This window comes from Amblyomma maculatum, chromosome 8, assembly GCF_055883805.1.
Source record: "Amblyomma maculatum isolate TAMU_Amacu chromosome 8, ASM5588380v1, whole genome shotgun sequence".
Lineage (NCBI taxonomy): Eukaryota > Metazoa > Arthropoda > Arachnida > Ixodida > Ixodidae > Amblyomma > Amblyomma maculatum.
In genome coordinates, this window is record NC_139351.1 from 67,422,609 (window position 1) to 67,566,787 (window position 144,179).

General features: G+C 46.4%; 2 protein-coding genes across 3 annotated transcripts; one reads left to right on the top strand and one right to left on the bottom strand.

The window, feature by feature from the left end:
* The first annotated feature begins 28,172 nt into the window (after positions 1-28,172).
* SMC2 (structural maintenance of chromosomes 2) lies at positions 28,173-89,469 on the top strand. The gene is made up of 22 exons (XM_084576417.1): positions 28,173-28,663; positions 32,711-32,872; positions 34,902-35,012; positions 35,879-36,016; positions 39,073-39,213; positions 41,096-41,245; positions 49,570-49,759; positions 50,415-50,590; positions 51,499-51,617; positions 55,617-55,755; positions 59,985-60,131; positions 63,480-63,684; positions 67,625-67,760; positions 70,340-70,464; positions 71,914-72,107; positions 74,681-74,824; positions 76,572-76,766; positions 81,549-81,749; positions 84,164-84,289; positions 84,604-84,755; positions 86,183-86,330; positions 89,119-89,469. The coding sequence occupies exons 1-22, from the start codon at positions 28,346-28,348 to the stop codon at positions 89,236-89,238; spliced, it is 3,537 nt and encodes a 1,178-aa protein (XP_084432543.1). The 5' UTR covers positions 28,173-28,345; the 3' UTR covers positions 89,239-89,469.
* Positions 89,470-97,273: 7,804 nt separating this feature from the next.
* LOC146181370 (RAB7A-interacting MON1-CCZ1 complex subunit 1-like) lies at positions 97,274-111,614 on the bottom strand. 2 transcript variants are annotated; one of them, XM_084576420.1, is made up of 8 exons: positions 111,465-111,614; positions 111,046-111,161; positions 110,602-110,695; positions 110,468-110,517; positions 108,091-108,228; positions 106,836-106,953; positions 105,281-105,590; positions 97,274-99,323 (listed from the first exon to the last, which is right to left on the bottom strand). In XM_084576420.1, exons 1-7 carry the CDS (start codon positions 111,547-111,549, stop codon positions 105,352-105,354), a joined length of 840 nt encoding a protein of 279 aa, XP_084432546.1. In that variant the 5' UTR covers positions 111,550-111,614; the 3' UTR covers positions 97,274-99,323; positions 105,281-105,351. The 2 variants fall into 2 exon arrangements, with proteins under 2 accessions (XP_084432546.1, XP_084432545.1); XM_084576419.1 differs by having other exon boundaries at positions 97,274-102,175; positions 111,465-111,612.
* Positions 111,615-144,179: the final 32,565 nt, after the last annotated feature.

Here is a 144,179-nt window from a genome sequence, read left to right on the forward strand (position 1 = left end):
CTGGGACGAGCAAGTCTACGGAAGCCGCAGGGGTGCACCAAAGAGGAGTTCGGCCGCCGAACGGCCAAGGTCCCGTCGAAGAACGGAGCGCAGGTCAAGAAGCTCCATAGGAAGGTGGTCAGCCCAGTGCTCAGGATCAAGACGAGCAGTGAGGGCAGTCTTGATATGACGATGGAGCCGCTCGACCATGCCTTTGGCACATGGTATGCTATGATGCGGTGTGTCGTGTAGACGGATGAGGGAAGTGAAAAGGGTGCATTCAAACTGGCGGCACGATCCGTGGCAACAATGCAGCAGCAGCCGAAACGGAAAACCCATGCTGAAATGAAGGCTTTGGCAAATGTTTCCGCAGCAATGTCCGGGGTGGGTTCTGCTTCAGGCCAACGAGTAAAGCGATAGATCATCGTCAGATGTACGGGCAGCCATTGGAGGGAGGTAGCTGCACAACCAAGTCCAGATGAATGGAGTCAAAGCGATAACCAGGTGGCAGGAAAGATTGGAGTGGAGTATTTGTATGCCGGGTCACTTTGGCGGACTGACTAGCAAGCACGAGCGGGCCCACTGGCGAGCGTCGGTTTTAATGTTCGGCCAGACGTACCGCTGGATAACTAGGCGCTGTGTGGCTCTTATGTTGGGATCGCAGATGTCTTGAAGTGAATGGAAAATCGCACGACGAAAGGCCTCCGGGATGAATGGACGCGGTAGAGCCGATGACATGTCTCACCAGAGCAATCCGGTCACAAGCGGATGAGGCACAAGCTGTAGACGGAGGGCAGTGAGGCGCTACAAGCTCAGGGTCTTGTAGCGGCGCCCGGGCCAGACATTCCCAGTTCACAGCAGATGTAGACACGCCGATGGAGGTAATGCGTGAAAGTGCATCAGCTGCCTCATTGTCGATGCCTTTGATGTGCCGGATACCTGTTGGGAACTCCGACATGCAGGCCAGCTGACGAAGTTCGTGAGCGACGTATTTGGAAGAGTTCCTACAGATCACATACATCAGAGGCTTATGACCCGTAAGAACGTAAAATGTCTAGCTTTCTAAGAAGCGGCGGTAATGCTAGATGGTGGAGTAGATGACGAGAAGCTCGCGGCCAAATAAGTTGTAGCGAGCCTCGACAGGTTGGAGCTTCCGAGAGAAAACAAAAAACCGTTGGGGGCCACTTTGAGTCAATTTTCTGCCGGAGAACAGCAACAATGGCCACGCTGAAATTATCCACCACGACACGAGTGGGCGCGGAAGTCCGGGGATGAATACGAGGGATCAAATCGGCGATTGGTCGATTGATTGATTGATTGATTGATTGATTGATTGATTGATTGATTGATTGATTGATTGATTGATTGATTGGTTCACAGGAAGGAAAAGGCGCAGTATCTGTCACACTTGTAGCTGTGGACACCTGAACCGCGCCGTAAGGGAAGGGAGGAAGGTGGGAGAGAAAGTGGATAGAGAGAAAGAGGAGCCATAGTGGAGGGCTACGGAGTAATTTGGACCACCTGGGGACCTTTAACGTGCGCTGACATCGCACAGCACACGGACGCCTCTTCGTTTCGCGCGAAGTATTGTTTTTCAGCCATGAAAGCAGTCTGAGCTTCGGGAGACCAAGAAATTGCGGATGAGGAGGATTTGGTTGTTCGAAGAAGGTCGGTCAGGGGGTGAAGAAGCTCGGCGGGATAAAGCGTCGGGAAAAATTAACGTCATTTGATTGACAGTATGAGCAATTAAAGGCTTTCGCCTTAAAATAAAAGGAAGTTACAACGCACAGGAAGGTATCAGACGCACATGCAGATTTTTTTTTTTACGTATGCGTCGACTTTCTCTGTATTCCTGGTTTTCTTGGTTTAACCTCCCCCCTCACCTGCGCTCATAATGCATAGATCATGATCAACATGTGTCACCTTGGCCCCAAAATGACGAGTCTACAAGACAAAGAAAGGCTGTGTCGTGATGCAGTGCTTCTCGAGGGTATAGCTACCAAGAAGCGTGAGCACATCATCAAGAGCTGCAAAACAATTTTGCATCTACAATAATCGCAACCGCAGGAGTTGAGCTCGCTGCTACACATCGTAATCAGTGTCCAGGACAGTTTCAACGTTCATACAAGCTTGGGGAAAACTGAGACGAGCATATCTGTAGGGGTCAGAGTAGAGACGTTTATTGAACAATAAATATTAGATTACCTAACAAATGAAAATGAATATTCGATTACCGCCCGGTCAGAACATTAAGAAAGGGTAAAAAAATTAAAGTATACTCATGATTTACTTTCAACATCTCAGAAAAAATGACTTAAGGCTTCAGATATCAGAGCGTGTAAGAGGTATGCTGTTGGAGGGCAAGTTTGAAGTTATGACAGAGAACAGAACACGCACAAAACGAACCGTAACATTACTATCAGGCAAGCAAATAGCGTTCCTTCTTGAAATGTCCACTGCAATGAACAGAGCGAAAGATTAGCTATTATACATTCTGTATGTTATTGCGCTTCGCGCCCGCACAAAGAATGACAAACTGAAGTAGAACCAGATAGGTGTCATAGCACACCTGTATAAGTCATTCGAGGGTCTCGATCTGTCGAGTGCAAGTGTCATTGTTGCCAAATGACGAAGGACAATCGAAGGCTTTTCTAAAGCCTGGAGTAGCCACCACGAACGCCACATCTGCGATGGCCTGGTTCTCGGATTCGCTGCCACCAATGAGGCGCAAGCAAGCTTCGAGGTAGAAGTAGCGCAGATAGAACACTCTGCTGGTAGATGCCTCCCACAAGCTCCAAATAAGAACACGCTTGTACCATGTGCTGTCCCGAGCAGTCCAGGCCGCAGTCTGCACACTTAGCGCCGGGTAGCGGAATTTGTTCGTTTTCTCTGAAGCGCACTCGCGCAGCCTGGCCAGCTTTACCTTCGACGTCGCGGACCAGGTGGTGTTGTCCAGGACAAGCTTCCACAAGGCGTCGGCAACTACAGGACCAACGGCTGCGCATCGCTCAAAGTGAGCTTCTGGTTTGTCAGTGGACACGAGCCCCAAAACGACTGGCGCAATGAACAGATGACTTTGGGTCACAATGACATATTCCTCGTAAGGGAGTCGACTCATGATATTCGTGACACCCAGCCTCGCATCGATGTCTGACAACAGAAGCTGAAGGTTCCATGCTTGATTTTGCAGATAATTGCTGATCATGTTATCGGAGAAATTGGATACGGAATTTAATAGCCGTGCCACATCTGAGGGCACAATAACTCTGAGCTCTGAAAGGGTGTTTGCCATTTTAGCATTGTCACTTGCGTCGACTAGAAGCGATAGTTTTTCGATCACGATGGACTTGATTCGCTCGACTGTGGCAACCACTTGTCGGTCTTTAACTGGATTGCTGAATTTCATGGCGTAATGAATAAATATAGGAATTCGGAAGTTCTTCACGTATTCAGCGCATATCTGAAATAGTTCATGTGTCTTGAAGTCTCTTGTTTGGAATTGTTCTTGGAAAAACGAAACAGCCGCTTCGAAAAGAACGTAGGAGATGGCCTTCGGCTGATTAGCTGGGTCGATTAAAAATAGCAGAATTTTCCTGACTAAAGAAGGAGATTGTATTAAAACCCTGGTATGTTTCGGGAACTGGTGGATTTTGTCTAGAACGGACTTGAATGTGCTTGGCGCTCCTTGCGGAATGAACTCTTCGAGGAGTGAAAGGTTCCCGGTAACGACAGGCTCCATTTTCCCGGAATGAGAAATATATGTCCCAATGGTAAGAGCTTCTGCTATTGAAAGGTTAAAGCTGCCCTCGTCGTTTAAAGCTACCAGCACACGCTCCAGAACTGCGGATCCTTCGTAGTCTTCCGGAAGAAACTCCATGAAGCTTGAGTTGCGTGGTCCAAAATAGAGCTGGTATTTATTTCCTCTTCGCTGTGCCTCAATGTAGACTGGACGAAAGGTTCTGTAGGACAGCGAGAGAGATAAGATAAGCAGTAGATTGTTGTCGAACCGATGCGGTGGGACGACAAGTGGTGATACTACTTCCAGGATGCCACGTAGCAGGATGCTCTCCATTGGTTCGGTCGACCCCACGGCGGAGATGCAAGACATGTATATCCTGTTTAGGGTGCGGCCAGACTCACTTCGGTCGGTTCCTTGGAGAACAGATGAGAAGGCGTTCTTCACGGTGAAACTCGGTGTAGAATCGGCGCTCTGCTGCTTCCAGTGGTAACATACGTAGTGAAACGGCTCCTGGCACGGGTCCAACGTCAGGTTTACCATGGGTGCCAGAGGATCCAGAAGCTCAGGGCAGCAAAATCTACTCAATTCATTCGTGGCACTCCCTTTCCAGCGTGGCAAGACAGCGAAGAATGCGAACGCAGCAAACGCAAGGACAAGGAATGCACATACAATGACCGCGTAGGACACTTGGTGCGTCCTGTTTTGCGGTAATGGGACTGAGAGCATTTCTTCTTCGATACAGTATTGCTGCTGTTCGCCTCTTCTTCTTCTTCGGAGCATATGTCAAATATAATCAGTAGGGGATTGGCCAGAGTGCGCCGCGCCTGCGTCCTCTTTCAATTTGGGCTCCGAGCTCGGAGCATGGTGGCTTCTTAACATCGTATAGCTTTCATCAGCCTCTCAACTCACGGAAAGTGCATGTTGTTGCGATTATAAAAGCTAGCACAGAAGGGAAAATCGCTACTGGAATCATTTGTGCTGTCTTTCCTTTTAAGGTCACAAATACAAAAATAGCTCAAAAAAATTCACGAAGAACCTTTGGGAGGGCATCACTTATTATTTTTTTGTGTGAGACATTGTATTGGACGCAGTTTTTCATCATCTCTCCTGCATTTCTTATTACTGAAGTATATTTTAATGCCTACCTATTGGTTCAGAGGAAGGGAAAGGCGCATTATCTGTCACACTTGCTCCGTGGACACCTGAACTGCGCTGTAAGGGAAGGGAGGAAGGTGGGAGTGAAAGTTTGGTTTGGTTTGTTGAGGTTTAACGTTCCAAAACAACTCCGGCTATGAAAGACGGCGTAGTGAAGGACTCCGGAAATTTCGACCCCTGGGGTTCTTTAACGTGCACTGACATCGCACAGCACACTGGCACCTTGCTTTTCGCCTCCATCAAAAAGCTGCCGCCGAGGCCGGTATTTGATCCCGCGTCCTTGGGAACAGTAGTCGAACGCCGTAACCACTACGCCACCCTAGTGAGGTTGGGAGTGAAAGTGGAAATGGTTGGTTGGTTTGTGGGGTTTAACGTCCTAAAGCAACTCAGGCTATGAGAGACGCCGTAGGGGAAGACTCCGGAAATTTCGACCACCTGGAGTTCTTTAACGTGCACTGACATCGCACAGCACACGGGCGCCTTGCTTTTCGCCTCCATCGAAAAGCTGCCAATAAAGAAAGGGGGCCCGTAGGGGAGGGCTACGGAGCAATTTCGACCACCTGGGGATCTTTGCGCTGACATCGCACAGCACACGTTAAAGATACCCAAGTGGTCGAAATTGCTCCAGTCAAACACAGGAAAAAGCGAAGAGGAACAGAGCGCTCTGTCCAGTCACTTCGTTCTTTCCTGTGTTTGTGTGTCTGTGCTGTAAAGCAATTTCAGTAATGCATCACCCTGCAAAAACGTTCTCGGAAGTTGTATTTCAGTAAACTGACTTTATTTATAGGAAGGGAAAGGCGCGGTAACTGTCTCACTTGTTTTCTGTGGACAGGGAAGGGAGGAAGATGGGAGTGAAAGTGGAAAGAGAGAAAGAGGAGCCGTAGTGGACGGCTACGGAGTAATTTCGACCACCTGGGGATCTTTAACGTGCGCTGACATCCCACAGCACACGGACGCCTCTTCGTTTCGCCTCCATCGAAACGCAGCCGCCGAGGTCGGGTTCGAACCCGGGTACTCCGGCACAGTAGTCGGGCTGTATTAACGCGGCAGCGTTAAGGAGCTCGTGTCACAGAAAAGCCGGTGTCATCGGCGGCGTTGGCCGTGAGCGATAAATCCCGGCATGCACTTCATAAATAAAAAGCAACTTCCAAGATGGGCTGGGTGGGAATCGAACCAGGGTCTCCGGAGTGTGAGACGGAGACGCTACCACTCAGCCACGAGTTTTTTTTTTTCTTTATTGCATGGAAAAACTTCCGTAAAAAGGAACAACTCCACTTACTTAAACATGTCCATGTCTAAAGTTACCGGGCTGCTTACTACGAGCCCGTCATATCCTCAGCCCGACAATGCACAATCATCAGAACATCAAAAGTCTGGGAGATATACACATGCGTCTAGATACGGCATCCAGTTTGGAGGTTCTTCACGTGCAGCATATACACTTCTCACCAAAGCACTCTGCTCCCGAAACACGGATTTCGACGATCTTGGTGGCTCTGCATGCCTGTCGATCATGCGGCTTTTCCAAAGGCTCAACAGTCCCATCAACACAAATAGATCGTAAGGCACGACAGAGTTTTTGTCAGGAGGCAAAAATCTAATTGTATAAGGCGTAATTTCAATGTCCTTTTTAAGAGTTCTTTGTAGTATGTCCCAAAAGAACATAGCATCACGGCACAGAATAAAGCAATGATCAATTGTCTCAGGCACGTTACAGAGACGACAATTTACCGACCAGGGCACAAACATCTCCTTATTGTGAAGAAATGTCTTGACAGGCAACGTCGCTGTATGTAATTTGAAAAAGAACGTTTTTGCAGCTGCCTGAATGCACATTTGCCTAACACGCTTTAGAACAGTGGTGTCCAAAAACCCCAGATAAGGCTGCCGATACAACGGTGTAGGGAACAAAGACTCAGTGAGAGCCTGGGTCATCTGCTTTCTCGAGAAGCTATACAGGTAATCTACAGAGAAACGCACAGTGAGAAAATTGAAAGTGTCAGCAACCTCCTTAAGGAATCCCCATAAACGCCCCTCACGAGCCTGCCCAGTTGGTGCGAATAAGTAAGGCAAATGTGGACTAAGGCGCCTAATGAGCACAGTTACAAGAAACGGATGGTTTGCCGATTTGAAAAAGAAAAAACGGGAGACAAGTTGATGCACAAACAAGTGAACAAGGCCCACTTCACCAGACTCTAAGGGAAGAAACAAGTTGTCACGCCGCATGGGCTCCCATTGAGAGCGCCACACAAATGTTGCAAATATTCTGTGTATAACTTGTACTTTGCTCCTCGCACAATGCAGGACTTGAAGGACATACGCAAGCTTTGCAAACAAAAATATGTTACAGACCTGTGCCCTAGCAAACACTGAGAGTTCCCTACCCATCCAAGCCTGCGTTTGTCGCCGCATAGGTACGATTTGTGAATCACAGTAGGCTGCGCTGTTACAAACTTGGTGCAGCGGAACCCCTAGGTACTGAAGAGGACTACAGTCCCAGCATATGCCTCCAAACTGGCTTAGTCTAGTGCCCCAGTGTCCCAACCAAAAACCTTTGGATTTATCTAAATTAAGGGCCGCGCCTGATACATCGCAGAACTGTTCAGTCAAGTGTAAAGCCTCAAGTACACTCTTTTTGTCAGACAAAAGAGGGCGATATCGTCCGCGTAAGCTAAAATCTTAACTTCACATTGAGCCAGAGAGAAACCACGGATGGCTGCACTGTTAATTATACTGAGACAGAGGGGTTCCAGATATAAGCCAAACAACAGTGGAGACAGTGGACATCCTTGACGAACAGATGATTCCAGTGGTATTGGTTTCGTTAGCTCCTGATTAACAATTAGTCTTGTATACGAGTTCATATAGCACAGCCTTATGCCTTTGAGCAAAACGTCACCAATGTTTGCATTCTCCAAGACCGCGAACAAGAAATTGTGCTGAACTTTATCAAACGCCTTTGCCAGGTCAATTTGAATCAGAGCTACTTGGCCTGTCTCATCTGATACTGTCTCGATTACTGAACGTGCAATATGGATGTGTGTTTGAATACTGCGCCCTCTGATACCACATACCTGATGCGAACCTATCAAGTCCATGATAACCAGCTGCAAACGAGAACAAAGGACCTTGGCAAAAATTTTGTAATCAACATTACAGAGGGAAATTGGACGATATCCTTCAACAGTTTTCAGCCGATTAGTATCTTTGCTTTTGGGTATTAATATTGTGTAGCCTGAATAGAAAGTGGGAGGCAGGAAACCCACATCATAAGATGCTTGGAATACTTCCATCAAAACAGGCGTTAGGCAAGGCGAAAATGTTTTATAAAATTCGCTAGTTATACCATCTGGGCCAGGAGATTTCTGGTTCTGAAGGTCTGAAATAGCTGATTTAATTTCTTCCAAAGTGATGGGTCCCTCTACTACAGCACATTTCTCATCGTCTAGTCGAGGAAAGTTCTCAGGTAAGGAATTATAATAGAAACCCTGATTTGGATCTTTACAACCGCCGAACAGCTTTCGATAATAATCATAGAAAGCAGCAACAATACTAGGAGCATCACTATATGTGCAACCACCATACTGAATTTCCAATATTTCCTTCGTAAGAGCATTCTCTCTTTCATCACTGAGGGCCCGACGTGAAGGTTGCTTGTCAAGAAACCTTCGAGTCCTAGATCTTATTAGGGCCCCCTTGTATCTTTCCGTCGCAATTTGTTGAAGCTCTGCCTTTACGTTATTAATTTCTTCAACATAGGCACCCGGGCTAACCCTCTCTAGCTCATGTAGCTCAGTTAGAGTGCGCCCAAGCTCACGAATGTGGTGTCTCTTTAGGAACGCGATTCTTGCAGAGGCTTCAATTGCTAAGTTTTTGGTTTCCTGTTTGAACAAGTCCCATTTTTGAAAAACTGACAGATCATGGCGTGACCATATGTCTTTCAAACAAGTAGGTACAGCACGCTTAAAGATTTCATCTGAGAGCAGACAGTTATTCATTTTCCACAGTTCCCACCGAGGGTGAAGTATCTGCCGACTGTACCTCCCTACCTGAAGAGACACCATACAATGGTCACTGAAGAAGATGGGCCGCACCCAGTAACCAAACAAATTTGCTAACATGTCTGCAGAAACATAAATTCTGTCAAGGCGGGCGTTAGAGGAGAACTGAAAATGAGTGAAATGAATACTGTCGCCTTTTTCCTGCCCCACATCCACAAGGTTATATTCACAAGCCAAATCGTTAAGTAATGCAGCACTAGGGTCATATCTCTTACATAATGCTGATCGATCCTCATCCCTACAAACACAATTAAAGTCTCCCAACAACATAATTTTGCGATCTGTGCACAAATGATAAACTAATGAAAGAAAAAAATGCCTTCTGTCTGGCTGTTTTACAGGGGCGTAAACACAAATAATTCGCCACTGCACACCTGAGATTGTGAGGTCAAAGCATATAAGTCGTCCCTCGCCATCTATGCAATAAGACATGGCTGTCATCTCTAGTGTTTTGGCCAGGAATAGCATACACCCTCCGGACAAGCCTCTAGCGTGGCTAACAATAATGTTATATTCCGGCAAAAACGGCTCAAGAGCAGCTTCCGTCTCTTCATCGGAGGACAACTTTGTTTCCTGAATTGCTGCTACAGACACACTCCATTTCTTTAACAGATGTCTTAACTGCTGCTGTCTCCGACGATTACGCATACCCCTGACGTTAAGGGTAGCGACTTGATATGCTGCGACTCTAGCCATTTTTGGTACTAGTCCTTTTAAACATCCCCTGGAATGGGGTGGCCCGCCTGCAAATTGGCGGCCTTTCGGGCAGACATCGCCCTCCTCTTTAAAGTCACCCTTCCTGTGGCCTCTACACAGTGTGCCTTCTGGCCAGCACCATCGATACACACCTCATCATCTGCGGGACGCTTCAAAGGCACTGTGTTGTCCATGTCCTCCTCTGAGACACTCAAGGCTTCGGCCCACGAACCTGATTGGAGCACATCGCTCGCTGCAACACTGACAGCCGACAGAGAACCGGACGCACCAGAGATCGGTGCCACAGAAGGCTCACTGTTACCCCTCCAACGACGAAGGAGAATCAATGACGAAGGAGGATAGGCGAGCATCCACTGGCGGTATCTTCCCCATTCATTCCACAGGAGGCATATCCAGACGTCCTTCAATGAAAGGTGGTTCTTGGGCAGCAAGCGCAGCACTCTGAGTGGCACTCACAGGCGGGCCCGGGTCCGGCGGTTTTGGCTCTGGAGACGCTGGTTGTTGATGGCCAGTCACTGCAGATTCTTCTGAGTTGGTGTGAAGTGCAGAAGGCTTCTGGTCCCCATCAATTTGAGGTTCACGACCTAACTCACCAGTTACATCAACAACCTCTGACACATCCATGATATGTTCGGACGCCACGTCATCTTCTCGTGACCACTGGCCTTGACGCAGTCTATCGGCATAACTTAATACACAGTTCTCCACAGTATGGCCAAAGCGCCGGCACTGGGTGCATCGAGGCGTTCGGCACTGACGCCGTACATGACCTACCCGGCTGCATCGAAGACACAGTGGAGGTCTCCCTGAGATAAGCACTAATGCCTGCACCCCATAAACATTAAGAGTGTGAGGAATTGGACTTGCTGACACTCCGTCCTTGAGCGTGAGGGAGATTTCACGGTTCGCCCTTTCCATGTGCTCCATCCCTGGGCACCGCCACTTTTCACGCTCCACAGATTGAATCGTTCCATAAGGCTCGAAAGCTTCCACAATCCTCCGGTGCTCCATATAGCGGGGAAGCCAAAGGAGCTTAACCTTGGCTTTCTTTGTATCCGGGTCGAACACCATGCACCGAAGTCCTTTCACAGGGAACTCTGCTTTGTTAATTAGCTTCTGCTTTGAAGAACTACTCTCGCAGGTAACCATCCACACGTGGCTCATTTGGTACTGACCAATGCACAAAATTTCCCGGAGGTCCAAAATCTGTGCAAGTGCGTCTCGAAAGTCAGGTGCTCGGTACGGGCGACCCTTAAGGTCGGCATGCAGGAAAACGGTATTAAGGACAACATTACCGGTGGGCAGGCGTGGAAGGACAACTTTGTACGTTTCGGTAGTGTCCTGAGGATTCGAAAGACCTCGGCCAACGGCCGATGCGCTGTTTCCAGCAAGCAACATTTTCAGGCTCAGCCGCCCAGAACGCCTTTCTTCTTCTTCCTCGCTACATCGGCCGCTGTCCACCCTGCTCTCAGCGCTGAGCTGAGAGCTCAGCGCTTGTGGCTGAGTGGTAGCGTCTCCGTCTCACACACTCAGCCACGAGTTCGATGCTTGAAAGTGGTACAAAAGCGCTTCTAGTGAATGCGGTGTTGCCTTAGAAACGTGCCGTAGAACGTTATACTACGGTGTATATCGGTAATTATGAGCATGTTACTTACAGAAGTCGCAGTTACACGAGTAGCGAAGTACGTTTCCGCTACATTTCTTCTGCGCTCTGCGCACATGCAGAGCCATCTTGCGGCAAACACAGAAGAACCCCTCCTCGCAATGTGCGGCGCTGCCCCGACACGTGGCGCGCCACTCGCCCCTGACGCTATCGCGTTCCACTCTTGAAGGCGAAGCTTAAGCGTCCTCCAAATATTTTCAGTAAAAACTGATTTATTTATAGGAAGGGAAAGGTGCAGTAACTGTCTCACTTGTTTTCTGTGGACACCGCAACCGCGCCGTAAGGGAAGGGAGGAAGATGGGAGTGAAAGTGGAAAGAGAGAAAGAGGAGCCGTAGTGATGGGCTACGGAGTAATTTCGACCACCTGGGGATCTTTAACGTGCGCTGACATCGCACAGCACACGGACGCCTCTTCGTTTCGCCCCCATCCCTAACCACTATCACCGTGAAGGGGAGGAAGTGGTAAGGGTGGCTGTTCCTGGAGCTACGGGGTTGGGACTGTAGGTCAACGCCGCTTGCGGCGGGGGCTAGCCTGCCACTAAATGTTTATCTGTTGTAGGCCGTCATTGCACCCGTCACCGCTTGAGTGGTGGACGACGGCTGTTGGCGGCGCGCGTCTTTCTCTCCTTTTTTTTCTTAAGGGTATAGATACTTGGGCTTGTTGGTACATGATCGAAGGGAACAAAATGTAGCGCACCAAGACAAGGACAGAGATAGCGCTGTGTGTGTCTTTTTTTCTTCTCTTCTTTCTCGCTTCAGTCTGCACGAGGCAGCGGAGGAAAGCCGGTAACAGGCCCGTACATTTTCTCTTCCTTCTTCCTACAGCCACAACAACACCGTGAAGGCATCTCTCCACTTTCTCTCCCATCTTCCTCCCTTCCCTTACGGCGCGGTTTCGGTGTCCACAGAAAACAAGTGAGACAGTTACCGTGCCTTTCCCTTCCTGTAAGGAGGAGGAGGAGGAAAAAACTTTATTAAACGAGCGAGTTTGGACCCTTCAAGGGCCCAGGGCCACCGCACGGCCCTCACATTACGCGCATGTGTCCAGGCCACGTAGGGCCATGGCACTGGCACCCCGGTCCACACAGCGAAGTTGTATGTCCAGGTCCTGCGACGTAAGGAGGGCCTCCCATTCCTCCCATGATCCGATGGCGGGCTGTCCCTGCGGGGGAGGATCGGCAGGGCAGCCGAAAAGAATGTGGTCCAAGGTGGCGTGCAACTCTCCACAGAGAGTGCACTCAGGGGAAACGTGTCGGTAGTAGGATAGGCGTTGAGGGGTGAGAAGCGTTCGGGTTTGAAGACGCCTCCAGAGGATTTGTTGGATTTGTTGGGAGTGAGACAGCTGGGGGTGGGGAGGGGGGTAGAGTCGACGGGCAAGGCGTGCTTGCTGTGTGAGCTCAGAAAATGTATGTGCCCGCTCCCTCGAGAAATCCCGGCATGGGTCGCCATTTGCCCGGCTAATAAGTCCTCGGGCTATGTTATCGGCGGCCTCATTTCCGGGATTGCCAGAGTGAGCCGGCACCCATATAAGCTCAATACGCCTGTCAGAATTCAGGGTGCACATTCTCAATATTTGCCAATAAATCAGATTCGTGAAGGCATCACGTACTCGGCTTAGATATAGTGCACTGAAGCAATATTGTTCCTTCTATTCAGCATACGTATCAGTGAATATTTACTTATGCCACAACGCACGCTATTGTTGTAAAAATAAAAGGTGTGAGTTAACTGAATTCAGTGTTCACCTTGACAAACAAACGAAAGAACCAGGACTACCTCGAAAAGGAAGACGACGGTTGATAAAGATAATTGGTTTACTACGGCCTCTCCCACGGCACCTGTGCTCCATTAACAGCGCAGTATTCCTTAGCTGCAATGTCTCGCCCGCAAGATGAATCTCCTTCCGCTTCTTCTATGCAAGACTGACTATTTAGGCGAGATTCATGATGCAGAGATGGTGGAGTCAGATACGCGAATCCTAAGCCGTAGTGGGTCCCCGATATCTAACCCATCACCACGTCCTGAAGCAAAATCAAAAAATCAACAGCTCAGCTGAAAGCCAAAGGAAAACATTTTAGGGGAAGCTGTTGCTGCTGCCCAGATTTCAATTCAGTGGAATTGTAGATCTCTTCTCTCAGCTACTACAGTTTTAGTTTACCTTTCTTTAAAACAGAATATATATAGACATATTTATTTCCCAAGAACCTTGGCTTACAACTGAAAAACATTTCAATTTGCAAAATTATCGGTCATTCTGACAAGATCGGCAGTCAAGAGGTGGTGGGTTACTAATTCTAGTTTCTTCAAAATTTTGTCATAGGGCTACGATTTCTTTTCAATATTCTACGACTCTGAATTATTGGCTTTAGACCTTGAAATTCCAGGGTTCTGTGCGTTGCCATTAGCGAATGTTATTTCCCTCATGGTGTTCAGGACATCAGATCTCCAGACCTCTTGCTAGTTAATTCTCAAAATTGAATTATCTTGGCTGGAGACTAATTCTCACCATGTTTCGTGGGTTTACAAGATGGATCTCTGCGGCAAACGCCCGTGGGATTGGCTCTCAGGTAATAACCGTTATTACACGATTTCTGGTTTGCCTACTTTCGTACGTGCCCCCAGTCAATCTGTGATAAATTTAACGTTCTCTAGTCCTAGTGTTACTGTACTCAATTGGTTGACAGTTGATGGTGGCACCTCTAGCGACCATATATGCCTATTGTTATTTATTTTAACTGTCGCTTGACTTCGCCGACCGCACTCTTGAGGTCATATGTTAATTATAACCAATTTCACTCATCTTTGATTTCTACTTTTGATACAGTGGTTAACACTACGGAACAACTAAAATCACAACGCTTATGTCAGGCGGTTGAATCCTATCGTAAGAAGGCTGAATTCTTGGTGCGTGCATCAAAAGGCAATACAGCTACAAAACGGTGGAATGCAGATTGTTCGCGTGATTATAGAAGAAGAAAGGCTGCATGGAAGAGGCTTCTTCACAACCAGTGCCCCAAATATTGGCCTGATTATACATTTTTTGCAGCTACTTTTAAACACACAGCCGCCCAAGCGAGAGATGATTACGATTCTGAACATTTCAATTACCTTTCAAAATTGAATAACAAACGTGCACTTTTCAAGTTTTCAAAATCGCGAAAGAAGATTCCTGTCTCGGAAAATTTACCTTTATATGTTTCGACACATATAGAAGCTCTCGAAACATTAGAAACAATTGCTAAAAGATTCAAAAGCGTTTTTCGCCGATATTTCCTTTATCTTCTGTGTTTGTAGGCCCAGTAGATAAGGTTAAGTATGACCTCCAAATTACACTTTCAGAGCTTCCTCCAATAGCGATGGGATTGCCATCATGCCCAGCAGCAGCTGGGCATGATGGAGTAACATCAAAAATGATAAATATTCTCTTTGAGGTGTCTCCAAATTCTTTATTAGAGCTGGTTAATCACTTTCATCATTCTTGTATACCGGGTGAATGGACACTAGCCAAAGTGATTCTTGTACTTAAAGATAATGGTAGTGGGTATACTTTGGATAATATTAGACCAATATTATTAACATCCAACTTCGTAAAATAATTGAAAGGGTCGTACTCCTACGTGTTATAAAGTTTATTCAGCAAGGATATATTCTTAATCCTTGTCAAATAGGTTTTCGCCCCAAAGTTTCAATATGGAATGCGCATATACCGACCTTGAGAGTCGTATTCTTCTTGTGGGGTGCCAGATAATGCATGCTGTTTTGGTGACTCTGGATATAGCAAAGGCTTATGACAGTGTAGAGCCAAGAATTTTATTGCAAAGATTAGAGACTCTGCGGTTTCCGCAATATTTAATTGCGTGAACATCAGCATTCCTACAAAACAGACAATTTTATTGCGCATTAAATGCTGTGCATTCTGGCAAATATCAACAAACCAGAGGTTTTCCTCAAGAGTCAGTTCTCTCGCCCGTGCTATTCAAAATCATGTTGAGCTCAATTCCCACTCATCAAGAAGTTCGCACGTATGCCTATGCGGATGACATTGCGTTCTTTTCGGCTGCACCTGACACTCAAACCTTCAGTGGGCACCTACAATCGTATCTGAGCTTCCTTCAGAATTGGTTACATTTACATTAAATGCAAAAAAAAATATCTGTCCTTGTTTTCCAAATTAAGGATCTGGTAAATCTTTCTCTAACATTTCAGCAAGAAACGATTCCTCAAATTAAGTCTTTGAAGTATCTGGGTGTCATTTATGATCATAAGCTGACATGGAGGGATCACATTGACCATGTTGCAGCGAAAGGGGCTCGTGCTGTAGGTATTTTGCGCAGGTTAAGCAATCCCAGGTCTGGAATGGGGCGAGATGCGCTTTTAGTGATTTATGCTATTTATATACGACCAATTTTAAAGTTTGGATCTGTGTTGTTTTCCAGCTCACCTGCTAACAAAATTCGGCCACTAGTCCTTTTGGAGCGGGAAGCGCTTAGGTTATGCCTTGGGCACCCCAAATTTGTGGCTGACAATGTACTTTACCTTGAAGCGCGAATACCACCATTGATACTCAGTTAGAAAGGGAAATAAATTATGGGAGACAGCTGATGTTGGGTATACCTTACTCGTCGACCCTGATAAACCTGCGCGCATTGGTAACAGAGTAACCAGGGATACGTGCCCTGACCTTACCTTTGCCAGAAATATCCCCGATTCAAGATGGGAAAATCTGAATACAAACATAGGAAGCGGTGTTGTTGTTGCTGTAGGAAGAAGGAAAAGAAAATGCACGGGCCTGGTACTGGCTCTACAGCGAGCCACCTCCGCTGCGATTGATTTATAGGAAGGGAAAGGCGCGGTAACTGTCTCACTTGCTTTCTGTGGACACCTCAACCGCGCCGAAGGGAAGGGAGGAAGGTGGGAGTGAAAGTGGAAAAAGAGAAAGAGGAGCCGTAGTGGAGGGCTACGGAGTAATTTCGACCACCTGGGGATCTTTAACGTGCGAACGTGCGCTGACATCGCACAGCACACGGACACCTCTTCGTTTCGCCTCCATCGAAACGCAGCCGTCGAGGTCGGCCACCTCCGCTGCCTCGTGCAGATAGAAGAGAATATAGAGAAGAAAAAAAAGGAAGAGGGGAAGCCCTCGCCACGGCCAGACTGAATCCAGCGGCGCGCTCCCTCGGCCGTTTTCTTTTTTTTTTTTTTTCGCGCTCACGGAGTGCCACGCCCAATCTCCCGCCAAACGCAGAGGAGGAAGGATGGATGGATGGACTAAACTTTAATGTCCAACAGATAAGGTGATCAACACACCCCCCGACACGCAGGTCAAGGGGCGGGTGCCGCCGCCTCAGAGGCAGGCCGGGAGGTCTTGGGTCCCAGCAGCCTCTTCAGCCAGTTGGACGAGTAGGAGCTGGAGCTCAGGGTCCGAGCTGCACAGCAGGGTCTCCCAGGTGTCTCTACAGCCTATATTGTTCGTCCTCCTGGGAGAATACGGGCATTCCCATATTATGTGGTCGAGGGTCCCTCTCGCCCCACAAAGATTGCACTTATCACTCCTAGCCTCAGGGAACATGTGGTTCGCCATAACCGGGTGCGGATATGTATAAGTTTGCAGTCGCCTCCACGCCACTGCTTGTCTGCTGTTTAATTTCGGGTCTGGTGGGGGTACCAGTCTACGATCCAATCTGTAGTGCTGCGTGATCTCCCCATATTTTAGCAAGCGCTCTCCGCTTCCTCGGTCATCAAGTGGCCCTGTAGCGGCTCGGCGGTAGAGATCTCGAGCCAGCTTGTGGGCCGCCTCGTTTCCGGGGACGGCTTCGTGCGCAGGAGTCCAAATTATTTGAATTTTCCTATCCAACTTTTTCTGGCCTAGGATTCTGGCTGCTAAGGGCGAGATCCTGCCCTTGCTAAAATTTTGTATGGCAGTTTTGCTGTCACTTATGACAAACTTCGCTTCCGTTCCGACGCAAGCTAACGCGATCGCAGTTTCCTCGGCTATTTCTATGCTCCGCCCGCGCAAAGTGGCAGCTGTCACGGGATTGACCCGGCCGCTGACGACCGTTGCTACCGTGAAACTGCCACCACCTCCCGCCGCGTCTACATAGGCCACTTCATGCTCCGAAATTTCGCCGAATCTAATTTCTAATGCTTCGGCTCGTTTTTTCCTCCTGTCTTTGTTATATTCCGGGTGCATGTTTTTTGGCAGCGGGGGAATCACCAAATTTTGTCTGACTTCTCCAGCTACCAGAATTTGTCTTGCGGAGGCTAGACGACCTCGGGCAGGAGAGTGAAAACCCTTTGCGAAGGAACGGAAGGAGAGAAGCATGACAGAATCGGGTGATTGCGGTGGCTGTAACTGCGCTATTAGTTACTCTTTTCAAAAACATTTTGCGGCCTTGCGTTCTAGGGGCGAAGTCTCACAGTCACCGGGGAAGAAAATATTTTCGACCGGAGGGTGGACAGTGGGCCTTTAAGAGACATCTAGAGACCCTCTAATTTTTCAGGGTTAGGCTTAAGGCGACTCGGGCTAAGAGACGCCATAGTGAAGTGCTCTGGAAATTTCGACCACCTGGGTTTAACATACACCGACATCGCACAGTACACGTCTTGCTTTTCGCCTTCGTCGAAAAGTGGCCGCCGCGGCCGGGATTTGATCCCTTGTCCCTGGGTTCAGTCAGCGCACTAACCACTGAGCCACCGCGGCGGGATGAATAGACAAGGGATGGGTGTTTATGCGATGTAAAGGTGTTCAGAGTGGATGGCCGTGATCTTGGAAGTGGTGTTGTACATGGCGGCGCCAGGTTGCTGTTCGCGAATATACAGGGCCTACGATCGGTGCCCGATAAGCGAGGTCCAGAAGGACATCATGAACAGGAACAAAGATGTCTTCGTGGACACATGGTAACTGAGCACAACTCTAGTCTACAGATTCTGAAGACGTGGCCAAGTGACAAGAACTGTAGCAAAAATGTGCGGCAGAGGATGGTAGGAGCTGCTCAAATACAAGAAGAATGGGCTCCAAGGGTGATCATAATCGAAAGCACGTTAAGCGCGGTGTTGAACCGGAATGTTGTACCGCTTTCGCATAATTGATTTAATTCAATCTGTCTAATACCTCTGTCACACGAGCAAATTTAATGTCATTCGTATAGAATGACATTAGCATTTAATGTCATTATTCCCGTGCTACACGATAAAATTTGATGTCATTAGGTTCGAATGACATTCTTCATCGAATGAGTTTGGGGAACTCATTCGCATTCGATCGCGAACCGAATGTGTACTCTAGACGCCAGATACGCAGCAGGAACAAGTAACACAACAACATATTCTTCAAACAGGTCCGCTTTAGTCGTCGCGATGGGCGTAGTGAGTCCCACAACCGGTCCCAGAGCCGTACAAGAACCCGTTCCTCTTCGTTCCCGCGACTGCAGCCGCCGTCGTCCAAGACGATAATGGAGGGCTCTCGACCAAATCAACAGCCGCAGCCGCAGCAGCAGCAGCAGCAGCAGCAGCAGCAGAAACCGCCGCAGACACCATCAAAAGGAGTGAGTAGTGACTCTCAGGACTCAGCTGAGGTTCAGGCTCTAAAAAAACAGAATCAGTTGTTACAGGCGCAAGTTAAGGCACTGCAGGAACAAATCATTGCGATAGGCAAAATTTCACAACCAGTGAAGACCGAAATGCCGGTAGCGGAGGCACCGCAGAAGGAACAGGAAAAGACCCCTAGGGACAGTCCTCCTGCAGCAAAAAAAAAAAGAGGTCCCGAGCCGGATCTCGAAACCCGCGTCCAAGGATTGGAAAAACGATTCGCTAAAAAAGAAGACGACGACAAAATTTTCCAACAACAAGTTATGACCGCGTTAGAACGCCTGAACAGTGCTATGGCAGAGATGCGGGTCGAAATGGCTAGGAGAGACGAGAGAATTCAGTTGGTTTACCAAGAGATTCATAACATTAAAAATGGCTCTGCATCACCGTAGAAATACCATTTGGCAGTGGAACTGTAGGGGCTTCAGTCGCAAACGCGCGGTACTGGAAACTTTTTTGACGAACATTGACAAACCCGAAGTAATCGCATTGCAGGAGTGCAGTAAGCACGCTAAGCTAGCGAGTTACAAATCATACGCGGGACGAGATGACAACACGCGAGTGGTCACCCTTGTCAAAAGGAATATAACGGTGCTGCAGCATAATACCGGGACAACAAATGTTGACCATGTACTAATCGAGATAATCCCACAAAAAAGAAAATTCAAAAGTCTATTCATCCTCAATGTATATAGCCCGCCTCGACAAAAACGTCAATGCAACTTCAATGAGCTATTCGCCAAAGCGCGAGTGATCGCGAAAGGAGGACCCCTGTTGATAGTAGGGGACTTTAACGCGCATCACACGGCATGGGGGTATAGATACACGCAGGGAAAAGGACGCGAACTATGGAACAGCATTCAGCAGAATGGCTTATTGCTTCTGACGGATCCCCTGAAACCAACCCGCCAGGGTAACAGCGTTTCGATAGACACATCTCCGGACTTAACTCTAACCGGAGGCTGCATTTACGCCACGTGGTGCAACACAGGTGAAAACTTAGGCAGCGACCATAAAATTATAGAAATCGTAGTAGATAACGGCCCACCGGTCGTCCGCACCAAAAAGGCAACGTTGGTGAACTGGGAGGCTTTCCGAAATGGCCGCACAGGTGACGAGGAAGGCATAGGTAACATTGACGATTGGAATAAAAAGGTCATTCAGTCGGTCAACGAAGCAACGGAGGAGGTAGAGGTTGACGAGGACATTGAAGGAGTAGACCGTCACATGGTCAGGCTCTGGCGTAAAAAGAAGGATCTAGAAACGAGACTCACACAGAAAAGAGGGAATAGGAACTTGCGCAGAGAATTGGCAGTGCTTAACAAAGAAATTGAAGAATATGCGCTTGTTTTAACGAGGCAAAACTGGGGCAGCATTTGTGAAAAACTGGACAGGAATATCGGGAACGCAAGTACGTGGCACTTACTTCGGCATCTTCTAGATCCCGACAAATCTAAACTGGAGGCCAGGCAGCAAATTCACAGGCTAATACATACCTTTGATGGGACCGCGGCTACTCTCATAGCCCAAGTCCGAGACCGGTATTTAAACTGTGCAGAGGGTATAGGCCAACAAATACCTGATTACAAGGGCCAGGAAAACCCGGAGCTAGATAGCCCGATAACGGTTGCCGAAGTCCGGGCAGAAATAGACTGAGAACAAAGACTGCTGCAGGTCCGGACAGAGTCAACAATCGAATGCTAAGAAACTTGGACGACGCGTCGATCCGACACCTCGCAGCATTCATGCAGGAGTGTTGGGAGGCCGGTCGGCTGCCGGCGACATGGAAGGCCGCAAACCTCGTATTCCTCCCGAAGCCGGGGAAGCGGCCGGGTTTCGAACACTTGCGTCCGATCTCGCTCACGTCATGCGTGGGGAAAATAATGGAGCATGTTGTTCAGGCCCGGCTGAACCGGTTTTTGGAGGACAACGATATCTATCCGAACACCATGATAGGATTTAGACCGCATTTGGCCGCATGCGATGTCATGCTGCAGCTAAAAGAACAGATCATACACAATTCAACAGTAGACACCAGGGTGATCGTTGGTCTAGACGTGTCAAAAGCTTTTGACAACGTGAAGCACTCGGCTATTCTGCGGAATCTCAGTGCATTAGATGTTGGAGTTCGCACGTACAACTACATACGCGACTTCCTCAGCGATAGAACGGCAACTATCAGTATGGGGGGACACACAGTAGAAGGTATTCGACTGGGAAACAAAGCCACACCACAGGGATCGGTGTTGTCCCCGACGCTGTTTAATATCGCCATGATTGGTCCCCCCCCAAAACTAGACGAAATCCAAGGGCTACACCATGCATTATATGCAGATGACCTGACTCTGTGGATGTGCAGGGGCAGTGACGGTGAAATTGAACAGACACTCCAGCGGGCAATCGAAGTTATAGAAAGATACTTAGAACCGATCGGGCTCAGATGTTCGGCCGAGAAATCGGAAGCGCTCGTTCTCACGTCAATGCGATCGCCCCATCGTCGACGTATAAAGCAGGATAACCCGAAAATAACACTCAGGGTCAACGGTAACGTTATACCAACGGTGGAAACCATTAGAGTTCTGGGATTACGAATTCATGCCAACGGCAGGAACTCGGAAACGATACAGAGGCTAGACGCTAGCACGAGTCAAACCTGTAGACTCCTGAAGCGGATCGCAAACAAACATGCGGGAATGAAAGAAGCTAACATCCTTAGGCTAGTCCAGTCTTTTATAATCAGTAGGATAGTCTACGTGGCGCCGTATTTACGGCTGCACAAGGCAGAAAAGGAGAAACTTGACGTTCTCATTCGCAAAGGGATAAAAACGGCACTAGGTTTACCACCCAATACATCGACAAGCAAGATTATGAGACTAGGGGTCTCCAATACCCTCGAAGAGCTCATTGAAGCTGCGAGGACTTCACAATACCAGAGACTGCTGCGCAGTCGTACTGGTCGGAGCATTTTGGAAAAACTGGGGTATGAGCCGCAAGCATGCTCCAGACGTACAGAAAAAGTACCTAGACAGGTTAGAGACAAATTAAAAATACCTCCGCTCCCCCAAAACATGCACCCCGTTTACCATGAGAGCCGGAGGAGTGATAGAGCAACAGCGCTGCAAGCCCGTTTTGAGGGAAGACAGGACGTCTTATATACAGATGCCGCACAATGCGGGAACGGTAGGGGACGTGTTTCAGTAGCAACTAGAGAAGACGGGGCCTCGGTAGTATGCTGCAGCACCAGAAATTCGACCACAACGGAGGCGGAAGAGGTGGCCATCGCGCTAGCTCTAACACAACAACAGGTCAAAATTATAGTTACAGACTCGAAGTCAGCGATTAGAAACTTTGACGCGGGCCGCATTTCGGCCATAGCAGCAAGAGTGTTGGCCAGTGGTTCACCACCGGCAGAGCAGGTCGCGCTCATTTGGACACCGGCGCACCAGGGGTTGAGGGGGAACGAGAAAGCGCACGTACTGGCCCGAGGATTAGCTACATTCCGGGATCCCAGTAACGACCTATGCGCAACCCCGTACCCCTTGCGCAATGAGGAGCCCCTGCAGTTCGACGATGACCTTAACACCTACCAAGATATCCTAAATCATTACAAATTAGGCAGATCAGTACTACCAAAAGCGTGTAAGCAACTCAACAAAAGCGAGGAGGTTATGTGGCGTAAGCTACAGACTGGAGTATTCCCGAACCCCCAGCTTTACAGCAAGTGGCACGCGGAAATTTTTAGCCCCAGGTGCAAACGTTGCGATGGCATAGCGGACATGATCCATATGATATGGACGTGTCCTAGATTTGGAGAACCTGACCGAACAGATGAGTCCTGGGAGGCACTACTTCTCAAGCAGGACGAAAAAGGGCAACGAGAAGTCATCCGTCTTGCCCTGGCCACTGCTAAGATCCAAGGGATCCAGGTCGACGGCTGAGGGGGAGGACATGGTTGGGACAGAGCTTCGCCTCGGATCCTCACCAACCTTTTGACGGGTGCAATAAATGTTATTTCTCTCTCTCTCCCTCGCACATTGAAATTTAAAAATTATATGTCTAAAGTTTTGTTTAAAACCTGTTAATTTAGGTGTAAAATTATTAGCACTGCAGGCTCTCGCGGAACGGTATTACTCTCGGTCAAAGCAGTGGTCCAGTCATGGTAGCGACCATGGAGGAAGAAAACTTGTTTCTTGCTCCATGGCAGCGACTCACGATCATTTTGGGCTCTGTGTTTCTTGGTAGCTGCATCTCCCCGTATGTTCATCTCGGAACTAAGTTAAAGTTTTGAATCAGCACCTCAAAGTTTGGACGCAAATCGCATGCTCTACGTGTCTCCGTGCGTCTTCGCACTGTGTATCCGCACTCCGCTGTGTTCAGCCATATTGTTTGTTTACATTTATCGGTTTGTGTACAGTGGCTGGAATAGTTTGTGGGTGGCTCGATACTTGGCTAGGATTTTTATGGCTAAACTGCTACCGCACAGTCAAAAGTAATGTTTTTCGCTTGAATTACCGCGCAGAAATGTTTTGATCAGCTTTAAAATGTTACACTGTGATTTCAAACGCCTTTTATGCGCACCGATGTTCCTTAAGTGCAGCATTTTTTATAGCTGATCGTAACTGCCACCATTTGCGAATGACATATTTTACCATATAGCACCAAAAGAAACCGAATGACATTCGATGCATCGAATGACATTCGATTCGAATAACATTAAATCTGCTCGTGTGACAGAGGTATAACCTCTTTTGGTTGCCACTATCTTCGGCGTTAAAGAACCTAGCGTAGTAATGCTTGCGCTGCAGAATTTTCGGCTTTAAAGAACCTAGCTTAGTAATTATTGTGCTGCAGAGACTAGTGAAGGCATATCGACAATTTACAATATTTCATACAATCTAAATCTCATTTGCTCTATTTGCTTGACTACAGCTTGCCACAACTCACGCTTTGAGTTAACTAAGAAATGGAGAGTACTTTTGGTGACTATGCTTTGTTACATCTTTATTATTACTCTGGAAATAGGTACCAGCACATTCGTCAAAGATCAGACCTCACTCCCACAGTCTGATGAGGAATGTAATTCCCACACCAACACCGGGCATATTCAGAAGCTATATCACATGTCTTAGCACATACATACACTTATGACGCTCACAAGAACTTTAAAATGTCAAGGCTCAGTTCAAATTCTCATATCGCGCTACCGGGCACTGAAGGAGAACTTGCAACGCAAAAGCAATTCAACACACATTTTGTTACACCTCCGAGACTAGAGAGCTTTGTGGAGCAAGCCAAGACACAGAGAAAGTCTTATGCACAATGATTTGGCTGAAAACAGTGATCTTTGTACAGTGGTCAAAGAAGCTGCATATGGATGAGCTGCCTTGAGAGAAGTTCCTAGGTGAGGAAGCTGCCACAAGCAGTATCCTGATGCATTAACAAACATGCCAACGCTAAAAATCCACTAACATTCGTCCCTGTGCAAAAACTGCACGCGATTCGGCTATAAGAGAGAAGTTTTTCTCTTTTTCAGGGGACACCTGTGGCACGTCAATTTTTTCTTCCTGAAAAGGTGCAATCAAGTATATATCCAAGCATCAGGTATGCCAGTGCAACCCACTAGCCCACTGCTTTGAAAGCCAAAATTAGTAACTATCGGTTGCGTGACAGCATCTACCCATTTCTAATTATATCTATTTGTACGACATAGAGAACCATGGCTGTTTTAGATAGAGATTAAACCTTGAAGGAAGAATTCAAAATCAAATGACACATTGCAAATGCGCTTCAAGATATAACAAAAATTAAAGACAAATTTTTACTAAATCTTAAGAACCATTTGCACTTGTCAATAAGAGCACCTAGATGAAACGCACTTAAGGCACCAAACTGATTTAACATGCAAAAAACTGTAATTATGGCATTTTGCTAAAGAAATCCCAAACGATCAGATGTCTAGTTACTAACAGCTCTGATAGGCTAGTCTATGCTGATGCAGTCAACACCCGAGACAAATAACCATGAATTGATGCCCAAAGGTTAAATAGCTTTGCAATTACTTCACATGCCAGAGATCAGACTAAGCCTAACACTGAGATCAGAAAGGTTACCAGGCCTCATGTATATCACTTAAATAGCAATTTTGCAATTACTGCTTCTTTATAATATTATACCTCACAAGAATGCCTTAAATTCACCCAAAATAAAGCTATTTGTGAATTGCCTGAAGTTTAACAGCAGTAAAATATGGTGTGGAGTGAGGCATCAAACTGATAGGCATTGTGGTATGTGCACAGGCAGGAAAAAGTATATTTCTGAACCCTACCTCATTCTGTCTTGCTTCTGTCGTTAAGTTCTAAAGTTGATCACCATGGTGGTGCATATTTACAACGTGCTTCGAACAATGACTCTTTCAAGTACATTCCTGCATTCCTCTTTGAACATGCAGGAAGTATTTGGTAAGCTTTGCTGTCCCCCAAAATTTGGCATCCCTACTTGTTCAACTGCATAGAGGATATAAATGAGGGTGGCTTGGAAGAAAAATGTGTAAAGACAGCAGTCCAACTGCAAAGGGCTTAAGCGAACTCGTTGCAAAAGTTTCGCGCGTGCAGCACACGTTACTACCACTAAACTACTACTTCAGTGCACTTTCTTCTTCAGAAGCTGCACTACATTCATTTGCTTTGCAAAGCAGGCACCAAGGAAACTGTTTTGCTTGCGAGAACAAAGAAGCAATATATTAAGTGCACACATTGTGGGCCAGCTTTCTGCTGTCACAGTCAATGAAATCTGCTTGTTATTCTGCACAGATTTGTCTCCTGGAAGCTCGTGCTAAGGCTTGCTTTAACTCCGAAGATGACAAAAAATTTGTAAGCCTAACAAACATCCTGCAAACGCACAACACATACACGGCACACAGGTATTTGTGAAACAGTGGTGAACTGGTGTTAATACTGTATGCTCGGTAACTCCTTAAAATGACAGTACATTAAAACATGTAAACTGTACATACAAAAAGAGAACTATAAATTATGCAAATAAATTAAAGGCTTGGGACTTTGAAGCATGGCTGGGAAGTAACATGTGTGCCATGTCTGAGTTACATCAAACGCGCTGAGATTCCTTAGTTAGGTAGAAGGGACAGCACAGCACGAAAATGACCGGCAACAGCTACAACACTGCAGTCACAGTTGCTTGCATTGCACATATGAAATCAAATCATCATGTTATCACCACCACAAAGTTTCCACAAGGTCCTGCTTTGCAGAAATTGAGAGAGTGCAGTAACATTCTATAGTGACATCCATTTTGAACAAGAATGTTGCTGTGGGAAGAGCCTCTAGCTTGTTGAACATTAATGTATCTAAAGACACAAGTGAGCTCACTGTAGAGCAGATAAAGGGCTGGGAGACAGAGCACTCTTTCTCAGATATTTTTACACTTTCACAACACTTTTTTATCTGCAACATGAGCTCACTGTAGAGCAGATAAAGGGCTGAGAGACAGAGCACTCTTTCTCAGATATTTTTACACTTTCACAACACTTTTTTATCTGCAACATTGGAAATGCTTATGTAGCTTTTCATTTTGATGAAAGCCTCGTTGGAATATTAAATCGTCGCGAAAGAAGAAAACTTGTCTCAAATACAGAACAGGCATTGTATAAAGTTCACTAAAGGTTGAAATTAACAGAACAGCAATCTACACTTCCATGAACTATTTCACAAGCTTTAAGGCAGCTTTGCTTCAGGAGCAGATAATGATATTTGCAGCTGGCGACTCCGAGGCCAGCGCTCATGGCGTACATACATTTCCGCTGTATACTTTCCAATGCATTCTCAGTCAAGTAAGTTTTCTCATAGCTTTCTTATACAGGTGAGGCATCCCTGCATCAGGAGCCAGAACTCCCTTTACACGTTAGAAAAAAAATAAAAATGTTTCGCAAAGGTAGTGCAACGCTCTCGAAGAAGGCAGGAAGCGCCCACGCGAATAAAAAAAAACGTTCCGGCATTCGGCACTACCTCAAAGTAGACGAAAGCGACGCGGAGTCAAGCTGCGCCTCCGTAGCAGACGACGCGAGCGCCTGTGCCGTCCGTCACAGCATAGCGCCCACCACGTCTGCTTCGTCTTCAGACGCGGAAAAGTTACTGTTGATGCTGAAGCTACGACCGATGCGCAGTTCGGAGAGCGCGTGCCCGTCCACGAGCACGCTATTCGCGACGCCGTCGTGATTGGGCGTGCCAGGGTTCGAGCTCTTGGAGGACCGCACCGCCGACAGGTTACCCCTCGAGTTGGCCCGCGACCGCTGCGGAGGTGCTTGCCGGCTGGATGTTTTGGCCGGCAGCCTGCGCATAGCCGCCAGCAGCTTTTCGACGACGGGCGTGTACGCGGCAACTTCGTCCACAAGCGCGTAGCGGTGCGACAGCAGCTCGAGCTGCATGTCCCGTTCCCGCAGCAGCTCTTCGTGTTTTCGCAGTCGCTCCTCGGCGGCGGCCAGTTGCGCTTCCAGCTCGGCAATGCGCGCGTCCTTGGCGTCACCGACGTCGCGAATGCGCGTCTGCATGGCCTCGTCCTTCTTAATGAGCGCCTCGGCTTGCTCTTGCACAGTGCGTTCGAGTTCGGCCACCTTGACGTGCAGCAGTTGCAGGTGGTCGTTGGCCTCCTTGATGCTGCTCCGGGTCGGGCTAGGGCTAACCTTAGACTGGAACATGGCCGCCCGCCGGAGCACAGCGGCGTCGGACCGCGGCTCCGTCGTGCGGTCGCTTTACCGTGACACTAGGCTGCAATGGGCACCGCCCCGGGCCGTGCCGGGGGCAGCGGTAATGCTGCGCAAAGACTATGCGCTTTAAGTCTTGCGGAGGGCTCAGCGTGCGGCATCTCACTCACCGCCATTTTAAATCGACTCACGTTGGCATCGGATTTGCGGATTTGGTTTGTACGCAATAATAGTCATTCAGAATTTGTAGCCGTTACCAACGTTTGGTGACAAAATTTACGGCCAAAAAAGAATTTGAGGGAAATCTTAAACCTTAAACAATGTGGAAAGTATTTACACAAAAAAATGTAAAACGATAAATTTAATACTGATGTAAAGAAATGTTAATAAATGTAAAAATGCTTTAAAAAATATTTTAAATTGTAAGAAACAAATTTAAGTTATACTATATTTTCAACTTCAATTATAAATTATGCTATACATTTAGTATGTTGCCACTATGGCTGAACTACAGCGCCAAACTGATAGGTGCGGTCGGCAAAAGGAAACGGCAGCGCGAAGTTACAACAGCGCTAGCGCTACTGTGCCAGTACGCACGATACGAACAGAAATCTGGCGCCAGTTTTTGCAAGTCGCGGGAAAAGTGCTTCTCATGGCGGTTGAGGTCGCACGTTTGTGCATGGGCCCGGTTTGAGTCTTGCTGAGTGGCAGGTTAATGAAAAGTCGCTATGTATATAAAAAGTATAACTATCGACGGCTTCAAGTCGTACGGTAATCGTGTCGACATCAAGGGTTTCGACCCGCTCTTCAACGCCATCACGGGACTTAACGGTAGCGGCAAGAGCAACATCCTTGATTCAATATGTTTCGTGCTCGGTATCAGTAACTTGTCGCATGTTCGTGCCGTGAACCTGCAAGATCTTGTCTACAAGAACGGACAGGCGGGTATCACCAAAGCGACCGTTTCCATCACGTTCGACAACCGTGACTCGCGGCAGAAACCCGTTGGTTATGAACACTATGACGAGTTCACCATCACTAGACAGGTAAGGCGTTACGGTTGTTCTTGTATTTTCTTTTTTTTACGTCCACGTTTTAATTTTTGCAGATATGAAAGAAAAAACTTGGCTCTGATGTTTGTTATCAACGTATCGGATCCTCGAAAGTTTTCCGCGCGTCTCATTTGACCGTTGTTAACAGCGTCTCTTGAGCCATCACAGTAGAGAAGTCATTGCTCAGTGGTTAGGGCGGTCCACTGCTGACCCGGGTTCGATCCCATCCGCGGCGGCCCTGTTTCGATGGAGGCGAAACGGCGCCCATGTAGTACAGACGTTAGCGCACTTGTCTACGACGCTAGACCGGTACTCCGCGCGCGACAGTAAGCGAAGTTTGAAAGAAAGAACTGAGTTTCGTACACAGTGCATGCGCTCCAGTGTCGCAGGAGACACCCATGAACCCTGCAAGCACGAGCATCTATCTAATGCGCCTTGCTTTTACTGAGAAACTGTTAAATTTTCACTATTTCCACCGCAGTGCATCGCTAGATCGCTCTAGAAAAGCGTGTTCACCTCTATTGTGTACTCCAAATGATCGAAATTGCCCGAGGTCTATCGTTGTTGCGCTTGTAAGTACTGCATTGTCACGTTTTGTGTCTGGAAAGTTTTCAAAACACATCTTTCAAGGTCGGTTAGCTCTCTTATTTTCGAGCATGAAACGAACTTTGCATACCTTGCAGCACTCGCCATGAACAAACTTCGTTCCTGCGTATCCGAGCAAAACAAAATAAATAAAGCGCGTCAGACGTAGATTTATGGGAACATAACATCCTAGCTCGAACTGGCTCAACCTTGTCTAGGTCCTTTTTTCTTTTGTATCATACCGTGCTGTACTCCTACCACAGTGCTAATCGTTACGAGCAGGCCGGTTGCCCACTCAGCTGGCCAACCAAAGCATTGTCATATACGTAGATGTCACGGTGTCTATTTTCATATGTACTGAACCCACCGTGCTTGAGAAACAAAAGCTGCGCCACTTCATGCATGGTGTTAAAGAACAGCACCAGAAACTGTCGCTACAGATCGTGGAACACACAGCCACCACTGAGGAAACCCTTCCTCAGAGCATCGGCATGCATGCTTGTCAGGTGCATGTTGCTTAATTTTCTGGTGCGTTCCTCTTCACTACATACTTCAGTACATACCACAGAACTCGGGTTCTGTGGTATGTAGTGAAGTTGTCCGGCGTTCCTCTGCTGGCAGTCGCTCCCGTTACTAATGGCAACCAGGGAGAGGTGCAGTGTGCACTCAGGCCTTCTGCGTTGGCTTGTGGAACACACAAAATCATCAGTCATGCCCAGACCGAGTACCAGTGTGCGACACATGCCGATGCTCTACACTTACGGTAAAAGAAAGATCCCGTGCAGTCACATACCTCAACCGCCAATGCACACCTCAACTGGCTTGGCACCAGTCATGATCACCATCAGCAAGATGACCTTGGGGGGCAAAGGGCCAATCACCAAGTGCCTGCTCATTAAAACTGAAACAAGCAACATTCAGGAGTGGGCTTACTGAGAATCAATGTTTGGCAGATCTCCCATTGATAATAAAAATGTGCAGCAGTGTTTGTGGTGACAAAGGAAAGGCTGTTGCTGTTCTTGCCTCCTTCAGACCTTTGGATGACATTTTGCATGCTCATCTCGTGCTGTTTTTTCGCTTCTCAAGTTTAAAGGTGCAGTTTGGTGCTTTCTCAAATAAAATTGTTAGTTGCACTGTTGTGCCCCCTCTCTGTTTGTCCTTAGTCTAACTATTGCACCTCTTAGAATCTCTCACTGACATGGAACGATACTGAATTGTGAACCCATCATCTAGACTGATCATTTGAGCGAGATTCTAGTCGGTGCCATTGGGAAAATTCGGACAGCATGGTTCAGATTGCACAACCGGCAGACATTTGGGTCGTCCTTCTAGATGTGTGGATAGCAAGAGCTGAAATCCTAGAATTTGCGCTTGCCGCTAGTTGCATAGGTTGCGAAACTGTTTCTGAGAACTTGTATTTTCGGAGTGGGTTTTCTGCACAAGCACAGCGTTGTTATCGACATGCACGAGTGTAAAGTGATGCATTTCGTAGAGAAAGCTGGTGTCATTTGACATGATAGCTGAATTCAGGTTGACTGATGCATACAGGATGGTTCTGCAATGTCCAGGGAAACTGTTGCATTGCTGTTGATGCAAGTTGTGTGTGTGTGTGTGTGTGGTCTGCAATCTCATTCTGGTGCAGGAGAACCTCGCTATAGTAAACTCAGATCTAGGAAACTGAAACTGAAATCATATTTTTCTCTTTATATTAAAGACATTTTTGGTAAAAATCGGTTGTAGTAAAGTGCGTCTGGCGGTGGCGGCGACTTTCAACGAAATGACATCGCCGCATGTGTGCTGCCTAGGATCGCGAGGCAATTTTTGTTTCTTTCGAAAACAACACTGAGATGGCTTTACCACTACTCTTAGCAGTACTCAGGAGAAGCCAACTTTAGTTAAGCCTCGGAGCCGTGAGGGAAAGCATGCGGTTTATAGAAAAAAAAAGAAATTAAGAGGGTGGTGCAGTCTGCTCAAAAAGTAAGAGAGTAAAAGTGCAGCGAGAAATATGGAAGGTAAGAAAACGCTGAACATTTGCAGCACGTAGCACAAGGCAGCGGTGGCAATAAGTGGAGGCATGGTGTGTGCGATTTTGTTGCGCTGACTGATCTATTGCCTCTTAAATGACAGAAACAGTGGAAGATCACGCAGTGTTCATACAAGGCTTTTGCTTTAGCAAGAAATCAAACTCAGTCGTGTTCATAGCCACATTGCATTCATGCTGAAGTACTTCTCTAAAAAATAAAATTCTTATAAAACTGGAAAAAAAAAAAGAATATTGCACAGAGGCGCTAAGAGAAGAATGGAAGGCATATTAGAGTGTTTTTTTTTTTTTTTTTATGATGTATGTGTTTTTTCTTTTTTGCATGGGATGTGATGCGATGTTGTCGCGAATAAAAAGAAGTTTTGAGCCCACCAGATTGGCAGGTATGCTTTTGGGTAACCTTAACGTAATGCAGTGCCTTCATTTCGGTGGCACCGGGATGAGACACAAAAAATGGTTGCTTGCATCCCGTATCTGCACGGTGTCCCGCACCGCCTGTAAAAGACCGTAGCACGACACAATATGCAGGGGGTGCTCTTCACTGAGTGAAAAGTTGGGAGTGTGTTGCAGTGAATAAGAAGCTAGAGGGGCATCTTGCAAAAAGGACAGTCGACAGTGCACAGTGTCACACACAGACAAGTTCATTAACTGCAAGGGGGGGGGGGGGGTGTATAGGGTTCCTTTGTTGTGTGGAAAGATATGTTGTGGGCAAGCAGGTAGGTGCATAAACGTCAGACTTGAAGAGCATTAAAATTCCTCTGGCGTGAAGAAATCTCCTTCTAACATCGTGCTGCACTGCCTCAAATGCAAAGGTAATGAAGATCACCTTTGCCTACTGGACTTGCATAATATGATTGAATACAACAGCAGTAACTAGATATGCAGGGAAATTTTTGAAGCATGCTGCTTTGCTAAGAACCCAGACACTTGTGTGGCAGAATCACCCATTGGTTTTTAGGGAAACGAGATAGTTTTCCTCAATGACTTTGCAGTGTAATCCTGGATTTTTTTTGTTTGTTGTCATTTTGAATAGTTTTTTGTGCTTTTGCTTTATATTTCACACGTTTTTCAGTTAAACCTTCAGCTAGACATCGCCCTTGTCGTCTTCTAATTTATCTGTCCTTTGTCTGTTTTGCGCTGGTCCTCAAGATGAAGGGTAGGTATCCACCTTAAAGTGAGACAGATACTGCGCCTTTTCTCTGAAAACGAAACCATCTGAAGACATCCAACACTTGCTAGTCTCTCAATGCCGAAAATTTGCCGAATGAAAAGGTGGTGCGAGGGCGCTCCCACGTCTACTCGTAATGTGAAGCTTAAGCGCCTTCCTATTTTTTGCCGAGAGTTTCAGCTCGTCATGTAGTGTCGTATCTTTCTTCCCGGCGAGCCAATTTGAGTTGTCATTATTTTCATCTCAGGTGGTGGTTGGTGGCAGGAACAAGTACCTCATCAATGGCGTGACGGCAACCAGCAATCGAGTGCAAGACCTGTTTGGGTCGGTGCAGCTCAACGTCAACAATCCACACTTCCTCATCATGCAGGGCCGAATCACCAAGGTGCTCAACATGAAGCCCCCTGAGGTTGGTAATGCAACTTGCTACTCTGTTCCCTCGGAAGAGTGCCAGCGATCAAATGTCTCCACTAGATCCAGCAGCTGGAACTATTCTGGGAGCGTCCTTTTAGTGAACGTTCTCAAATCGGCATAGCTTGATAAGTCACGGCATATCAGTGTTACTTCCATCAGTTATGGCACTTTGTACAGAATTTTGCACGTCCCTGCTGAAAACTGACGGCAATAATTTTGTGCTGGTAAACTTAAGAAACTCTAAATGCCTGAATACTTTGTCAGTGGAAAAATGAAAGGGACACTGAGGGCAAATTGGTGTTAACCCGTTTTCAATAGGTTACCACACTCCGGGGATGGGGACTGTACTGTTGCCAAAGGCGGAGCTCTTATAAGCTAGAGAAAGCCAAGTAGTAAAGTGCAGGTGTTGATTTAACTGGCTGCTTTTGCCAGTGAACTCACATGCGTCAACTTAGTTTCCATGCACAGGCCCCTGGTTCCTTCTCACTGTAGATGTCTCAAATTTGAATCCAGCGACAGGAATTGCATCTTTTGCATTTGGACGTACATCAGCGTACCCTAGTTTGAGGCGCAGCCATTGTTTACTAAGGACAATGATTTGCTGGAGCTTCTTGGTGTCCCCTTACTTTGGGCACGTCATCTCTCCTCAAAGGAAGTTTGTAATGCTGCCACTGTTTGCTGCGTCGTCTTTCAGAACACTTCATCGTCCACACGTTCCTCGGTCGTCGTCATCTGTGAGCACACCGCTTAGGTGATGTGTTTCCCGGTAACACTATCCCCCTCGGCAAAAGGCAACATCCCAGTGCGTATTAGGCATGCGGCGTGGAGGGTAAATAATACGGCTTAAGGCAGGCCAGGTATACAATTTTGGAAGTGGGTGTAGCGGGCGGCGGCTTTGGGCGGAGCGGTGTAATCTCATAGGTGACCTCGGTCACTGGGCGTAGTACACAATAAGGACCTGTGTAGTGCGGCAGAAGTTTTTCACGCAACCCCACACGAAGGCACGGAAGCCAGAGCAACCCCAGAGATCTGGGAGGATAGTGAACATCACGGTGGTGAGCGTCATCGTCTTTCAGAACACTTCGTCATCCACGCATTCCTCAGTCGTCGTCGTTGTCTGTGAGCACACCACTTCGGTCACGCGTTTCCTGGTAACTCTATAGTAAAACAAATAACGAAATGGCGAATCTGCTAAAAAAAAATGTAACGCAAATTATTTTATTTTCCTATCGTTCGAGCATGTCGCAATGAATCGCATGGCACATCCATAGCAGCCGTTTTCAATGCAACACCAGCAGGCGCAATTTGGTCTACTGAGACTTCAGAATGATAAGCCGAAGCTGATGGTGGGAAGGTCGCCTTGAGCTGCAATTTATCGGTTTGTTCTTGAGTTGTATCTGAACGTGCACAGAGATGATTTCATAAGTCCATTTGCCCTTTTATTTTCTCTTCCTTTTATCCCTAGCGATGTCTGCTTGTTTTATTTCCTTTGGCAAGTTAAACTTTGCTAGGAGTGAGGCTCCACTCTACAGTTGTGAAGACTGGGTGGAGTAAGGAACTGAGTGGAATTAATGTTAGGAGTATTAATTCACAAGCTCTATTTGGTGTGCTATCTTTTTGGCATGTACGACTACAGTGTCGAAAAAAAGAATATGTTTCATCGCATTTATCCGCCATCTCCAATGTGAATGCCTAAGACACTCTAGAAAGATGGCACTGGAAGCTAGAAGTACACTATTGAGAGAAAATGTAACTAATGAGTAACCTTGTGTGCGGGTTGTGCGATGACTAAGGAGGTCGGGACAACAACCTCGAAAAGCAGGGACAGGGCAAGGTTAAGCGGACCGAAGGAACAAGTGACTAGGCCCTAAGGAAAAAGAAAACAGGAGGGAATGGCAGTAATTGTGCAATAGATGAACTTCAGCATGAGAACTGCTGTGGACGCTATAAAATGACCAAACATAGCTTTGCACATGAACAAGAGAGGGCAGAGCCATTCCTGACGTGCAACTGTTTCTCTGCAGATCCTGTCCATGATTGAGGAGGCAGCTGGCACACGCATGTACGAGAGCAAGAAGCAGGTTGCACAGCGGACCATAGAGAAGAAGGAGGCCAAGCTCGCCGAATTGGACAGCGTGAGTGAGCCTTGAGCAATTTCTCTGTCCTCTATTCTTTCTAGTTGGCAAGTTTTTTCGTTCTCAGCGCTGGTACTTATACTCTGACAGCATTCTGGCATTCGCCAGCGTGACTGCATGACCACCAACTGCGAAATGCGAGCTCACATCAGAGGCTTCTCCTGGTTTTTATAGTCAGTGGTGCCTTGCATACTTAGACCTAAGCATCTAGTCTGCTTTCACTTCAGTTTACTACCACAGTGAGGCGCTTAGGTCTGAATCAAATTTGCTCTTCAGTTACATTTTAAAGTTTCGGTTGTAAGTGACGAGATGATGTTTTGGGGTGGCTTTGAATCCTGAAAACAGTTAGGTAGCAACAGTGTACAGCAAAAGTTTCTGTATATGTATTTCGTTCTTACTGTGAGCTGTGTTTTTGGGGCTGGTATGCCTTGTCATTTCGCGGCTATGCTCCCACAATGCTGCACCGTTAGCTGATCAAAATTTAAAAATAAAGGAACAGATTGTATGGAATTAGTCCCAAAAGTTATTGTACGTGTTGCAGTGATTTCTGGATATGATGTAGTCATTTGGTGATCCAGAAATTAGGTTTTAAATGCACCTGTAGATGGGGACGCAAAAAGGCCGGCAATTTCCTCTGCTCACCCTTGCATCTTCTTTTTGGTGTCTTCCTGTTATGGCATCCAGGTCCCTTTAATTGTGATTGAATTAGTATTGCTTATGTGGAGCTTAGTCTGCGGCTTCTGTCTTTTCAATCTGCACTAAAGGCGGCTGAAGAGTGTAGAGTTCGTTGTCCTCTTCACTTTACATTTGGCTTTCTCGGACTTGAGTTGTCTCCTGAGGCCTAAAACCTGTGCAATGTGTTACAGGTCTTGAATGAAGAGATCACGCCAACAATGAACAAGCTGAAGGAGGAGCGGCAGGCGTATCTCGACTACACCAAGGTGTCGCGAGAGCTGGACCACTTGACCAAGCTGTACATTGCGTGGCAGTACATCCAAACGGAGGTGAGCGCTGACACCGGTGCTTCTCACCACGTTTTTGGTTTTTTTACTTTTAGTGGTGTTCTTGGCACAGTCACTAATAAAGCTGCTCTTTTAGTCTGGGCAGCCAGCTTCGCGTGAATGACCATGATTTTTGACATAGCATAGGTGGGGGTGGCAGTGAAGTTTTTTAAGGATTTCAGTACCTTTAGGAGTTCATTACTTGAAGGCTTTCTGCATCTAGGCACGACCGAGTATGCATAGATATGATAGTATTAAACTTTTTTTTTTTTTTTTACATGAACCTTGAGATGCTAGGAGCACTGCAGAGATCTGCATTGAAGAAATGTGAAAGTGTATGCGTTAGCTGTTCTTTAGTAGCTCCTACAGTGTCATGACTCTACACTTTTGACTGTCATGACTAGACACTAGTCATGGTCTTGGCTGACTTAAAAGTCGTGGACTCCATATTCCCATACATTGAATCTTCTATCTGACGGGCTCATGACAAGTGACTGACTCATGACTAACTATAATGACTCGCATGACATGACTGCGCATGACATATCATTTATATACCTATTGTCATTATATACACATTCAGACTAACAGACTCATCTTAATGTCACGTCATATCGTATGTTACAGTTTGCTTTACGTTTTGCGAACATTTTCGCAAACGTAGCCAAGTTAGGCTTTCGCCTTAATAAGGCAGGCATCTTAGTTCTGTTTTATGAATGCTACAATCCTTTCGTCTCGAGATGGAAAGGGAAAAAGTGCAGGTGTATATACCGAACGCATCTTCAGAGATTGCTTACTTTCCTGGTATTTCAGCACTTACTGCCACCACTACAAAACCCCTTTCTCTCTTTCCGCTTTCACTTCTATCTTCCTCCCTTCCCTTATGGTGTGGTTCAGATGTCCACAAAACAGGTTTGACAGATACTGTGCCTTTCCTTTCCCGTGAATCAATTATTATTATTTATTATTATTACTCCGTGGCAATCCTTTTGCTAGATTAGAAGCTTTGGCTGTGTAATGCTTTGAAATCGAAAAAACATTATGCAGCTTCACTGTAAACTGGAAAACAAAGTATTATTTAGCTTTTACTAAAGTAAACTGGAAAACAAAGTATTATTCGGCTTTTACTAAAGCTCCCCAGGCCTGGAAACATGTTAAGTTATAAATTGTAGTTGATTTTTTTTTCTTTCACTGTTATAAAGATTGGCATCTCATTAGGTATGCCATTCTCCTTATATTTCTGTTGCTGACTGTGTATCGATTACGCCAAAATTCTATTTATAATGTCTGTGCCCGACTCTTCGCTGAAGCTTTAATGTATTTAAAATACCGTAAAAACTCGCATGCAATAAGAGGTTTTTTTTTTTATTATTATTATGCCAGATTTCTACCTCGTATTATATGCTGATCCGAGCAAATTTCAGCCTGAATTCACAGATCAAGCCTCATTATTAACCAACGCTGCCATCACCGGGCTTCCAGCGAAAGGAAGCTCTATCTAGCGGTGGCGGTGGCTGACTGTTTTGGTGGTTTTGATTTCATCACGCTGACCTTGTGGCTACGCTGCCCGTGATGGACATGCAGCCAGAAGGAAGTTGATCGCACCTCGCACGGTGTAGGGGTGGCGCAATGATTGCTCAGCATATTGCACGAGTCTCTCACATGCCTGTCCTGCCATGCTGGAACAGTCTTTTCGCAAGCAGTGCTTTGGTTGCGCTTTCGAGAAATGCAGGATACCAACTGCGTTTGTCGGTAACAAAAAAGATTTTATTCAGAAAGATGTCTCTAGCGATGTACTCTCGGCAGACAATGCGCTGGACGTTGACGACAATCGCGAAAACTTAGATTCTGAGAACGTTTCCTGGGCGCACATGCCTGTGTGCGATGCTAGACGCGAACAGGTGCGAGAGAGGCGCATGTTGGCTGGCAGCTCGTGTGCTGCTGTTAGAAGTCCTAGGTCAAAGTAGCCCTCTGGTTTTTGAACAACCAGAGGACCACGTGGCTTCTGCAGTTGCTGGTGCAGTTGTGAGCTGCTTCCCATCACGATGCATAAAATTCTCCGATTAGAGAAGGTGAGCGAACCAGCGTCGGCACTTGAAGGTTCGTGGCATTATTTGATGCCTAATGTGGGGTTGCACTGAATGCGGAAACCTGGAGCATGTAGGATGCGCAGGGCAGCTGTGAAATGTAGTGCAAATAAATACTTTTGTTTATCCTTCCTTGCTCGCATTATGCACAGATGAAAGCTTCTTTTCTTTTTGTTCCATTATTGCTATCTCGAAATTACACCTTGTATTATATGTGAGGCTTTATTGTACACGAGTTTTCACGGTAGTATTTGCTATCTGTGCTTTAAGGCAGCGAGGCTTGTCAAGCAGTGGTGCAATTCTGTTTCGTAGGAATGTGCGAACATTGAAATTTTCTGATACAAATCGAACATGAATATGAAGAAAAAAAAGTCTTCGAATATTGAATATCTGATCAGTGAAGGAATATAATGGAAAATTAAAAAAAATAAAAACATTGTCTTCTCTGTTTCTGAATTCACATTTATTTGCAAATAAAATTATCCTAGAGCTACACATAACTGTGTTCTCTACTGAAAAATTCAATTGTAATTTTGTACAGAATTCTCTAAACTGGTTTTCTGTACAAGAAGGACCTGCATGAAACCGGGTGCAGCTGTCATATCTCTGCTGAATACAGTAAACTGTCGTTAATTCAGCCTTCAAAAAAAGCATCCCCAAAACGTGAAGGAGCTGTTATGTGAAGGGCGACCTTCCCTGTTGTTAAAGAGGGACTTCCCGGTAGGGTAAGTCCATGCGGTCAAGTGTTGCAGTGAAGTGCGCAGTGCAGTGAAACGACAGGGAACTCTGAACATTTTCGACGTATTCGGTGATTTCTGAACGTAAAATTTTCAAATATCAGTTTTTCGGATACGAATTAAATGACGAAAATTTTCGACTCTTATTCGAAATTTTGAACGTTCGCATGCCCGTACCGTTTTGTCTTACCAGATCTTGTTGATTCCAAGCGTTGCACTACAATGTTCTTTGCAGGAACTGAGTCAGACCTCCAAGGAGAAGCTGGAGAAGATGAAGGCAACGGTTGAGGAGTCCAAGACGTCTGTGGAGCAGCTGCAGGACAAGATGAAGGAGATGAACCAGCTCATAGCCAACATGGAGCGTAAGAAAGACGAGGTACGACCAGAGGCTTTGTTCAAGCTCGAGGTGCACTCGAGAGCACTTCGAAAGTGCTTTCGGGCGCCCTCCATTCGGAGAGCTGAAGTAAAATCACTGGCTTCCAATGGTAGAGCAGGAGGGCTCTTCCTCCGCTCAGAGCAGCCGAATACACTCCTGGCAGCTCTCTCGTCTAAAGCGAGTGTAGAGGAAGTCACATGGCATAAAGCGTCATATCCGCGCCATCTTTTTTTTTTTCTCTCTCTCTCTCTTGAGTCGGCAACGCTCCAAATGGGGGCTGCAATGCATCGGCGCTTGGCGAGCAGAAAGCATTGCTCAGGTGCTGAATGCATGCTTGAAAGTCGCTGCTGGCGTCAAAAGGGCCAAAGGAGGCAGATCGCCGCGCTGTGAGAACAAAGGCATACAAAACAAGCGGTTCTTCACGAAGCATTGGCCTTTCCTCGGGTTGCAACTGCCGCACTGCGAGCAGACGGAGAATGCTGCGGAGAGAAGTGCGGTCACATGGTCGTGGTGGTCTCAACACGCAGAGAGCGTTCCCGTGAGAGGACAGTTACACTCTCGCTCGGCGTGCTCCTGTACTGCTCTGCAATGCTCGGCGCCTCTAGGTATAGAAGGCATCACTTCATGCTTCTTCTCTGAGCAGTTTGCTTTTGGAAGGCTGCAAGTTTCGTGGAGGCATTGTAGTTTGTTGCGATTGTCACACATGAAGCCTGGAGCCATATTGCTCTGACAAAAACGACCAGACGAGGCACCGCTGATAAAACGCAGTAAGTCCGCCCACAAAACGGACTCGAGAGTGGCAACTTTAGCAGCAGCATGAGTGAAGCCATTCCTTCCGCACTCCCTTTTGAGCGATACTGTCCTTTCCATGCTCCTTTGTGATAACCGGAGACAGTGTCTGTTGCTGTCTGAGACCGTGTTCGCAGCTGCAACTAGCCCGTATAGTTCTCACGTATAGGTTTCACCACACTGCAAGCACTGTGATGGGCTTCAACCATCTAATTGTGAAGTTTCGAAAACGAAACGATGTTGTTAGATGCCCTAGCACATCCACCCTGCACTCTTTGGGGTACGGTTGTGGGGGCTGGCTTCAAAACAGACACCCTTTTTTTCCTTGACCAGTTTGGCCTAAGGTGTGCAGTTTCTAGATCCCAACTGTCTAAAATTGAGTGATCGAAGTGGTTGTCGCAGAACAACCGCAGCAGCGCACGCGGGCCGTAACCTTGTGCCTTTCGCTAACCTCCACAAGCTGTGCTGCTTTCATGCGCTGGCGTGCGGCGACCTAAAGCAAAAGGAAAATGAGGCACTCGTCACGAGATGCATACAGAGATACAGCAACCACTGACACCAAGAAATGCAAGGGGGATTTTTTTCTTGCTTAATTTTTTGACATTGATAAACATACACAAAAAAGGTAACCTCCTATGCCTTCCTTGGTTTCAGTCGCCATTGGCTTCCTTTGTGTGAGCACAAGATGCGGCTGCTTGGAAGTATCGCAATGTTTTGCCTCCATTGGGAGATTCAAGTGGTGCAAGTGCGGTACAAATCGTATTGAATGGCAAACACAATACAAAATCTATTAGAAAGCTTTGAATTACCACGCACCCTTATTGAGTTCAAACGGAGCGGGTGAGGCAACAAACTTGCGAGTCTGTGACATGCCAACTGAAGTCAAGAAGGGGAAATGGACCCAGGCAGGGCACGTAGTGCAAAAAGAAAAGACAGCTGATGGTCTCTTAATGAAGTAGGAAGTTTGTGGTGATGTGGCAGCCACATCAGGCAGAGTGGTTGATGATCACGGCGATGACTTTATGGTGTAGACCTCTTGCTTGTACTCCAAGTCCCCTAAACTCTACCTCCTCGCTTCTGTTGGCCTTGGCAGGAGACGGGTGACAAGCTGGAGTCGTTGGAGCGAAGCCTCAAGGATTGTCAGCTGGAGGAGACCAAGGCAGCCTCCGACGTGCAGTTCTCCAAGACCAAAGTGAAGGAGCAGAACAAGACAATCGCTGGCCTGCACAAAAGCCTCGAGGAGGTATGCACTTTTTCATTACAACACCCACCGTGGTTGCCCCACGCTCTGTGACTTCGGGTACGTTTGCTTTGTGGTAGATCAGGCATACCAGAGTAGAAACATGACAGCTAGTGAAAATGTCAGAAATTAATGCACCTGAGGGTCAGGGGCATCTCGCAAAATCTTTTATGCACACAGATGACAGCAGCGACTGCTTTTGATGAGGTTGATGTTTAATGATTGTTCTAGCCCGTCCATATATCACAGGAAGGGTTGGTACAGAGTCCAGACACGAAAGTGAATTTGCTGCTAGAGAAATTGCACTGTGGGCGCTGCATAGAAGGCCTAAAACAAAAATCCAGTAGTGGTGGCGTTCGACATAAGGACCGAGAACAGCTGAAGAAAGCTGTTGGAGGCCTATTGACTAGATTTGAAAATTATGCAACCTTGGAACTGGCAGTGTATTGCAGTCGAACCCGGATATATAGGTAACACTCGAAGGGGATCGCGAAATAATGCGATATACAGTCAAATCTCAATATAACGAATCCCGCGGGACCGCGAAAAATCATTCGTTATTTTGAAATATCGTTGTAATGAAAAATCTGCGATTATAAGCCAGTAGTCAAACCTAGGTATGAAAATGACGTGCCTTGGCAGTAGGCACGTGTGTAGACAAGCAAAACCTCAAGTGAAAAGGTTGCACTAACTCCAAAGCTGATTTATTTGAAGAAATCCATTATTTTCTTCTGCCGCGTGCAGCAAACACAACCACGCACTACATTACACCACTACAGCACATACACCTTCCGCTTTCCGGAACACCTCATCGCGTACGTGATTGCAACGAGCGAGCGGACTTTGTCCATGTGCAAAAACATCGGAGTTTTTTATGACCCCATCTTCAATGCTCCCTGAGCTTTTAAAATCTTGTCTCGGTCTTTCATAATGATCGCGGCAGTCGATGGGGCAATGCTAGCTGTCTGTAGAGGCCGAATCGCTTTTTCCCTGTGTCGATTTCTTGCAGTGAAAGCAGCTGCGTTCATATCTTCTTGGCACTTCGCTGGCTAATATCATCGCCAATCTCGCACAAACTTCGCAATAAGATAATCAGCGGCAAAAAAAATAAATAAATAAATACTGTCCCGCGCGAGCGCACGAACGACCGAGTCGCGTACGGCACACAACACAGGAAGGAAAAAAAACGCAGGCAGCTAGGCCTGCTGGCTACTGCGTAACAAACCATAGCTTCATGGTGGCGCTAGGAGCTGGTCCTAGATGTCCTGATGATGATAGCTACAGACCACGGACCATACACTCAGAAACGGTAGTTTCTGTTTCGTTTCACGTGAGAGTTGCAAGCTGCGGTGCTGTTAATTTTAGCCAAATTCGTAATACTGATGTTCCAAAATTATATAACAAGAAATAAAATACGTTCTTTATTCTGAAATAGTTTTACATTGAAAACATGGCAAATCTGCCGGGGATTCTTAAAAAAATTGTTAATTTGAAAAGTTCGTTAATGTGGGGTTCGTAGTAACGAGATTTCACTGTATTAATAATTCTACATTCGAACCCGGATAATTCGAATTTTGGTTATATCGAACTCGCGGAATATCCCCTTGAAAATCCAATGTAAAAGTATAGGAAAGCTGCGTCGTATATCAAACTCCAATTTCACTGGTTGTTCGATATATCGAACTCCGCATGCACTAGAAGGTGTGCCTTCCCCAAAGACAATCGCGTCACCCTCGGCTGTTTGCCGCGTGATGTTTTCAAGCCACGTGCGGAAGGAACGAGAAGGAACCGACACGGTGACGGCTGTGCGCCTCTCCTCCTTCCTTCTTTCCTTTACTCCTACTTGTTTCTCCTCTTCCTCCTCCCCTACATTCTGTTCGCCCCCACGTGCTCTCCTCTGTGGGTGGCGGCGCGAGGTCACGTGACACAGTGCATAGTATAGAATGGATCCACGGTGCGCGCGGCGGTCGTTCCTCGTGTTGTAGAATAGATCCACAGTGTGCACGACGGTCGTTCTTTGTGTTGTAGCAGTAGTCGCAGACGGCAGCGCGAGGTCACGTGACGGATGTTAACAAGTGAAAGGAATTTGGATTTCGCAACCAATTTGGCGGCCATACAGAGCGTCGAAGAGGGCGAGACGTCTTTGATGGCAGATGCTTCTGCTATCAAGCCATCACGGGCACTCTGCCAAGTTCGCTGTCCGCCACCGCAGGAGGTGACATTATCGCTGTGCAGCATTTTGGCGTGCGCGTGCTGCCAATAAATGAGCTGTGGGCTGCGACGGCACGAAACAGAGGGACGCGTCAATGGCTTAGGCTTTTATTTTTTATTTCTCAGCGGCAGAAGTGGAGGGTGGGTTCATTGTGCGAGTGGGCTGATTACACGACAAATATGGTATCATTTTTCATGCTCGCAAGTGGCATCTCAAGCCGATTTCTATATCGAAGTATTTTGCAATCCCCTTCGAGTTCTATATATACGGTTTCGATTGTATATGTAAAGCATGCCAACAGACGACTTCCTCTGCAACCCAGAAGCGTGAATGTAATATAGCCATGTGAGGGACGTGCTTCCTGCAGCAGCGTGCTGTCTCGACTATGCAAAGAGGGAACAGCATTGCGTGCGGGGGACATGCTGTCACTAACTGTTGAATATTCTGGGTGCCGTCTTCGCGGTCTTCACGGCACGACATTTGGGCCATCCCACTGACAACGGCGAATGGACGTACACGGACTGGAATCACCCATTCTTCACCGCGGGGTACGGCTGTGTGCACATGTGTTGTGTGGTGTGGTCGGTGGGTGGCGCGAGAGAGGGACGCTCGTGCGCGTGCTCCCTTCAAGTGTAAGAGACACTCAGCGTTTACGGAGCAGTGTGGTGCGTAGTTCATGGAGACGTTTTCCGAACAGTGTCCATAGTGGGTGCAGTTAGGAGAATTAAAATTCATGCTGTTGTTGTTTCAAAAGTTCTCCCCAACGTCATAGAATAACGAACATATTTTTTGGTGCCGAAACCCGGGTGTAAGCGAAAAACAACGGCAACTTGAAACCAGCGTTCCAACTGCAACGGACGACAGCGATGGAGCGTCTCCAAACGAAGCGAGAAGTTACGCGCGCCGAACTGAACCAACTCAACGAGGAGCTTGAGCGACTAACTACGGCGGATGACTTCGGCCCACAGCAACAAGACCTCATTGCGGAAATATCAGATGAGTTGGACATTGTTTCGAGAGATTTGAAACAGTTAGATGCCCTGATTGAGCTGCATGTGCGTGACGAAGACCTCGCAGAAGAATACAAAGGCGTTCGTTAGTGCCAAGCTCTCATGACACGAATGCGTACAAGGCTTCGGCGTTGCAGTGAAACGAATTCTAACGGTGCAACAAGCACATTGAATGCAGAAGAAACCGCGTCCAGATTACCTGCTGCCCGTTCGGGACAACTGAGGTTGCCTAAGCTGGAGCTTCAGAAATTCAGCGGCAACAAGCTCGACTGGCAACCATTCTGGCAACAGTTCCGGCAAGCAGTAAACGAGAATAACGACTTGACCAGCATAGAAAAGTTCTTGTACCTGCGGACAGCGTTGACAGGAAAAGCGGCGGCAGCTTTGATCGGCGTGCAAGCGACGGAGAAGAATTACGACTACGCTGTAAAGACACTCCGAGAGCGTTTCGGGCGTCAGGACATGCTCGTGCAAGAGCACCTTACGCAGCTGTTAAACATTCCCCAGGTTAGAGCTCTCAGTGACGTGAACGCGCTGCGACGCCTCCACTACTCCACTATCATGTTCAGCGAAACATCGCAGGACTTGAAACTTTAGGTGTCAAATCGGACAGCTATGGTGCGATGCTGTGCGCGGCTTTGTTTCGGGTATTGGCGGCCGAATGGGCTGTTGAGTACCATAAGGCCCACAGTGCAGACAAGGACGTGCTCGACAGTTCGAGTCTCCAAGCCATTCTGCAATCAGTTCGCCTGGAAGTGGAGAGCAGGGAAAAGGTACACGGAGGATGCACGAACGCTCCTCAGCAAACGCGACCTGACCGCGCCAGTGAACGGCGTCCCAACAGCGTCTACGGCAAGGGCTCAGCGGCCAGCCTCCAGGTAGGTGCCAAATCGAGCAAAGAAAGATGCCCTTTCTGCGCTTCAGAGAGGCACGAGGTTGCAGATTGCAATGCTCCGATATCAATTGATGAGAAGAAAAGAAAACTGCGAAAGGAAGGGAGGTGTTACCGATGCGCGAAGAAGGGGCACATGACAAAAGGGTGTAAGAATTGGACACTACGTTGCGCGAAGTGTGGCCGACGACACATCACCTTGCTTTGTGATCCACCGGAACCGAACGCCGAGGGCGAGATCGCTACTGGGTTGCACTCAACAGCTTCTCTTAGCAACAGCATTAAACACGCCGTGCTGCTGCAGACGGCGCAGGTGTGGGTCGACGGACCGAAAAGAAAACGCCTCGCTCGCTGTCTGTTTGACGGAGGCAGTCAACGATCGTTTATAACAGAGAAGCTCTCGCGAATACTGGATCTTCAGGTGATCAGTGAAGAGGAAGTGACCATTTACCCTTTCGGCGGCTCGACCAACGTTATGAAGAAAAATCGACGCCGAGTGAAGCTCAGGCTACGAAGCCAGTACGACCGCAAGGAGCACTGCGTCGAAGCCCTCAAATTGAAGAAATCTGCTCCGACCAACTGCTGCTTCCAGAAAACGCTCTTGAGATGAGTCAGGTGGCTGATTTGAAATTAGCGGATGTCACCATCTCACCAACTCGCCTCTTCACACAAGGCATCGAAGTTCTAATAGGCTCTGATTATTATTGGACTTTTGTGCACGCAAAAGTAAAGAAAGTGCAAGGGCCCTTGGTTTGCGCTTAAGACTGACTTCGGCTGGACTTTGCAAGGACCGATACCACTGTCTGCTTCAGGTGTGTCGTGTTCCACCATTGCCGTTCTGCGCACCAGCGTCTGTGACAAGAACGCCAACCTGTCAGACGAACTTCGAGCGTTCTGGGAGCTGGAGAGCCTCGGTATCTCATCCAGCAGCTGCCTACTTGGAAGCGAGGAGCAGCAGGTGAGAGAAGACTTTACTCGTTCTCTGACTTTGACCGATGGGCGATACGAAGCGAGCCTCCCGTGGAAGGCACTTGACCAAAGGCTAGCCAGCAACGAAGTTGTAGCAAGAGAACGCCTGGCCAGGTTGATGCGGCGTCTTAGACCCAACAAGAGCAGGCTAATGGTCTATGATGCAGCCATCCGTGACTACCTAGATAAAGGTTTTGCTGAAAAGGTTCCAGCCGACGAAATCGACAGCACCTTGTCTCGAGTGTATTATATGCCTCATCGTGCTGTTTTCCGTTCAGAGAGCTCTACCACCAAAGTTCGCATAGGGTTCGATGCATCTTCGAAAGCACAAGGCTGCTTGTCACTCAACGATGCCCTCAGCACCGGCCCGAACCTAAACCCCGACCTGCTGCGGCTTATTCTGAATTTTAGGTGCCACAAAATTGCATTGACCGCCGACATTGAGAAGGCCTTTCTTCAGATTGGCATCAAAAGTGAGGACCGCGACGCACTGCGATTCCTCTGGTATTCATCTGCGTCATCTGAGGGCTCATCAGAAGGTGATATAGAGGTCTGGCGCATGACAAGAGTGCCTTTTGGCGCCACAAGTAGTCCCTTTATGTTGGCTGCCACCATACAACATCATCTGGCTAACGTCTCTGAGGACCTCTCTCACTCCGCACATATCTTAGGCAGCTGCCTGTACGTCGACGATTTGATAACCGGAGTCAGCTACACGGAAGAGGAGACGAAATTTAATGAGGAGGCACAGCAAATACTGAGCTCAGCAGGAATGAAACTGCGAAAGTGTATTTCCAACAATGAACTACTACGACAGTTCGATGCTGACGGCGTTGGAAATGCCTGCGCTGACACTGCGACGATGACTTCAGCCATGGCAAGAGTGTTGGGGCTCGAGTGGGACAGAGGAAACGACGAGCTGAAGTATTCCCTGAAAACGGCGCTGGAGCTTCTTACTATCAACAGGAACACTAAACGCTTCGTGATCCAGGCCACAGCGAGAATCTTCGATCCCCTCGGTCTGCTGAGCCCAGTAACAATCACAGCACAGGCACCTCTTCCGGTGATAAAAATTAAGCGCTTCAGCAATCTGAATCGCCTACAGCGAGTCACAGCTTGGATGCGGCGCTTTGTTCGCAACTGTGATCGGAAAAAGGATCGACTTGAGGGCCTGCTCTGTGCATTCGAAATCCAACAGGCGCAGAAATGGTCGCATCACGGAGGAGTTTCCTGGGTCAGATGGAAGAACGCGATCCTGTATGATCCGTTTACCAGGTGGCACTTTATGTACCCGTTCTAAACCAGAAATGAATGAGCTAGCGCTCATTCGGCGGGGAGGATGTTGAATATTCTGGGTGCCGTCTTCACGGTCTTCACGGCATGACATTTGGGCCATCCCACTGACAACGGGGGATGGACGTACACGGACTGGGATCACCCATTCTTCACCGCGGGGTACAGCTGTGTGCGCATGTGTTGTGTGGTGTGGTCGGTGGGTGGCGCGAGAGAGGGACGCTCGTGCGCGTGCTCCCTTCAAGTGTAAGAGACACTCAGCGTTTACGGAGCAGTGCGGTGCGTAGTTCATGGAGACGCTCTCCGAACAGTGTCCATAGTGAGTGCAGTTTGGAGAATTAAAATTCATGCTGTTGTTGTTTCAAAAGTTCTCCCCAACGTCATAGAATAACGAACACTAACTTCCTCTTTGTTGAATTATCAAAACAAACTGCTTTTGTCGTGCTACTGCAGTATTGGGAACTCGCAGTGTCAGTGTATGTTTCAAGAGAGGACTTTAGGCTTCAGCTGTGGGCTGTATTTCATTGCTGATAGAAAGAAGGAACGTCTTAACTTCGTTGGTGTCGCTGCATTGCCTTGGAAAATTTTTGCTGAGCATAACTCCAACAGGATTAGCGGCCCACGGACGATCTGGTGGACTCTTGGCAGGAGGGAAGCATACTTTGTGTCGCAGCTTTGGGTTAGGGCCTCTGAATTGATATCCATTGCTCAAGTTGGCTTTTGCTGGAGGTTGTAGACCAGGGCACAGCATCCATGTGTTTAAAGTTGTCTAGTGTTTTGCTGTGGCGTGGGGCTTGACGAATGTACGGCAGCGCGGGAGAGCTATGCTAACAGACCTAGTACTCCAAAGTTGAAGTCACTGCCATAGAAAGGAAAATTATAGGTGTAACCTAAAAGGCATAAAGAGAGCAGAGGGGCCCGAGAACTAAAGTGATTAATGGTATCCTGGTCAAAGTCAAGATGTAATCAACAGGGCACCTATATTGCTGATAGCAGACAATCAGCGGTACCTTAGGTTAGTGGAGTGGATTTCAAGAGAAAGCCTGCAAGGTGTGGCAGAAAGTTTTAGTGTAGAACCCCTCTATAGTACAGTCATTTGGACTGGCAGAAATCTTTACTATATGAGTGCCTTTACTAGTATCAGTTGTCGGTGATGACATGGTCCCAAAGATGCTCTCGGGTAATTTAATGACTGCTTGCAAACATGTCTTGCTGCTTTATAAAAGCACTCCAAAATACCCTCTGTCGTTCGCTTACCGTCTCGTTGCTCAATTTTTTTTTTATTTTTTTATTTTACTTTCTGAATGGACTGCACCATCTTTTCACGTTCATAGCCAGATTTATATATTTTCTACGCGCGGCATGCTTTGCCTCATAGCTCCAAGGCCCAAGTAAAGTTGGCTTTTCCTCAGAGCTAGTGAGGTCTTACCTCTGAAAACTGCTACTGCCGGGTGGTCTCTGAAATGTGACCTCTTTAGTGATGCAATGCATGCAGTAGTTTAGGGCTTCTGCGAGTCCTGAAGGAAGGGCTTTTATTTGTTAGAGGGGAACGTTCAGTACAGCCAGCCACTGCCAATAGCTCATCACTCAGGAGGAGCGCAGGAAGTCGGGGTATTTTTTCTCGCCGTTCTGTTCCGAGAGTTGTCGCTTAGAAGCGAGGGAAAAGCGTGGCAGCGCAATTGAGCACCAGCGCAAAGGTGATCGTTTTCAGATCTGTCAGCCAAAACAAACGTTTTCTTCTGAAAAGGTGGCAGTTGGCATAGGACGAGGAAGTCAGCTATTGTTGAGAGTTTCGTTTGTCCTTGTCGGCATAAATTGCCTTTTGGCGCTCTATCTGAATAGGCTACTAGTAGCTCTAATGTAGACGCTTTCACATTTATTCTAATTGTACTGTAGCAATCTTGATTCCATTGCTTTCTCTCTTCCTTGTGCGTCGCTGCTGTACCCAAAGGACAAAGCGGCGATAGTGACCAAGCAGAAGCAGGTGGAGAAGCTGCAGGTGGTGGCGGTGGAGCTTGAGGAACAGAGCGAGAAGGATGCTGAAGCAGTCGCCAATGCGCACAAGCATTTCCAGGCTGTCAGTGCTGGCCTCGCGAGCAATGCTGAAGGAGAAGAGGCCACACTCAACGATCAGCTCAGGGGTGAGTGACTTATACACTGGATTGTTGTTGTTAGTTGAAACTCTGGTTCAGCAAAACTATTCATCCACAGGGTTGATAGAGCAATCAGCTTGTGAGAGCCCAGAGAACTAATTATAGGCAACTGCGAGAGTGACATACAACAGTGATATGTTCTTAAAGGGGTATAGGCACCTAATTTTTGGTTTGTGTTTTGTCATTTGTTGGTTTGTTAGGTTTAACGTCCCAAAGCGACTAAGGCTATGATAGACACTTGTTTAGTAATTTGTAATGGTGCATAAGACATTACTATACACGGATAACCCCGTTAGACAGTAGAACCCCTCGTTGACACGTTCCTGGTTTATACGATTTCCCATTTCACGCGCTCAAAATTGGGGCAGTAAAGCGTCTCCCACAGAGTTACACCATTTTTCTCCCGGTTGCTAAGTTCACAATTTTGACAGAATTTTAGTGGTGTAATACGTTTTGCGATCAACCGGACATGTGCTTACAAACGTTCGCGACATGAAAAGCTGATCAGCGGAGCTCGCTCGCCACGATTGCTTTTCGGCAGTGCGTAGGTGCCAAACATGCGAGGCACCCATTTCCGCAGAAACATTGGCTTCCCTTGAATTCTGTCTGAGAGCCCCCGGTCTGGTCATCTGTTGTTGCGCAGCGGCCAAGGACGACATTGCCCAGGCCGAGACGGAGAGCCGCCAGGCAGAGATGCGGCTCAAGCACTCGCAGGAGGAGGCCAAGAAGAAGCAAGCCGAGTGCAAGCAGACCGAGGCCAGCTACAAGAAGGACGAGGGTGCCAATCGGGCCATCGAGAAGGAGCTCAATGCTATCCGGGTATGTTCTAGATGGTTTTAAGACAAGCGATGCCGCTGCTGGTCCACAGCATCTCAGAGCGTGGCCAGGTTTGCTGGACAGGATATCGCGATTTGATGCGTTGCCAGGGTCTCCTGAAAAGCGTGATGCAAACTGAAAAACAAGCCAGAAACCTAACATTCTGGAATAGCAAGAAAAAAATGTTGATGGGCCCAATCAGCATATGATAAACAGTGCGTACCTGGGCTTTGATCATTGATGCATGGCTGATGGCCGCTACAGGCAAACCTACTTATAACAGTATTGAAGTGCCATGGAAATATCATTGTTATAACCGGGTTAGGCTGAAAAAAACCAAACAAACAAAGAAAACATAACCTACACATTTAATGAGGACGAGGTAGCTTACACTTTTTATTTCGTAGTGTGAAGAAACCTGTAATCCGTAAGTGTGTGAGATGGGGTCCAGCGCGGCATGTCATAGTATCTCGTCATGGCGAAATCAGGTGGCGATAAACGGCGAAGGCGAAGTCCTCCCAAGTCTGATTTTAATCAAACGGTGGTGCATGCACACTTCATGCGTGCTGTGGCAGGCACGATGACGATCGGAGACCCCGCCCTTACGAAGTAAGGCCCAGTGGCATACATAGTTCCAGTTTCCTTAACTTCATCACGCCATCCCGCAACTGCGATCAGGCGTGCGCTTTGGTCAGTCATGCCATTCTGAATGCTGTTTTGTGCACCTTTGTTCTTTTATTTTTATTTGGGAGTGGCACCACGCGTCTCAGGTTGTTTCAAAATGATGGTACTGCTCTCCGTAGCAGCTCCAGAATACATTTTCTGCTCCATCCCACTCCTGGCTAAACCCCCCCCCCCCCCCCCCTCCTCCCTTCTCTTCTTTTTTTTTCCTCGCTTTTTGCCTGCCCTAGGCCCAGCTGAGCAAGCTGAACTACGAGGAAGGGCGCGAGGAGACTCTACTGAGCCGCAAACAACAGCTTCAGCGAGAAATCCATGGACTGCGCCAGAATGTAGAGATCTTTGAGGCCAGGTGGGTGTCTCGACTTTGCCAAGTCGTTTGCCAGCTGGTATTTATAGATCCTACCAGTGGGCAAAGGTGGAAACACTGGGAAAACAATTTTTTCATGCTGGTGATATTGCAGGGTGTTTCAGTAAACGTTCAAAAACTCCTAAATGTAGGGAGATCGAAATAGAAAAATTATGTTCAAAAACAAACTTTAGGGTGTAGTAAGCGTAATGTACCATAGAAAAAATGTAGTTACAGTGAAAGCTTGTTAGTTTAAACTTAACATGACAGGAACAAAGTTTGGAGTATTGAATGGCCTCAAAATAAGTGACAAGAACCACTTGTATTACAGTAAATTTGTTTGACAAAAGATTAGGCAATGACCACCTTCTCATATCAGAAGTGCGCGGTCGACTCCGCAATATGCAGTTTACGTTGGGGGAGAGCTATCTTGACGACCGCTTGTAGTGCTAATCACACACTCAGCCTAACCAGTTTGACCTGCAGTACCCGTTCGACACCATAGCCGTACGTAGGTGTTTGATGTGACCACACTGGCAGACACTAAGGGTGCATTCGGTTGAGGGGTTGAGAGCAGAGGCGCCAAGCATTGCAGAGCAGTACAGGAGCACGCCGAGCGAGGGTGTAACTATCTGCCCACGGGAACGCTCTCTGCGTGTCGAGAACAGCGCGCCACGACCATGTGACCGCACTTCTCTCCCCAGCATTCTCCGTCTGCTCGCAGTGCGGCAGTTGCAACCCGAGGAAAGGCCAATGCTTCGTGAAGAACCACTTGTTTTGTATGCCTTTGTTCTCACAGCGCGGCGATCTGCCTCCTTTGGCCCTTTTGACGCCAGCAGCGACTTTCAAGCATGCATTCAGCACCTGAGCAATGCTTTCTGCTCGCCAAGCGCCGATGCATTGCAGCCCCCATTTGGAGCGTTGCCGACTCAAGAGAGAGAGAGAGAAAAAAAAAAAGATGGCGCGGATATGGCGCTTTATGCCATGTGACTTCCTCTACACTCGCTTTAGACGAGAGAGCTGCCAGGAGTGTACTCGGCCGCTCTGAGCGGAGGAAGAGCCCTCCTCCTCTACCATTGGAAGCCAGTGATTTTACTTCAGCTTTCTGAATGGAGAACGCCCGCTTGTCTGAGAGCACTTTCGAAGTGCTCTCGAGTGCACCTGCTCTCCTACTCGAATTCACCATAAGACTTATCCAATTTTCCGAGTTAATTAGGTTCAAATTAGTGACCATTTATTTAGAAGCCTCGGAGGTGATTCGCAATAGAGAGCAGGCATACACCGCCACGGCCGCAAACCCGAAGTTGGTGTTTGAGTCCGCATTGAGTCGACGAAAATCACCTTATGCCTTGTGCCCATCGCATCGTTAACTAATCATCGTCATCATGCTGAGGCCTGCTTAGCTTGACTGATAGGTCTGTTTGTTGTTGAAGCAGTGCGAGAAGTTTAGAGCGTAGAGGCCCAAGAAGACTGGAATCAACGAAGAGGAGGAAAACGTCTGCAGAAGACTGGTCCAGCACAAGAGCAGGCGGTGTGGGTGCTGCCAAGTCAGGGGGCTGCTGTTGCGTCACCAGTGAGAATAGAATCAATGAGCTGGATGGTGCCGAGGCATTCACCACGACGTAGGGCCATGGGAAATGAGAACGGATTAGGAATCGAGAGCGCGGTGAGGCAAGCTGATATAGAAATTACGGCATAACGCAGGGGAAGACTTTTGCGGTTTAGGAAGATGGCCGGTGGTTTGAAAAGGACATTGGTACTGCGGGAAAAAGCACAAGCGGTGGGCACAAGAACGAAAGAGCATGCAGGGAGGTCAATATCTTCGGCAGCGACGACTTTGGGAAAAGGAACGTCCGGCAACGGTTCGTCAAGCGCAAGAAACTCCAGTTCGGCACGAGCACAGTTTGGCACCGCAATATGACGCGACAGAAAATCTCAGCCCAAGATGAGCTCATGCGAGCAGGAAGGCAAAACGACGAACTCTATTGCGTACACAACTTCCTGAATGATGACTCGTGCTGTGCACACTGCTATAGGCTCTTCAGGCTGGGCATTTGCCAGGAATTAGCGAGAATCCTGAAATAGGTATCGTCACTTTGTGCAATGAATGGCAAAGACTTGCAGCCATGGCAGAAACAGCAGCGCCGGTGCCGACCAGAGCTGGTACTACAACGTCCTCAACAGGAACTTCAAGCAGATTTGCGGCAGATACGTGAGGCCTTTTACAGTTCGCTCGTTGCGCAGTTGTCGCCTCAGGAACTGCGGCATTCAGTTTACCTCTTGTGCAAGATTGGGACGCCGTCACAGAGGAGATAGGGAGCGGCGACGAGGCGAGGTTGAGTGGTGAGGAGAAAAAGTAGCACTGTCATTCGCGACGGAACTTGCAGATGGATCGGTGGCTGTATACTGATTTCGGGGCAGCTGCCAGGAAGCTGACTTTCGGTGCGGTAGAAAATCGTTGGGAGTGCGATTTCGGCAGTACCGGGCAATATGGCCAGCAAATCCACCGGAATAACAGATAAGACGGTTGTCACTTGTTTGCCATGGATTGCAACGCTGCGGACGAGGTGAAACCAAAGGCTGTGGCACTTGAGGAAATTCCTGTACAGGCTCTGGAGGTGTAGCGTACACCACAGGGTAGCTAGATGGCCGTGGTCGGGCAGCGACGGCAGTGTACGTCAGCGGTGCGACAGGAGTGGGGGGGCGCATGTCATTGGTGGAGAGATGGACGTCAGCGTATGTGAGGGGCTCAACGCCTGGTGCGGGCTGAGGCATGGGCGCTGGCGGAGGGACAGGGGGAAGGGCCTCCGCCACCCGGTCGGCGATGACCTGTTGAAGGGGCGCCAAATTTTGGGACAGCTCGCAGTTTGTGGGCAGCAGTGATATCTGGCGAGCAACTTCCTCCCGGATGAAATCTTTGAGCTGCCGCAGCAGCGTGGAGCTCCTAGATGTAGAGGAGAGAGACCAGAAAGTGATTCAACAGGTGCGGGAGGCGGTCGAGTGATGAGGCACTGCTTGCGCAAACATCGTAGCTCTGGCAAAGGTTGACAGTTGGGCAATGGTAGTCAAATCCCATGATGTTAACATTTGAAAGGCATCATATTCGATGCCCTTCAGGATGTGTTTTATCTTTTCTGTCTCGGACATTTGTGCGTTGATGCGGCTGCACAGGTGGACCACATCTTCAATGTAACTTGTAAATGTTTCGCCAAGCCGCTGTGATCGATCGTGCAGGCGTGGTTCGGCGCGGAGCTTGTGTACAGCAGGACGACCAAAGATGGTTGTAGATTAGCCTTGAATGAGTCCCAAGTCGTGATATCGGCTTCTTGGTTACGATATCACAAGTTGGCAACGCTGGTCAAGTAAAAGATGACAGTTGTTAACTTCGTGGCGTCGTCCCACTTATTGTATGAACTCACTCGCTCGTGCGAAGCAAGCCAGTCATCACAGTCAGTGTCGTCAGTCCTGCTGAAGAGTGCAGGGTCTTGCTGGCGTAAGGAGCCAGAGCAGACAACCAGCGGGGTCATCAGGGCGGCCGGTGGGTGTTCGTCGTTAGCCATACGTGTTATCGGGAGCGTGCGGGTGCGAAGCTCCAGCGTGAGGCAAGGATATAAGGTCGCACCTCCACCAAACGTAGAAGGACGTCGAGGTTGGCGAGAAAGCGGGGCGATCAACACCAACACGATCTGCGCGATGGCAATTCCACAACTGCTTCTTCTTCATCAACGTCCAGCAAAAGGGTCCATCTTCTTCTTCACATTGGAATCTTTCATGGGGGCAGTTTCCCAGTGAGCATTTTTCATTTCTGTAAGAAAAGAAAAGTATCGGATGGGAAGGATTGTTTTAGCACCTTGTTATTGCTATGACTGCAAGCAACAATTTGAAGTTCTTGTTTGAATTAAGAGTTTGCCTTTGCCAATGTGTTTTAAAGAAACGCCTCTGCCTAACAGCCTACCAGGGTAGCCTGGCTCTATTGGAGCTTTTGTCGTATCTCTACTACAGGAACCAGCACCTGTCTTTCAACTACACTGACCCTGTGCGCAATTTTGACCGACGGAAAGTGTACGGCCTTGTCTGCGACCTCTTCACGGTCAAGGACCAACGTGCAACGCGTGCTCTGGAGATGGCAGCCGGTGGCAAGGTTTGTGCGTTTTCTTACTGTTTCTCTGCTGTGAATAAAATGGTCGTGTTTTGTGAGAAAACCAGCAACCTGCCAATTGCCACCCGAAACCTGAAATGGCGCACAGCTGTGCTCGGTTGACTGGCTGATGCTGGCTGGTAAGAAGCTTGGGAAAGCAAGACCGAACGATAGTTGTCTGAGACGCGGCCCTCCATTCATTAGCAAGAGATGTTGTAAGGCTAGTTTGCTTGAATCTTGTAATGCCGTAAAAGGTTATGTGCAAAAAGAACGACATAAAGACAGAAGACACAACAGAACGAGCGCTAACTAGCTAGTTTGCGCTCATCCTATCGCATCTTTTGTCTTCGTGCCATTCTTTTTGCGCATAAACTTTCATGGCATTATAGCCTACACTTGTCGCCGTGCCTGCGATTGTGTGCATGTCGGAGCTGCTTGAGCGACTCTGCAGCACAAAACTCAGGTTTAAGGAGGGCTATTTCGGTGGTTGCTGTGCGTGGGCACGGTCTTCCTTTGGGAGCCCGTTTGAGCTAATAGGTGCCCATTTGAATTAACCGGTGAGAGACTAACCATAACATGTGATTTAGCAAGCATGCGACACTATTACGTGGGTGCTGGCTTGAACGAAGCCAGCAGTTCAGACTTTCAGTTTCAGGATTAACAGGGAACAGGGGTCGAATAGGAAACTTCTACTATATGATAAATGAAGCCAGTTGAGCACATTTTTCAAGAATATGGCCCTGCCATTGTGGCGCAGTAGTTAGGGCACTCGACTACTGTGCCCAAGGATGCGGGATCGAATCTCGGTCGCGGCAGCTGCTTTTCGACAGAGGCAAAAAGCGAGGCGCCCGTTTGCTGTGCGATGTCAGTGCACGTTAAAGAACCCCAGGTGGTGGAAATTCTGGAGCCCTTCACAACGGCATCTCTCATAGCCCGAGATGCATTGGGATGTTAAACCCCATAAACCGAAATTTTCAAGATAATGAGCGGCCTTACAGTGTTTCGTGGCACATTTCAATATTTCTTTTGCAATATATAGGTTTTTAGATAAAATTTGAAAAAAGGTTTCAAAACTTTGAAACCTTAGTGATGTTTGCCTATCCATAAGCAAATACTCTCAAAAAATAAGTTTTGGATCACACAAACTATGTCAGTAAGATCCCCAGGTGGTCGAAATTACTCCGGAGCCCTCCACTACAGTGCATCTTTCTTGCTTTCTCTTTCACTCCCACCTTCCTCCCTTTCCTTACAGCACTGTTCAGGTGTCCACTGAGAAGTGTGACAGACACAAGCGCCTTTTCTTTCCTATGAACCAATTTCTTAAAAATCGAGCGAAGTTCTACATTGTCTGACTAGAAAACAACCGCTTCCTGTTGCCTTCTTTTGATGTCCAGACTCTTACCCTTAATGACCATGCCTTGCCTGTACCCCTTTCTTAATTTCGAATAGGATATCAGTATTAATTCGCATTTGTTTCCTTACCCACTCTGATCGCTTCCTGTTTGCTTACATTACACCCACAATCTTCAAGGGGAGGTGTTGAAGGATGGCTGTTCCTGGCCCTACGGGGCTAGGACGGTAGGTCAACGCCGCTTGCTGCGGGGGCTAGCGAGTCACCGAATTTTTCTGTTGTGGGCCGTCATTGGGTGGTGGATGATGGCTGCTGGGACGCGCGTCTTTCTCTCCCTCTTCTTTTTCCTTTCTTCTCTATTTTCTCTTCTGTCTGCATGAGGCAGCAGAGGTGGGTCAGCTACAGAGCCAGTAGCAAGCATAGCACTCTGCTTTTAGTTCGTAGGGAACTTTTTTTTTTTTTTTTTTAGTTAGGTTCCATGTTTGTGACAACTGGTGAGCGCCGGTAGGGTGCAGCTGTTGTATACTTTACCTTGATGGGTACCGGTAAATGCCTGCGTCTGCTCCCTCGTCCTCTATTCATTCTGTGGGCACCTGACCGACTGAGTGAAAGCTACGCTCGCCATAGCTGGTGCATAGTTTGTGATCATATCTGGTGGCTTAACAGGCCACTTACAGCCTTCTGTCTAACCTCTGCATCAACATGCCTTTTAAGGAGGGGCTGCAAAAGCTTTGCATAGACTGGCTCACTGAAATGCGCGAGGTAACTCCAGGAGGCTGTGTCGACCCTTTGTCAGTACAGTCGAACCCGGATATATCGAATTTTAGTTATATCGAACTCACGGAATATCCTTTTCAAAATCCGATGTAAAAGTATAGGAAAGCCTTGTCATATACCGAACTCAATTTCACCGGTCGTTCGATATATCGAACTCCGCATCACGCACTGGAAAGTGTGCCTTCCCAAAAGACGATCGCATCACCCTCCGCCGTTTGCCACGTGACGTTTTCAAGCCACGCGTGGAAGGAATGAGAGGGGACAGTTCGGCGACAGCTGGTCTAGGGCAGCGCTGTGCCCATTCCCCAAAGGCGCACATCTGCGGTTATCGTTTCCCGCGCACCAGCACGTGACGTTTGCAAGCCATGTGCATGAATGAACCAGAGAGAATTGGTGGGAACGCGAGGGGAAAAACGCGATAGAGCGAAGCGCAAGGGTATTCATTCTTTTGCCGAGCTATTTCTCTCCTTCCTCTCTCCCGGCATTCGTTCGCAGTAGCACACGCTACGCATTTGTGTTTTTCATCATTTTGTGTCTTTTTTTTCCTGTGGTGTTTCTTCAGCGCTATAAAAATCAAGATCATATAGTACCAACTAACCCGTCAAAAAGTCCTGCTGCCACTACGCATGCGCCAAGCCAGCTCAGCCCGTTTTCAGACAGAACGTCGGACACTTTCTCCAGCGTGTGTTGCAAACCCTCAGCGCGCGGCGGCTGACAGGCAATGCGCTGTGCTGAACGTGCCTAAGCTAGGGCGGCTGCGGACGCTGCGGCAGACTTTTTTTTTTTTTTTGCAATTGTCTATTCTTGTCATCGTGCTGAACGTGCGGCTATGCGTAAGCTATGGCAGCTGCGGATGCTTAGAAGCGGCAGATTTTTTTTCTTTTTAGCGACAGTCGTCGATCCTTGTCATGCTGAACGTGCGGCGTAGTAAGCAATGGCGATTGCGGACGTTAAGAAGTGGCAGATCTTTTTTTTTTTTTTTTTTTTTTTGCGAGAGTTGTCCATTCTTGTATCTATAAATAAATGAAAGCATGCGGTCAGCTGCGATCATGACACCGGCTTTTAGCATTGTTCGCTTCAAACGGCATTTGCAGCTATCACGCTTTTCAATGATTTTGTGGCGGTGGACTACACGTGGCGTGATAAATCAAACCAGGCTTGTGCAATCAAGCCATCACGGGCACTCTGCTAAGTTCGCTGCCCGCCACCGCATGAGCTATCAAAAGTAGTCAAAAGATAAACATACCCTGACGTTATCACTGTCCAGCATCTTGGCGCGCTGCCAATAAATGAGCAAGCGAAAACGCTCTCGATTTCTGCCGCGGTGACACAAAACCTGTTTTGAGCTGTTGCGGCGGCTCGAGGGACGCAGTTCCAACAAGTTGAAAATTTTTCGTTCTGTCACTGTCGCTCGTCACCGAGTTCGCTCAGTCGCTTGCATGTGAACCAGCCTTAATTTTGTTTTTGTTTTCAGATTCTCGGGGACAAAAGTGGAGGGTGGGTTCATTATCTGAGTGGGTTGGTTACACGGCAAATACGGTATCATTTTTCACGATGGCAAGTGGTGTCTCAAGCCGGTTTCTGTATTTCGAATTATCAATACATCAAACTATTTCGCGATCCCATTCGAATTCGATATATATCCGGGTTTGACTGTACTTCCTAGGCTCTAAATCAGTAACGCGTAGAAATAGCCACAGTTGTTTCGTGAGCAACTATTTTTGAGTTGCTGGATTTTTACGTTGATAATTTTGTTTCAAGTGAGCGCATATTACAGTGATGTCCAAAATGTTTCATTTACACTATGTTTTTGAATACATATTAAACTTCTATCAGTTACTCTATTTCCCTATTTCAGAGATGACGAAATGTTGCAAAAAAAAATTTGCCAGAAAGGTAAAAAAAAATAAATTATTGTAAATTTCGCATCATGCTGTGTTAACCTCCCAGAGACTCGGCCAGTTAATGTGTCTCGCATAATTTTGCTAGTAGGAAGGCGGTCACCCTAACTGCACTGGTAAGCTTGCGTCTCGATAGTATTGTTGTAAGGTGCAGATGCTGCTGTTCACTGGGTGAAGCTCTTTTACCTTGCTTGCAACTGCAGCTGTTCAACGTCGTCGTCGACAATGAGGAGACTGGCAAAATGCTGCTGAAGAACGGCCGACTGAAGCGCCGCGTAACCATCATCCCGCTGAACAAAATCACAGGACGCAGTGTCGAGCCCCAAGTGCTGCAGAGGGCCCAGAATCTGGTACGTCCTCCCTTTGAGAAGCTGCAACTTCCAACCATAGCTAAATGTATTGGTTGTGTTGCTTCAGCAGTTAGTACTCGTTCGTGGGCCCCCGTTGTAGATGTAGATGTATGCATCTCTGCAATGTTGATTATAAAGATGACATCACTTGAATGTTTAGGTGATCCCAAATATATGGAACCCAGATATATTTAATTATCATCCGAACATCCCTTAAAAAGAATTCAGAGAGCACAAATGTTTGTCAAATGTCTCAACACAGCGCAAAGGTCTCAAATGTAGGGAACACAAACCTACAGAAAAGTTTTCTTGCCTACTGTGCAGCCTGCTATATATTAGAGGAGCCCTACTTTGCAAGGGAGGACAGTGGCCACGTGCACAATACAGTGGGCACAACCGTTTAAAAAAAAAATAACTTCTTGGTTTCGTGGCACTTTGGAACACTAGAATTTGCATGTAGTCAGGGCGACAACCCATTCTGATGCTTTGAGGCTTCCACGGTGAGCACCTGGCTTGAGCAGCAGCGCTTTTTTGCAAAGCGGTATTATTGCGTTTTTTCATGCAAATGCAGTTTCCACTTTCACCATATGCAGCTGCAGTGTAAAGGCTGCCGAGATGAAACTATGGTTCGATGGTTTGATCGCGTGCCGGTTGGCCTGTACTAACCATAGATGGCACCAGTAAGCAACAAAAGTGGCTGATCCAAACAAGTTTTTCTTTGCTGCTCTGCTTACTTCGGACCAGGTGAAAACTGTTTCGCTGTAACTGACGCATCAATCGTGATACTTTCGGTTTGGATTTAGAAATTCAACTCGCTATTAAATAAACCATGTACCAACCAAGTTTTGCTCTTTGTTCACCTTATCCAGTAATTCGCTGTATCCGTGTTTGTTGGGAGTTTTGATTGTATCCCATGCCTGGGGCCTTTGAGGTGTATTTCTTAACAAAAAAAAAGAAGTGGGTAAATCAGCAGCTCAAAAGTGCTGAGCCACTGCAGTGTGTACGCGATTATATGTTGCGAGGATGGTTGACAAGAGAATGATTCGGTTCAGAGCTCATGGTGGTGGTTATACTCAAACCCATATGTTATCCACTATGGATGCTAGGAAACCTCATCAGCCAATCACGAGAGTGTGCTAAGCGTGCTCTTCCATGTCATCTGCTCGCGGTGTATGCGTATATATTTGCGAAAGAGTGTAAGTACACGCTGTCTATGTACCAAACCCAGAAAAGAATGTTCGGAAGTTTTAGAACAGCATTTTGCATGAAATTGTGCAGTTTGTCACATCCGCACATTTAGTTAGCGTGGGCAAAGAGCCGCAGTGGCCATTGCAACCTAGTGGCGCTATCTAGTTTTTCAGACTAAAACAATTTTTTTTTCAAGCAACAGACTTGAGATTCAATACTATCACCCAAAATAAAAAAAAAATTAAACATATTTTTCGCACCAGGATGTTCCTGTAGGTGAGATGAGGCCAAAAGAAAGCCCGTTGCGTCGTTCATGACCGCTGAACTTACTGAAAACCCAGTAAACACGAAAAACTAAGTACGAGGCGTGACGTCCTGCTTTGAAGCATGCTGCCGTGTTGTCAACGAGATCGTATCTTATGAAAGAGTTGCGAATGCTAGCTCAAAAAGTAGCGTATGTAGCATGAGCATACGCTAAAGCTTGATTTGAAATCCTGCTTTGAAGCATGCTGCCGTGTTGTCAACGAGATTGTATCTTATGAAAGAGTTGCGAATGCTAACTCAAAAAGTAGCGTATGTAGCATGAGCATACGCTAAAGCTTGATTTGAAATCGCGTTTCACGAATGCGCACCTTAAAACGTGTTATTTCATATGCTTGTATGGCATTGGTATATAGTTGTGTGGCCTGATCTGTGATTATGTCGTTTCATGCTGGAGATGATCACGGAGTTTCTTAGAGGACGTGCTTGCAGTAGCTGACATAAGGTCCACGTTCAGTGCTGCAAGCCCACATAGTTGAACCTCACTATAACGAACACGCATATAGCGAATTATCGGATAAAACTAATTAAAATCAAAGTTTGTTTGGTCTGTGGTTTATTTCTATGGGAGTTCTTTCTGTATAACATAAGAAAAAATTCAAAATTACACTATAGTGGTTGTAACGAAGCAGTTTTTTTGCATTGTAACGGCAAAAAACGCGTAAAGGAGCCGGAAAAACTTCAAGAAACGCAATTTTTTAACCAATCGAATCGCCCGCCGCAGAAGTGTTTTTAGCTCGCCCGTGCGTTCGCGTGCCGCATCATTTAGCGGCGGCTAAAAAATAACTACCACCAAAGGTTTATGGCTTCCGAGATCACATCCCCGCGCACGGTGATCTCGGGGGTCATGAACGGTCATAGCCGGACTCGAGCATTGTCGCCGCCGCCGCTCGAGTCCGGCCATACAACGGCTGACAGGCATCTGACTGGCATGCCATCACCATTGCCTCATCATGGTGTGAGCCCCTGCCGTGCCTTTGCCACTGCGGCAGACACGTGCGCGTGCGCTACGCTCCCCGAGAGACTATTGGCTCCGTCATAGAAATTGTGCACGGAGGCAAGCAAGGAAAAGCGAGATTTCATGCTTATGCTAAGCTTTTAATTAAAAAATTGTGCATTTTCGCACCTTTGTGTTGTCCATATTAGTGGAAATTTTGTTTCGTTTTATTAGCAAACTTATTTACAGGAATTTGGACGCGCACTTTTATAACGAATATCGGATATAACGAACAAATTTTTGCGCTCCATAGTACTTCGTTATAACGAGGTTCGACTGTAGTTGCTTACGGGCCCCACCAGGAGAGGCCATTGAGGCATTGAGGAAGGCGCCTGAGTTTAACGGAAAGAGACAGAAATGAATTTGGAACAGAATAACGAGATCTGTGAAGTGGTACAGTGCAATGTAAGGATGCAGTGGAAAAGAAGATGAAGAGTACCGTGTTAGAAAGGAGTCTTTTCCTTCATTCGAGAAAAGAGTAAAAAAAGCAACTCCGCCAGACTTGTGCTGATTTGGCCCTGCCGCTGTGGTCAGTGGTTAGGGCTCTCGACTGCTATGCCCAAGGGTGCAGGTTCGAATCCCGGCCGTGATAGCCACGTTTCGATGGAGGCGAAAAGCAAGACGCTCGTGTACTGTGCAATGCCAATGCAAGTTAAAGATCCCCAGGTGGTCGAAATCTCCGCAGCCCTCCACTACGACGTCTCTCATAGCCCGAGTCGCTTCGGGACGTTAAACCCCACAAAACAAACCAACCACTTGCTGGTTTTGGATGTTAGTGGTGCGCGTGTGGTTAACTAGCCAGGTATGTGTGCGAGCCTCATGGCGCGTATGTTTCTCTGTAGGTTGGCCGCAACAACGTGTTTTCTGCGCTGTCGCTTGTTGACTACCCAAAGCACCTGGAACCTGCCATGAAGTTCGTGTTTGGCACCACGCTGGTCACGACCAAGATTGACGACGCTCGCATCGTAGCATTCGACAACGGCGTGCAGAAGCGGACCGTGTCATTTGACGGAGCATCCTTTGACCCCTCTGGTGTCATCTCTGGAGGTCTGAAAAAACGCCACTCTTCAAGTGTGAAAAGCCTTATTGCGGTAGAGGCATGAAGTTTTGATGCATTCAGCCCTTGTGATTCAAACCCAAAGGGGGAGCAAACGTTGGAATGAAAAAGGGATTTTTTAATACAGTGAGAGCTCAATAATTCCAACTTCAAAAATAGCAAATTTTTTATGATTCCATGTACGATCTGCTCAGTAAACGATTGGGAAATCGCCTTTCTCAAACCTGATCGTTTGAGCAGCATACTACAGAGTCGACTGGGTACCTCTGACGTGCGCATAACTAGTGTGACAAAGAACAACGGACTCTCGGAAAATGTGCCGACCTTCTAGTTTCTGTTTTGTTGTTATGGAGTTTCACACTACACCAGCCCATGGCGGTGAAGGCTATCGGCTGCACATCAGCCAGCCAACAGAGCGGTCAGCTGTGTGCCATTTCGAATGCGGATTTGCATCTTTTCAGTTTTTTTTAAGGTCATTCAGTGGTTCAAGCTTTGGATAATTTGATTTCCGATTTTCACTTCAAGTTAATATAATTATTTTATTTTATTTATCTTATATTATTTTGAATAAGTCAGCAACTTGAAACGAGTGAGTTGAAATCAATGGAGATCCGCTCTAATTTCTGCCCTCAGCGTCGTTACGATGCCACTGGGAAATTTGCAGCAGAACGAATAGAGTGCTATTTCATTTATCAGGAGTTTGGGTTTTCACTTTGTCACATTCATCCGTGTAGTTGGAAAATGTGCCGACCTTCTAGTTTCTGTTTTGTTGTTATGGAGTTTCACACTACACCAGCCCATGGCGGTGAAGGCTATCGGCTGCACATCAGCCAGCCAACAGAGCGGTCAGCTGTGTGCCATTTCGAATGCGGAGGGATGCGCAGTCTGAGAGCAGAAAAAAAAATGTTGCTTCTTTTAAGTGTCAGAAATGTGATCTGCAGCCCGATAGACTGCTTTATATGCATGGTAGGTATGAAAGTGAGCTTCTTTCGTTCGAGATTTTCAAGCCCACTCGACTGACAGCAGCTGAAGCATCGCAAACGTAATGCGTGCAGAAGACGTGCATTGGGGCTGATGAGGGACCATATTATGCAATAATCACATCTCAAATCTTTTGCAGACCGATCAGTTAGTATCCCCGCCCCTATTGGTTGATCGTGAGCAGTGGAAACATCATCCTATAGGAGTGGGGCTAAGTGACAAATTTTGTGACAGGAATTCTCACTAGAGGCAGTGGGCTGTGTGCAAAAGCTTGCAGAAGACTCGAGGTGCCAATGTGTTCATTTTGTTATGTTAAATCTTCGATGACAACTGCGTTGTCAGCAGAATCATTTGCGTGTGGCAATACAGTCGAACCCGGTTATATCGAACCCGGATATATCGAATTTTGGTTATATCGAACTCACGAAATATCCCCTTGAAAATCCCATGTAAAAGTATAGGAAAGCCGCGTCATATATCGAACTCAATTTCACCGGTCGTTCGATATATCGAACTCCACACCACGCACTGGAAAGCGTGCCTTCCCCAAAGACGGTCGCATTACCCTTGGCCGTTTGCCGCGTGACGTTTTCAAGCCACGCGCGGAAGGAATGAGAGGGGACAGTTCGGCGACGGCTGGTTTGGGCAGCGCCGCGTCCATTCCTCAAAGGCGCGCGCATCTGCAGTTGTCGTTTCCCGCGCGCCAACACATGACGTTTGCAAGCCATGTGCGTGGGTGTGCCCATTCTTTTGCTGAGCTATCTCTCTCCTTCAGCTCGCGCAACGCATGCGCCAAGCCAGCTCAGTCCGTTTTCAGACAGCCGTCGGACGCTTTCTCCAGCGTGTGTTCCGAATCCTCTACGTGCGGCGGCGCGGCGGCGGACGTGGCTATGGCAATTGCGGATGTTAAAGGGCCACTGTCCAGGGAAGGCCCTTTTAAGCAAATGAGCCCAGTGTTTCGATCAGGTACTGGAGATAGTCTGCAAAATGCTACAATGACACGCGCGCCGCAAAGCATCGAAAATACAATTCAAAGCTCTCCCATGCTCTCCTTTGGGAAGCCAGCTTCCCCGTTTCCTGCGCTGGCCCGACAGGCCACAGTAATGACGTACGTACTGCGAACGACGTCCATTGGTCCGTCTCGCTGACTGACAGGAGAAGGATGGGTGTCTACCGCTCGTTGCGCGCTTTTCCCTCGCCACGGCCAGACTGAATCCAGCGGCGCGCGCTCCCTCGGTCGTTTTTTTTTTTTTTTTTTTTTTTCGCGGTCGCGGAGTGCCACGCCCCACCTCCCGCCAAACGCGGAGGAGGAAGGGGAATTTGTCTTGCGGAGGCTAGACGACCTCGGGCAGGAGAGTGAAAAACCTTTGCGAGGGAACGGAAGGAGAGAAGCATGACAGAATCGGGTGATTGCGGTGGCTGTAACTGCGTTATTAGTTACTTTTCAAAAACATTTTGCGGCCTTGCAATCTAAGGGCGAAGTCTCACAGTCACCGGGGAAGAAAATATTTTCGACCGGAGGGTGGACAGTGGGCCTTTAAGAAGCGCCAGCTCTCTCTTTCTTTTTCTTTTTTTTTTGCGAGAGTCATCCTTTCCTATCGTTGGGCTGTACGCGCGGCGTAGCGTAAGATATGGCGGCTGCGGACGTTAAAAAGCGGCAGGGATTTTTTTTTTTTTTTTTATCGTTTATCCTTGCATGTATGAATCAGCGAAAACACGCGGTCAGCTGCTGCGATCATGACGCCCGCCCCAAGCGCGGCGTGATAAATCGAACCAGGCTTGTGCAATCAAGCCATCACGGGCACTCTGCCAAGTTCGCTCCCCGCCACCGCAGGAGCTATAAAAAGATAAACGCGCCCTGACGTTATCGCTGCACAGCATCTTGGCACGCTGCCAGTGAGCTGTGGATGAGACGACCGAAACGGACTGATGCGCGCCATCCACATGCAACACAGAAACCTTGTTCTGAGCTGCCGCGTGGCTCGAGCGGCGAGAGGGACGCAGTTCCAACAAGTTTGAAAATTTTCGCTCTGTCGCTGCCGCTCGTCGCTTGCATGTGAGCGAGCTAGCCTTAACGCATTTTTTTTTTTTTCAAATTCTCGGGTGCAAAAGTGGAGGGTGGGTTCATTATGCGAGTGGGTTGATTACGCGACAAATACGGTATCGTTTTTTCTCATCGTAAGTGCCGTCACAAGCCGATTTCTGTATATCGAATTATCGATATATCGAACTATTTCGCGATCCCCTTCGAGTTCGATATATCAGGGTTCGACTGTAGTATAGCAAGGAGGCACAAGTGGAGGAGGTTTTCCTGTTACTGGAGACTCTAGGCCCACATGACCAGTGGTGTTTAAATGTGACAAAAGTAGCATGTATTTCGCTTTGTGAAGGCTTGAATGGAACCAGTTTATCAAGGTTTCTGCAGTATTATTATTTGGAAATTTTTTTCTTTCTGCATTGTTGCACACTTGCTCATGATTTTCATGCTTAACCCTCAAATTTTGCTATAGAAATTTTTAAAAAGGAACCCTCATTAATTTCGTCGTAAGGGCGGATAAAACTTTATCTTAAAGGGATCAGCTTATATGCAAGCATGCACAGAATTGGCTTCGTTTCTTTTTTTTTTTTTCTCTCTTCTTTCTCTGTGTTTGTGTCTTAGAGGAACGGATGATTATTGTGAATATTTTCTAGGTGATTTCGTATATTTTTATTTTTATTTTGACTTCTCTTCTGCATTGTTCTTTCACGCCTTCACACGATGATTGACTGCATCAAACAAAAACTGCAGCTAGATGTCGCCTCTGTGGAGATTAGCGGTGTTCAGCCTGAAGTAACATTCTGCAGGCCTCTATTTGAGAACAGAAGCCGCTATGCCAAAGGGGATTTTTTTTTTTTTTTCACAAGGAGCATGACGCAGAATCCCTTTCCTACATTCTCTGCCTGCTGCAGGAGCCCAGGCCAAAGGTCCCAGCACGCTGGAACTGGTCGCCCAGATCCAGAAGGATCGCACGGAATTGGCTTCCCACGAGCAGGCCTATGCAGACATCTCCAAAGAGCTTGGCGGAATTCAGTCTGTGGCTCTCAAGTGGGTGTCTCTTTGTCCCCTGCCGCTCTGTCTGCGTTGCTGTGAAGACAAAAGCCATGTAGTACTCACTTACATAATAGACTGACATCTGTATTATCATAGTATTTGGACTAAAGTGCACTGTTCTGTCCTGGTCTTTGTGAAGGCATGATTGCTTGTCACTAGGGGTGTTCATATACTTGAAATTTCCAATACAAATCGCACATGTTTATTATTCAATTGGTATTCGAAAACTGATACAGTCGAACTCGAATATTTTGAATTTTGGTATATCGAACTCACGGAATACCCCCTTGAAAATTCCATGTAAAAGTATAGGAAAGCTGCGTCGTATATCGAACTCCAAATTCACCAGTCGTTCGATATATCGAACTCCGCACCACACACTGGAAGGTGTGCCTTCCCCAGAGACAGTTGCATCACCCTCAGCCATTTGCCGCATGACGTTTTCAAGCCACGCGTGGAATCGCTGCCGCGCCCTTTCCTCAAAGGCATTCTCATCCGCAGTGATCATTTGCCGCGCGTGAGCACGTGACGTTGCAAGCCATGTTAGCCATGTGCGTGAAGGAACGAGGGAACCAGTTTGGCAACGGCAGCTACAGAGCATACGCAGCCAATTCAGCCATGGTGTTCGAGACAAAAAGCGCGATACAGCGAAGCGCAAACATGTGCCCATTCTTTCTCTTTCCCCTTCTTCTCTCTTTCCCGGTCTTCATTCGCAGCAGCACGCACTACTCATGCGCCAACAAGTCAGCTCAGCCCGTGTAGCCCATGGCAGATGGTGTTGTGATTCCTCTGTGCACAACGGGTGGCATGCGATGCGTGTCTTGTGTCGTCGTGCTGAACAAGTGGCGTAGTGTGGCGGCTGTGAATGTTAAGATGCTGCAGATCTTTAATTTAATTTTTTGTGAGTTGTCCATTCTTGCATCTATGAATGAACGAAAGCACGCGATCAGCTGCGATCATGACACCGGCTTTTAGCATTGTTCGCTTCAGGCGGAATTTGCAGCTGACATGCTTTCCAATGATTTTGTGGCAGAGGACTCTGCCCGCCCCAAATGCGGCGTGATAAAACAAACCAGGCTTGTGCAATCAAAGCATCACGGGCACTCTGCCAAGTTCGCTCCTCGCCACCGCAGGAGCTAACATCAAAAGTATAGTCCAAACATAAACATGCCATGACGTTATCGCTGCGCAGCCTCTTGGCGCACTGCCAATAAATGAACTGTGGATGCGACGGCCGAAACGGAGGGACGCGCCACTAACGCTTTATTTTTGCAAATTCCCGACGGCAAATGTGGAGTGTGGGCTCATTATGCGAGTGGGTTGATTACCCGACAAATATGGTATCATTTTTCACGATCGCAAGTGGCGTCTCAAGCCGATTTCTGTATATCGAATTATTGATATACTAATGAACTATTTCACGATCTCCTTCAAGTTCGATATATCCGGCTGGGCTTGACTGTATCCAGGAAGGGCTTGACTGTATCCAGGATTTCCGAATATTTGAAAATTAACGAATATAGTACACCAAAAAATCACCGCAGTTTCTCCGCACTGCACGCTTCACCGCAATGCTTGAGCACATAGCTGTGCAGTGAAGCATCCTCAGAATGTGATGGGGACGTTTTGTGAAGAGAACCTTCCCGACAGTGTACACAAAGCGACGCACTTGACGAAATAGGGAAAAAAACATTGTTCTTACTTCGGTTTCATGTCATATACAGACATCCATTCTACAGGTGTCCATTATATAAAATCATTGTGATGCAAACGGTTTTCGGCAGTTTTTCAGGCCCATTTGATGATTGGAGCTTTCGGTTAATTCAGGATTTTTCGTAGGCCTTGATGGCTGAATTAGCGAGAGATTACTGTATTCAGGGGTGATATGACAGCTGCACCCGGTTTTATGCAGGTCCTTCTTGCACTAAAAGGTGATGTACGAAGTCCTGGATTAAATTTATAACTGCATGGAAGGGCATACCCTATTAAATAACACAGTATAGTTTAATTTTAATTGGAAATACCGTGTGAATTCTTAAATAAACAAGATGAGCAGCATTTGCTTCTTTTTAATTTTTCAGTTTTTTTTTTATTTTTCTGATCTGACATTTGAGGCATTTCTTTTTTTTTTTTTTTTGAATATTTGTATTAGAACAATTTTGGCATTCGCACACTCCTACTTGTCACCCTTTTTTCCGCACCAGATATGATGTGCGTGCACCCACAGAAATTTTCGCAGCACAGGAGTCGTGGAAGGAACCGATTTCCCTCGGTACCTGTCACCATAGCCCGACATTTAATGTTACTGTGTGCAGATCTCCAAGGGAAGACAATCCAAGGCATAGACTCCAGCTCACGGCTACATTGTTAAACTGCCAGGCAGTTGATTATGTCCTAGGCTGCAGCATCCTGAAAACTTTTGTGGGCATCTGTGCCCCTGTGCAATACATAACCCGCTCCCTTCTACAATGCTGTGCTTCCTCCTGTGTGCACGGATGGAGTAAACAAAGCAGAGTTGCCAGTGGATCAGTGATGTTCCGAAGTGATGACTTCAACACATGTGACGGGTGCAGGTACAACCGCTTGAAGGAGGAGTCTGACCTGAAGGAGACCGAGCTGGAGCAACTGAAGGCTCGGCTTCAGCAGAGCACCCACCACCAGCTGTTGCAAGAATACGAGGCCCTCCAGAAGACCATCGGTGGGTCGCACTCTTTGTACGCACTGTGGCAGGGTCTGGAAAGTGCCTGTCACTATTGTTGCATGAAAAGTATAGTCATTTGTGGTGGCGCCGATAAATCGTATAACGTAACAGGGCATAAAAAGACGCCGCAGTTTGTGAGCGGCGGTGTACCACCAACTGCCTCATTTATTCTAATGACAATGCTTATATACAGATGAATGTAGGTGCTGCTTGTGACAGTAGCGCCCTCTATACACATTATTGAATGTTGTCAATATCTTCATTGGCTTAGAAAATCTTGTAGCCACTACCCTGTGTTACCTTTTTGAGTCTTTGTGTGGAATTAATTTGCCTGTGACGTGCAAATTTTTTTATAGTAAGTGTATTTCTTCTGTTTCTTTCAGCTGAGTGATGGCTGTGACATCAAAGTTTACTTCAGGTCGTGTAAGACATAAAGCAGCCCATAGTGTCATTACAGTACTCTGCTGTGCATTATTACAGTGTAGTTGTTTTAGGTAATTTTTTTTGTGGGGGGGGGGGTTTCTCTTCAACGTCAACACAGCCTTTTTGCGCAGGTGGCATGTGTACGATTGTGCACTGCAAAGTATTGTAATCCTGCCCTTTTCCTTGATTCTTCCTTGGTTCCTTCAGTCATGGTACTTGCTCTACAGGTGTTCACCCACTGTATGACTACACATTTCCTATGCAGAGGTACACAGAGCGTCTGAGAGGCATATCAAAGTGCTTGGTGGCATTTTATGTCCACCTGCCCATCTGGTGTATGCATTGACTTGTATTTGGACTCTGCTTTTTGTTATTGAATGAGGGCTATGAGTTGGAGGGTCGACTAATATTCAGCCTGTACACTGTAGTATACGATTGTGCACTAGCCTCTTGGACATGGTTAAGATAAGGTTTAAAAGTATGCAGGGGTTAAGTGGATACAGCTAGCACAGCCCTGGTTTAGTTGCAGTAATATGGGAGAGGCTTTCACCCTGTAGTGGGTATAGCCTCCACTGTAACATACGTCGAGCCCACTTGTCACTTCAGAACATAAAATGCGACATACCATGCTATTACAGGGAAATAGCAGGACAAAAATGTGGAGCTTGGCCTTATTTAAGCCTGTAAGTTTTGGTGGGAATTAAGAAAAAGAAATGGGCATGGGCAAGGCATGTAGTGCAAAGAGAGGATAACCGATGGTCGCTTAGAGTAACAAATTGGATTCCAAGGGAAGGAAAGCGCAGCAGGGGGCGGCAGGAAGTTAGATGGGCAGATAAGGTTAAGAAGTATGCAGGGGCTAAGTGGATGAATCTAGCACAGCCCTGGTTTAGTTGCAGTAATATGGGAGATGCTTTTGCCCTGCAGTGGGTATAGCCCAGATGATGATGATCATGATGATGAAGCTTGTGAGTGTCATTTTTTATTTGATTGAGGCGGCACATTCTTGCTGTGGGGATGCCGCAGAGGAATCCAAGGTGAAGCTCCAGGAGTGCAAGGAGACGCAAAAGAAGGCCTCTGCCCGCGTCAAGGAACTCGAGGAGAAGGTCAAGGACTCCAAGAACATCCGTGACAGAGAGCTCAAGGCAGCCGAGCAGGAGATAGCCAAGTCCAAGAAGAAAGCGGATGAGTCCTCCAAGAAGGCCTCTGCCAAGAAGCAGGTGATGAGCGGGATGGGGCCCTGTAGCTGTGTTCTTTGGGAAAAATGAAAGAAATGGATAATCAAGCATTTCACGGAACATCTTGTGTTCCTCCATAATATGACAAAAGACAAGTCACTAGATAAAGTTTACCATGCGACGCCAATAAGCCTGGCAGTATACCCTAAAGGAACAGACACCAACGACTAATTGAATTTCACGTGCGTTGACAGGTTACAATGTTTGAATGTTTGAGAAGCTGCTTTCACTGATTAGAGAACTGTTGTCAGCTAGAGCGGTGAAAAAAAAAATGGATTGCTGGTAATGCTGGCTCTGGCTGTTTGTCAGAAGTAGCTACCGTGATGCTAAGAGTTTGTTAAGAGCCTGCACAGCCATGCGCACCTCAATGGGGATCAGTCTTTTAGAGCAGGGGTTCTCAAACTTTTTTGCTTGGAGGAACCCCAAAAGCCTTCAATAAGTTGCAAGGAACCCCGCCCCCTGCCTTCACTTACGAGCAGTGTTGTCGAGTGCATTTTTGCAAAGAGAGTTGCAAAGGTTAAATGTTTATTGCACAGATTAATACAAATACTAATGTGATGGGTGGTACTGCTTGCCTTTTAAGAGCAAGTCAAAGCATGGCTCAGTAGCTCTCAGAGCCAGTCTCATATCAGCTGCCGGGTCAAGACGGCTCCTGTGCTTGTTCTTCAGATAGGCGAGGGCTGAAAATGCCTGTTCATATGCATATGTAGTTGCAAAGGGAAGCGAAATGTCCACTGCCCTTTCAAAGAGGCATGGAAACAGTGAAGCAGTCCCCATCCAAAATGTCACCAAGCCTTCACCATTAACTTTGTCTTTGAGAGCAGTGCTTGCCCTGAGCTCTGAGGATTCTCGCGGAACACAAGAAGACAGCCCGCGGAACCCAGTTTGAGAACCCGTTTTAGAGCATGAGCGCACTAAAACTCCCAAGGTCACAGGTGCTGCAAGTCTGACCTTGAGCCGAGATGTTGCTGTGGAGGGCTCTGGACCTCTTCGGACTGGAGCTCCCAAGATCATTCAATTGCGCACTTGACTTTAAGCCGAGAGACACCGTAATGGAGGGCTTCGGAAATCTGGACTGCCCCTAGGCTTCTCTAACGTACGGTGACCATGTGACTAGGCAGGGAGCACTGCTTTGCTGGCACTTCGTTGCCCAGTTTCACCGTGGATGTGAGGTGTTTACATGGCTGTTAACATGGCAGGTGTGTAGCCATGTTAACAGAGCTTACGCTCGGACAACTAGGTTTAATTAGGTTAGGTTTTTTTTTTTTGCTACAACAACCTCCTTTATTTTCTAGTCACGCATTTTTATGAACAATACGCACTCTATGTGACTCCTTCAAATACATAATGCATTGAAACTATGGATACTACAATGTGCACCTTATGATTGACATGAGTTAGTCCGGATTAAAACTGGTTACTAGTTGTTGTTTGATTACTATATTACGTTGCTGGAAAATGTCACATGATGCTAAGTTAAGATCTTGATCCAACGTTTGTAACAGCTTGACTGACAATTTGGAGCAGCGCTCCACGCGTGCGGTCTGCCGTTGTTGACATGGGGTGACTTTCGCCTGGGCTGCTTTACCGTGCACATCATTGTTGACGGCTTTGTGGAAATCGGTTTAATGTTCGTTTTAATGTGCGGTTATTGTCTGAACTTGTTTGGGAGCGCTCTTCTGTCACACTCATCTACCGTGTTATGGTAAACTGGTGCAAAGGCTAAACTTATCATAAGTATAACTGTGACAAGGCTCAACGCATTTTTCCTGCCGCTTCAGTGCAAAGCCTGGCGACACGAAGTGAACAGCACGTCACTGTGATGCATAGTTCAGCAGTGGCAGAGCCTGGCTGGCTGCGTGTCGGCACAACAAGACGCGCCGATCGCATGGGCGTGCACCATTCTGGCTTTTGCACTGCGTAACATTTTGTCCTTTCTGGCGCGAATGCCAGTTGCACGAGACGTTGCAGCATTTAGACACCGCATGTTCGCAGTTTGAGGTCGTTGGATGCGTTCCTGGTCATACAAAGCATTGCAGGCAGTTATCGTCTATTCGCTTCCAGTGCAGCAGACCACATGGCCAAGACTGTGCATACGTGAAAGAATTCTCTTTTCTTCTTTTTAATGGCACTTCTTTTTTTTTTTTTTTCATTGCCAAATTGGAGGGGGGGCTTCCTTTTCACAATTACGCTATACTCGAGAGTGTGTGCGTGCTGCATCCTTGTGTTGTGAGTTGCAATGCAGAGAAAGGTAGAAATGCAGAATGTTGAACTGGGCGTTTTGAATCTGGTTCGTTGTTAGCCAGAAACATTAGCAGAAAAATACTGGTGAAGGACGAAGACCGACAAGTGCTTTCTCCAGGTACTGTCTTGTTACAAAGAAAACAAATACTAGATAACTTCAGAATGCAAGATACCTGCAGGCTCTGAACAGCACGCGTCACATTAGTGATTCCTCGTTCGTTGGAGCTCCGGGCTAACAGTAACGATGCAGTTTTGTTGTTTCTTGTCCTTGCTGCTCTAACCTGTCCCTCCTCTGGACTGGGGTCATGCAGGAAGTGGAGGGACTGAAGCTGGAAATCGAGGAGCTGGAGAAATGCATTGCTACTTACAAAGATCAGATAGCAGCCGCCGAGGGGATGTTGGCCGAATTCCAGGTGAAACTCGAGGAGCACGAGCAGAGGCTTGCTGTCGCCAAGGTAGGTAGCGGTTGCTTTCTCAACACGGGCCTATCAAGGCTTCGCCACCACAACACTCATTTTGTGGGTGTCTAAAGGAATTTGAAGCTATGCATGATGTGCTTGCTGGCTATGTGAAACTTGAGGTTAAATTGTAAATCATGCAATGAGCAGGATAATGAGATGCAATAGTAAAATGGGTTGGGGAAAGCGAAATAATGATGTCTTAAGAGGGGACTGGGCTCTTCAATGGCTGCAAATCTAAAAAAAAACTGCAACTTTTTGAAAATTGCATTTTGGAAGCTTTATAAGGTGTTGATAGCTTTTAGGTGTCAAGAAGGGTATCTTCGCATCTAGAGCAGATAAGGGAATAATTTTTATTGCGGCATGCTCCTAAGTGGTTAAACTATACAGTGTTGAAAACAGATTTCTCATTTAATGCTTGCTAATTTTCTTGTGCATTCTAACTAAAATGGTTCATCAACCCCTTTTTTTCTCGCATCGAACTTCAGCAAGTTGCAGAATGACAAATACCGTTGAACCCGGATAATTCGAATTTTGGTTATATCGAACTCACGGAATATCCCCTTGAAAATCCCATGTAAAAGTATAGGAAAGCTGTGTCGTATATCGCACTCCTGAAAAGTGCCTTCCCTAAAAATGATCGCATCACCCTCGGCCGTTTACCGCATGACGTTTTTCAAGCCACGCCGGGAAGGAACGAGAGAGAGAACCGGTTCGGCGATGGCCAGTCTAGAGCAGCGCCGCGCCCTTTCCCCAAAGGAGCACACATCTGCAGTGATCGTTTGCTGCGCAACAGCACGTGACGCTTGCAAGTCATGTGCATTATGTAGCAGACGCAGCCAATGCAGCGGGAAAGGGGAAACAACGCGATACAGCGAAGCGCAAAGAAATGCCCATTCTTCTGCCGAGCAGCTGAGCTTTCTCTCTCCCCTTCTTTTCTCTTTCCCGGGCTTCATTTGCAGCAGCACGCGCTACGCATGTGCCGAAAAGCGAGCTTAAGGGGAGATGCTACTCGAAAACATTTTTTTCTTAATATTGATGCTAGGTGAATGAAAATTGCACCACTTATAGAGATTGATCTCTTCTTTCTAAATATGCTTTTAGTTTTAAAATAGCTTAATGTTTTCATATTCTAAATGCCATGCATAAGTGAAAAACAATGCATGTTTGTGCAGCTGCTGTACACAGCAGCAAGCATGGTAGGGCAGAGCCAACTAGTTCTTCTTGTCCCCAACACTCCACTGAGTGCAAATAAGCAACATAGCAACATTCCCTTGGCATGCAATGTTTTGAGACAATTTTATATCTGGTGCCTTGTTTTTGGTGGCTAGCACCAGATAATTTTTTAAATTTGCATGCCCAAAAATACTGCTGATTGCATTTAAACCTAGATACTTGCATTCTACACATCCTAAAGATTGTGCATGCCAAATTTGGTGTTGATTGAACTAAAATAACGACATAAAATATTGTGCACAAAACTCATATTCGGCCCAAAATACGAATTCGAGAAAAATGCGATTTAAAGATCCTTTAGGTAATGAAATGAGATCCAAGAAAAGATTAGCTTATAGCAAAGGATGTCGCATAGTCAGATTGGCAGCTTTGTTGGGGATAGTGCGACCGCTGCTGGCGTGGGGTGAAGTCTTTTGGAGGTCTATGGAGCAGGGCTGTGTCATTCAGTGGACGTAAGCAGGATGGTGATTGTGGTGAATGTCAAGCTGCTTTTTGTTCTTCCATGTAGGAGGAAGTCAAGCGGGCGGGCGACGAAGTCAAGGCTCAGAAGGAAAAGCTGAAGGCAGCAAGCCGCGAGATCTCCGATAAGTATGCCGAGCGGGCTGCGGTTGAGAAGCAGGCTGCCCAGCTGAAGCTCAAGATCCAGCAGTGGGAGCACGACGTCAACAAGATTGACCGTGAAGCTAGCGACGCTGTGAAGAAGGTGTGCATCAATTCCATCCAGTACCAGAGTCCCTCCTAACCCTTCAAATTTTAAGGCGAAAGCCTTACTTGGCTCGTGGTGAAAATCTCGTGTTGGTGAAATCTGTCCGCGAGATTCTGCTGTATTCCGCGGGATATCAGTGGGGTCCTCCTAACTTTTCAGAAAAATAGTGATGGTCAGTGATGGTTAGACATTTAGTGATAATGAGCATAGTATGATAGTGATGATGATAGTGACAATTGATGACAATGACAGTGATGATGATTGAGATAATTTAGTTACTGGTATATATAGTGACTAATAGTGGTAGTTAGTGGTAGCGATGAAAGAGATTGTCTCTAAGTGACATGAAAGCATGACTCTGGCAGAGGTACAGTCTAGTTATACAGTGAAAGCTCATTAACTCGAACATCAACAATTCGCATTTTACTACACAACTTGGTCTGGCTAAGCTCCTTAGAGGTCTGTGTATAAAAAAGCCCATTATTTCATATGCGAGTCAGTTCCGCTACAGATAATTCAAACTACACATGGCCAAGGAAATGCTCCGCAATAGGGAGGCATAAAGGTTGCGCTTGTTCAAAACAGGCAAAGGATGAAATCAGGCAAAGCCGTGTAAGAGTGGATGGAGCCTAAATGGCACCGGAGGGTAGAAGTTGCCAGCTGCGGCGGCGGCTGCCTACTCTTCTCTTCCATAACACCTCCTAAAAAATTTTAAAAATACAAAAAAAAAATCTCTTTATTGCACCTAAGCTGTCTTAAGTGCCTCCTAGAATTATTCAGACCCACGAGCACACAGCGATGACTTGCAATGGCAGCCAGTGTATTACTGTGCAAGCTTTTTCTGTGTACTGGTACCTGCTGTTTTGAAGAAAGAGCAAACCGAATCACGTTGCAAGTGGAAGATACTGGTGTTTAGAAACGTCAAGTGTTTTTCTGCCTATTTCGATCAACTAGAAATTTCTAATTTGAGCGTTTAGTAAGTGTGCGAACAGCGCTTTAGCTATTTAAACTAATCACAAATAGTTAAATGAACTGTGAATTGAATTGAATGGCAAATACTATTTGAAATTTCGGATATTCACGCACCCTTGCTTTTCTTGCATTGTTGATTTGTATGAGGGCTGTGAGTTTAGTCTTGCAGTTCTCTCAGCACTGATCACTGAGTTTGTGTTTCTTGTTAGCAGGCACTGCGACACAGTCTGGGGTGCATTGAAGTCGTCACTTTGTATCGCAGAGACAACTTTGACAAGCTAGGTCTCTTTGCATAGGCGATTGAACACGTTATATTAAAGATGACCATGTGAACATTGTGATTTCTTTGAAGCATACTGGACACCTTTGAACCTTCTCGATTATCAGCAACCACATGTCTGGCAGATCAATACGTGAATTTAGCCCATAAAATGGCTAACAACAGTTTTGTAGGCCTTTGTCGTATGTTCAATAATTTCTAGGGGTGTGGAATATTGAAATTTTTAAATAAAAATTTAATACGAATATGGGAAAAAATGCCTGAATATTATACAGAATATTTGATCAGAGAGAAAAAAAAAAGTAAAATTAAAAGCAATTATTGTTTGTCTTGTTCGTTTCAGAATTCACGTGGTATTCTCAAATAAATTTAAACTAGAAGTGCATGCAAGTGTGTACTTTACTTTTATGAAAAATTCAGTAAATTTTGTACAGGATTTCATACAGCAGTTTTTATACAGGAACATCTGCCTGAAACCGGGTGGAGCTGTCATATCGCTGCTGAATACAGTCAACTCTCGTTAATTTGTCCTTCAAGGGACAAAAAAATGCCCAAATTGACCAAAAGCCTGAATTGTCGAATGGGCCTGAAAAAAGTTCATAAAGCCCAGATTTTACAAATGCTTCTCAGGGTTATAGGTGTGTCACCCCAGTCTGTGCCTGCGAGTGTCTGCACATGGTGAAACTGACATGACTGCATGTGATAGTTACGACATATGGCTCTCTTCTGTTCCACAATATGAGTTTGGGCTGACTACACCTGCCGCAGCCAATCTCTTCTACATGAAATTAACTGAACAAGCTTGGTGGTGGGGGCATAAGAGGGAGCTGGCACAAGCCATTTGGGAATGAGTGTCCCTTTCTCAATGGCCTGATGCAGGATAGTGCTGAGCACGCAGGTGCACAATGCTTGCGCTTAGCGGGCAACAAAGCAGTCACCACTTGACAGCTACACAATAATGCATTTGCAATTGAGACTAGATTCGGAGGTCCCCACAATTTCTTCCTCCCTCAATTCACAATGTTGATTTCCACTGAAAAGCAGCATAGCTTTATAGTGTGTGACAAAGCTTCAATGCATTTTCTTTTTTTCTTTTTTTTTTTTTTTCATGGGACATCTTTGAGAGTTAAAAAAAAAAATGCGCCAGTTTGAAAACGCCTATTATGCCAGTCACCCCTTTTTGTGTGCCAGATGTGTTTGAAATATTTGCTTCGCATTTATTTGAGAAAACCAGTATTCACTTCGAACTAAAAAGACTTTTAACAGGCTTACGAGGTGGAAATGGTACATTCTTCTATTAGGTCTGATTACATCTAGCGATAGGGGAAGGCAGATTTAGTTGTTTCGGTTACCACTGTCACTCTCTCAGGCTCACACAAGCTCACATTTACATCTATGGTCTGAGTCGCGAGCGTGCCCGTGTTCACTTTCAGATCATGGTCTGAATCATGAGTGACTCGATACTCATATCAAGACCATGATCTGAGTCAGGAGAGTGAGTTTAGACTCTCATTCAAGTAATGATCTTCGTTGACTGAATCTGTACTTGCATTCACACCATGATTCGAGTTAAAAGGTCCAGGCTGAGTTTTAGATTGTGATCCTTGTTGTGATGACATCGATGTCCACTTCTTCTTTTTCTGGTTTGTTGTCAGTAGAAGCAAGTGAAGGGTTTTTTGCTACGATCCTGCACACTCGAGGGTGCGGCAGCTTGTAGTCGTTTCTGGGTGACCGAGAGTTTGATTTCATGAGTTTTGTGAACCCATGATTATGCGAGCCTTAATTTGAGCGAGCCCACAGGTTGACTCCACTCATAATTTTTCCATGATATGCTGTTGCTTGGGCACTTTCAATCCTGATTGAGTTGACTAAGGTCGGACTCATTCCAAGACTCGCAAAGCTGCACAGCGCAGTTTGTATCGCAATCTTACCTGGGTGTACTTAAGAACAGGTCCGTTTCTGCAGCGCATTAGACATTTTTGATAGTTGTTGCAGAGTGGCCACTTCTGTCTATGTGGTCCCTTGTATCCTTTCTTTGTATAAAATGTACAAAAATGTATAATTGAATTAAAGGTGCCCGCGCTTAGTCGTGTGCATACATATACAGTAGAACCTCGTTGATACATATTTTTTTTTTAAATTCTGGAAAAAGATAATGTATTATCCGGGAAGACTGATAATTCAAGCTGCCTATTTAGAAAATTTTAATTGCTGAATGCGGCACAAGGCATCTAGAATTGAGACTTTCAATGCATAAAAGTCCTTGCCTTCAGAAAACTGGTCCGCAAACCTAGGTCTCACCCGATAAAAAACACCGGTTCATTCCTGATAAACGAAAAAGCATTCAATAAAAAGAAACATCGGGCGCTACTATGCTGGAAACATGCTGTCCATGTATGCGACAATAGAACACCAAAGGTAAGGCAGAACGAGGGTCAGGGCTTTACCGCGAGGGTCAGGGCTTTACCGTGTTTTACCGCGAGGCAAAACACTGCGGAGCGAATAGGGTGAGCAATGGGGCCAAAGCGCTAACATTCCGCCCCCACGATTGCCAGGTCGATCATGCGCACTCGCGCTACCCGGGCAATCACCAATGCAAACAGGAAAAAGCGCGCGCGGTTTGAAACAATAAAAGGGGCCTCAGGGCCCCACGAAGTGTAGGTCAGCATTTATAGACATCCAGTATGCACGGCTACTTTTATAGCTCCAACAGAATTTGGACCGTATTTGTGCTGTCCAAAGCACAGAAGAGATTTATTGATAATTTCAGTTCATAGAAGGCGATGACTAGCCGGGATCGCTTCCTGGATTCTTCCCAGATGCTTCGTCCCTTTACAACAGTGGTATGTGGAGAAGCCATCCTTACAGCCACTGTGCTTTTGGTCATGCTGCATCCCCTAGACCCAGCCCGGTCTTATGTCAGTGAATAGTTGTAGTTACCAAATGGTCCACCCCTATGCCCCCAAGGGAGCACAAAGAAGCCACCACGTTTCTCCTCATGAGGTCGTGTTTCCGTGGGTACAGGCTCCTTGCATGTTGGCTCGTTGGCTTTCTTTGATGCTTCGTTGGTTTACACCAAAGGCGCCGCAGGGAAGCAGCTGTGGCGGAGGAACGCCGCTGATCAGTTTTTCATATATGCGCTCGTTAGCACTTGTCGAGTCAATCGTAAAACGTACTATACAACCATAGTTTGTCGAAATTTCGGACGTAGTAACTGGAAAATAGTGCTTTTCGGGAACATATTAACCGGGAGAAATATAGTGCGACTCTGTGGGAGGTGTTTTACTGCCCGCGATTTTGAGCGTATGAAAAGCGAAATCGTATGAACCTGGAAAATATCAGTGAGGTTCTACTGTAGTGGTGTCTTATGCTGTTGAAAGTTTGATTGGAATTGCACTTGGTTTTCATGGAGAGTGTCAACGTGACAGAGGTGTAAGGCAGCGGGTATTCCAAACTGCTGCCAGACAGAGGAAAGACACCAAAACCTGGTTCATTGCGTTTGAAGAGGTGTTGCTGTGCATATGCAGTTGGAGGACTTGGTGCGGCACTATGAGTGGATTCCGTCGGAGCGGGTCTACTTTGGCAAGAGCAACACAGAGTACGACTTTGAGGCCAACAACCCGGCAGATGCAGGCCGGCGGATCCACAAGCTGACCGAGACCAAGGAGAAGCTGGGCCAGAGCGTCAACTCGCGTGCCCAGAGTATGCTGCTCAAGGCCGAGGAACGGGTAAGTGTGGTTGACAGTGTTGCATTGTTTGGTTGCAATTTGACTTGTCCTGTGCTCAGTCCCCTGCCATTTGGTCCCCCTGCGTCTACTGATCTTTGCCCGTCCATCCGTCCACGTGCAAAAATCTTGTGCTCAGGCGCATCGTAGCTGAGAGCTTTTATCATGATGCGGCAATGTCGCGTCCTTATTGTGCTTCATCTCTTTTTTCCTTTGCATTTTAGGCCCGTAACGAACCACAAATCTGAGGTTCGTGACACCGTGGTCATAATGACGTAACAGCATTAGGCCAAAGGCAGTTGGCGCCAGCACCCAATCAAGTCGCCAGTTTCATTTACATGCTTCCAGAGCCAAATAGCAGTGCATGTTTTAAGCAATTTTTTTCCTTTGCTTTTTAATTCAAGGGCTTACTCATGGTCGTGAACCAAAATATGGGGATGGCCTGAATCGTGATCTTTCGAACGTGACCGCAATGATGAGCTCAGCGTATAATTCTCAAATGACAGGCTATCAAACCTCACCATGATTTCACCTGAATTTAAAATCTCAAGCATGCAGATTTGATCTTAAAACGCTATACCATATGAATCAGGCAGTATTTTTTGACTAAAATGAGCAAGCTGCAGAAATATTTCAGGGTTGTGGAAATAAAGGGATGAAAAAATTAGTTGTAGTTTAGCTCTGGTTAACCCTATTTTAATTGCGTAAGCAATGGTGGAAGCGTCTCTTGCCTGCTACATTATTCCCCTATCACGCCCTATCAGTGTAAGGTGCTGCATTATTGGGGACACTCAAGCTCATCCTTTAAGGGTATGACGCGAGATTGTAAGCCACTAGCCCACATATACAGTTGCGCTTCAACCTAGCCGTGTGGACATGCCTGCGTGTCGTAGGGGTAACGAGAATGTAAACAGTTCTGGCAGGCTGACTCTGATAACATCCTTCCATATGAAAGGAGCGACCCTAGTTGGCAGCTCCTGCCCGTTGCATAGGGGTAACGTGAATTCAAATTTCATGGCAGGCTGATAGAGGAGGTCGAGCAGCAGGGGGGGTCCACGAGCCACGGACCACACGACGAGCAGTTAGACCTGGCGTAATATTGATTTTGCAATAAAATCTGATCTTTAACAGATTTGTGGCAGCAGAGAGCCGTATCTGCCTTTAAAGCTCCCACATCAAGTTTCTATCCCGATTCAGACATTCCCCCGCATGCCCAAATTATTCCGAACACTGTGCAAACTTGGAACATTGCATGTTTTCATGCCTTGTCGCAGTTCAATAACCCCACTTTCCACACCCTCCTCCCCCAACGTGGCGGGCTTGGTTAGCATCTGACCAGCTGAATGATAGTTGACCTTTGTGACCCTGGCCCAGGACATTCTTGACACTTAGTAATGCGTTGAATAAAGTTGTCTCCTCCTCCTCCTCAAGTGCTTCCCAGGATCTGCCCCAGATGCATGGCTTGTGATCCCTTTTTGCATATGAGTACTTTGAAGCTGAAAATGGGTTAACGGAGCTTTAGGAAAACACAGTGATGAAGATGAAGTTTACAACTGCAAAATTTCAGGCATTCTGTTTGGGGATTGCAGAAATGTTTCCCCTGCTGCATGAGATGGCTGTAAGGCTTTTATTGTTTGCTATAGCATGCGAGCATGCTTTTTCCAGGCTTGCATACTTGGAAAGCATATACAGAAGCAGGTTGAGGTGGCCACAGATATGCAACTTAGTTTAGCTTAACCACATCTTGTACTGACATGCTGTCCAAATGAAAGTGTTACAGTACTCTTGTTTGACCAGTCTTTGCCAAGGAGCAATAAAAACACCTGTTTCGCTGCATATTATGTTAATTTATAGCCCTCCCCGCAGTCACTGTAAAAGCTCTCCATCACTTCACCAGTTCACAAAAGGTTCCCAACGCAGCCGTGCTTAAGAACTACTAGTGTGTGTACAAGGAAATTTCTATGCTTACATTTGCTTTAAGCATACATACTCCCAGTCTCTGTAGAAATTGGCTACTAAGGCTCCAACTAAAGCAATAAATTCCAAATCTATGATGCTGCTTTAGGTCCCAGATGTAGCCGTGTCTCTCGGAGCTGTCGGAGGTCAGTTGACACGTGGCAAATAAGAGAAATGTGAAATTCAACCACACTTGTGGGCAACTTGTGAGGGTAACTGTCCTGCATGGAAACACAACGAAGAAATTGTGACAGTCAAAGTGAAAGAGAGAAAAGAAAGAAAATGAGCGTCATTCCTTGCTTTCCTTTTTGGCAGGCTCCTGTTTTTACTGAATAGGCTGCTTTCGTGATCACAGAAAGTGACCCCTTACAGGCATTTTGGCGTATCTATCTCATCACTGGGCTTATTTTAATTCTTTCACAAACGCCCAGAGTAACGAAATTACTCGTCTTGCACTGCAGTACCAGGACCTGCAGAAGAAGAAGCAGACTGTGATCCACGACCGGGAAAAGATCATCGATGTCATCCACGAGCTGGACGAAAAGAAAAACATGGCCCTCAAGGAGGCTTGGAAAAAAGTCAACAAGGTGCGTGTGTGTGTATATAGTTTAGCTGGGATTTCAAGGGAGCTTTGCATGTCGTGGCTACCATTGCTCTCATATAACAGAAAACTCTATTCGATCATCGTTTGTGTTGTGACTGGATGTTTGTCCATTTTGATGCCTTTCTCCTCTACTTTGATCGTGGAAGACGTGCGGGTTTTCAGATTGAGGACCTGACTTACAAAATAGTGCTGCTGCATTAAAAAAATATATAGCACAGACTCATACGCGTCAATATGCAGAAGTTATGTATGGATGTTCATTGCTTCATGCGACTTTTCCCCACTGCTCATGTGCAGGACTTTGGCTCCATATTCTCAACACTGCTGCCTGGCACGGATGCAAAGCTCGTTCCCCCCGAGGGCATGGACGTTCTCCAGGGACTCGAAGTCAAGGTGGCCTTTGGAGGTGTCTGGAAGGATTCCCTCCAGGAGCTCAGTGGAGGGCAGAGGTCACAACCATTTCCTTCTTCCTTTCCTTACCATTTCCTTTCTTTTCCGCTTCTATACTCCGCGATGTTGTCTTGTATACGTTGGAGAAAAGATTATAATTACAGTTACTTTCTCTGAAATGGAACTGATTTCAGTGATCACTTATAGCTCCAAACAATAGCGATTTGAAAAGAACAATCATTTTCTTGCCTGCTTCAAATCGAGCCTCGGAATAACCAGTTTTTTTGGGAGGCTGCATAGGTGGGCATAGGGCAACTTGATAGTCAGCTCTTTCCTGTTACAAGCATGGCACAGTGTCCAATATGGCGGTGCCGTTTGACTTCTTTTTGAATAGGTTTATTTGCACAGATTAGAATGAGGCAGTGCAGCTTGCTTGATCTGATATCTGTTAACTTGATCTATTATCTGTTCTTATGCTGTTAATTTTTTCCAGCAGTTTTAAGTTTTCAACTGTCTTCTTTTTCCCCCCTCATTTTCTCGTGGAAGCATTTCCAGCATCGTTAAAGAGTTGCTTGGTGTATGCACTGGAGAAAAGGGCTCAGATATAACGTACGAAGACTTCACATACCAGTGTCCATGCTTTGCCCCACTTTGGTGCTGTTCACATGGAAGTGGGTCAGAGCTAAAGCTCACTAAACATGACATTCTGTCTTGTGTTGAAGAAATTTGAACCATGGACAGGCTACTTTTATGTCCAGGCATCCCCTCCCTTTCCACAACCCATCCATCGTCCACTGCGAAGGTCTATTCCGTGCTAGAATTAGTGTTTGCCGCAGAGTTTACTTTCCCGAAATTATACCGGTAGTCATGGTTTGATTTTTGAATAGCAAGTGACTGATTATTAGCAAATCATTACTGAAAAGAATCAACTGGTGACCCTTACCTATATCAAACTCTTTTGCAATTCCCTTAAAAGTTCTATGTATCCAGTTTCGCCTGTAGTACAAGTGGTGTGTAGTACCAAGAAAAGTTTGTGAGTGAAAAGTACCAAAGAAAAAGGAGTGCAAGAGGTGTAATCTTCCGAGGTGAACAAAGGCTGTGTCTCACCCTCTGCAAGAATGCCCATCCACCATACCATATGGCTCTTATGGCCTGGACACACCTGGATGGCGCAGATATCTGTGCATGACGGGTATTGGCGTCCAAGCACGTGCACACCCTAGCGGCTTTCCCCTGCGTCTTTTGTCCACAACTTTGTCTTTTCAACTGTCCCCGACTCATTTTTTTTTAGCCCTGAAAGTTTTCCAGCCGGGCCAGGTGTCGAGCGAGCCAGAAGGGGGACGTGGAGATGCATGCCTTTTTTAAACGCCTGACGGGAGGTGGTGCTGGACGCTCAGGCACATGCACGTGCAACTGGGAAGCGTCCATGGAGCAAGGCCTTTACGTCTGACTGACTCGCACTTTCTTTCACTGTGGTACCTGACAGGTCACTCGTGGCCCTGTCCCTGATCCTGTCTCTACTGCTCTTCAAGCCGGCACCTATCTACATCTTGGACGAAGTGGACGCCGCACTGGATCTGTCGCACACGCAGAACATTGGCCAGATGCTGCGTGCCCACTTCAAACAGTCTCAGGTGAGCGATGTAGGAGATACTTTGCCCAAGGAATATTAAATTTTGGCGCCGAGCGCAAAAAGTGGCACCTTGGCGACATGGAGTAAATAACTTCGTTGCCACGGCTAGAATTGCGAGGGGATGAGGAGGACGGGTTTGGGAACAAGTGAGAGATTTTGCTGCCTTTCACCGCGTGGTTTGCAGAACAAACAAATGGGCGCTATGTTCGCTCAGCAATTCGAGTTTTTCAGCCCTTGGGTTACCTCTACTGCTTTCAAAAATTGCTGAGAAACCCGTAGCATCTTGGCTTGTCTCTCTTCGTGCACTTTATGCGCGTAAGAAGTGAGCAGGCAGACTTTCAGCCCCTCAAGAAAAAAAGAATGAAAAGTGGACCTATAGTCATTTAGCTTCATGTATGGTTAAACAGTGTGCTGTAAGCAATTACAGTGTGATTTGCCCCAAAATAAAGTCAGTAAAGGGAAGGTGCGGTTCAGGAATTATAGATTTGGTTGGCTAGGGAACCCGAAAGGCTTAGCAGACCAAAAGTTCCTTGAAACCCCGTACAAGTTTGATCGAGGTAGGGATAAAAGGTAAGTAAATCTGCTTTGACTGAGAGGCTTGGTGAGTCTTTTTGTCGTATGCATTGCCAGCTAGCCCAGGGCTCCACCTTGCTCATTAAATCTGCTGAGATGAAGCAGCTGTGGTAGGTCTCTAACAAGCTTTTCAGAGTAGGCAGGCGTTCCTCATGTGTCCATAATTTTCTGTCCTACTTGCTTGTAGGCTTGTGCTCATAACCACTTTAAAGGGACACTGAGGACCACTCTATAATTATCCACTTTAATGACTTTAATTTATTATCACTTTAATGTACTACATGTGAAATTGGCTGTTAGTGGCGATGCCTGTATTGAATTTTTTTGTTTTCTGCAAATGAAAGCGCAGTTTTGTCTAAGAGTGGTCTCTGGGATTAAAATGCTGTACCCAAGGGATGCACACCAATGCTCACTTTGTGCTCAATGGGTCAGCAATGTCTGCCCTGCTGCATCTGCTTTTTGCCCCTCCATTGCTAATGCAATGGGCTGTTCTGCTAAGCAGGCACTAGTTCCGGGTGATCTACTTGGTGAAGAGCATGATGGGCATCACTAGCTGTCAGAGAGTGAGAGTTGTCACTTTGTCGCCTTTGTTTTTGCGTGACAGGGTACGCAGGCCTAAAGGCGTCGCCATTGCCTAACCCAGAATTGAGAAATGTGACCGAAAATCGTGTTGGGACAAATGCACATGTGATGCCTTGTCAAAATTGTACCGCGACCATTCTTGTGCAGCGTTTAGAGCAGTGTCGTACCATTTCACTTCCCATTTAGTTTCCATCCGTTAGTCAAATGGAGGCTAGTTTCCGATATGGACTCGAAACAACGGCAGTATGTACTTTCCTTTGTAGTATGCCATTTGTTGTAAGTGTGGGTGTCCACCGAGAAGTGAAACAGATACTGTGCCTTCTTTTCACTTAAAACTAAAGCAACTGAAGGTGTTGAACACTTTTCCAAACACACTATCAAGGTCTACTCAAAAGCTGAAGCTTAAACATCCTCCTAAATTTTTTCCTTGTTTTGTTTTCAAAGGGATGCTAAGAGCAAGTTATTTCAGAATTTGTTGTTGGAGAAATTTCTGTGTATTTTTTTTCTTTTGGGAAGGAGGAGGCTTCGACATTTATTTATTTATTTTTTTTACAACAAAACACAATTTGTTTGCAGGAAAGCTTTGGTGCCTATAACTGAAGTGGTTCCCACCCCCTTCCCCTTAATCGCACTTAATTCCCACTCATTGCATTGATAACACAGAAAGGACTGTCCACAGTCTTGATTTGAGGGTGGATATCATTGTGACCTTGGACGAGAACTCAGAGGCAGAAGAATTGAGAATGGTTGGCTTTTTTTTTTTTGCTTTGATAGCCATTTTAATTGTGTGTGGCAAATAAAATGCTTCATATTCATTGGAAAAATGGCCTCTCCTTCACCAGAACGCAGCGTGATCTATGCATGAAGGCCAATGTCAGTTTGCCTGTGGGTGTCTCTTTAGGATAACCAAAAACTTTTGTCACTGGAAAGGGTTTCACTTTTGTGTGGACATAGCCAGGCATGTTCTCATTCAGTAGGCTCAAGCAAGCCATTAACTGTCTGGTAACGTTCATGACGTCATGATGTGGCAAGTTGAATGGAAAAATTGATATGAGCCATGAAATAGGGGAAAGCGTTGCACAGTTGTGAAAGCTCGCGTGAAAGGATGGGAATCCTATAACAGCCCGTCATGAAAATTATTGCAAAGTGCCGTCCTAAATTCGGGTTTAGTGTAGTTAGTTCATTTTGGACTCCACTTCAATGAAAGGCCCAACTAGTATTCAACTGAATAGAAAAAGGTAAACATGAAATATTCAGGTGCTGAGTTTGGTCACTTTTTAAAGGACATTGAGAACAAATAGAACCTGGCCTGCATCTATGGGGTGCTGCATTCCGGTCAGAGATATAATGTCATTAAAAGCAGGAACTTTATAGCTAGAAAAGACTGAAAAGAAAGCTGTCACCATTGATGGGCAGCATTTCTTAGAACTATCAACACAGCTTACATGTGCAGATTCATTCATTAACCGAAGAGAACTTCATAGCTGATTCAAGCTATGGAAAAAATTTTAAAAAAAAGTCGGGTGTTTTTAAAAAAGACCGCTTTGAGCAAAAAAGAAAAACGTCTTTTGTTTTTGCCAAACGAGCATCTGTCATGGATGATTGTTAATCTTGTGCTTTCTTTCTCTTCCCAGTTCATTGTGGTCTCCCTGAAGGAGGGCATGTTCAACAATGCCAACGTGCTTTTCCGGACAAAGTTTATCAACGGCATGTCCACCGTCTCGCGGTGTACGCAGAGCAGTGGTGGCAATTAGCAAGCCCCACCCCTGCCTTATCAGTGCTACATTTGTTGCTTTTTTTTATTTTCACTCGCTTGTATAATTTCATTTAGCTTTGGACATCGTTTTACTGCATTCATTTCACTTGAAGGTCAAATTGTTTCTGACCATTTGTATGCATTCTTTTATCCTTTAATAAACCTCTGTTTAGTTTTAGTTGCTACCCTACAAAGTGTTTTAACCAATAAACCATGTTTTGAGACCCAAGTGTAATTTCATTTGTTCTCATTTGCGGCTCTTCTTTTGTGCGTACATTTGTTTACACACTGGTTACCTTCACGACCGTTGTTCCACTCTGATTACCCAGTAGTTAGTGCATATTAAAGAACCCGGACTGGCCGGAATTTCCGGAGCCTTCCACTACGGTGTCCTTCATAGCCCGAGTTGCTTTGGGACGTTAACCGCCGTAAACTCGGCGAAATCCTTTCGTTTACCTCCATTGTAAAAGTGCTTTTCACCATGGTAACCAGGGTTCTACCCAGGGAGGGCAACTGTGGTTTCGCCGCTCACCTCTCGGGCTTCAAGTTTGCTATATACTCAAGGAAAATTTTCTGTGACAGGGATGTAGCCAGTCACGCCATTTCAGACACTGCAATGCACGTCACTGGCCTTTTTATTTCGAGACGTCACGCTGTTCTAAAGCCTAGTCATATTTTTCTATTTTGCATCCACATGCTTCCTGCGCTCTTCAAGTATGCAAATTTAAGCGGAACCATTGTGGTAGCAGAGTGTTAAGCTGTGTGCGACTAAGAGGAAGGAATCGTGTTTGGTGCCCAAGAAGACCCAAGAATGTGCAAGAAGGACTTGAGGCTTTTTCGATCGGATAAAACCGTTTGCTTCGTTGTGTTGTGTGCAGCTGAGTACTAGGCAAAAGCATTGGAAGCATTATCCAAACACTTCTGCAAGATCTTAGGCGAAAAACGCCTAGAAAAGGTTGGTAGCTGAGAGAGACAATTTTGTGAGGATATCGGCTTAGACAAGTTAGCAAAAGCAGTTTGTAACAGCAAGTAGCAGCTCTCCCTTTAATCCTTTTTCCACAGTTGAAGTCCACAAGTTGGGCTGCCCGTCCGGAACAATCGTGGAACATGAGATGGTGGGCTTTCTTCAAGGGCTTGATTCGTTCTCTAACCAACGCGTTCGCTGCCTACCCCTTCTCCGGCGACCCTCAACCTTTCCCAACATCAAATCTTTCTCCAGCGACTCCTCCCTTCTCATCAGATGACCAAAGTAGCTGAGCTTTAACTTTAAAATTTGACCCTCCAATGAGCAGTCAGGGTTTATGGTCGACAATATCGACTGATTTGATCTTCTGGCAGTCCAAGGAACTCTCAAGAGTCTTCGCCAGCACCACAATTCAAACGCGTCAATTCTTCGGCGGTCAGCCTTTTTCACAGTCCAACTCTCGCATCCATACATCACAACTGGAAAGATCATAGCACGAGTTATACGGATCTTGGTTGGCAGACTAATGTCTCTGCTCTTTACTAGGCGGTCAAGGCTAACCATTGCTCTCTTTCCCAGAAGCAGGCGTCTCCTAATTCCATGGCTGCAGTCTCCTTCCGAGGTAAGCTTGGAGCCTAAGAACCATGGTGAATAAAGTTGAGAGTCTGTGCTCGTCCTTTTTTCTGTCCCTGTGTTTTGCCACGCTGTTCGATGTGATGCATTGTTACCAACTCACTCTACTTCGTCAACACAGCAGTCTTCAGACGAGTTGCCTGCATCATGCATCCGCAATATTGTGCATAATCGGCTTTGAATGTGCCAAGTCATAGGGAAGGAAGCCCTTCTTGATTCAGAGTTGATATGAAGTGGTGTGCTTTCTAAGACAAGATCCCAAAGTATCGTGCTTATCCATCAATGTGCAGGAGATGTTTTACAGCACTTTGCAAGATTGAGTGCTTAAGGCTAGAAAAATGCGCAGACAAGGATGGAAGGTTCCGGTTCATGAATTTTAGTGGAATCAGTGCCTCGAAACTTCTGGCTCTGTTGAAGTTGCATTTAATGTTTTTATGTCGGATTGCAGAGTGATGGTATATATGCACTGGCTCTAGTACTGCACCCATGTCCATTTTTCTTGCTAGAGATGATCCTGCCATGAGGGAAACGTTTTCGTCGTTGGGCATTAGAGCTTGTTTCAGATACTTAGATGACTTTTCTTGTGGCTGCAGGTGCTAAGTGCCCAGTCAGTGAGGTTGTGGAATAAACTATGATTACTTTTCACCAGGCTTATCCAGGTCTAGCGTCCACATAACACCTAGTGATGATTGCCTTCGGTTTCTGGACATTGCCATTGAAATAGGTTCACATGTGTGCTGGCAGTACACAAAATGAATGGGAAGGGCTTCCTTCCCTATGACTTGGCACATTCAAAGCCGATTATGCACAATATTGCGGATGCATGATGCAGGCAACTCGTCTGAAGACTGCTGTGTTGACGAAGTAGAGTGAGTTGGTAACAATGCATCACATCGAACAGCGTGGCAAAACACAGGGACAGAAAAAAGGACGAACACAGACTCTCAACTTTATTCACCATGGTTCTTAGGCTCCAAGCTTACCTCGGAAGGAGACTGCAGCCATGGAATTAGGAGACGCCTGCTTCTGGGAAAGAGAGCAATGGTTAGCCTTGACCGCCTAGTAAAGAGCAGAGACATTAATTAGTCTGCCAACCAAGATCCGTATAACTCGTGCTATGATCTTTCCAGTTGTGATGTATGGATGCGAGAGTTGGACTGTGAAAAAGGCTGACCGCCGAAGAATTGACGCGTTTGAATTGTGGTGCTGGCGAAGACTCTTGAGAGTTCCTTGGACTGCCAGAAGATCAAATCAGTCGATATTGTCGACCATAAACCCTGACTGCTCATTGGAGGGTCAAATTTTAAAGTTAAAGCTCAGCTACTTTGGTCATCTGATGAGAAGGGAGGAGTCGCTGGAGAAAGATTTGATGTTGGGAAAGGTTGAGGGTCGCCGGAGAAGGGGTAGGCAGCGAACGCGTTGGTTAGATGGCATCCTCGAGGCACTGCAGATGAAGTTATGTGATGTTAGGAAGATATTGAGAGACCGGAAAGCGTGGCGTGACATGGTCCATAGGGTCACGAAGAGTCGGACACGACTGAATGACTAAACTGAAACTGACACTGTACCATGGTGAATAAACCGCCGAAGAATTGACGCGTTTGAATTGTGGTGCTGGCGAAGACTCTTGAGAGTTCCTTGGACTGCCAGAAGATCAAATCAGTCGATACTGTCGACCATAAACCCTGACTGCTCATTGGAGGGTCAAATTCTAAAGTTAAAGCTCAGCTACTTCGGTCGTCTGATGAGAAGAGAGGAGTCGCTGGAGAAAGATTTGATGTTGGGAAAGGTTGAGGGTCGCCGGAGAAGGAGTAGGCAGCGAACGCGATGGTTAGATGGCATCCTCGAGGTACTCCAGATGAAGTTATGCGATGTTAGGAAGATAACGAGAGACCGGAAAGCATGGCGTGACATGGTCCATAGGGTCACGAAGAGTCAGACACGACTGAACTGAACTGAACACTGTACTTATAAGCATGAACGCAAGAAATCGCAGAAAAAGAGACAAAGGATTATAAACATGAAAAAAAAAAAGTATATATATGCATATATATACCATACATTAAAAGTAGAGCACCTTTTTGTCACCTTGCACCTAGATATGCAACTTCAATGTTGGTTAAAAAAAAATCGCACCAAATAAACGTATTTGAGAGTCGCCTTTTCGTCGCGCTGTTCGATGCAACAGGTGTTGGCATTGGTTGCTGAGAAGGTGTTGAAGGTGCTTGTGAAAGGGAAGTAAAAAAGGAAAAAGAAAGGAGGAGAAGGCCCGTAGTTCTGCTCTCTGTTCATGCTCTGTCACATGAGATGCAGAAAAGTGGCAGAAAGGCATAAATGGTCGGTTGTATTTTCTGCACCGAAAAAGCTGAAAAGCTCATGCACAAAAATTAAAGACAGAGAAAAGGGCACCAAGGAATGGTCTTGCGGTGTAAAGAACAAGTTTGTGTACTTTGTAGAAGGAGCGGTGTACAAGATACCACTCTCGCGGTGCAGCCTTACATGGGTCAGATTAATAAGCTCGTAAATGAGATGTTGCAACAGCATAACGTTGTCTCGCAAGTCGCCACTAACAAACCTGGCAGAGCTCCGTTTCAAGGCATCGGTGTGAACCCCTATTTAAAAGCACATCTCTCCTGCTGTAATCAAATAACCGGATCGCACGTGAGATATGGGAGGCTTTTCAGATGCCTTTGATCGAAAATGAAGGCATCTAAATGCAATTTTTTTGTTGCATTGACTGCAAGATAAAGTAGTTCTATCGGAACAGAAAGAGCCCTAGGGTGAAGTAATGGCTGTCATGTTTTCAATGTGTTTTCTCTTTTAGTTTAATTTCTATTTTCTCTGTTTTTTTACCTCATCCATGGCACACTGGTAAAGATGAAAATGAAGTGTAAGGGCTAGTTTGTGAATGCGTTTTCTGCTGTCACATTTTAGTATTTTAATAGTGCAAAGGCCAGTGGCAGCGCGAATTTTTTCCGACAGTCCACGAAAAATTATCATTGTCACATAGCTTTCATCTCGTATGTATAGACAAACATATGTTCCATGTGTTCATCGAATAAAATTACTGAAATGAAAATTAACTGTTTCCACTATTTGGCAATTCAAACTTGTGCGTAATTCAAATATACTCCCTAAAATCTGAATTAAAATTTTTTACTCTATATACAATATGCCCACTGTTTTCGTCTTTTACTTGATTTCATTATAGTTTATGTTTCTGCATTTTCCTTTCCATGTCGAACCCGGATATATCGAACTCGAAGGGGATCGCGAAATAGTTCGATATACAGAAATCGGCTTGTGACGGCACTTACGATGCGAAAAAACGATACCCTATTTGTCGCGTAATCAACCCACTCGCATAATGAACCCACCCTCCACTTTTGCACCGAGAATTTGAAAACAAAAAAAATGCGTTCAGGCCAGCTCGCTCACATGCAAGCGATCTCAGCGACGAGCGGCAGCGACAGAGCGAAGAATTTCAAACTTGTTGGAACTGCGTCCCTCTCGCTGCTCGAGCCACCGCGGCAGAAATCGCGAGCGTTTTCGCTTGCATGTCGATGGCGCGCGTCACTCCGTTTCGGTCGTCTCATCCACAGCTCATTTCTTGGCAGCGTGCCAAAATGCTTCGCAGCGATAACATATCGGGGCGCGTTTATCTCTTTATAGCTCCTGCGGTGGCGGGGAGCGAACTTGGCAGAGTGCCCGTGATGGCTTGATTGCACAAGCCTGGTTCGATTTATCACGCCGCGCTTGGGGCGGGCGTCATGATCGCTGCAGCTGACCGCGTGCTTTTGTTGATTCATACATGCAAGAATAAACGACTCCCGCAAAAAAAAAAAAAAAAAAAAAAGAAAGAAAGCCTGCCGTTTCTTAACGCCCGAACAGCACAACGATAAAAAAGAATGACTCGCAAAAAAAAGAAAAAAAAAACAAAACAAAAAACAAACAAACAACAGAGCTGCCGCTTTTTAACGTCCGCAGGCGCCATAGTGTCACGTCAGCCGCCGCGCGCAACACACGCTGGAGAAAGCGTCCGACGCCTGTCTGAAAACGGGTTAATAATAATAATAATAATAATAATAATGAGATTCTTGTTGAGGGGGGAAGAGAAAGGGGGGATTACACGGCCCTATAACTGTCTCCTGTACATGCAGGGATACACCGCAACGGGGCCGAGTAGAGGGGGAGGGGGAATGAAAGAGGGGAGAGGAAGGGGGGGGGGGGGGGGTCTGAAAACGGGTTGAGCTGGCTTGGCGCATGCGTACCGCGTGCTGAAGGAGAGAGAGAGCTCGGCAAAAGGATGGCACACCCACGCACATAGCTTGAACGTCAAGTGTTGGCGCACAGGAAACGATAACTGCAGATGCGCGCGCCTTTGGGGAACGGGCGCGGCGCTGCCCAGTCCAGCCGTCGCTGAACTGTCCCCTCTGATTCCTTCCGTGCGTGGCTTGAAAACGTCACGCGGCAAACGGCCAAGTGTGATGCGATCGTCTTTGGGGAAGGCACACTTTCCAGTGCGTGGTGCGGAGTTCGATATATATCAAGCGACCGGTGAAATTGAGTTCGATATATGACGTGGCTTTCCTATACTTTAACATGGGATTTTCAAGGGGATATTCCGTGAATTCGATATAACCAAAATTCGATACATCCGGGTTCGATATAACCGGGTTCTACGTACTACCACTAGTGCAGCACCTACTTATGTGGCACACATGCTTTCAAAGCAAACCATTTTCCACCGTGGTGTAGCAAGACCAGCGTAAACCAAGTGTGCTTCTGGCAATAGTGAGGCAGTGAAGTATAAATCAAAGCAAGCAAACCATTTAGAGTAACGCCATGTGCTGGAGATGGGTCTGTAAAGAAAACCTTAGCAGCCATCTGCGCTGATGCTTCTTTTTTTAAGACATCTGCTGTGTTTTCATTATTCGGTTTATACTGCCACAATAATTGCATCAAGCTCAATGTTCCTTCAAGAAGCACTTCAGACTCTAGGGGGATACAGGGTAACTGACGCTTAGAGTGAAATGGGCAAGAGTACATACACCATTTCACACTCATGGAAGGGATGCTAGTAGTAATACGCCTGCAAAAGCATATTACTCCACAAGGTACTACTCTTCCCAAAGTCCCTATGAGGGGCTTCAATAAAACATGCGGCAGTATAACACAATATTATTGGCATAGCAAACAACAGACAAAACAGTTAAGCTTGTTTTAGTTATTCAACTCTCCTGATTATAACTTTCCTCTATAGCTAGTGAACTATTTTCGAATCCTGACAGAGTTGGAGGAAATAGGTACAGGTGGGAAGATTTACATTAAATAGAGAGGTGGTCATGCAGCACAAATATGTACAATTTGCCGATCGTTTTCAAGGTACTCAAATCCCGCTCTTGAACAGCCACGTAGTTCTGCCCATGAAGGTGTGCAAGCCTCTAGCTTTCATTCTTGTCCACTCTGAATTGTGCCTCAAGAACTGCCCTGTAATCTGGGAAAGCTGTGGTGTACTGGTTGACTCGCAAGGTGGTGGTAATTGGCACAAGTAAAAGATAAGTTCTGTAAACAGATTGCCTTTTGCTTAGAACTGTGCCCAGCTACCTTGTCGGAGCTGCCCAGTTAACATTGCACAACCACGTAGCTTACAGCAGCAGTTTGAAGGATGTAAGCCTCGATTCAAACTGCAGACCAAAGTTGAAATCACTGTCAAGACCTTTGCTCTTTGGAAACCCTCCCATAGAGATGTTTTTTTTTTCAGTATTGGAGTCAAATTGCAAAACTTTGCATGAAGTGCGCAATTTACAAATAATTTTTAAGAAGTGCTCCAGGCGACAGCTCAAAGCCGATTAGGGTGACGAAATCCCTGCGCACCTCCTTGCTGTTGATATCAACTGGGCTTTCTAGGTCCACCCACTAATTCGACACTCTGAAGTGACATGGTGGGATGCCGCCACAACTAATTTTTTCTTGCATGCTGGCGTGCGCAGAGTTGAGGGGGGAGAGGAGGTGCACCATTTTTGGTCACCAATACGTTCAGCATTAGTGAAGCTAGGAAGATACTTGTGCTGCGAAGGATCAATGGAATACCTACAGCCCCTGTACGTTTTCTAGATATTGTAAATAGGCCTTCATGGTCCCTGTAAGTATGACTGAATACTACTGCCCCTGTACGTTTTCTAGATATAGTAAATAGGCCTTCATGGCCCCTGTAAGTATGATGGAATACTACTGCCCCTGTACGTTTTCTAGATATAGTAAATAGGTTTTCATGGTCCCTGTAAGTGTTATGTCACTGGACGTTAGTGCAGCCAGCATCGCTATATATGTCGGTTACATGTGCTATTAGAGCATTCAAGTCAGTGACCATAAAGTTGGTCACTCCTGATGCCAGAAAACTGACAGCAGGGACTCAGCAAAATTAAATGCCACAGCCACTTATATAACTGTTTTATTCAATAAAAATCACATTATAACAATAGAAAATAAAAGATAAAAGTAGTCTAAAAGAATCTTGCTCCATTCGGCACATAGTCTGAACCTCCTTCCCAACTCAAATACACTGGAAGTAGAAGCACTGGTCTGATCCCATTTGGGCATCATTCACAAATGGTACCGGAGATGAACAAAGTGCAAAGCAACTACTCTAACTGCCAGGATAGTTGTTTCACCATCGCACTGGCAAGTAGTAGCGGGTGCAACAGTGGGTGCTGCTTGAACAGCAAGATGCATTTGATTCAAGCGCACTTCCATATCCAGTTCCTCATATTGCGCGCAGCAAAATTTTGTGTCAAACAAGTGGACATAATGCGAAAATCCCACTACCAAGTATTATGCTTGTGTGAACGTAAGCATATCGTACAATCGTTATGAAAAGGGTGCACCAGGGATGCAACTGAAGGGCTTCCATTTTGCAGTCACGGCCAGCTACAAACTTTATTCAAAGACTGAACGTCCAAAAATGTCTACTCGTTCAGCACGAACCTGGTATTGCCACCATACAATCACTAGCCAGCATATTTTCATTGTTAGTCAAGCGTGTCTTTGGACAGCTCCACCAACTGTTGAAATAAACAGAATTTTCAGCATGCTACTTACAACCGTAGTACTGCATCACCTGTTCTGAAATCACAGGGATGAAGGAAACTGGATATTTATTTCACTTTCTTCGAATGCAACACTTTTGTCCAAACTAGAGAATTAAAAAAAAATCTTGTAAATCTCCTTTGCAAAATATATGCGATTCCAAATACAGTGTGTCAAAAGATGAATACCGTGAATGAGGTGAGGAGTTAATATCTTGAATAAACCCTGGGCCATAAGCGGTGCCATAGTAGAGGGCTCTGTATTAATTTTATGGGCACTTTACAAGCACTGACATTGTAAAGCACATGATTTTATCGGCTTACCTTCATCGCAACGCAAATTATCAAACAAACGTTGAAGTGAAGTTTTGCGAGTATATGACAAGTCACATGTTACGTATTGCATGAGAAGCCTGTAAACTGGCGACGTGCAGGAACCAGAGTGCCATGTCTGACAAACTCCAGTTACGTGACACATTTCACTTTTTGTACTTATGGCCAACAGCACGTTTTTCCAGTCAGAGCTTTGTCTACATTTGTCTCACCATGCACATCAGCTCAACACAGGTGTACAGCAGTTCTTAAGTCTTTGAGCCACTTTATACGTGACTTGAACAGCTGCCTAGAAAAACAACGGGGCTCTAAACCTGTACTTCAAGATCTTTCGAGATCTCTACAGTAAGGACGATGGTACCCTTTGATGAAGTATGCAGACAAACAGGGAAACAAAGCCACGTGAACTTCTCCCCAATCCAAAGCTTCCCAAGTAAAACAGTCAGGATAACCTTCTCAATAATGCTCAAAGGCAGCCATGATAACAAGTCAATCGTCATTGCCACTGACCAAAACCTTCAATGAGTGCCAGAACATATAAAGCATGTGAAGAGACAGCCAAATGAATCAAGTTGAATGTCTTTCCAGAGTACACATGCTCTCAATAGGGCTTGCAGAAATGAAGATGAATGCCCTTCCCACAGTCAAAGGCCTTCATAAAGCCATAAAGCCCACAGTGTAAGACAAGAATGGTGGTACTTGATTATGTTTAAGAAGCTCCTCCAAGGGGACTCAAAGAGAAACAGGAGCTCAAAGACTTCCAGTTGTTGGTTTGCAGCCCAGGAATTTTTGAGAGACACTGTACAAGTAGGTTCAAAACACAGGCACAGGCAGCACCATAGGTGCCATGTGGTTCCTCATGCTGAGTCTCTGACAGATGTCTGTGCAAGCTTGAAATGTGCAGCAAAGGACCAGCAAGCTGGAGTCTCAAAATTTTCTCTAGAATCACACTTTCCTGGTACAAGACAGCGAAACATCTTCCAGCTATGTGATGCTCACTTGCTACCACATCGACCTTCACCATGCCACATGACTTCAGATCTTGACGACTTTCTCCATTGGCTTCTGTCCACAAGAAAACGTGACAGAAAAAAAGAAATGAAGGCTCCTGGCTATGTACCCACTGCTCTGTAGTAGCTGAAGCCAAATACCACTCCACACACAAAGGCACCTCTCACACAACCTAGAAACTGTAAACATGTGCAACTGTAGGAAAGTTAAAGCCCTAATAAGCCAGTGTATGCTGCCCCTATGAAGAGAGAGTAGCACAACTGAGAGGACACGAGTGTAATGGCAAGCCTGCAGCATCCACATAGAGCACAGCACTGTCTTCTATCAACTGGCACCACTGACTGCTATGTAGTGGGATAACATGCAATAAGCTACCATCATTGGTAACTTATGCACTTCCCTCCACTTGCCTGCCAGTAAGGAAAAGATGGCAGTTCATGCGGGCTGACACTGCAAGATGGCACAGATGATTACATTAGATGATTTAACATGCCTTATAAAATTAGAACATGGCCTGTGTAGCAATTATGATGTTCTTTCCCAGTCAGCACAAACCATCAATCCATTGTTGGAGTGTTTTTGGCAGTTCACTAGCCCTACATTGGCAAGTTCACTGGCCTTACATAGGGCCAATGAACTGCCAACACACCTCAACATTGGGCTGACGTTTTCTCTGCTGCCTGGGTTCCTTGCTGGATTGCGCGTTCCTCAAAGAGAAGTTTGAAGACTTTCGCTCACCTGACTGGTATATGAACATTTGTTCATATACCAGTCAAGTGTGCGAAAGTCCTTGTACCATTACAATCAAATCATCACGAAAGCCTCCAATGTTTTCCCCAGTTCCTGCCAATAAATGCTCCTGGAGAAGTAGCCACTCTCTTAAGACGCTACTAGCTGGTGTGCAACCCTTATGCCAAACATGGCCTAGAAATTGCAGTAAGACCATTTCACAACAACTGCTTTGGCACAGACATAGCATGGAAGTTGATGCGCACTGGATGGACTTCACTACAAATGCAATGCAAGTCACACGTTGCTACTGGACACAAGACCATCATGGACGCAATATGTGGACGTTACAGCACACGCACTGAGGAGTCTTAGACGTCTCCAACTAACAAAAAATGTTTACACGAATGTGGAATGTAAGCAGTTCTTACATCTCAGCAGTTCCCCACAGAACTTTGGAAGCAACGGCCTTAACCAGTAAGCACTGAGTGCCTGATAGAGAGGGCGAGTTCTTCTGCAAGTTACCCCATGCTTAACTAAGCTCATGGCACTTTGAGGCTAATCAAATGAATAGTATATAAAAGATAAATAAGAATCAATTACAAAATGACTGTCGAATTACGCCTGTAGGGAGCCGGGAAACCTGCTTATTTCAACATCAATCTGCTTTTCGAGCCATGTTTCTATAGCAACCTCAAGTGTTTGAAACCTTTATTTAGTCCATATTACGATTGCTCGAGTCCTTTATCAAGCATGCAAATGAATGAAATTGTGATCCGGATTTCAAACTTTCAAACAACTGTGTTTCATTAGAAAGCATTATCTTTTACTTTGATATTAGGAAAACTCAAAGTTCGGTTCATTACATGTTCACTTTAACTTCCAACATAGCACTGAAGTCGCTGCTAACTTGTAGCGAAGCAAGCAGCTGCTGATATGACAGACATTGCCATGTTCTCTCATAAGTGAGCTCACTAATCTCTTACATCCGTGCATTCTTATTTACTAGATCTGTTCACTTACTTTGAGGCCAGGAAATACAGCAATTATCAACTGGCTTGCAGTTGTTATCTCAACAGTTAATTTTGCTGTCTAAAGGTGTTGTAACCGTCTGCTAACCTCTGAGTTCCGGATTTATGAGACTGCCGGACTTTAATAAATATGCTCTAATGAGAAGTTTCAGAACTAGGGGCGAAAGAGCTCTTTTTCTCCACTATTTCTATACTAGCCACAGTCGCTTATGAGCTATAAAAACCCCATATAACTAACTATTATGTAATGAATTTATACCATGTCCCAACACTGTTTTAATATAAGATTTGGTTCAGCTTACGGGGTCTAATGTCCCAAAGCAACTCAGGCTATGAGAGACCCTTTTTCTAAAAGATTTACGCTGGAATTAAAATGCGTTCAACTGCAAACTTCTGTAAAAACAAGAATAAAATGTAGTTATATAATAGAGCAGTTGGCAATAAGTATTAATGAGATGCCTAGGAGCATGAAATACAAAATATATTTTGAAGCCGCTCCGCTATCCAAACTGGTTGCCTGGAATCTCAGAAAGCCTAGAAGAACAAGCATGCTCCATCCCCTGATATCAACAGTAGAATGTAACCTTGGTATGCTTCACAGCTTCGGCAGTGCTGCAGGGAACTACTGAGATGAAGTACCATGATAACATGGGGAAACTGACTATTAGTTATGGGAAGACTGGAGGCATTAACAACACCCAAAAAGGTGGTGGGGAAGCCATCAAAAAATTCTCATTTTGTAGTATGTACCAGACCCAGTAGAGTTGGTACAGACACAATAGGATCAGTGGGACAAGAGGTGCAAGCTATAAAGAGTGGAAGTGCAGAGAAAATGTAGAAAGAAAACATTAAACTAGGCTGTCTTGAAAGCTAAAAGAAACTAGTGTCTTGAAGTGACACATGCAGTTAGCTGCATATTTAACTAGTACCTCGCACAACGACACATCAGAAAAACGAGCTGCAGTACAAACGCTCCGGGCCACAGGTGGACACGCTTGCTTCCCAATGATGGTCAGGAGTAAAACCATGCCACAGGAATAGTTTGCAACGCAAGGGCTGGCGTATTAAACTGTCGACCGCAGTTCAGAGTACAAGAGAAGAGGGGCGAGATGATGACTGTTCTTCACCCAAAAAGAATCTGCTGATCTAGAAGAAAAAAAAAAGGAAACAATGCTAGAGCACTGCTAGAGGGCATACAAGCTGTGGTAAACTTCAATGAGGAAGCAGCAACCATACGAGTTTTTTAATGTCCCATCGTGCCGAAATTAACAATATGAGCAGAATATCAATTACATAAACTGTACTTATTGGCCACCAGCGAGCTACGCGTGGATGGTTGATGCATACCAATCACTCAAACATGAAGAGAACAAAACTACAAATTAGATTATGTTAGGGTTAATGAAACGCCTCTTTGTACTTCATAGCAATCAGACATAAGCCTCCATCCGAATAAACTAGTACTGGTAGGTTTGCTCGCATTGGCAACAGTATGTTGTACATATCTCAATGAAAAAAAAAACTAAACATTTGGCGCCTCACTCCTTTGAAGTATAATTGTTAAAAAAAGTGCGCACACTTAAAAAGACGCCACTTTTTGGAAACAAATAGTAAGAGAAGTGCACGAAGAGAGAAAAACTTGAATTCAGCTTATAATAACAGATTAACACATCCAGAAGATGAAATTGTGGTGTGGTTTAAGCTCAGTATTTATTGGAAAGATCAAATATCATTAACGACTCCTGTCTGCAGATCGTCTTAAGGAGCTTTGTTGGCAAATATGCACTTTGGTACCTGTTTGATTACCATTAATTTGCGCCCCTATTATCTCGCACATATTCATTGGTATACAGTTGTAAGCTACCTAGTTATATGAGAGACCACCCAACACATATGCCTATAAAGCTCCGCTTTAGCCAGGCGGTACAGAATTGCCTTCATGGCCTAGGAACAGCATGTCTTACACATGGACCAAGGGTTCCGTAGGGTTAAATTCCCCTTTCACTCTCACATCTCAAATGAGAAGCCAAGAACTGGAAGCACTTGGCATGTCATGTGGTCTCATGACATTAAGCAACCCACTGACCGATCAGACAAAATTGTAAGGTGGAATGAGCCATGAAATGAAATACGGATATATTGCCATTGCAGAGCATCAAGAGAGTCTTTTGTTTGCAGATGTCCAAAGCAAAGTTCTACTGCCATTCACGTTCAAATGCCGAGTCCTTTTCAGTATTGGCACTGTGAGTTGTAACCGGGTGTTGGGAAAATGTTTTAAACCCTATTCTACAGTCAAACCTCGATATAATGAACACGCATATAAAGAATTATTGAATATAGCGAACGCTTCCGAAATATTTTTGTCAAACAAATGTATTTTTAATTCCACATAGCGAACGCGGTTCGGCATAAAACGGCTATTACGAACTTCGCGACGCCAAGCACTACCTCACTTTAATAGCAGGAGGCAGGCTTCGTTGCACTACATGTGTGTTATGCGGCGCAGTAAACGTTCAGGATTACCTCGCAGGCGCTGACAGCGCCACAGATGCCACGACGGCATTGGGAGTTGACAGCCGAAGAAATCTATAGCCTCAGAGATTACCCCCGCACGCCTGTTTGTGCGCACGGAGGTGATCTCGGAGGCCATAAGAAATTGTTTGCATCTCACAACCGCCGACAGCGCCGCTTCAGCAGTGGCGGCAGCTGAAGCATGGAGCTGAAGCGGCAGCCTTTTTGCATGAAGGAAGGAAACAACTTGCTCTTTTGGTTTTTGCGCCAAACGCGTTTTTTGGTTTTAGTGTTAGCAGTGGCGTGGCCATTGTAGCGTTCGGCGGAGGCTGCGTCGGTCGTCGTGTCGAGTGTGGTGCGCGGGTGTGCTTAGTGCTGTGATGGCGGTGAACGTGAAAAAATGAGCAGAACTGACGTTAAAGACCAAGCTCAAGATAAAGGCAGTTTACAAGAAGAGACTGATTGACACTCTTCTCGTGAAGCTTCTTATGAAGCAGGACTTGAAGATCGACTTGCTGGGAGCATTAAAGCAGCATGGAACAGCGTGAAAGGCGGAACGATTGCCAACTGCTTTCGGCACGCAGCTTTTGTTCCAGCAGAGGCCCGCGCGTCAAGTGACGATGGGGACGAAGCAGAAGCAGAGCTCCGTGAGCTCGATGAGGTGACATGCCCGCAACAATGACTGTAGAGGACTTTGTAGGCGGCGACGACATCGCGGCGACCACGGCTGTACTGACGGATGCCGAAATCGCTGTGGAAGTTTCTGAATATTCCGCAGACGAAGCTCAGGCTGGCCGTGCAAATGATGCGAACATTCCGACTTCACATGAAGTGCTTACTGCATTGGATTTACTGCGCCGCCACTACAGTGCTATTGAGAGCAGTGGGTTTGCCCTTGTTGAGCGTTTGCAAACTGTGGAACAGGGCGTGATACGGAACGCGATCAACACAAAAAAGCAGGCCGCGATAATGTAGTTCTTTGCGCGTAAATAAACGGACGTGACCCGAGAAGGCACCCTCCGAGTTGCTGTGCCTTCTCTGATTGAATTTCGCTGCTCTTGCATGGATTTTCTACGAAATTTTATATTACGAATTATGGATAGAGCGAACTATTTTCAAAATTTTTAACTGTTCGTTATAACGAGGTTTCACTGTATAACTATCTAGTTGGTTTATGAGGTTTAATGTCGCTCAGGCCATGAGAGAAGCCGTAGTGGAGGGCTTCGGAAATTTTGACCACCAGGGGACATTATTAACGTACACTGACATCGCACAGCACATGGTCGCCACTCCATTTTGCCTCCATCGATAACTAACATATGTGACCTAAAGTAGTCAGAAAGAGCCACAGAATGAATTCTTCCTAAGAAATAAAAACACTCTGTCGCCATATTGCTTCAAACCACCCCTTCCCTGCAGAAAGGAGGGACATGTACACTTTTGTGTGCTTATGCTACCTTCACAGTTTAAACAAACCTCAGTTTGCTCCTCCAGTTTCACAGTGACTACCTAAATCTTTTGACATGTACCAAAATAATCTCCACATGAGGACACTCTCCCACTGTAGCTCCACCACAATGTGGGTGCAAGCAGTAATTGAACTTAGGCTCTTATGCCGAGCAAGACAGCATAGAGGCTAAAGCACTGCAGCAGAAGGAGCAGAGCTCTCACAGCAGCATTCAGCAATTTAGGCATACGGGAGAACTCCACAAAGCATCACAAAAGCAAGCAAGCACGCACCTTCCAACCCGTCCGGCTTTTGTCTTTGGCTTGGTCTCGTGTTGGCCTCACGCCATCCGCGACGCTCTTCTTCAGCACCGCCCTTCCTCGTCCAGCTGTGCCAGGAGATGGCGGGCACGAGCACAGTTCCAGCCAGCATCTTGAAGTGGACCCTCAACGGCGCCAATGTAGTCTTGCAACAGCCGCTTGCCAAGTGGTAGTGCTTGCGCAATGTCCAAGGGCCGGTCCCAGCGCCTCGAGTAGGTCACCAGCCAGTAGCACATCTCGCCACCATACATCAGGGACAGTGCATGCACGTCACTGTAAATACCTGCACGGTCAAGGTAGACGAGAGCCACACTAAGTAAAAGAAAGAGGCCATCCAGTAGACAACTTTCAAACGTCTACAAAAGAGTTAAAGACTAAAGGGGTGTCCTGAACCCTATGCAAACCCTGCATGTTTTCCTGCCCTGTTGCAATTCAGTCACCTCACTTCCCACGCCCTCCTACCCCAACGTGGCAGGCTTGGTTAGTCCAGCTGAAAGACCAGTTGGCCTTGGTGACCCTGGCCCAGGACATCCTCGACGCTTAATGCTGTGTTGACGGCCCTACTACTAACCATGATTTTAGGGGAGCTACAGAGAAGTAGAATAAATTCTAGACACCATACGTTCCAGCTAGTTAATTTTCTTTTCTGCTGATGAAGAAGGAGCATCAGGAATGAACACTGTCATGTCAGTATTCGTAAGAAACACCTGCTAGTAACCACATTTACATGCTGGCGCTGGAAAAGCACCGTTATGCCACTGACTGGAAACAATACCTGCTTTAATTGCTTTCGCACTCAGTATGTACATAGCCAAATCATTTTTAAGCACCGCTTTCATAAACAGAGCTGGAATTACTAATACTGTAGAAATAAAGTTTGTGAAACTAGAATGAATCAAATTTAGAGTTCCATGTTGAAAGGACTCAAACCCAAAGCTCCCAAGCTGACAACGACCAAATAATATGCATAAATTTTCAGTAAATAGTAGTGCAGAGTTGCTGTAACTACATGTCAAGCACACTAAGCATGCATAGTAGTGGTTTATCCAGACAAGAAACATTGTGTTTTCACCAGTTCCTGTTTAGGTGAATTTGGCGCTTTTTGTCAATCGCATTATATAACAACCTTCACTGCCATTTTCTCATGTGAAAACTGAAATGAATTAAAATGATGAGTCACAGCTCAGGTTGAAGTTTTTGCCTGCCTTGTGCAACCTGAACTCGACCTGTATGCCACAACCACTGCTGTCCTCTTGAAACGAAATCCGGAATACGAAAAAAAAAAAAAAAAAACTGTAAAAGAATTACCTTCCTGGTGTGGGCAAATTCACCACTTGTGTTTCATATATTTAGATGTCTTAAATGTGATTTAAAAGAAAAAGGCCGAAATCTACATACTGACGTCCCTACTCTTCCCAATGTACACATTTTACACACTCTGAATGTAAGACTTTAAACTATGCTTTGCAGTCCCTTCTTCTAGCAAACCCACTGTCATGTTGCTTACTTCTGATGTGAGAATACTGACCTTTCTCCAGAAGCTCCAGTATGTCTGACTCGCTGGACAAGACAGTAACATCTTCGGCGTTGAGTGGGCGGCGGATGTTGAGCATTGCCGTGAGGTGTTGCACCCCTTGCTGCAGCAACTGCACAGGAGGACAGGTGACATTGACAGCTGAAGTTCAGGTAATCCGCTTCAAGCAGGTACTCAGTTTTCATGAACATCTTTGCCCATGACTCAGTGTGTGTACCCTTTCAACTGTGAGGTCTATTGCAGTGAAGTCAGTTTATTGCACCTTAAAATCGCAAGAGGCTCTGCTTACTGCGCAGAGTGAGAGCAAATGTCAGGATGACTATACTTTATGTCGGCTGAAAAAGAAAACCAATGAATCTCTTCTAGAGCAACGACTCGCTCTTGAATTAAAATGACATCGTAAGGTAGGAACAAAGAGACAGCGTTGCTCATATATTTCTTCCAGCTTTTTTGCTAAAATAAATTTGCGTAGAGCACATTAATCAGAGCAGCTTAAGCCCAAAGTCATAACCTTCATACTGGTTTCATTATCTCCAAACTTGGGGGTGGAAGGGGGGAGGGGATATCCACAGTGAGCCTGTTTTAAATATTGGTACTACAAGCGGAGATATTAATTTTTCTGTTTTCGTGCTGGTCTAAACATAATTTTGCACATCCTTTTTTTTTTTTTGCCTTTTGCCTGCTACGTTTGGTGGAACAGGCAGAAATCATTTTTTTTTAGATCCTATCATTCTCTTTATACAGCATCGTCCACTCTTAGTGAGAACATGCAACGGTGTGACTGCGCCCTTTGGAAAGCATTTGCATCTGACACAGCTGCGTATCGAAGCAAGGTGGCAGATGACACGATGCACAATTACTCTTGATCCACCTGTGCCTGCGTGCTTTTGCTTCGATACACGGCCGTATGCAAAGCAGCAGCCTTCTGAAGAATGCAGCCACCCTAAGATTGGACGAACCTGCACATACATAGGTTATAACATAAGCTATTCAACAGCACACAGTTCCGAGCCATTTTTGTCACCTCTGCAAAACATACAGACATTCTCTCTTTTTGAAGCATCAAAACGATCAGGTTGGCTAGGGTGGTTTCTAGATTTATTTTAGCCTTACCTAGCCAGGCAAGCTTCCACCAACAATGCACAGTTCGAAATCATTTTATCTAGTATTATTTATACACAAGCAATCAACAGCCCCGAGACAGAAGTGAAATGCTCGGGGGAAAGCGAATGCTTGTAGGTCTGCTCACCGCTAGAAAGGTGTCATGGTTGGCATCGAGCCAGCTGTGATCGTCGTCGCCCTCCTTGCTCTGACAGAACATGTAGACGAGCGCCCCCTTGCGCCACTCTATGCATTCAGCCAGCTCCTCGCCAAGGCCCTCCACCACCTGCATGCAATGTGGCGACAAGGCTTGCCACTTTGTACAACATAGTGCCTGTCCCAGAGTCACACAGCCGTGAATGCACCATGCTCAGTCTCACATGGGATGTTTTGTGGTGAGAATTTCGGCCCTAGAGTGGCTCGGCTACAGGGTACTATGGATAACACATACTGGTCAGTTCAAAGTGTACCAAAATATCCAGCTCTCGCAAACCATTTCTACCCAGTGAAGACAAGTACCAGGCCAGAGGAGAGTTTTCACCATCGGCGTGCATCAAGAAGCACAAAGGGATCAAGCCTCATGCCTGATGCACATAAGGTGGAAGACCAATTTCTTTGACACCAGTGCTCTTAATGGCACAAAACCTGCATCTGTAACATTGGCATAAACATCTGCACAGTGATGGGGTAGGTCAATAATGTGCAATGCTGCTTCTTTTTACGGACATTTTTTTCACCACATACAAAGAACTTCTTAACAGCTCACAAAATTACGCTGCACAATGCAAACATATGTCTTTTACTTTTTTTGCAGGGTCGCAAGTGCAAGCTCCCACGTTCAACCATTGGCTGATGGCAGCACTAAATGAGTAACATGGTTCAGGCGGGCCTGGCTCATGTGCAACTCAAAGTGCATTCCCATGGTATGGTCAAAAAACAATTAAAAAAACGGGGGATCTTCACATCTACAATTATAAAAAATATGGAGGTTAGTCATTAGGCTGGAGCGAAATTTAAACGCTCAAAAAGCATTCTTCACAGCTGCCTGGAAAAAAGAAAGCAGAGACCACAGAACAGATCAGTAAATTATGGGGCTGAATGTCCTAAAGCGACACATGGGCTATTGGAGGCACCATAACGGAGGTATCCGATTTAATTTAGACCACCCGGCGTTCTTCAACCTACCCCGATGTTACACAGAACATCAGCGGTTTCCCATTTCACCATTCAAATACATTCAAACTAAGTTCTTTATTGGGGGAAAAAAAGCCACCCTCGCACAGCGTGCAAGCTTAAAGGGGCAATGAGGATGAATAGAAATTGACCTGTATTGGCAGAGCGCAGCATTCTACTCCCAAAAAGAGCCCTGTCACCTCATCAAAACGAATCTTCTATACTCGAGAAAATATTGAAAAAATTAATGCAGGGGTTGGCATCACCCACCAATGAAGCAAGTAAAATGAAGTCCACAATGATTTCCACCCCCGAATCTCTGAATTCCTTCCAAAATAGTGGCAAGCCATCATTTTCAGTGCCAAGTCATCATTCAGAGTTTAATACACCCAAGCCAGTCAGAACAAATATTAGAATGGAAAGAAGAAGCCAGAGAACCACTCATCAGGGTTGAACTTGGGGTATCAAAGGTATCTTTTCACCAGCACAAAACCTCATATGGAACACTGATGACAAGCCTGGGATATAAGAAAGGTGTGGCAGTACCACAGAGTGTCATGCACAAATGCATAAGCAGCACGGAGAGCAGTGTGCTAGCTTAAGATAAACACCTCTTGACAATATAAAAGTGCCTGGAAGTGCTCTGACAGTACTGAGTACTAAGTGACTGGCAAGGTGCTGCTTGTCAACTCTAGTTCTTGCCACAAACCTCAAGCGTCCATCAAAGGACCCTGCTGGGTTTTAAGCATTCTGTCAACACAAATCCCACCGCTCCACGCAGCTAATAATTTGAAAAATCCTAAAATCAACACTCACGATTAAGTCAAGCTTAGAACACACTACATTGCAGTGCACCCTTGATGACTTCCACACCAAGTCTTTACGCTTGAGTTCCAGTTAAACTTTTCACTGTTGCTTAGCTTTATGAAACAAAAGTACTCAAGACTTGGTCAATTTAAATAATTCTCTTTCATTCTATTAACAGCAGTATGAAAGTGCAGCAAAAGATACTAAGTGCACTTAGACGGTACACAGAGATGTCTTAGCCATTAAGGATTCTTTTAAACACACTTCCAGACGAGCTTTGACAAACACTGTGCTTGCAGGAAAAGTAAACTACATTATTACACTATCAGCTCTCCAGCAATTAAGCTAACGCAGTATTATGAGTTGAATGCTGAATACATTTATGTAGGCATGCCCAAGAGTCAGGCGCTGTTTGTTCAGAAATGCGCGCTAATTTTTTCACTGTACGGCTGATAGTTTAGGCGAGTTCGTTATATCGCCAAAAATCTAAGATACATAAGAAATTACAGAAAGAATCTTATATGAGCAAGAGCATAGACACTGACCGTGCTGAAGCCTGTGTGCTTCGTGATGTTCTCGACATGTTCCAGGCTTCCTGCACAGGTAAAGTTACGGTTGAACATAACCAATGTTGATTAGTTCCAGCTATCCGCGCTAGGATGATTTCAAAACAACTCACGGATGATGGCGTGGACTCGTTCTAAAGAATCGCTGTCTGAAAAATCGTTGTCAGCGAGTCGGTTCTCTCGGCAGTAAGTAATATCGAGGACGATCTAGAGACGAAAAAGTAAATAAGCGCACTCCTTAGAAGTAGCACACTATCACAGACGGAAACATTACCCAGACAAGCTGGTTTTATGGAACTATTCCCAGTTGCTTCTATCTGGAGTCAACCGGGGAGTTGTTCCACTAATCAGCTTGACCAGTTAGGATATCAAGTTGGGAAGCGTTCCCGAACATTTTAAGTCACGCTCCAGAGAATGAACTATAAGCGGCGTAAACGCTCAGATGATCAAAAGCAAAATAAACCCAATGCCACCACACAGTTTAAAGGTACAGGAGCAGCTAAGCGGACGCAGATTCAAGCAGATTGGCGCGAAATTGACAGCAGCAAAGTGCACACCTTTGCCAAGTCTTGTAGAACCTCTTTGCTCGAGGTATCCTTCGAGAGCTTGTCTTGTTTAAGTCGGCCCTTGAGTTCCAGAAGCTTGGAAAACGACGACTCTAGAAGTGTCGGCACTGGAAAACAAACAGAGAATTTTCACGCCAGCAATGCAGCCTAATGCAATGCTGCAAAAAACAGTCTTGCAGAGTTATCGATGATTAATTTACTGTTACCGCTGAAGTCCGGCATCGCCAGAACATTTTGAGGCAAGCTTCGGCAACGCACACTGCAAAAACTGTAACGCCCCAAGTGACGGCGCGTGAAGGGTGGTTTCACTTTGGATTACGCTCGCTTTTTCTTTTTTCCAAACAGATAGCGACTCGGGAATTAACCATGGGTGATCGCTGGATGCAACTTAATGTGAAAACGTGCATTACCGACAGATTTGATCTTCAGATCCTCGACAATTCGTATTAAATTGTCGACTTCGTCGGTGATTTCTTTCGCGGCAGCCTCCTCCATCGCAACACAGTGTTGGTGGCCTGTTCGTTGAAATCGGTCAACTCACGTCTATTTATCTTTATCCCCAAGTTCGTGGAACATATGATGATGACGAAGAGGGTGAGGCAGTTTTGAGATCATATTGATTACATGCCAAATTTTCTACTCGGTGTCAATATCACTAGACAATGTTCAATGCTAAATCAGTAATCCGGAGATTAATATTTATCTAACGCTTGTATGTTCCATGAAAAGTACGGTGAGATTTTTAATCAAAATTTTGACGCAACTGTTCTGCTGGTCTGGAACAAGCGCAACGAGTGGTGTCGAACCGGAATTTTTTCGGATTCGGTTCGGGTTCGGGTTCACGTCTTTCGGGTTCAGTTTCGGTTCCGCAGACACATTCTGTTCCGGTACAAACCGGCGAAAATTGGTACAGTAACAGTACGAGTCAGTCTATTGTTTATTCTCGTCAGACGTGACGGGCTCCACTTGGTTGTACAGACATCAGCAAAATGTTTATAATCAGTGTCCGACGATTATAGCACGATAAAAGAAAAATAATGATTACTGCCATTGGCACATAACCAATTCTAAGCTGTCACGCGCCGAAAGAAAGTTAAAAGAAAGTAATATGTTTCCTGCTGCGTTTTTCAGGTACACAAAATTTCACATGAATTTCATTTTAGAGCGAACATATCCAGCTCCCACTAAAGGACTTTGAAATCAGATCAAGGTCGAACCAAAAACACGTCCCAATAATGCATCGCACAGCGCACGGACGCCTTTGCATTTCGCGTGTCTGTGAATTCTATGGAGGTGAATTAAACGCAAAGGCAACTTTGTGTTGTGGCCTGAATGGCGCCGACAAAAGTTCCTTCTTGTTCCCTCCGCCACGCACTGGCCGTTAGAGTTATCGTCTCGTTCCTGGCCACGACGCGATGCGAACATCGTCTTTGTTGCGCGTCATGATTGCCTGAATAGCCGCTTTCTTCTATAATCACTTAATTTTGAGGCTAGACGTATGTTTAGTCGCATAATTTACAACAAGTATGACATGACATGGCTTCTCGCCAATATTTTATTATGTGCTGAGGGAAAGCTGGCAACTTTTTTGTTTGTAGCATAGAAAGACTGAAGGAAGAGGACATTGTCGAGGATTCAACTTGCAGAGAGCGTTCTTTTTCGCAGAAAGCTTTCTTTTTCGTCTAACGCTCTCTGCAAGTCATGTGATCATGCCATGGATGAAAGTGTCAGTATGCCGGTGGCGCGTTTGCACTTAAACATGTTATTGTTTCCGTTGCTGAAAGCCCACATCGCAGAAAGAAAATTGCGGCACGCATGAGTCATCCGAGCACCCTAGTTCAATGACAAAAGAAGGCCCAGAAAATTCTCTCGATGGTGGCGTGTGTAGATGGCACAGAAAGTGCGCTATACAGTTCTGGTCGCCGCCCCTTCCTCTCCTTCCAAATTTTCAAAATCGTAGTGCAGGCACTGTACTTCAAATTTGAAAGTTTGAAAGACTGCCGCTATCGCCGAGTCCCAGGCAGTCCTCATCTCTTTTCATAAGAAACACTTCAAGCTCATCTGCAGCTTGTAAGCTGTTAGGTAGCAGCCTGTAGCGGTACATGACTGCCGCAGGCGATCCTACGAAGATGCTCCCATCTGTTGACCAAATGCTGTTTTTCTGGGTACCAAATTTCCTCGCTGGTCAACGGAATATGATATTTCACGCTGCAGTTCACCGACTTCACAAGTACTGCCATTCAGTCTGTTTTTTCCCTTAGTGCCTAGTTACAGACTCCTTCGGTCCGCTTGACCTGGTCCCTCTCCATATTTTTCAAGGTTTTTGTCCTGACCTCCTTTGTCACCGCACTATTAATTCGTAGACCAGGTTACTCATAGTTACGTTTTCTCTAAAATAGTGCACTTCTAGATTTCAGTTGCACTTTTTTAGACTATCTTAGGTATTCGCATCAGTGATGGTGGATAAAGTGAAGCAACGCATTCTTATTTTCGACACTGCAGTTGTACAGGCCTAATGATAGCACACTAAATAGAGCTTGGAAACTCATACTCCTTACAGTAATTGAACTCATTTCCTTGCTCCACACAGCCTTCACATCTGCACATCGGAGCTACACTCCTTTTTTTTTTTCTGTGGACTTCTGAACCGCACCGTAGGGAAGGGTTGCGACTGTAGGAAGAAGGAAAAGAAAATACACAGGCCTGCTACTAGCTCTGTAGCTGAGCCACCTCATCAGCTGCCTCTTTCGTTGGTCCTGATACTGCCGACACTTACCGTTGCTCTCCGTCGTTAAAAACAATAGCGACCTACTCTATGTAGACGCCAGTCCATATCTGGGAAGAAAAGCGGCGGTAGCCACCACTGTTGACCACACCGGAAGAGAGGGCACCAGTTCATCGGTCAAGACCAATAACTACATAGAAGATGCAGAGAAAGTTGCAATCGCCCTTGAAGTTATACACGCCAGCAGCCAAGGTAGATAACACATAATACTGAGCAATTCCCAAAAGGCGTATCGTGCCTTCCTCCTGGGACGTGTATGCAAACAGGCACTGCGAATAATGGAGCAGGAAAAAAAAAGGCGGGCAACTTGAAGCACACAATCCTGTGGATACCGACACACTATGAAATTGACGGAAACGAGGCAGCCGACAGGATAGCCCGAGGGCATACTGTCCGGGCACCTGTGCCGGCTGCACCAGAGCCTTCAACCCCTCTCACATACGGGGAACTAATACAATATTTCAAATTAGGAAGAAACCGATACGCCGAACCCCACAGAGACCTCAGCAGACAGGAGGCAGTAGCCTGGAGGAACACACAGGCTAGGACATTCCCAAACTTAGCAAAGTACCACAACAACTAGCCCGAAAAATTCAAAAATAACACATGCACTGCATACGGGGAAGTCTCGGACATCCTGCACATGATATGGAACTGCAAAGAGCAAATAGCAATTAGAGAAATATAAAGCTCGAACACTCAGCCAAGCGGAGTGGGAGGCAGAGCTGGTCCACACGGGTCTCTCTGAGCAGCGCAGCTTGCTCACCAGGGCCTGGGAGACAGCCCGAGCCAATGGTATCCTAGACTGAGGAAATCACCCACGTAATTTTGTTAACCAATTAAAGTTAACTCTCTCTCTCTTTCCACAGCCTGATTTATTTACAGGAAGGGAAAGGCGCGGTAACTGTCTTGCTTGTTTTCTGTGGACACCGCAACCGCGCCGTAAGGGAAGGCAGGAAGGTGGGAGTGAAAGTGGAAAGAGAGAAAGAGGAACCGTAGTGGAGGGCTTCGGAGTAATTTCGACCACCTGGGGATCTTTAGCGTGCGCTGACATCGCACAGCACACGGACGCCTCTTCGTTTCGCCTCCATCGAAACGCAGCCGCCGAGGTCGGGTTCGAACCGGGTACTCCGGAGGAACACATAGGCTCCGGCACAGTAATCGGGCGTCTTACCACTGCAGCACCCCGGCGGGGCAGGTCGGTCTATTTTCCTTTCTGTACGCACGAATCCCGCCGGGGCGGTGCAGTGGTAAGACGCCCGACTACTGTGCCGGAGTACCCGGGTTCGATCCCGACCTCGGCGGCTGCGTTTCTAAGGAGGCGAAACGAAGAGGCGTCCGTGTGCTGTGCGGTGTCAGCGCACGTTAAAGATCCTCAGGTGGTCGAAATTACTCCGTAGCCCTCCACTACTGCTCCTCTTTCTCTCTTTCCACTTTCGCTCCCAACTTCCTCCCTTCTCTTATAGCGCGGCGCGGTTGAGGTGTCCACAGAAAGCAAGTGAGCCAGTTACTGCGTCTTTCCCTTATAAATCAATCAGTCTTTTTACCCTCGCTTTCTTGAGCGCCAAGCACCTTCTTGCTATCGGCATCACCGGATTTATTTATTTATTTCAGGAATACTGCCAGCCTTCACAGAAGGCCTTAGGCAGGAGTGGGATTACATACATTGTTAAAATACACAGCAGAAAAGAAAAACCAGCTTAACAAGAGGAAAAACCTAAGAAATAAAAATCATCCCGGTGTCGACCTGCCACCAAAATATGGATTAAAATACTAACACATCAACACGCTGTTCGTACAGAGAAATTGACAACAAAAACAAAAAAAAAAAGATACATTAAAAGCAGACATTGAAACCACATGCGCAAGGAAATGGTAGGAGCAATACAGGAGCAAAATATCCGAACAGATAACCAATGGCAAACCACATGTACTAGAAACGCCAACAGTAATAAAGAAGCACTACACGTGAATATATCAAGAACACTTTTTCAATTTTGATAACATAGACTCGACGGTCGGGCATTCTGCAATATCAGCAGGAAGTGCGTTCCACTCATCCGGATGTGCGTCTCTTTGCTGGCACTGCTCAACCCAATAAAATATTTATTTGGAAACCCATATGCAGTTTTCCTTACTTCGGCACTACTTTAATGAGTACACGTGGCCTTCAATTTGTGCATTTCAACCAATGCGTGTATACTCTCGCGAAAGTAGAGCCTTGCAAGGCGGGCGTCAGGGTCACAGTGAAAACCCGCCATTCTGGACCGGCATAGACTGTGCAGGCCTATTAGCATAACCGTATCAAGTGGAATCCCATCATTATTTTCAGTTGGCAGGAATCTAATCCCGTATGAGTCTAATGATAATTCTTTTTTAAACGTTCGTTGCAGCACTGGATTTCAAGAGTCGAACCACTATGCGAGCTGAAGGAATTTTAACTTGACAAAGGCAACTCGTATGAGCCTGCCGGCTTCTGTATTAACAGTGTTATGCTTGTGGTAACCGCTCTGCTGTGAGCATTCTGTTTGTAGCGCGTTTTTGTTGGTTTTGTTTTGTGTTGGTGATGACTGGCAATAAAGAAAAAAAAATAATGAGTACACGTGGCAGTATGTGAATACATCCGGTTTTTTATTTGGCGAATGTGCTCCGCCGATGACAATGGTGGCCAAGTTGGAGAAAATAATTATATTGCTATGGTAAATACCACGGTACAATGGTGTAATGCATGTCTAAGCGCATCTAAATTAAAAACGGTGCTATTCGATCGGGGTCGGAGAATTAAGCGACATCGTGTCGTAGCATTTTCAGTTTTAAAATCGTGCAACCATGTGTCAAAATGGCAAATCTATGCGTGCCAAAATGTACAACAATAAACTGAAAAGACGAACAAGTAAAAATATTCTCTGCTGTGCAAGTATCGCCTGCGACAAATGCAGTAGTGTCTGAATGCTGCGCGCAACGTGCGACATCTTTGCGCAGCTGTGCGCTGCAGTCTCAGATGCTCAATTATGAACCATACAATAAAATCCCACGCAACCTAGTCGTCAGTGTGTAGGAAGATGAAACGATGTATAGTGTTAAATCTTTGTTGATGCCGTATGACCAGATGAGCAAACCCGGCGAGCAACAAGCGCAATACGAATTCACTGAGTGCTGTGTGATAGAGTGGCCTTTGCCTACCGTGCACTGTTCCACGGTCATTCGCATGTTGCAGGTTAACGAGCAAACCACACCGTTCAACAATGTTTCAGTGTCCCAGTATAACTGTCACGAAATCGGCGCCCATTTTCATCAAGCCGGTACAGCGCTAGGCGCGCGCGGCGTCGCGTGGAGAGCATGGAGAGAAAAGCCCCTTCCCCGCGCGGGAGAGCGCGTAGCTTTGTACGCGTTGCCGTGACCCTCTTTCCCATTGCCCGAGGAGGACGGTGGTTCATCGGCCTGGAATGTGCCAGGCCCTTCGAGAACTTTCTATGGGACCTGGCCAATGACGACGCGCGGCTCAACGGGAGGAGAAGAGGGAGCTATAACCAGCGAAGCTATGTGTGTGTGCGCGCTAGCTTTGACGCGTGCTAACAAACAGACGCGGCGCGCCCTATTTAAAGAGACCGCGCCGTTTGATGTGTCAGTCAGTCAGTCAGTCAGTCAGTCAGTCAGTCAGTCAGTTCGTCAGTGCTTTGCGACGTGTTCGGCTGGACTCCCGGGGATCACCCGCTGCTGGCAAGCCCACGGACTTTCAAGGGAGCGGCGCTCGTCTCGTATGGCGGCCACATCGTGACTCTTGAGGCGTCGGACTGCAACAGTGCCCGGTGAACAATTTGGTGTTTGTTTATGTAACTCTCTCGTGTTTGATCTGTTGTAAAGCCTCTCTGTTATTGAATCATACTGTAGTTGCATGCTTAGCGTTTGTATTCTGTGAACCTCTCGTCTGTGTATTTCAAGCGATCTTGTGTATTCCTTTGTATCGTCTCTTGCTGTGCATAAATTGTGTTTTATTTCTTACTTCTGACTCCGATCCTTACTCTGGTTTGAACCGGCGACAGCTGGGCACCAAACGACCACCCCCTTCTGTCACTACAAGGTAGTTGGATTCCGGCTGAGCTTGCCACGCAGGTCGAGGGCATCTCCTTTGCGACCGGAACAGCTACCCCCACTCACTCAAAGGGTGTCTGGGAGTGTGCGCACCGTTAAGGGCGCATCGTTAATATTACCCCCTTAATTATTAACGGGTGACAATAACACAACAAATCTCCCCGCAGGAGCTAGACAATCAAGGGTAAGGAGCCAGTTGTGGCGCTGCCGGCAGCGCCTTCTTCATATACAACTTAAACTATGCTACGATTACGCACGTGCAGCGGATAGAGGACCTCAGCTTCAATTTCGCACTGAGTAATAAAAACAGGACAAAGCAACAGAAGCGAGAAAGCAAGCATTTAGGGCGCAAGCACGCCGTACGCCACCGGGAAGGCCGGCCGCTCGCGGTCCGCAAGCAGCGATGACGCCCCTCGTGGCCGCTTTTGTCAGCGATCCAAACTGCAGCGGGAGTGTCGCGACCATTATGAGTATTGAAGGATTCTGGCGTAGACATGCGTGTGAGCCGAGCTCTCTCTAAGCTCCACCCGCAATAATATAGAAACCATTGTCACGCCCTTAAGTCTTAAGTCTTTAGTCGAGAATAACAGCCGTGAGCCTAGGAAGAAACGAAATGACGATAATTGCTCTAAAACATTTTTGAAATTTATCCAGACTAATGACTTTTAAGAAAGGCAAACAACTTTTGTGCCGGCTTGCGGGTTTTCGACGATCAGATAAAGGGTTGTTGTTGCGGCGCGCGTCTTTCTTTCCCTCTTGCTTTTGTTTCTTGTCTATTTTCTCTTCTATCTGCACGAGGTAGCGGAGGTGGCTCAGCTACAGAGCCAGTAGCAGGCCCGTGCATTTTTCTTTTCCTTATTCCTACAGCCACAACAACAGTAATGGCTTTTATCGCAACGTTAATTAACATGTAGGTTGAGTTTAACGCCAGTAAAAGCCGCGCGCTGCGATTTGGCTCTTTCGCGGACCCTTTTTCGTCTTTTTTGCCCCGCCGGGGTGGCGCAGTGGTTACGACGCTCGACTACTGTTCCCAAGGACGCGGGATCGAATCCCGGCCTCGGCGGCAGCTTTTCGGTGGAGACGAAAAGCAAGGCGTCCGTGTGTTGTGCGATGTCAGCGCACGTTAAAGAACCCCAGGTGGTCGAAATTTCCGGAGTCCTCCACTACGGCGTCTCTCATAGCCTGAGTTGCTTTGGGACGTTAAACCCCACAAACCAAACCAAACCTTTTTCGTCTTTTTCGAAGCGAGCGGCGTATCACCGTGGCAGGATGTGGTAGCGCGTGCCACAAGTGCGATGTCGGAGGCCGCCCACTTTGCAGCTCCTGTCGCGTGCCGTTTCCTTCACCTACCGCAAGAAACAGGAGGCATCGGGCTGCCATGCGTCAACACAGTGGGCCGAGTGCTCGCGTCGAAACTGTCCGCCACGCTGCTCAATGATCCGCTGTACCCGGACCCGGGGCGCTCCCTGTTACAGTACTGGCTGAGCGCAGCTCGCCGGGCCTTTACTGCAGACCGGCACCTGGGCCCCCAGGCCGAACTGACCTCAATATTTTTGAGGTGCCCGCAATGCAAGTCAGCGAGATGGTTGCCTCCTCGCGTCTAAGCAGAGACGACCAGCTCCGCACGGCCGTCAACAAGTGGTGTCAGTGGGCGGTGAGCCGTGTGCCTTCCGAGGTCCGCGATTTCGAGCGGCGCCGGGGATGTGGCGTGTTACCCACGCGAGAATGCCTCGCCATGTGGCATGTCGTGCCGAATGACCAATACCGAAACTGCGGCCGCACGTAAAACGTGAGGCACGCGTTCTTTGATTGCCCAGTCGCGCTGGTCATGTGGCGCTTAGTGGGAAGGATGTTCTCCGTGCATGGTGGCCCTGGTGCCAGGCCACCACACGGATGTTTTGCGCGGCTAGTAGTCGCCAGTGTATATTTTGTGCTGTGGAAGAGGCGTTGCCTTGCTGAAGTCCGTAGACAACCAGCCAGGGCCATGTACCCAGCGCTGCAGCGACTGCGTCTTCTATTGTGGTAGTATCTCTCTGATCAACTGGACAGAGATGGAGAGGCGCGGTTTCTGCAGCGCTGGCACACCCGTTTCTTCGCCGTTCGGGACGGCAGGCTTGTTATGCAAGCTTTGCCATACTACCCCCCCCCCCCCCCCCCTTGTTACGTACCTCGAATCATGGGGAAGTGTATTACCTATCGAAAAAACCCTATGAGTCACAATAACCTCATACAGATTTCCCATACTAAACTAAAACTAAACTGGTATAAATCTCATATAATCTCATACAAATATTATTCAACGTATCAGAAGTATATGAGATTGTATGAGACTTGTATGAGTTTAGTATGAGAAATCTGTATAAGGTTATTATGACTCATATAGTTTTTTCGCTAGGGTTGCCATATAAGATTTAATCATCTGTCATTAAGTTTCTCATTGTAATTCCTTTTGAGCTTGTGTTCTGTAGGTATTGATGAACACGGAATAACTATTAATATGTGATTGTTGCTAGTATCGCACCTTTCGTTGTCCTCTCATGTATGTACTACAGTGCGTGTATGTATATATACAAGTACATATGTGTGTGGAAGGCAATAAATTCCCTCTACTCCTTTGGTTGATTTTATCATTTTGACATCAGAATTAAGCTTACTGAGCGATATAAACTGAAGGTTGCATCGTTGGGTAGCTGGCCTTTGGACTGGATGAGCTATTATAGTCTCTTTCCTTACGACTCTCGCGAACTGCTTCAGTAGTTCCTTTCCGAGTTCCTCCCATGTGAGGGAGGACTCGTGGTCTTCAAACCAAAGCACAGAACACATTTCGAAGCTTCAAGGCGTGTTTCTATTCTTAAAAACGGTAACTCGTTCGCACTGGTCTAGCCACTCTTTTGGATTTTGTCGCGGAGTGTTGTTCAAAATGGGGTGCTTCAGGGGCTGCTAATAGCAACCGGCACTTTGGATTCGGCTATTGCCAATGTTGAGGTCTCCATCCGGGATCGAATGGGGTCCGGTTGTAGGCAGTATTCAGGTTTAGGCCCTTGAAGTCGGGTCTTGCTCGATGGCCTGTAGGCTGGTGTCCCAGGGCGACAGGAACAGTGCTTTTCTCTCTGTCTGCAGGGGAAGTGTGGAAAACAAGAGGAAGCACCTCCACCAAATGTCAAGTGGTGGTGACAAATGCCATCAGCAAACAAAGAGACTGGCGTTGCACTAAACCCTCGCCTTATCGGGCTTGCCCTGCCGGGATGGCGCTGTGGTTACGACGCTCCACTACTGTGCCCTAGGATGCGAGATCGAATCAGGGCCTCGGCGGCCGCTTTTTGATGGAGGCGAAAAGCAAGGCGCCCGTGTGCTGTGTGATGTCAGTGCACGTTAAAGAACCCCGGGTGGTCGAAACTTCCGGAGTTCTCCACTACGGCGTCTCTGATAGCCTGAGTTACTTTGGGACGTTAAAGTGCACAAACCAAACCGAACCATTCTTATTGGGCTCACTTGCGTCTTTAAAACGACTAATCAATTTTGCGGCGGCGATAATACCAAGCGTGCTCAGCGGTCACTGAACTACGATTGCCTACATCATATATAAGTCGGCGAAGAAACATCTGCTCAAATAAGTAAAGATTAATGAACAACATAGAACATTGTGCAAACAGGTGCGAGCGGCTGAAATCTTTCGATATGTATCTCGATGCATCTTGCCGTCCCCTCCGAGATCTTGACAAGGCCAGCGCACACTGGCAGCCTACGTCACGACTGCCGATATGTGATAAATGACGGACAAATGAAGCTGCGAGCGCAGATCTGAGTCGAGTCATGGGGTGTCCCCTTGCCGCTTTATACCCTAGCCCGTGCACGCAGATTAATTTGCTGACCCTTATTATCGCCCATCCGCTGACGTGAAGTTTGCTGCTGGGAGAGAAGGTCATGTGTGGCCTTGTTAGATTCTTGATGGAGACTATATTCATCGTAAAAAAATGATAAAGTCGCCTCTCCACGACACTGACTCTAGATAAGCGAAGAGCACAAGATCCTTCCTTGCGGTACACGCAAAATGATAACGGCGTGCACCAACGGCTGCTAGCAGCAAAATATAAAGATAAGAAGGGCTCGCGACAATAATGTGAACTACGACAAATTATGGAAATGGCCTTTTCAACTTGTTTTCTGGAGATTGCATACCCGACCCGTGTCTCCAGCGTAGGAGGAGTTGGTAAATTCTGCTCAAACAATAGATAAAGCCATTCAAACATTAACTTTGCCAGGTTTGCCTGCAGAGATTGCTGAGAGCAAGAAACCTATTTGGAGATGAAGCTCGGAGAATTTACTTTGCTCGTGTTGCATGTCAAAGTGAAACTAGAGCTTCTTTGACAACAAGAACCGGTGACGCTACGCAATACGTTTACAAAGCGACCTTTACTTCATTGCAACAAAAATTGAGTCCGCATCGAATTCAGTCATAGAGCAAAGACGCTTTCAAAACAAGCAACAGCAGCAGGTGAGTCCACTTCGGAATATACAGCTGCTTTACGTGACGTTGTATAGTTATGCATGTATGTGCCCCCGGAATAGTTTTGAGATTGTTTTGTGACAGGGGTGTCGTCTCTGAGAATTGGAGATAGTTTCGTTGGAGGAATCCAAATTCGCGCTTGCCGCTGTGTATCGCGTTGCATTGCAGTATGATCAGGGGATATGTAATGTACGAAAATTTCTAGCCCTTGTTCAAACCATAAGGCAAGCTATGCCAGCTCTTTCAATCTCATCACAATGGTCAACGAAAAGCAATTTCGTCTTCCATTGCATCCGTAAGAACCAAGTTATTACCCTCCGCAACTTATACTGCAAGCACCAATGTTCCAAGTGTATACACACAGGCCGTACAACTCGCCACTAACCTCTCCGAGGTATTCCCCGCACTAGAATGTAATGACTTCTCCAAGGCCACAACTCACAAGACCGCCTGCTCCAAGAACTTCAATGCAAATTCGCCGCGAACACCATATCTAAATGAGAAATATATTTAGTTTGAAGGGCAGCATCCAAGACAAAAGTACTGCTGCAGATGCGGGCCAATCAGCTAAAACAGCGTTGCGTCAAATTACCCTACAAAAGGCAAACATGCTTCTTTTGCGGCAAAATGAGACGTTTACCTCCTTCTGCAACCAACGACCATGAACCGTAGAGAAGTACAGAAAGAGCAACGAAAATAAATTGAAGCCAGAGAGAACGTCTTCCTCTTGGAGAGATAGATGGAGGAACAAAAGAGAAAGGCAGAAAGGTTAACTAAGCGATGCCCAATAGGCTACCCTACGCGTGGGGAGGGGAGTTATGGGAAAAAATGAATGAGTTTTAATGAAACGAGGTTGTTGCGTACCCATAGACCACTAACTTCAAGGAGTGCTTTCAAGGAGCATTTTGAAACGCGAAACTTCCGCAGGTCTCTCCTGATGGGGCTGGGACAGGTAGGTCACCGCCGCTTGCAGCGGGGGCTAGCCTGCCATCGAATTTTTATCTGTTGTAGGCCGTCATTGCACCCGCCACCGCTTCGGGATAGAACACGTGCATTTTATAGTATTGTGTAAATATTAAAAATAGTACAATATAATAATAAATATAAACATAATAGTGTAATAAAAATAATAAATATAATAGTATTGCAGTTTATAATTGTGTGCTCAACAATTAGTACTTTAAAAACTTGAGGAGAGCCTTCGCCATTTTTATTGTTATAAAAGCTTCATTCAAGGTGCTAGAATCTGTTCTTGAGTGAAAAGACGAGAGTCCAAGTGGTACAGTGCAGCAGACAAGAGGGCACACTCTCCTTCAAACCAAGGGTTATCACAAAGTATGAGCCCGATGGTCTCGTTACACCCGTGCTGTTCACATACCTTGGAGAGTCTGCCATTGCGCTGAGATGGGAGTAGGAGTCACTTTCAGCACAGGTGGCACAAGAGCGCAGAATCGCAGTGGGGGGCGTCGATTGGTGTTTACTGTTGAAGTAAGGAATCGAAGGGATGGCATCGTTACGTTCATTCTCAAGGGGTAGACCATGGCTGCTTAGTTACTGTCACAAACCCCCGCCTTTACGGTCAAAAGAGGCGCGGGATCCCCTTTATGGGGTATTCACAAGGGGGAGAAACCCACCCCTCTGGACCGTGATGCGAAAACGAGCCGCCTGGGCACCTGAACCGGTTTCCCGGGGCCCCTCGGGGGTGGGGGGCTTTTTGTCGGCTGGCACAAAACCTCCCCCGGGGAGGAGGGGCGCCCGCGGCCTTTTCTTCGCTCTCCTGGCAACTTCGCGGGTTGCGCTCTGCGGGAAGCGCGTTGTCGTAGCTGTTTGTGGTGTGGTGGGGTGCTCCTTTGCTGTGACAGACCTTATTATGATGTACCAAGAAACATTCTTTTCCATTTTCAAGCTGAAGGGTACTACCATGTCGGTCGGTATGCCGGTCGCAATGCGGAGTGCAACAAAATAATCTGGAGTATGTTTGTGTGGAAGATCATGGTGAAGTGGACGGCCGCACGCCACCCTCTCTGTTTGGGTAGTTTGGGGAACGAATTATTAGTGTAGACTGTTCGTTGTAAATTAAAATAAAGCAGCTGGTATCCAATGTCGCCTCAAGCAATCTTCCATCAACCATGAAAATTCTAATCTACAGTGTTTTCCTTCAACCATTTTTCCCGTACAGCTTTCGCGTCTGCAATGCGATAACCGAACATAATAGTCAGAAGATCTGTCGCACAGCAACTCCTGGCGTAAATTATTATTAACATGCCATTGCATGTGCACACTTATAATCGTCAGGTCAGCGACTTTATACAGATTCTTTTACGCATGTATAAAACCGTTCTTTTGGTAACATTAACTGAAAGCTTAAAGTACTCCATTTAATTTGATACATCGCACACGCCTGCTTATCCAGTGCAAGACAACAACTTTAGGTCTTGCCACTCTGTCGCACCACTAATTATACGCAATCATTGTGCTGCAACTTTCCGAAGCAACTGAACATTCTTGCGAAACATGGCTTGACCACAGAAAAACGTGCAAAATAATTAGCTGTAAAGCCTCACCTTTCGATGTAACGTTTTTCTTGATGTTTTCGCTCTTTTGTTTCGCACTCAACGTTTTTATTTTTGGTGCAAGTTTCATTACCATTTTGTTTCCTGCCAAGTTCAGTGCCTATGGTTCGTAAAATGCTACTGACATATGCGGTATGTATTTATTTTGTTCTAATACGTTGCTTTTTGTGTACAAACTAGAAATTTCATACTACCTCCGTGAGTGCTCAAGCTCGGTCGCTGTGTGAAGAATAGTGACAGGGAGTTAGTTTTTCAAGCTGCGGCTGGCAGCCTTTAAATCTTTTCGTGCGTTGTAGTATTGAGCAAAGTAAATAATATACTTTGATTTCATTTCATTTTTCAAGTAACTGCACTCCTCATCTAGGAGCCTAGTAGTAATGGAAAAAAGATTGAGGGTACGCGTTCTTGTCTGTTCCTGTCGTGGCTCTGATGCCTACCTTGTCTCTATGCTCCTATTTTGACATGGGATATTTTATATAAAATATCTTGGGCTACTTGATCGTAAACCCGTCTCCAGCTTCCTCGTGGCTTCTCCTCCCCATATACACTGTCAGAGCTCAAAATTTCAACAATGCACATTGAACACTGCTGTGGCGAAAGAGCGAGGCAAGCAGCACAGACACCGCTCTCATCGGCGCGCGCCGAACCTCTGTTGTCATGGTAACAGTAACACCCCTCCCGTACTTCGTCGCCCGTGTGAATGCGGGAGCAAGGGAGGGGGATCCGCCGGCCGGCATTGCGCCCGCACCCCCTCCCCGAAATGCGTGTGAATAAACGAGAGTAGAAAACTGGCAAAGTTGGTATGTACAGGGTCTTGAATATTTGGGGGTTGGGATTTAAAAAATTCCTATGCAAAATCTACTACCCCATTCCAGCTGAAATAACGTTCACAAAGTAGCAAAATATCGTCTACGTTATCTGATAAGTGATTAAACATCGGTACTTGCCTAGATTTTCCGAAATCGAGGAAAAGCTGCTCTCGGTGGCGTGCACAATTTTCGCAGAAGATAGTCGAAAAGCTATTTTGACATGATGCGTCATCTGTCGGGCAGCGAGGCAAGCGCGCCAACGGCCGGGATGGAGCTTGTCTCATTGCTCGACAGATGACGTATCATGTCAAAATAGCTTTTCGACTATCTTCTGCGAAAATTGTGCACGCCGCTGAGAGCAGTTTTTCCTCGATGTCGGAAAATCTAGGTAAGTACCGATGTTGAATCACTTATCAGATAACGTAGACGATATTTTGCTACTTTGTGAACGTTATTTCAGGTCGAATGGGGCAAAAGATTTTGCATAGGAAATTTTTAAATCCCAGCCCCCAAATATTCAGGACCCTGTATTCATCTTGTGGCACCACAGGGACGAACACAGATACGGGGTGTGAATACCGCTTTACGGTTACCCGGTGCCCCTCTATGAGGTTTGAGAACACATTTAAAAGTTAGGCCGGTCAACCCGTGAAGTACGTGTGTCGGTGTGCGATTGAAGAATAAGTTCAAAAAAAAGGTCACTTTAGTTTACAAAGAATTGAATGCTTATAATTAGTAGTCCAAATTACACTGCATAATAATAGAGTACAATGAAAAAAATAAAACGCCACGACAAGATATTCATAAAAGACGACTAGTTAAATGACAAGAGGAAAACCCGACAAGGAACAAAACGTTGCCATAAAAAGGAGACTATAAAGATAACAAAGCAAGTATTCCAGATGCAATTTGTATGGGCAAATGTCACATAAAAACACCGCGAAAAATATTACTAAGTCAGGTAAAGGTTAACAAAGGCGAAAATAATGTTTGATTGAAAGTAGTCTGTGGCGAAATAGAATTATCACGGTTTTCTTGTTAGTGGAGGCGTCGAAGGCTGAGTTGATCGGTAGCGGCGGCCGTACAGGTGAGGAAAACGATGCGTCGATCGCGGGCCCGATGAAACACACTACGCTTTCCCGGAGCGGCCGCGATAGTAGCCCGGAAGACTGAATCTGCTGTGTGTACGTGTTTTTATTCTCTCGGCTGTCTGCGCAGCGCCCGTGTCAAAAACGCGCAGTCGCTGCCCCATCGGCTTGTCGAATCCTGCTCAGAGGAGCTGCGAGGTCCCGCGAGTTTCACTCTATCTCTGAGGTAGAAGGTCCCGCAACTTCCGTTGTATAGGTGAGGCAGCTTGTGACAGTCACATTTCCGGCAAGCCCCCGAAGGTGTCATGCAGCGTCGCCTTTTGTCCGTGAATCTGAACAATATTGTCTATTGTAAGGCGATCGAGCAGCATCAACAGCAAATACGTTGCCAACAATGCCGTCATGGAATGGTAGCGCACTGGCAGATGATGTCGTCACTCTCGTCTATTGCCTGGTGGTGTAGATGTCGTACTTCTGCCACAAATTTCTCTTGGTGGCCGTGGCTAAAGTGAGCTTCGAGACATTGTAGGGCAGTTTTACTGTCTCAAAACACACTCAATTTTCGAGGTGTTTGTTCAGAAATGTACTTTACAGCCGCGCAATGTGCGGCCAATTCTGCTTCAGTAGAGGTTATCCAGTGTGAAATTAGTTGGTTAATATCTGCGCGTCTCGCAGGAATGACTACGGCACAAGCAGAACTAGTTGAAGTTACGGAACTATTTGTTGAAGTGATCACAAATGTCAAAGCAGCGAAAACATAGAAGAGCGCTGAAGAAAATATGGAGCAGCAGAAGTGGACTCCTGTATTTCTCACCTGCAGTCGATGAACTATATATAAAGGGAACGATACCGAAGCAGAAAAAAAAATCTTGAGGTCGAGATTAATGGCTCCGCACAGGATTTACTCAGCGTGATCTGGACTCATCCTATAGTTCCTTTACCATATACCAGAGACCAACACAACGCCTTTTTTGTTTCTGTTTGTTACATTGGATTCGTACAGTTAGATGTCTCTGCCTACCTGGACATTGGCCTTTTTTGGTCACTTGAACCGAACCCTTAAGTACGGTGCTCACAAGTAAACGTAAGAGTCGTTCTCTTTTTCCTCGCGTACGCTCACAACTGACTCCCCGGCTCCCTTCTTGGACTCAGCAGCCGACACAACACAGCCTATACAAAGAAAGACGAAATCACGCGGTGAATAAGCGTGCCACGCGCTAGCATTCTTCGAGAAGAAGCTCATCCTTCGAAGAAGAAGAAAGCAACATGAGAGGCTCCGCAAGGCAAGGCATCTCTTCACCTACTTCGGGGCCACTGTCCCCAGCGGCTGTACCGACAGCGTCACGAGCGCCGAGGCTGCCGTCTCCATTTGTGCCCGGCATAGCGGCCGCCCAGCCTGCCAATGTACCACGCATCACGAATGTCTTATCACCCGCGTCTGTTCGAAATAGTCCACAGGCCTTTCCGCCTACCAGTGAACGGCAGCGTGGTGGAGTCAAGGAAGCCTCGCTGTTGCCTCACCAGCGTTCTCCCAAGAAGGCTCACCCATGGCGCCTCATGCCTCCGTCTGGTGCCGGCGGTCAGATTGCGCCCCCTTCCCTCGACGCGCCGTTGTACTATACCGCAAACGAGAAGATCGAAGTGTACTCCCTTATTGAGCCAGCTGCGGACAAGAGAGAGCGAGACTTTTTCGTGGGTATCTTCCCCGACGACGAAGATGGTGCGACGCGGCGGTACTCCGTATGTCTTGTCACGTGCACTGCGGTGATCTGCATGGTACTTCTCCTGGTCGATTCTACTGCGAGCGCCTATTTCCAACACTGCGACAACCCTGTCAGCTGCTTCGACCTGGACACCGAGCTTCGGCACAGCAGACTCGTAGACGTCAACCCATGTCACAACATGTTCGATCACGTTTGTGGTCTTTGGACGAGCATGTATCCCCATCAAAAAGATCAGTTCGAACTCCTAGAGAGCCGACTGAACATGGTCCTGCTCGAGAATATCGAACGAGCGTCCACTGGCTCTGAAAGCGCGACTGATAAGGCGGGCGCCGCTCTGTTTGCCTGTATGAAGGTAGGCGAAGACGAGGTGGACGACATCAGCACGATTAGGGAGGTAGTTCACCGCCACGGATTGAACCTCCCCGCTCAACATATCCGTTCAAGCCGCGATGTGTTTCGAATTCTCATCGGTTTGACTCTGCAAGACCTTTTGGGCGTTTTTTTCCAACTTAAGCCCTCGCCATACTTGCAGACAGACGACAGATTCGTTTTCGAATTGAGATACGCCGAGACTATGTACAAGTATGTTAGCAACGAAGAAGCCGTAGAATTTTGCGTTCGTTCATATGACCCAGAATTAGAAGACGTGAAGTCTTTGGCGGTGGCGCTTACCAAAGTAGAGAATGACGTGAGAGTTGTGAGTATGTTATACCCCTTTAGTGGACCGGAGGAGCGGTACCTTATGTTTGAAGAAATTGAGAAAACTTATTCCGACTTTGCTCACCTTGTACCTGTAATTAAAACTCAATGGTGGGTCGAGGACATTAACGAGAACGTCCCTAAGCAAATGGTCATCAGTCCAAACTCGGAAATTCTCTTGAGAGACAAACATGCTCTATTAATAACGGAAGCTTTGTTGAGAGCTTACAGCACGAGAAGCCTGCCCTTTCAAAGTTACATTGCTTGGAAAGTAATCAAATACCTCTCGAACGCTGCGTCCAGCAAGATGTTTCATTGCCACCTCTCCGCAAGGCAAGCACACTGGACGCAAACTTTAGCATTTGAATTTCACCGTTGCATAACACACGTACAGGTAGTTATACCATATGGCCTCCTTAGTCTGCGACTGAAGAATATTCTCCGCGATGAGACAGTAAACTACACGCTCACTGTCACCAAGAACATCAAGCAGCAGATAGAAAAGTCCTACAATTCTTCCCTCTCGGATCCCCAATCTTCAAAAAGCATCGTGCGGCGGCTGCGGTCAGTTCATCAGGTCATCGGAACAGCCTCGAAGCTGAGAAATACCGAAGCGCTTAACTCGTACTACTCACACGTTCCCAAGTACGACGCAAAACAAACATTCGTCAAGTGGCTGGTCAAAGCCTACAGCGCGGCAGCGGCACACACGAAGCGGTTCCTGCAGCCCACTCCGGACATCGCGGCTTCTATCAACAGGGATGACTGGGAGCCCACCACTGTGTCCGCGGGAGCCTTCTATATCATGTTGTACCACCTTGTCTACTTGCCCGGGACCATACTGATGTCTCCACTTCTGGTGCCCCACGCTCCCAACTCGTACAACTACGGTGCCATCGGGAAGGTCATAGGACATGAACTGTCGCACGCTCTCGAACCCAGGTTTCTAGAGGTGCACACTCGCCGCGATACGCAGGCCTTTTACGCAAATCCATACAAGAGGTTGGTGGAGGGCCAGCAAGAGTGCCTCATACTGCAGGCGAACAAGATGACCGAGAGTGCCATAGCTGGGAACAACTCCATCAGCGAGATGTTTGCAGACAATGCGGGCGTCGAGGTGGCGTACCTAGCGTACTCCAGTCTGCCGCGGTCTGAACGGCAGGAGGGAGTCGGTCCCTACACCGCCGACCAGGCATTCTTCGCTGGCTCCTGTTACATGTTCTGCGAGGCCGAACAGGTGTTTTCAGAAATGAGCATATACCTACCGCACAGCGTCCGCTGCAACCAGCCCTGCGTCAACACACAGCAGTTCGCGGATGCCTATCACTGCAAGGAGGACTCAACCATGTTTTCGGGAAGCCGATGCGACATCCACGACTTGGGAGAAATCAGCCACTCGAACGTTCACTAGAGGATCTCCAGTTTTCGATCAGTGTACGCCAGCCTTATATCAATAATGCATTGGTTTCTGTGTGTGAGGCCAATTTTTCATCGCAGATGCGCTCTTCATAGGACACTGTCGTGAAAGTAGTGTTCTACAATCGAAGACAAATATGTGCTGCCGTGTTTGCGTTGGTGTTTTGAATGACATTTACATATTTTATAGACGCCGGCCCAAAGACCTAGTAGACTACGTTCTAACTTAAAGCATTGTGCTTTTTGGCGCATTTTTTCGTGTACTTTTGTGACAACAATTTAGGTTCTATTAGTCAATGTGAAATGTGGTGATATCACAATAACAAAAACATCGCTCCAATCTTGAGGGCTAGGGAAGTACACCTAACGATAGCGTATTTTATCATATCCATGTTGATGCTAACTCTACCGTGGTTCAGGTTCCATTCTTCGGATTCTTTGACCTGTAAGCAAGCGTTCGCCATTCCTTTTCTAGAATACATTTACAAAAGTGTTACTTTTAATATGCTATCGTGTTACGTTTACTAGACTGGTCCCGCCTTGAACTTGGCTCTTGTAAATACAAGACTTACTGATGAATTACAAAACTGGAGTATGCTCAGCCGGGAGCTGCATCTTTTTTATGCGGCTTACCATATCTGATAGAAGGAAGTGTGCACCCGAGAACTTCAGCGCTGTTCGAAACTCCAATGAGCCGCTTGCCACATCAATGGGCGAGCGATATGCAGTTATTTTCCCTTGGGTTTGTGGAAACGGTATAAACCATCGACGTTGTCTGCTTTTGTAATATGTGGCGCAGTTGTGTAAATAGGTTCGCTACTGCGAACTGCTCGGTGTGTATTCCGAGTTTGCTATATTTTAGCTAAACCTTGACCACCATGCCATGCCGGACGACAGGACTCGAAAGTAGCCTTGAGCAACTGACGTAATCATCTGTAGGCAGGATAAGTATCGAGCTATCGAATAACTGATCACACTTACAAATTATTGTGCTGAGCGTTAAAAGAAAACTTGAATCAAGGGGATTTAACGACGGTTTTTTTTTTTCAGGCTATATGCACCTAAGCATGGCTGTCGCGTCAATCGTATTATATAGGTGCCATTTCAAGCATTCCGAGAGCACTGTTGAATCTACACTGCAGAAATGCAAAAACCTGAGCGTTGCTGCTGCACAGGGTGCATCACGTTTGTTATCATTACCATTATTAACTAAAATGTACCGTCATTATCCCTAATTTTAGTGTCATTGTCATCCCTTCTATCATCCCCGCGGTAGACAAGCAGAATTATGTTTTCCACGATCCCAGGCTTGGCGTAGTTGGTTAAAGCGCACGGCTGGGGATCCGAGCGATAGAGTTTCTATTGCCGATGGAGACAGGATTTTTATTTTTCTGATGACTTCATCATGACTTCATTTGATAAACTTTTATAGTGTTATCGGACGGACGCCGACAGTATGAGCCACTAAAGGCTTTCGCCTTAAAAGTAGCCAGCACAGCAACTTGACGCCATCGCCGAAAACGATTGTGGAGGTTTTACTATCCTTTAACCAAGCCACGAGTGTTAGCCATCGGCAGCAGCAGCAGTCGCCGCTGCTGCTTCGATAATCTGCGCTTGGTAAACTTCTCGGTAACGGTGTAGTTTGGCATCGGCATGGTATCGGCAGTCAGTCTGGCATGGCTGCTATAGCTAGCTGTCTATACCCAAATGGCGTACGTGTGTGGCGTACAGCTTCATGAAGACGGCGATGTTCGCTGCACAGCGCTGGTTGTTTTGCTGTTGGAACGGGATGGCAGGGATGACTTCATTGTTAATAATTCCGCGGCGCAGGACACTACCCTTGGCCCTGATGGGGCTGGGACAGGTAGGTCACCGCCGCTTGCGGCGGGGGCTAGCCTGCCACTGAATTTTTATCTGTTGTAGGCTGTCATTGCACCCGCCACCACTTCGGTGGTGGTGGGCGGCGGCTGTTGTTGTGGAGCGCGTCTTTCTCTCCCTCTTCTTTTTTTCTTTCTTGCCTATTTTCTCTTCTGTCCGCACGAGGCAGCGGAGGTGGCTCAGCTACAGAGCCAGTAGCAGGCCCGTGTATTTTCTTTTCTTTCTTCCTATAGCCACAACAACAACAACAACACTACCGACACTTGAGCGGCAGGGCTACAGTTGCGTATCAGTGCCTTCCACGGTGGCTAACAGATGATATGCGAAAGTGTTTGGTGGTCTGACAACACCGCGGACTCAGCTTCCGGTCACCATCTTTGTTCGGTCTAGCGGTCACGTGGTCGGCGCGTCAGCTTCGCGTGCTTTCTGTTACCTGGGAAACTGTCAGGAATATTCCGACGATGCGATTTTTAAGGGCCGCAGAGCTGCTTTTACTGCTCATCGTTTGTCGATTGTAGGTCCTTTCTTGTCTTTTAATGAGCGTCAGCATGCTTTCTACCGCGTTTTCTGCTTCGCTTGAAGTTTCGCGTCGACGATGTCAGGTATAGGCGTAAAAGAAGTCTAACCCTGGCCCGTTGTTGTTTTAATGCGCGCATTTAGTCACTGGCTTAACTTTAGCGCATTCTGATCGCTGTTTATTCTCATGTAGATCAGCATTCTGGTAAGCTAGTGAGCGGTTATTTTGCTCTGCGTGCACGTGAGCGGAACTTGCAACTTTTGTGGCGCTAGATACTTTCGTGTGCGGGACCGCGCGCACCGCAGTGCGATAGTTTGTGAGCCTCGGTCAGCTGTAAGGCTGACTGAAATAAAGACCTGCACAGATAGTGGGGTCCTATGGGACCGCGTGCGCCACCTTTCGTTACCTCTCTCGCCGTTGAGGATGCTCTGTTAACCTGTTCGCCTTCCATTATCATCATCAAATTATAAATTATTTTAAACAAACTGTAATCACATTTTAAAGAAAAGAACTTTTTCCGAGTTATACTTCAAAAATTTTGCCTTTTTCTACTTTAGCGGAGAGTTCGTTTATTTCTATAATGGTTTTGTCTCGCGAGACGACATACCGCGATTTCGCTTTGTGCGACGGCACTGCAGTTACCCACCGCATATGCGCAATACAGGTGCTTGTGCTTTACAGTGTGGATAGATAATCAAACTATAGCGACGAAGAAAAATGACAAAACTAATGCATCTCTGAAGTAATGAAAAACGCCCTTTTCTTCAACAGGTTTAAAGTAGTGCCAGGCCGCCCGTATAGTGTCCTTTCCCTAGCGGCGAGGGATATGAACTAGAAGGTGCGCGCTGGAGCACTGCTATCTGTGCAGGTCTTTTTTTCAGTCGGTCTTGGTCAGCTGCATGGTGCTAACATCCATTTAAGGACAACGTACGATTAACATTGACTTTTAAGCGTCACAGTTACAGAGGCCGGCGAGCTTGTTGCGTTTGGGTTTCTGCTTATCTTAATTCTAGGGTCATGTGAATATTATTTACAATATCGTGAGCAAACGTCACAATTGTTTTCTTGGATTAATTCCTAGTTGAGATACTGCGGCGACCTTTCCTACTCTCATGAAAAGAACGCTCAACAAATAAGAATACGACAGTTGCTGTTTGGGCTCAACCCTGTGTGCAGCTAGGTGTGAAGTCTGCATGGTTTGGTGGCTTCCTATATTTAATTTGTTGACTACCACGGTTGTAGAAAGCGGGAATGGCTTTGTTGCGGAGCAAGCAGTCACCGCTTGTCACAACAATAATAAAATTGGTCTGGTTGAAAATTTTCAGCCTACTGTCATACTCTGAAATGCATTTCTCGAGTACAGCGCGATAAAATAATTACCTATTTTTGAACGAACTCGAACCGAGTGAATAGCGATTGCAAAAGCCCCGAAGAAATGAAACGCCGCACACCAGTTGCTTTACACTGAACACGTAGCGAAGTGAGCATAAATAGGGGCATGGCTATGAGTTCTCTTAATAGATCACGACATGACCAGTCGAGGCTAGTGGCTGGAGCTCACTGGGAGTGCATGAGCCCTATTTGGCAGTAAAATAATGAAAAAATGTTTTTTTTTTTTTTTTTTTTTTTTTTTTTTTTTTTTTTTTGTGGCCGGACTGCACGCTTTAGCAGCACCGGCATCCGCCGGCTAAAAAAAAAAAAAAAAGAAAAAAAATCCAGTATGTTTACATCCGATCGGGCAAACATGCTGTGCCGAATAGTTAATTACAAGCAAGTTGGCTCGTCTTTTGTTGAGAGATAACAAAGAACATATATTCTGTATTGTTGCAACGCGAACGGCCTGCAAAGGTTTGTGAAAATCAGCTCAGGAAGCAAACGCTCTGCATTGGACGGCGTGTTTACACCTGATTGCTCGCAATGTGTTTGTTAACCGTTCGCGCCCAGTAAAAAATAACAAATCCAAGGTTGATACGAGCCTGGTCCTCATACAAGCATTCTCACAGAGTGCTTAGCGCAGCGAAACATTGCATTCGCATGATTTCTCACACGAAGCGTAGCTATGTTCACCCGACGCAAGGCAGCGGTTTCGTTTCGTTGACCGAGCCAGCATGGCGGGCGTAGTACTAAGAGCTCTAGGGATGGCGTTGTTGTTGTTGTGGCTGTAGGAAGAAGGAAAAGAAAATGCACGGGCCTGCTACCGGCTCTGAATCTGAGCCACCTCCGCTGCCTCGTGCAGACAGAAGAGAAAATAGGGAAGAAAGAAAAGAAAGAGGGAAACAAAGACGCGCGCCGCACAACAGCCATCGTCCACCACCGAAACGGTGGCGGGTGCAATGACGGCCTACAACAGATAAAACGTCTGTGGCAGGCTAGCCCCCGCCGCAAGCGGCGGCGACCTACCTGTCCCAGCCCCATCAGGGGAGTACATTCCGCATATCGTCTATAGTACTCGCATATTTCCCAACCGTTTAGTAGCTCATCGGAGCGCTTGCCGACTGATATCTAACAGATGTTTGTGGTAGAAATCAGTGGGCGGCACGAAGTATATATGTTTGTGCTGTATCAAACGGTTGGCTTGCATGTCCGGGAAAAAAACTACAGTTGATGCTGGAAAAAGTGGTGGTTTCCGGACATCTCTGGATAGCGCTGTACCACTTTTCTGAGTTTTAAGGCGAAATACTTCGATGGAGCGAAAATCTATGCTCGTGGTGATCTGTGCATCGCATCTGTGCACTGATATATCACAAGCAAATAGCGGACGTGGAGGGAGAATAACAATGAAGACGATTGATGGCAGCAGGTATTGAATAAAAGTTATGGAGATCGATAAAGCTAATGCCTAATACTGATGACTAATGCTGATGAATAATGATGACTTAAATTACTTGTTATGACGTCATACGCTTACGTAAAACCGAAACTATACTTTAGTAGAAGCCTAGTTTCAGCATATTTTTCAGGCATAGGCGAGTTCGTATAATGCTGCATAATTACCTATGTTATTGGCGCCTTATTGTTCACAGAAAAAAAAGCTACTAAACTTTGGAGTGCCTTTTTACTAAGACCAAATAACACTATTCCCGACGATAATGTTTTCTTTCTCTCTCTCCCTCTATTCGGTTCCTTTGTACCTATAGCGGCACGTGCACTGTGAGAGGCGCAGTAGTCGGAGGCTCTGGCTTACTTTAGATCACAGAAGGTTTTCAAGCTTTATTTCCGTGGCAAAGCATGATGCGAAGCGTGTTTGCCTTTTGCCTCCAATGAAATGCGACCGCGTCGGTGGATTCAGCAGTCAGAAGACTTTGGGCTCAGCAACCGTTCTCTCTAGATACGAGACACCTCAATGGATTGCATCGCTTTGCGGAAATTTAGGATTAGTTTGCCGCTGTTATTACGGATTGGCCATACTACTGAGACAAATTGGGTGAGTTAAAGCTATTAAGTAAGATATTATGGCTTTGAGTCGGTAACACGGTAGGCAAAAGTTAAAAAAAATCGACGTTTTGTTTTTCTATAAATCAAAACCCCTATTCTATCCTTTACATAGTCCAGTCCTTCATTTACCGGCACGCAAAATATTTACTCCGAAATCGAAATTTTTCGGCACCAAGTCGGCGACCAGCTAATTGATACCAGCTTGAGACCTTTGCCTCTTCTAATCTGAAAATAAAAAAAAATTCAGTGTCTATTTTGTTCACATTTAGCGGGATGGTTGTAACTGATCGGACAACAGTGAGAAGCTAGCTAGTAGATTTTCTTAGCCAAACAAATAATCAGACGCAGCCGGATTACTCGTGACCCACGACCTTTTGTTCGTGCTTCGCGTGTGTCGTGGAAAACTGACATTTTCTTTATTTAGTGCTCGTCCAATGATGAAAACAAAGAAGTGGTTTAGGAGACTGCGCTTCCACAGGAAGAGGCAGAAATCGATCAGCAATGGCACCAAATCTCCGCAACACAATCCAGCGGCGTACGCCACGGTCACCACGCGCGTCTGCATCGAAGCATTCACGCTCGGTGAGACGCATGGAGACCATAATGGCAAAATTTTGTGGCCGTAGCTATGGCCTGATTGACATTACCCTTCTCACGTTTGCCGTCGCCAAAAACTGTTCGCGTAAAGCATGCGGTGCGGATTCCCAGCTGGTTGAAGATGCTGCGCGACAAGGAGTTTCTGGCACGTTCCCCCAGCAATGTGTAAAGTGGCTCTCAGTACCCAGGGTCGAGAAATCCTGAAGGAAAATATTGAGCAACAAGGCTTGAGTTGGCATTTGAGGTTATTCGAAATTTCCGCAGGGCGATCAACAGTTCGCTGGCTATGTGAAGCTTACTGACGGCGACTAGAGTTATTACTGAGGGCTACACGACAGGTCACTAAGGGGGTCGGAAGAGCAAGGCAGCTGGTACAGAAAAGAAGTATTGCTTATGGTGGTGACAAACGTGCTGGTGGCTATTGAAAAAAAGGCATAAGTATGTATTTCTAGAGTTAGTATTGTAATAATGCTCTTTCTTCGACTTCAAAGGCAATCATCTCAAAACGTAAAATTTTGCTGAATTTGACCCCTTTTTTCAGGAACTACAGGTGATAGGGAGATAAAACTCTGGGAGTAATGAGTAAACGCTACTGAGAATCTACTGAACTAGAATTATGAAAGTTAGTGCAGATAATTTTAATTCAAAGAATATTTACTTCAGATTTTGGGTCTAAAATTTAGAAGGCCTAGTAAAAAAAATCAATTTTCAGAAACCAATAATCCTTGAGGAAATAACAAGAAGAATACGATTGGGATGGAGCGCATTTGGCAAGCACTCGCAGATTATGACTAGCAGCCTACCGGTATCGCTCAAGAGGAAAGTATACAACAGTTGCATCTTGCCTGTACTCACCTATGGGGCTGAAACGTGGAGGCTAACCAAGAGAGTTCTACTTAAGTTGAGGACAACCCAGAGGGCTATGGAACGAAAAATGGTAGGAATAACATTAAGAGGTAGAAAGCGTGCAGAGTAGGTCAGAGAAATAACTCAAGTTACCGACATTCTAGTAGAAATTAAGAAGAAGAAATGGACATGGGCAGGACATGTAGTGCGAAGAGAGGATAACCGGTGGTCGCTGAGGGTAACAAACTGGATTCCAAGGGAAGGAAAGCGTAGCAGGGGGCGGCAGAAAGTTAGGTGGGCGGATGAGATTAAGAAGTTCGCAGGGGTCAAGTGGATGCAGCTAGCACAGAACCGGGTTAAGTGGAGAAATATGGGAGAGGCCTTCGCCCTGCAGTGGGTATAATCAGGCTGATGATGATGATGATGAATAATCCTATTTGAGTATCCCTACCTTATATTGCTGATTACAATTGTACCAAGATAAGTGTTCTAACCCCAGCAGATCGTGAGAAAAAGGGTAATAAACGTAGGCTAAAATACATGGGAGGGATAGGGCCTACCCTGTCTCCTTAACAGCAACCAAGAGTAAAGGAATCCTACCACGCTGTAGGGGTGCCAGAAAAGTATCTACGTCCCGGATACCGCGCAATGCACAAATTGCTGTAATGCTCTGTGGCCAGACTACGGCGTCTCTCATAGCCCGAGTCGTTTTGGGACGTTAAACCACCGCACAAACCCAACAAACCAAACCAGTTTTGAGCTAAGCAATCTGCGCTCCGTGCCCGTACACCGCACTCCGGCTATTTCATATTGGAGCGGAAGCTACACTACGCCACCTAAAGCCAAGGTCGCCGTGCAGAGGCGGAGCCGCTATGGCGCATGCGCAGCAAGCATGGTAACCATGGTAACCAGCTGCGAAGTTCCACAGGCCCACAGGTGTTCCGCTGCTGCGCTCGCTACAGAGAAGAGGAGGAGGAATAGGAGGGTAGCTGTATCCTAGCAGATGTGCGCGCTGGCGTGGAGGAGGAGGAGGAGGAGAAAACATTTATTTACAATGAAATTATTTGGGAAAGGGAGGTGCGTATCGTTGTGGATCTGGGTGGCAGACCCTATTCCATGATGCCATTGGCCGCCGCAGCTGTCCGAGCTCGCTGGACGAGGGCACGCTGGTCCTCCAGGCCTGAGCTGGACAGGGCCGCCTCCCAGCCCTCTCTAGGTGGCTGTTTTATGACTTTTATATTTGTAATTTGCTAACAGGCCCACACCATGTCGTATAGGTCAGCATACTGCCCGCAGAATTTGCACTTACGCGTGAATGTCAGTTCCACGTGTTTTAGTAGGGCAGGATTTAGAAACACCCGGTTTGGAGCCGTCTAAGGTGGCACTCCTCAGATTTGTCGAGACCTTTAGGGACAAAACCTGACCGAGGGGAGGAGGATAGCGTCTGCCGGCATAGCGTGCGTAGGGCATGATAGAGTATTTTTCGTAGAACGCCGGTACATTTGATGCGTTTAACGCACCACTGGTTGTGTTCGATGCAACGCTCGGTCGCCCTAAGCGAAATCTTTCCCTCCACGTTCGGTTCAGCAGCGTTAAACCACTCTAAAGTTTTAAACATCAAGCAGCAAGCAATGATTTCGTCACTTTTTCACCAAAATTGCACGTGGACGCTTTCGCCAATGACTGATTGTTTAACAAGTCTTTATTGCAAAGTAAGTACGCTGTCGTAATAGGTGTAACATTCTTCAAGTATATTTTGTAGCCTTAAAGAGGAACTGTGTCGAGGTCGCTTATTTTTTCATGCGTAACATTAAGTTAGTTACTTGATAAGGCTGTTCGTTGATATCTGCCAACGTGCTGGAAAGAAAACGTAGTACATAATATTACTCCCTCTCGACAATTATCATATTCAAAATTATGGTAGGGTGTCTGCCTAAAATGTTTCGTCCTCAGTACGTGGTGAATAGCAAAGCGAAAGCATCGATTCTTCACCTTCTTTACATCATAAAATCGCCCAGAAAAGGCCTGAATTTTTCAACTACTTAATGTATGTCAATACAAAAGTTTGGTGTATAAGCATTCGAAGTAACAACGCAGCCTTGCCACCAAAGTACATAGTACCACGGAGGCATAGTGCAACTTAACAGGTAGTTTAATTTGTTGGCTGCATTCGAACTTTTTATATTTATTTCACGCATCTGATTGTACAATTAGACACGAAATTTCTTTTTGTTTGCTATAATTGACAATAATTACATACTGAAATTGGCTTTAGCGGCCCTATGAATCGTTCCGAAGAAAACAGTCTGCTAGCACTGAACAGAGGGCTCTTATAAAGTGCAACAAAGGCCGAAAAATTAAATGTACTTGTCAGCTCCAACCCTTGTCACAAGCAATGTGCAATGGAGTCAAGAAGTTTTAATTTTGGTGCAGACATCTGAAGCTAGGACATGGAGTCAGCCTTTAGTAACCAGAGGTCATGAAGTCTTTTGTAATCTGGACTCCATCATAATAGATGCAGGGATGTTATCAAGTGGCAAGAAAGTGTTCTGTAATGAACTAAAATGTTATCACCAATGAAGGCATTCTTTGCCACCAAATGTGATCTCTTTCCCTCGAACTTCCTCGTAGACATGAGGATGTAATTAAAAGAAAGGTTTAATAATATTGCCCATTACAGAACATAAATGAGCTGCACTATGTCCCACACTGAGCTCGCACAACACATATGTTACATACCACACACGAGCACACACGCACACTCTGTCCTAACAGCCGCTCTGTAGTTTGCACAATAATGCCGCATATGAGCATGATGATGATAGTCGTCCTCTCGAAGCGCCACCAAACTGAATATTTGACCACTAAAGCTGGAGAGGAGAAAGTCGCTCATAGGAAAGTAACTAAAAATGCTGACACGAACTAACATAAGCATAGTTGTGCCAGCGCTGCTATCTCTCTGTTGCGGCAGAGGGCAGAATGACAACTGTAGTGCTGGGAACATCATCATCATCATCATCATCGGTGTGAGGCGGTATTCTAGTTCACTGTAGAGGCGGGAAGCGGAGAGCGCTGCTCATATCCCCCCCTTTGAGCGAGGGATGGCGCTATACTAGTAGGCCTGTTGTAGTGTTCCTGTATATATAGGAACACTAGCCTGTTGAGAAGCATTTTTTTTACCGGTAACTTGGGAGATGGTGACGCAGGTAGAGGGAACACCAAATGGGACGCTGCCAGGGTTGTAGCGAGGAGGTGTCGGTAAAGTCCGAAGGAAGGAAAAAAGCTACCATGTATGTTTTCCTCTTTATCTTGGAACCACAGACGTTACACGAGAGCACAAGTAGAACATGAAATCGGATAACACTGGTGAGATAAAAGAATTCGGTTTATCCCCGTTATATCAAGTTATCCGAGTGTAAGCTCTGTTAACTACGGTCATAATTACTGTCGTTTGTTCTGTGTGTGAGTTTCTGGCTCTTCGTTGGTCTCTGCCTCGATCCGTTCTCTTCGCCACTGATCCTCGGCGAGCTACATCGGCTGGATGATTAGACGCAGCCCAGTACCCACGCCGAAGCTTTGACGCGATGAGACTGAAACGCACCTCATCGATGATAAGAGTGAGCAACTAAGGGGAGGTGAAGCAGTTGTTAAACCTCGCTCAGTCACGTGGTATCACAGCGAAAACATACGTGTCCACGATCGGGACGTTGTTGTTGTGGCTGTAGGAAGCAGGAAAAGAAAATGCACGGGCCTGCTACTTGCTCTGTAGCTGAGCCACCTCCGCTGCCTCGCGCGGACAGAAAAGAAAATAGAGAAGAAAGAAAAGGAAGAGGGAAAGAAAGACGCGCGCCGCAGCAACAGCCGTCGTCCACCACCGAAGTGGTGGCGGGTGCAATGACGGCCTACAACAGATAAAAATTCGGTGGCAGGCTAGCCCCCGCCGTAAGCGGCGGTGACCTACCTGCCCCAGCCCCATCAGATCGGGACGATCTCTCATTGACCGCGGGTAGTGTATCCGCGACGATGAACACGTAGAAACGGGCAGTGGTGTGGGCAGGAGCGATCGCGCCAATCCCGCCGAGACGGCTGCGCACTGTCCGTATGAGAAAGCTTGAACGTGCTGGCTTTGACGAGCCGGGACACGCGCGGAGAGGAGCAGCGTAGGAAGCCGCTATCGGAATGCAACTGCCGTGCCACCGAATGCGCGTTAGATGCCTACGGAGAGATCGGCCGCAAGCCCCAACGGGCATCTATGACAGGCCGTCCTGCAAAGAGCGCAGTTGAAAGTGGCATAGACAGCAAGCTGGCAGAATAAGAGCTACGGCAGGCGGGAAGATAAGATTGAGGTGGTTCAGCTGAGGTGAGGCATAGCAGAGTCGAGCATCTACACAGGTCTACTCAGCAGGCAGAGTTCCCATGGCCGGAATTTCAAACCTCGTGACAGAAATGTGTACCCGCATTCCTAAACATCGGAATTATTTATCTGCACAATGCTAACTGACAGCTGGTAATGAGGGAGTAATTAATCATTGATGACGACCTAAGCGCAGCCATACGAATACAAAGAAAACCCAAGGGGATTTCGCAAAATCTTCGCAGTTAAAAGAATCCCGGAAACGAACCTAGGACTGCCACTTGTCTAAAACAGCGCTTGTAACACCTCAGTCAAACAGTACGGCCAGCAAATCAGATGGCGGGACGGAAATGAAATGACATTCGATTCGAGGTAGGAACAGCTTTGGCACAATTTTTATGGGAATCATCTGAACCCTGTGAATTAGGGCGGGGGAGAAGGATTTGTGTTGCGTGGGCTGCATTTCGAGAATTTCCCATTTGAAAATATTTGCTCTCACTCTGCAATCTGATGTGGATAGCCTTTCTGGTTAGCTCATTTGGTAGAGTGTCTGATCTACCAACTTCGGATGAAATTTATAAAAGTTTGGAAGCTGTATCGCTTTCTTCTGTGTAGATCTTAATGACGAATACAACGTACAGAACAAACGCCAAACTATTAGCTTCGGGAAAAGAAAATTTACGCAACCGGCTGCGTAAATTTAGCAGTGCAAACTTAGCAGTGCACTTCAGTAATTTTAAACCTAACATATTCGTTGTGTGGCAATAAAATAAAGAAAACAGCTTCACTGTAGGATCTGCACTGGAAGAAAGCGAAAGCATAGCAGCGCGGCGTCGTTTCTGTCATTTTTACTTTCTTCTGTGTAATGTATGTATTTTTGTTTTATTTTAATTTACTTCTATGTCTCTACATTTATTGTGTTCGCTCTTGTTATTCCATTTACTTGATTTGTTATTTTTGTTCTCGTTTTTATTCCTTTTAGTTGCCACGAACATTATATGTAATCATTACTAGTTAGTATTATCATTATTATTATTAATTACTTTATTATCAATATTTATTTTTACATAGCCTGCTATTGCTTTCGCATTATTAACTGATTTGCAGAAAAGGAAGTGCGCCGCGTCGGTCAGAATTTTTAAGTGGACACCTTTATTACACCGCACTAATTTTCGATTTCGTAGTCGCAGCTTCGCTTTTTGCGTCAACAGTTTAACCTCATCAGTATAGCCTGTTAATGTTCTCGCATTTATAATGGTGGCGTATGCATATCTCTGGAATAGAACAGTATTGGTATGTATATTTGTATGCGTGCAGCCGAGCCTGCAGCTTATCGCCTTTCGCCGTTGTTCCTTTATTGGATAGGGCAGGTAACTGATAGTATCTTTGGTCCTGCATTACCACATAGAATGCGCAATTCCGATTGACTGAGCCTATAGTGGACATCATATCGTCCGCAAACTAAAAATGATTTTTCTTTATCTTTGCTCCATTCCTATCTATAAACCCAAGAAAGAACTTGTTCTAATCCTATAAGATACTTCGCAGTAACTGGGGGCATGACTTTGTAATGTTACTAAAATTATTCAGCATCGCACAGTCCCTTGTGGTGCAGCGGAGAGCCAGCTCCTTTCTTACATCAGATTGTATATTTCATCATGCTATGGAAAACTGTCGTTACGGCAAGGTGACAAAAACATTGCCTCAACTTTATGCCAACCTAGGTTTCCGTATTTTTCACGGACCAGTGAAATATGTGCAGTAGCGGGGAACATAAATGATTCTTGTGTGCAAACTGCCTCTTC

Coding starts and splice junctions, on each gene's coding strand:
- LOC146181370 (XM_084576420.1), bottom strand. CDS start 111,549: ATGGAGGAGGCTGCCGCGAAAGAAATCACCGACGAAGTCGACAATTTA. Junction 106,954..108,090: donor ACCATGACACCTTTCTAGCG/GTGAGCAGACCT, acceptor CCTCCTGTGCAG/TTGCTGCAGCAAGGGGTGCA. Junction 105,591..106,835: donor ACTGGAGCTTCTGGAGAAAG/GTCAGTATTCTC, acceptor TTGACCGTGCAG/GTATTTACAGTGACGTGCAT.
- SMC2 (XM_084576417.1), top strand. CDS start 28,346: ATGTATATAAAAAGTATAACTATCGACGGCTTCAAGTCGTACGGTAAT. Junction 72,108..74,680: donor AGGCCTCTGCCAAGAAGCAG/GTGATGAGCGGG, acceptor GGGGTCATGCAG/GAAGTGGAGGGACTGAAGCT. Junction 84,290..84,603: donor CTTGGAAAAAAGTCAACAAG/GTGCGTGTGTGT, acceptor GCTCATGTGCAG/GACTTTGGCTCCATATTCTC.